Source organism: Aquarana catesbeiana, linkage group LG11 (genome assembly GCF_042186555.1).
Source record: "Aquarana catesbeiana isolate 2022-GZ linkage group LG11, ASM4218655v1, whole genome shotgun sequence".
NCBI lineage: Eukaryota > Metazoa > Chordata > Amphibia > Anura > Ranidae > Aquarana > Aquarana catesbeiana.
In genome coordinates this window covers 280,594,988-280,739,166 of record NC_133334.1, presented here as the reverse complement: position 1 = coordinate 280,739,166, position 144,179 = coordinate 280,594,988, and the positions used below count along the sequence as shown (strand labels likewise).

The 144,179-nt window shown below is 48.5% G+C and overlaps 3 protein-coding genes across 7 annotated transcripts in view; 2 read left to right on the top strand and 1 right to left on the bottom strand.

Annotated features, from left to right (window-relative positions):
* Window positions 1–31,095: 31,095 nt before the first annotated feature.
* PLLP (plasmolipin) lies at window positions 31,096–73,040 on the top strand. The gene is made up of 4 exons (XM_073605927.1): window positions 31,096–31,370; window positions 68,134–68,307; window positions 70,187–70,306; window positions 72,541–73,040. Exons 1-4 carry the CDS (start codon window positions 31,236–31,238, stop codon window positions 72,640–72,642), a joined length of 531 nt encoding a protein of 176 aa, XP_073462028.1. The 5' UTR covers window positions 31,096–31,235; the 3' UTR covers window positions 72,643–73,040.
* A 14,829-nt stretch (window positions 73,041–87,869) lies between these two features.
* ZNRF1 (zinc and ring finger 1) lies at window positions 87,870–121,737 on the bottom strand. Its single transcript, XM_073605926.1, has 5 exons — window positions 121,344–121,737; window positions 100,615–100,710; window positions 97,140–97,245; window positions 92,923–93,012; window positions 87,870–90,236 (listed from the first exon to the last, which is right to left on the bottom strand). The coding sequence occupies exons 1-4, from the start codon at window positions 121,597–121,599 to the stop codon at window positions 92,955–92,957; spliced, it is 516 nt and encodes a 171-aa protein (XP_073462027.1). The 5' UTR covers window positions 121,600–121,737; the 3' UTR covers window positions 87,870–90,236; window positions 92,923–92,954.
* A 6,894-nt stretch (window positions 121,738–128,631) lies between these two features.
* Window positions 128,632–144,179, top strand: part of WDR59 (WD repeat domain 59) — a 112,333-nt gene continuing 96,785 nt past the window's right edge. For all 5 annotated transcript variants that reach the window (XM_073605924.1, XM_073605922.1, XM_073605925.1 and 2 more), the window contains exons 1-4: window positions 128,632–128,748; window positions 132,632–132,681; window positions 141,158–141,293; window positions 143,453–143,538. In XM_073605924.1, coding sequence (XP_073462025.1) covers window positions 128,695–128,748; window positions 132,632–132,681; window positions 141,158–141,293; window positions 143,453–143,538 — 326 coding nt within the window. In that variant the 5' untranslated portion in view covers window positions 128,632–128,694. The remainder of the gene's footprint in view (window positions 128,749–132,631; window positions 132,682–141,157; window positions 141,294–143,452; window positions 143,539–144,179) is intronic.

The window sequence follows — 144,179 nt, the reverse complement described above, 5'->3', positions numbered from 1 at the left end:
CTCTGGCGGCTTCTCCCCTTGGTCTCGCTCTCAGAATTAGCTCCGCCTTTTGGGTCCATTCGTAGCAGCCACTGTGTTCCATGGAGTGGCAAGATCCACCAATGGCGGTGTAGCGTCAACATATGGCGACCCATCACATTTGGCTCCCCCCTGGAGTGCGCATGCGCGACGCCGCCATATGCGTTCCAACACTTTTACGACACGCTAAAACCCTCAGATAGTGTGACGGAACTGAGGTTGAACTGTGCTTGCCCAGTTATTATGTGGCTCCACCCCTAAGTCCAGGTTCAAGCCCCACCATTCAAAGTGGACATAGAGTCAGAATATAATTATGCCGAGCGAAGCGAGGCCGTGCCCGAAACGTGGCGAGCCCGCGAGGGGCCCTGTTGCAAAGTGGCTTGAACCTGAACTTAGGGGTGGAGCCGCTTTTACTGTGCTGTTTTGTTGTAAAAAGTGTTGGAACGCATATGGCGTCATCGCGCATGCGCACTCCAGTGGGTAGCCAAATGTGATGTGATGGGTCGCCATATGTGAAGCTACAGGGGCACACTGCACTTTTCACTCTTTTTTTTTTAATGAATTTTATTGAAGTTTCACACAGTGACAATTCAATAAAGTGGTTGAAGAGGCTGAAGGTTTTTGACCTTAAAGTGATATTAAAGTGGAAGTCCGGCTAAAACGAAGATCCCGGCATCTATAGCCACCAATATTCTAACACTGACCTCTCTAGCCCTGTAAAGAAAAAAAAGTCAGTACAGTGGAACCTTGTTTTACAAGTAACCCGGTTAACAAGCATTTTGAAAGACGAGCAACTTTAAAAAAAAAAAAAACTGACTCGGTCTGTGAGTGTCTCGCAGAATGAACAGGATTCGAGCCAATGGGGTGTGCAGTACCGCATTTGGCCAGAGGTGCGGGGGCGCCGGTGACACTCGGAATGGTTCGGAAATACTTAGAATCACTCAGAAATACTCCGTTCCTGAGCGTTTCCGAGGGTTTCCGAGTTCAGCCGAGCTGTCCCCGAGTATTTCCGAGGCTCTCCGGCGCCCCACCTCTGGCCACATGCGGTATTGCATGCAATAGAAGTCAATGCGGAATGAATTATCTTCGTTTCCATTGACTTCTATGGGGAAATTCGCTTTGATATGCGAGTGCTTTGGATTACAAGCATTCTCCTGGAACGGATTATGCCCGTAATCTAAGGTTCCACTGTATACATGTCTTTTCTGCAGGCGATCCGATCTCCGGCGGCGGAAAGCTCTGCTGAATACACGTCCGACAGCGGTTGTGAAATGAATGGGGAGTGCTGGCGCCCATAGACTTACTATAGGGCTTCCGTTGACGGACGTGTCCTCTGCTCCCGACCACTCAGCGAAGTGTGTGGTCGGGTGCAATTGTGTGCGACAACCGTGGCTTCTTCTATAGATACGAAACACGCTGACAGCTCAACGTGGGATCTGAGCTTCCCGCCGCTGGAGATCGGGTCGGATCGCCTGCAGAAAAGGTGTGTATACTGATTTTTTTTATTTACAGGGCTAGAGAGGCCAGTGTTAGAATGTTGGTGGCTATAGATTCCGGGATTTCAGTTCTAGCCGGACTTCCACTTCAAAGGTATTAAATATATTAAAGTGATATATATTTTTTTTAAACAAACTTGTCATACCTACCTGCTTTGTGTAATGGTTTTGCACAGAGCAGCTCCGATCCTCTTCTCATGTTCCCCCTGCTGGCACTTCTGGCTCCTCCCCCTTGACCAGTGCCCCCAATAGCAAGCCACTTACTATGTGGGGAACTGGTGTGTGCTGGCTCCTGAGCCCCGCTCTATGCATCCATAGGACACGCAGCTGTGGCTCGGGCCCGCTTGCTCCTCATTGGCTTACTGGCTGCCATTGACAGCAGTAGGGGAGCCGCTGACCACTGTGTCTCAGCCAATGAGGAGAGGGAAACCCGGGTCAGCCGAGGCTTCTGTGCATATTGATGGATCGAAAGGGGGCTCAGGTGAGTATTAGGGGGGGCTGTGGGGGAGAGCAGCACCCAGAAGGTTTTTTACCTTCATGCATAGAATGCACCTTCAGCCTTTACAACCCCTGTAATGCATTCTATGCAGTAAAAATCCTTCGGCATGCAGCAAACCCCCCCCCCCTCCTGTACTTACCCGAGCCCGATCTCCCCCCCTTGTACTTACCCGAGGCCAATCCCCCCCCCTTGTACTTACCCGAGGCCAATCCCCCCCCCTTGTACTTACCCGAGCCCAATCTCCCCTCCTTGTACTTACCCGAGCCCAATCTCCCCTCCTTGTACTTACCCGAGCCCAATCTCCCCTCCTTGTACTTACCCGAGCCCAATCCCCCCCCTTGTACTTACCCGAGCCCAATCCCCCCCCCCTTGTACTTACCCGAGCCCAATCTCCCCCCCTTGTACTTACCCGAGCCCAATCCCCCCCCTTGTACTTACCCGAGCCCAATCCCCCCCCCCTTGTACTTACCCGAGCCCAATCTCCCCTCCTTGTACTTACCCGAGCCCAATCTCCCCTCCTTGTACTTACCCGAGCCCAATCTCCCCTCCTTGTACTTACCCGAGCCCAATCCCCCCCCCCCTTGTACTTACCGGAGCCCAATCCCCCCCCCCTTGTACTTACCCGAGCCCAATCTCCCCCCCTTGTACTTACCCGAGCCCAATCCCCCCCCTTGTACTTACCCGAGCCCAATCCCCCCCCTTGTACTTACCCGAGCCCAATCTCCCCCCCTTGTACTTACCCGAGCCCAATCCCTCCCCCTTGTACTTACCCGAGCCCAATCCCTCCCCCTTGTACTTACCCGAGCCCAATCCCTCCCCCTTGTACTTACCCGAGCCCAATCCCTCCCCCTTGTACTTACCCGAGCCCAATCTCCCCCCTTTGTACTTACCCGAGCCCAATCTCCCCTCCTTGTACTTACCCGAGCCCAATCCCCCCCCTTGTACTTACCCGAGCCCAATCCCCCCCCCTTGTACTTACCCGAGCCCAATCCCCCCCCTTGTACTTACCCGAGCCCAATCTCCCCTCCTTGTACTTACCCGAGCCCAATCTCCCCTCCCTTGTACTTACCCAAGCCCAATCTCCCCTCCCTTGTACTTACCCGAGCCCAATCTCAATTCAGCAATCTGCATGAGGGCACAGGCTCTTTCCTCGCTCTCCCACCTTCATTGGCTCAGAAACAGCAGAGGAAGCCATTGGTGGATCTGAGCTGCGCTGTGTGTGTCTATGGACAAGCAGAGCCGGCCCGGGAGTGAGCCCCGAACAAGTGCCCCCATAGGCAGCAGCTTGCTATGGGGGGCACTCGGCAGGGGTGGGAGGAGCCAGGAGCGCCGGCAGGGGACCTGAGAAGAGGAGGATCGGGGCTGCTCTGTGCAAAACCATTACAGAGCCGGTAAGTATAACATGTTTGTTATTTTTTTTTTTTTAAATGTGATCCTTTACAATCGCTCTATTGGCTCCCTTATGGTGCGAGGCGGTGGGTTGCCAGACTTTTTTTTTTTTCTCAGTGCAAACCTGAACCAGCCAGGTACGAGATGGGGGCGCTTTGCTGGAATGGCTGCCCAGTGCAGTTCTGCCACACCAGTAGAGTTCTTAGAGAGGAGTTGGGCATCGTGACCTACCTGGGTTTCAACCCCTGATAAAGACCCCATGAAGAATTTTACTCTACTCCCACTTTACTCAACACAGATATGGCCCCTTAAAGTGCAAGTTGTCTCCGTGGGGCAGTTCACCAAACACCTCATAATGTGCCGTATGTATGAAGTGTCAGGTCTTCATTACCAACACTTTTCACTGCATTGGGAAAGTCCCGGCCTAAGTGTGAAGGGTGGTCCCTTCAAGCAGAGCTTGTGGGCTCATCTGCACACATCCCATAATGGTTGAGGCCTGGGGGGAGGGGACCAGAGCCAGCAAACGAGGTGGACTGAAGTTCCACTTTAATATTTTGAGTACTTAGAAGTGATTAGAATTTAAAGCTGAGGTCTCCAAACTACGACCCTTGGCTTGCCTTTATCTGGTCCTTGAGGAACTGTTTCTCTCACTCATACGAGACATTATTCCTCCCACTGACACCAATGATGGGGCACTATTCCTCCCACTGACACCAATGATGGGACACTATTCCTCCCACTGACACCAATGATGGGACACTATTCCTCCCACTGACACCAATGATGGGGCACTATTCCCCCCACTGACACCAATGATGGGACACTATTCCTCCCACTGATACCAATGATGGGACACTATTCCTCCTACTGATACCAATGATGGGACACTTCCTCCCACTATCACCAATGATTGGGCACTATTCCTCCCATTGACACCAATGATGGGACACTATTCCTCCTACTGACACCAATGATGGGACACTATTCCTCCCACTGACACCAATGATGGGACACTATTCCCCCCACTGACACCAATGATGGGGCACTATTCCTCCTACTGATACCAATGATGGGACACTATTCCTCCCACTGTCACCAATGATTGGGCACTATTCCTCCCACTGATACCAATGATGGGACACTATTCCTCCCACTGACACCAACGATTGGGCACTATTCCTCCCACTGACACCATCTTGCTTTGTGCACTGGTGAGCAGTCATGTTGGAACAGGAAGGGGCCATCTCCAAACTGTTCCCATAAAGTTGGGAACATGAAGTTGTCCCAAATGTCTTGGTATGCTGAAGCCTTAAGCGTTCCCTTCACTGGAACTAAGGGGCCAAACCCACCCCCTGAAACACAGCCCCCCACCATAATCCCCCCTCCACCAAATGATTTGGACCAGTGCACAAAGCAAGGTCCATTAAGGCACGGATGAGTGAGTTTGGGGTGGAGGAACTTTACTGGCCTGCACAGAGTCCTGACCTCAACCCGATAGAACACCTTTGGGATAAATTAGAGTGGAGACTGTGAGCCAGGCCTTCTCATCCAACATCAGTGCCTAACCTCACAAATGCGCTTCTGGAAGAACGGTCAAACATTCCCATAGACACCCTCCTAAACCTTGTGGACGGCCTTCCCAGAAGAGTTGAAGCTGTTATAGCTGCAAAGGGCGGGGCCAACTCAATATTGAACCCTACGGACTAAGACTGGGGTGTCATTAAAGTTCATGTGTGTGTAATGGCAGGCGTCCCAATACTTTTGACAAAATAATGTATATTTTGCAGCAATCATATCACGGTTATCTTTGTTCATATCACCGATTGTATTTATTGGTTATATTGCATTTACAGATTGATAGTTCAATCAACATATTGATACATTGGAAATTAGTTTTTTGTCTAATAGCTATATTTTTACACAATTGGTTTACTATATTTTTACACACGTGAAAGCAGCGCAGCTCTATACACTTTATATTTTTTAAGCACTGTAAGGCTGTGGAAATACTTATCAGTGTTGGCAGCAGCTAAACAATCAACTCAATAGGAGCGATAGCGCGGGAGTATTATCTACATTATTGAGTACATTATCCGGATATACACTCTGTGTATACAAAGGCTTGACAAGCTCCATAGGAGAAATCACACGGCTTGTACTGATATGCACAGCATGTAATCCATTCATCATGTATTGGTAACCAGCTTGCTTCAAGGATCCATGGCCACTAGGGGGAGACGTGAACACACAGAGCGCTCCATTCAGTAGTATAACCGGGATACATTTACTGAAAAGAATATTTACACTTACAATAAAACAAGGAGACAGATGCTTTGATGTTAAGCCACATCTTCTGCCTGCTATAATACTAGGGGTGCAGGCAGCACAGCTCTAATAGAGAGGAACCCACCACCGGCTTCCTCACTGACAAGTGGTGGAGGTTTGGGCTGTCCAACAGCCACCTCTGAGATACGGTCACCTACAATAAGCAGGCAACATGTTTCTACGGTACTCCCCTCTTTCTCAAGCCTTGCATGTATTGATAACCAACCACGACACAACCTGCCTGGAGTTTGCATGTTCTCCCTGTGCCTGTGTGGGTTTCCTCCGGGTACTCTGGTTTCCTCCCACACTCCAAAGACATGCTGGTAGGTTAATTGGCTTCTGTCTAAATTGGCCCCTAGTATATGAATGTGAGTTTAGGGACTTCGGATTGTAAGCTCCTTGAGGGTAGGGACCGATGTGAATGTATATGTAAAGCGCTGCTAAATTGATGGCGCTATATAAGTACATTAAATAATAGTAATAACCAGCTTGCTTCAGGGATCCATGGCCACTAGGGGGAGACGTGAACAAAAAGAGCGTTGCATTCAGTAGTGAAACCGGTACTCATATATTGAAACAAAATATCCACGTACATTACATTAAAACAAGGAGACAGATGCCTTGAAGTGAAGCCGCATCCTCCTCCTCCCGTATAATACTAGCTGAGATCTCCCATTCTGAGGCAATATGATGCAGACAGTGGGGTGCAGGCAGCGCAGCTCTAAGGCCCCTTTCACACTGGGGCGGTGGGGGCGTTGGCAGTAAAACAGCGCTTAACCGTAGTTTTTGCGGCGGTATTCGCCCGCTAGTGGTTTTAACCCCCGCTGGCGGCCGAAAAAGGGTTAAAACCGCTCGCATAGCGCTGCTACAGCGGCGGTATAGCCGCGGTATAGCCGCGCTGCCCCATTGATTTCAATGGGCAGGAGCGGTGAATACACCGCTCCTTCACCGCTCCAAAGATGCTGTTTGCAGGAGTTTTTTTTCTCTCCTGCCAGCACACCGCTTCAGTGTGAAAGCCCTCGGGCTTTCACATTGGATAAACAGCAGTGGCAGTTTTAGGTCGGTTTGCAGGCGCTATTTTTAGCGCAATAACGCCTGCAAACCACCCCAGTGTGAAAGGGGCCTAATAGAGAGAGAACCACTGCCGGCTTCCTCACTGACAAGCTGTGGAGGTTTGGGCTGTCAAACCGCTCCACAGCCGCCTCTGAGGTACAGTTGCCTACAATAAGCAGGTAACATATTTCTAGGGTACTCCCCTCTTTCTCAAGCCTTGCATGTATTGGTAACTAGCTTGCTTCAAGGATCCATGGCCACTAGGGGGAGACGTGAACACAGAGAGTGTTGCATTCAGTAGTAAAACCGGTACTCATTTATTGAAACAAAATATCCACGTACAGTACATTAAAACAAGGAGACAGATGCCTTGAAGTGAAGCCGCATCCTCCTCCTCCCGCTATAATACTAGCTGAGATCTCCTATTCTGAGGCAATATGATGCAGGCAGTGGGGTGCAGGCAGCGCAGCTCTAATAGAGAGAGAACCACTGTCGGCTTCCTCACTGACAAGCTGTGGAGGTTTGGGCTGTCAAACCGCTCCACAGCTGCCTCTGAGGTACAGTTTCCTACAATAAGCAGGCAACATGTTTCTAAGGTACTCCCCTCTTTCTCAAGGCTTACATGTATTGGTAACTAGCTTGCTTTAAGGATTAATGGCCACTAGGGGGAGGCGTGAACGCAGGGAGCCCTCCATTTAGTAGTAAAACCGGTATTCATTTATTGAAACAAAATATTCACTTACAGTACATTAAAATAAGGAGACAGATGCTTTGAAGTGAAGCTGCATCCTCCGCCCACTGTAATACTATCTGAGATCTCCCATTCCGAGACAGCAGAGGGGATCAGGCAACACAGCTCTAATAGAGAGGGAACTACCATTGGCTTCCTCATTGACAAGCGGTGGAGGTTTGGGCTGTCCAACAGCCTCCACAGCCACTTCTAAGGTACAGTACCCTACAATAAGCAGACAACAGGTTTCTAGGGTACTCCCCTCTTTCTCGTACCTTCCAACTTTGAAAAAGTATGAACGGAAGACCAGGTGGTGGCCTTATAGAGTTGGGTGACAGAGCCTTGATGCCAAGGCATAGGATGCTCCAACAGATCTGGTCGAGTGTGCCAGTAAGTGGGCAGGAGGAGGCTTTTGTTTTGGAGTATAAGGTCTAGTGATCAAATTCCTTATCCACCTAGCAATGGTTAATTCAAAAGCTGTGGTGTGCTATAAAAAAGGTTCTGCAGCAGCTAAAGATCACTTCCCTACGACCATAGAGTGTTAGAGACAGGCATGTTTTTGTGCGCTACAGGTGAGCTGTCTGTGAGATTGTAAATTGCAATAGTTCTCCTTTATTTGAAGTCTATGGGGGGGGGGGGGCACCTAGCCATGTAAACTGTCTGATAACATTGTACAGAATGTATTGATTGGATCTCAAAGACACCTTTGTAGGCTTTATTTTATGTTGACTTGACGTGTAGAAGATAAAGTGACACAAGAAGTAATTTGACATGGGGGCGGAGCTAGTTTGATTTACTGTAGGCGGAGGCCCATTATCGGAAGACTGAATAAACATACATTGGAAAAAAGTATTCTAGTGACAAAGTGACGGATGGTATGACCCTTAAAGTGGAAGTTCACCCTAGAATGACTCAACGAACATGAAACGGCCATATAACACACGTACCTTGAGAAACGCACAGCGCCATGTTTGATTTCTGTCTGCGTTCTGGTTGTCCAGCCATCAGCGTTGGAAATGGGCAGCTATTACTAGCACCACCGTGGAACTCATGGTGTCCCTCAGCCCCCCCCTGATGTCTACAACTTTCACAGCATCAGAGCATACAGGAGGCATTTTTAAGCAGTTGACTTTGCAAACACAGGACATACGTAACATGAGCAGGGCTGAGTGACACCACGAGCTGCATGGTGTCAGAGGTAAACAGTTGTCAGTTTTTCAATGCTGATTGCTGGACAACCAAAGCGCAGAGGTCAAACGTGGTGCCATGCATATATCAAGGTGCATGTAAACATGTACATCGGGCCAACGCATTTCGGAGTAATGGACTCCCCCTTCTTCAGGGCTGTTGCTGTATGCTTATGGGTGGGAGTAGGTCCCCAAAAGGGTGGGTGGGTGTCAGTCTGGAGGAATAGGCGTTCCTAGCCAGACTGTATTTGCATGCAGACCACCCTAGGTAACGCCCACATATGATAATGAGCTTCCATGATTAAAATAACTGAAATCCAATGGATGAAAGGGGCGGGGCCAGGGACAGTCAGGCTTGGGTTGCAAGGACAAGAATAAAATGTATAATAAATTGCATTAAAAAAAATTGTATAAAAACTGCAATGCAATACAGCAAACAGCAAAGTATCCCCACAGCAGAGACCCTACATACACTTGCCACTTGAGTGTAAAATCTCTAGACTCATTCCAACGCGTTTCGCCCCAACGGCCGTCAGCAGGGATCCCGTTTTAATAAAGAAGCTCATACGGTATTTGTGCTTTTTTTAAATGTCTCTTCTTTCACGGTACCACTGCTCATTGGAGTGACTTAGCAGAGGAAGTGGTATTCTATACTTCTATACAGAACAAAGGATCTGTCAGTCTGATAAGCCAGAAACCATCGCTGGTTGTGGATGCGGGGGGGGGGGGGGTGGAGTGGTGGATGGGGGGGTCTGGCTGTTCTATTTAGGAGTTGTGTATTAAATCCACGAACTGACCTCATTGGACGATCAGCCGAGTCATACCGGTGAGCGGTACGGTGGAAGTCACGCTGTATCTGTTTATAACTTAAGGAAAAATTGCCGGTCATAAGTCCTACTTCACCATTGTATAATATTTATGAGTCAGTCCAACAGTTGTACCCGATTGCTCAACGTTTGTTATGTTCGCTGACCTTTAGAATCCATCTGCCCCTAGAGTTAGGTCATGCCCCACTTCCGCTTTCCATGCATATTGTTATCCAATAGGAAAGACTGACGGTGGCCATGCATGGTGCGATAAAACGGAAAGATTGATGTATAATGGAATTGGAGTATGTAGGAATGTAGCCACCCTCTCTTGGTTCCCCTGTATGTAGGACTGTAGCCCCCCCTCTCTTGGTCCACCTGTATGTAGGAATGTAGCCCCCCTCTCTTGGTCCCCCTGTATGTAGGAATGTAGCCCCCCCTCTCTTGGTCCCCTGTATGTAGGAATGTAGCCCCCCTCTCTTGGTCCCCTGTATGTAGGAATGTAGCCCCCCCTCTCTTGGTCCCCTGTATGTAGGAATGTAGCCCCCCTCTCTTGATCCCTCTGTATGTAGGAATGTAGCCCCCCTCTCTTGGTCCCCCTGTATGAAGGAATGTAGCCCCCCCTCTCTTGGTCCCCCTGTATGTAGGAATGTAGCCCCCCCTCTCTTGGTCCCTCTGTATGTAGGAATGTAGCCCCCCTCTCTTGGTCCCCCTGTATGAAGGAATGTAGCCCCCCCTCTCTTGGTCCCCCTGTATGTAGGAATGTAGCCCCCCCTCTCTTGGTCCCCCTGTATGTAGGAATGTAGCCCCCCTCTCTTGGTCCCCCCTGTATGTAGGAATGTAGCCCCCCTCTCTTGGTCCCCCTGTATGTAGTAATGTAGCCCCCCTGTCTTGGCCCCCCTGTATGTAGGAATGTAGCCCCCCCTCTCTTGGTCCCCCTGTATGTAGGAATGTAGCCCCCCTCTCTTGGTCCCCCTGTATGTAGGAATGTAGCCCCCCCTCTCTTGGTCCCTCTGTATGTAGGAATGTAGCCCCCCCTCTCTTGGTCCCTCTGTATGTAGGAATGTAGCCCCCCTCTCTTGGTCCCCCCTGTATGTAGGAATGTAGCCCCCCTCTCTTGGTCCCCCTGTATGTAGGAATGTAGCCCCCCCTCTCTTGGTCCCCCTGTATGTAGGAATGTAGCCCCCCTCTCTTGGTCACCCTGTATATAGGAATGTAGCCCCCCTCTCTTGGTCCCCCTGTATGTAGGAATGTAGCCCCCCCTCTCTTGGTCCCCCTGTATGTAGGACTGTAGCCCCCCCTCTCTTGGTCCCCCTGTATGTAGGAATGTAGCCCCCCTCTCTTGGTCCCCCTGTATGTAGGAATGTAGCCCCCCTCTCTTGGTCCCCCTGTATGTAGGAATGTAGCCCCCCTCTCTTGATCCCCCTGTATGTAGGAATGTAGCCCCCCCTCTCTTGGTCCCCCTGTATGTAGGAATGTAGCCCCCCTCTCTTGGTCCCCCTGTATGTAGGAATGTAGCCCCCCTCTCTTGGTCCCCCTGTAGCTGGAAGCTATATTCTGGACTTTGAATGAGAAGAGAAGAGTGTAGATAAACAGGTACAACTTATGTAGGAGGATTTGTTTAATCTCTGTGTATCTCAATGGGTATATGGAAGGGTTTACAACCATTTTAATGATCTATGAAAGCTCTGGTGAATGGGGGTCCTAAAGAAGCCCCCCAAAAGGCGTCGGATATGTGTTATCCAAAAAAAATAAATAAAAATCTACTGACCAATAAATGATTCTTCTGCCTATTGACTCCTCTATATAGTTTTTTATATTAGTATCTGTGTTCCCCACCCCAGAGGAAATGAACGATCTCTGACGCTGGAGCAGAAAGTGATGAGAAAGCCAAAAGGTTACAGCCTAATAGTGGGGCCATTTTCCAACAAAAAGCCAGGACATTTCTGCAGAGAGACTTCCTGTTATGTCTCCAAGACAGGAAGTGGAGGGAAATCTCTTCAATGGGGACACAGACAGAGAAAAAAACAAAAGAAAAACTGTTGTACCCTTTCCCTAGACAAAGCCATCAGTTCAGGGGTATTAAAATCCATTCTGTTTTATTATTTTTTTTGTGTGTGCGGAGGTCAGGAGCTGCACGGCTGTTATAGGTCATCATACAACCCATGCCAGAGATGTGTCACCCAATCACGGGTCCCCGTATAGAATCTGACAATCGGTGTCGGCACTGACAATGGCGGGGTGTGGCACTGCCCCTGGATTACAGAGAGCTCTTTACAGCAACAAGAGGATTATATAATAGCGAGGAAGTGAGATTTCCTCCACGATAATGATAAATATTGTTCTGTGTCACATGTAAGCCTTCTTCGGCCTATAATGGAGGCAGGCATAGAACAATGGCTACAATGTTTTCTTCAATTTCTACACTAAATCTTTATTGCATAAAAAATATAAAAGTAAAAGAACAATGGCTACACAGCAAAGTGATGTCATGTTTTCTGTACAGGGAGTGCTTTATGTTTAGATTTAGGTTGATTAACCCCTTCCTGTTCAACCCCCGGCATTTCTTGTAGACCTTTTCTAGAACTTTTCTGTTAATTAAAAATGAGTTGCTGGAAAATTACTTAGAACCCCCCCCAGACTATATCTATATTTTTTTTTAGCAGAGACCCTAGAGAATAAAATGGCAATTGCTGCAATATTTGCGTAGCGGTCTTTCAAAGACAATTTTTTGGGGGGGAAATTACACTTTATTGAATAATAAAAAAAAATAGGAAGAAATGTAGCCATTGTTCTATGCCTGCCTCCATTATAGGCTGAAGAAGGCTTACAGTGGGGACCGAAAACTCACTCTGAACATGGACACAGAGAAACAAACTATTGCTATTTCTTCAGAATAACAAAAGGTCGGAATCTGCAACAAAAATTGTTACAATCCCTGCAATGTACAGAGATCACCCAGAGGGGGGAGGGGTATATTCTCAGCAAAAGTGGAGTTACTCTTTAAACTGTGTGCGTGCTGAAAAGAAAAATATAAGCAGAAGTCCTCTTCCAGAGATTTAGGGCAGCTGAAGTTACGCACAGATCTTAATGTAAAAAGTTAAAGGGGACCTTCCTGCCTCTCCACCCCTCCTCCCTTCCTCTGTAGGAACAGGGCATTGCTTTTTTATTCTTTTGTTTATGTTTTTTTTTTAAACTTAACCCCTTCAATACCGGGCACTTTAACCCCCTTCCTGCCAAGACCAATTTTCAGCTTTCAGCGCTGTCACACTTTAAATGACAATTACTCGTCATACAACACTGTACCCTTAGGACATTTTTATCATTTTCTTCACACAAATAGAGATTTCTTTTGGGGGTATTTAATCAACACTGCTGGGGGGTTTTCTTTTTTGCTAAACAAACAAAAAAAAAGACTAAAGAGTTTGAAAAAAACAAACAAAATATTTTTTACATATTTTGTTATAAAATTTTGCAAACAGGTAATTTCTCTCCTTCACTGATGGGTACTGATAGGCTGCACTGATGGGCACTGATGAGGTGGCACTGATGGGTATTGATGAGGCTGCACTGATGGGCACTGATGAGGTGGCACTGATGAGGTGGCACTGATGAGGTGGCACTGATGGGCACTGATGAGGTGGCACTGATGGGTATTGATGAGGCTGCACTGATGGGCACTGATGAGGTGGCACTGATGAGGTGGCACTGATGGGTATTGATGAGGCTGCACTGATGGGCACTGATGAGGTGGCACTGATGGGTATTGATGAGGCTGCACTGGTGTGCATTAATCAGGAGGCACAGATGAGGCTGCACTGATAAGTAACACTGTTAATGCGGCACTGATGGGCACTGATGGATGGCACTGATTAGCAGTACTGATGGGCACTGATGGATGGCACTGATTAGCAGCACTGATGGGCTCTAAGGGGACCGATGTCCCTCTAACAGAAGCCGGTTAACGACTTTCTTCTTTTCTTCGCGCTGACAGCGTGAAGGAAATAAAAAGCAGATAACCGGCTTCTGTTTACTTCCGTGATCAGCTGTCATTGGCTGACAGCTGATCATGTGATAAAGGGCCCACTGTGATTGGCCTTTACCCCGATCTGTGATCATCCGAGTCCCAAGGGGGTGCACGGGCAGCACAAGATCATCCATGTACGCCCTCCCATGCTGTGGCCGTCTTTCGGCTATATTGCAGGCACCAAGTGGTTAAAGTACGCCCCGCCTCCCCATGCACGTCATTCGCCTTAGGCGAATGGTGCGCACACTGCCCGCTGTGCCTCCCAGGGTATGTAATTTACATATCCCAGGAGGCATAGCCTTTCATTCAAGAAAAGGAGAAGGCCTGCCCACTGAACCCAGAAGAGCCGACGGGCCTCTCGATGATGTCAGAGAGCACATGGCGGCACGGGACGGGAACTGTGGCTGGGCATGGGAGGATCTCAGCGGGTCAACGCTGGATCCCCTGGATAGGTGAGTATTTAAAATGTGCAGATACCACCATTAGATAAGGGGGACAAACATAAAAATAATGGGGAGGTTGGCCGGAGTTCCTCTTTAAGCTTGGTTCCCCCTTTTCTACCTCCCCTGCATCTCTACTGCATTAAGAGTCAGGTGGTGGAGCCAAATTCAACTTTATCAAGGTCAGCCTGTTAGGGGGCCCTTCCGGAGATATGTTTAATCTCTCCATGTGTGGCCTGTTCTCGCTATGATTCGTGGAATTTTGTGGTCAACAGAAAGGCCACCAGCATAGTGTGGTATAGAGCAGTTCATCGAGGACCAGAGGAGAGGTTGTTCCTTTGACCTCTTTGAGAGAACTGCAGATGAGAAGTCACAACGTTTAGGGTCCCCCATCTTGTAGCAGTATGGCACTGATTGCTGAGCACCCCCCTTCCTTCAGGATGGGGTTTTGAATGTCCCCTCTTTATGAAGCTGAGGTGCCTCCAGTCATGTATGGAATTAGTAGCCTCAGGAGAAAGCACTGATGTTGTTGTCAAAGATGATAAAAAATAAAAAGTTTTGGGGTTCAAGGGTAGGCAATTAGGTGGACTCCAGTTATTTCAAACACACCATAACAGAGACTGGTTGGAAGGTAGAGCAGACAGTTACAAAGGGAAGAGGTTGGCAATGGCTGTTGTGAGCCGAGGGGGTACAAAGTTAGCCAACATTTGGGAAGAAGCAGCAATGCGAAGAGAACTTAGAGATGGAATCAACCAGATCTAGTGACTTCCCTTGATGGGAATTGTTATCCCCCCCCCACCCCCACCCATGAGGCCTGGAGAGAGAGATGGGTGATTGGCTACTCTCTGCCACTGGAGAGACTCTAGTGGAGAGCTATTAAACCCATATCCTTGTGATGACCCATCCATGACAAACTGAGAACATACTAGCGAAGCATTGATTAACCCATGTCCTAGTATTGTCCTGTCCATGGCAAGTTATAAAGGCATTAATAAAACCCAGATTAATCCATGTCCTAGCCAGGGGCTGACTTTTAGCTCAGGGGCAAGTATAATCCAGAGGCCCATGGTGCAGCAACTCAGCCCCCTTTCCTGCTCTCCCTCTTCCCTGCCTCCTCCCAACCCCCATCCCAGGCTGAAGCTCCACTACAGGTATACTCTCCTCACCGGGCGGGTCGGGGCTGGACAGTGCCTCCTACACCAACTCCGGGTTCCTGAACTGGCCAGCAGGGGGCAGCCGAGGCTGCAGGGAGGAATGGGGGCAGCTCTGTTAAGAGCTGGCCTGGGCGGGGGGGGTGGACCTCTGGTGAGGCATGGAGCTTGCCTCTGCTTGGACACAGCATATGCCATCCGGCGCTCTGTCCTCATCCTGCACTTGATAGAATACCGGCGGGGACTTTTTACTTTTCACCAGGAAGCCTTTAGGCATGTCTGTGGCGAAAGCAGTGTGGCCTTTTTTCTGGGCATCAGAGTGGCCTGGGGGGGCAATTGCCACCCACCCAGTCCACCCAGTCCACCCCTTGTCCTAGTGATGTTCTGTCCATGGCAAGTTAACTGTAGAGGTATTAGTGAAGTCTCAATTAGTCCATCTCTTAGTGATTGTCTGTCCATGACAAGCTCAAGCAGTAGAAAAAATAGTAAAGCCCGGATTAACCTGTGTTCTAGTGAAGCCCAAGCTGGAGAGGACTAGTAGAGCACTGATTAACCCATGTTCTGGTGATGATCTGTCCAAGCTAAATGACGACAAGCTAAAGACACACTAGTGGAGCTTTGATTAACCCATGTCCTAGTAAAGCCCTGTCCATTGCAAGCCAGAGAGGCACCAGTGTAGCAGTATTGAATGTGTTGTCCTTGTGATGACCTGTCCATGACAAGCTGAAGTAGTAGAGCGTTGAGTAACCCATGTCCTAGTGATGTCTTGTCCATGACAAGCTGGAGAGGCACTAGTGAAGCACTGATTAACCTGTGTCCTAACCAAGCCCAAGCTGGAAAGGAAAGTGAAGAAGTAACAAGCCTGAGGCAATGAGGTCCTGTCCATAGTGGTGGAGGAAGACATTTTGAGAGGGCACATAAAAGAATGCTTAGAAAGATGCTTGCACAAGGACTGTACTATATATATATATCTGTTCTCCGTTCTGTAGGCCATGGGACAAGATGCATGACTTATGACTCATAACCAGATGGCCTGTTGACTCTTGTAACCTCATGATAAATGTATTTTAGGAGTCATTGACTTGTATAACCATATATTTTATACCAATACATAATTTACTAACCACTCCCACCTCCCCTCTTTCTATTGGTATGTTGAACCATATACAAGCTGTGACACACCTAATAAAGGCAGACATTTTACAAATGCACAACCTGCTTCTCGTTTCATGGTATCTCCAGATATCTGAGGGCCCTGTTGGTGTACCTAATAGACGGGTGGTCATCCAGAATACCTACTATTTCCTTTCAGCATGGTGTGTGACCCGGGAAATTGGGGTACCCATCTACGCCTGCTATGGTGTGGTGGTGAAGAGCACCTGGAGTACTGGTGAAGGATCTCACTCTGCTTTAGTAGGCTCCTTCCTTCTCTGGGAAGATGTCCTCTGAACCCCATGTTGTCACCATGGTACGTATCTCTGGAGTGGTTTTCACTGAACATGACCTCTGCTCATCATCATAATCATATGCCTTGTGTGAATTGCCCAGATGTCTGATAGGTTTAGTTATGTAAAGGGGCGTGTCACTCACTGCTCTCCAATCCCGTCCACATGACAGATCTCGTGCTTTCGCTGCTGTCACTTTATTGCATGATAACATTCCATTCACCATCTGCTTATGCAGCCTGTTGTGTAATAAGGGCCAAGCTCACAGATACAAGATAATGGTTGGATATAGATAAGTTCAGACTGACAAACATTTTATTTTTCATTTTTATTGTAATAAAAGTAGATATAAACCTAATCACAGAAAATCTTGTATAAGGGTTAATATGCTAAAGAGACCCTGTCACCAACCTAAAATATTGCAGGTAGAACAACACTTATGCCCCGTACACACGGTCGGATTTTCCAATGGAAAATGTCCGATCGGAGCGTGTTGTCGGAAATTCCGACCGTGTGTGGGCTCCATTGGACATTTTCCATCGGATTTTCCGACACACAAAGTTGGAGAGCAGGAGATAAAATTTTCCGACAACAAAATCCGTTGTCGGAAATTCCGATCGTGTGTACACAAATCCGACGGACAAAGTGCCACGCATGCTCAGAATAAATAAAGAGATGAAAGCTATTGGCCACTGCCCCGTTTATACTCCCGACGTACGTGTTTTACGTCACCGCGTTTAGAACGATCGGATTTTCCAACAACTTTGTGTGACCGTGTGTATGCAAGACAAGTTTGAGCCAACATCCGTCGGAAAAAAATCCTAGGATTTTGTTGTCGGAATGTCCGAACAAAGTCCGACCGTCTGTACGCCCTATAACAAATCATTTAAATACTTTGCTACAGTGATTTTCATTTCTATAAATATTTTTTTTCACGTGGGACTCTAGGAATTCAGTCAATTTCCTAGCACAGCCCCTCCCCCCTTGCTTGTCATGGCCCTCTCCTGAGAGTATCTAACTACTTTCTGTGCTGACCCAGCTCCCCACCCCTCACTTCCCTATAGAAACTTTATGTAGCTGCCAAGGAGAACGAAGGGGAATCCTACAGGGCAGAGGTGGGAAACGCGATTCCATCACCGGCCGCATCAGCAACCTGGTTGCCCTCAAAGGGCTGGTTATATCTGTAAGGTGCAGTAAGATCTGTATAAATGTATCTACTCTTTATCCTGTTAAATAATTGCCTCTGCATTTGATTCGAGCATCCCCACCCCCCCTTACATGAGATGTCAAGAAACCCCTCCCCCATCAGAAGTCAGGAGCCCCCCCCCATCAGAAGTCAGGAGTCCCCCACCCCCATCAGATGTCAAGAACCCCCCCATCAGAAGTCAGAAGTCCCCACCCCCCCATCAGAAGTCAGGAGCCCCCACCCCCCCATCAGAAGTCAGGAGCCCCCCCCATCAGAAGTCAGGAGTCCCCCACCCCCATCAGATGTCAAGAACCCCCCCATCAGAAGTCAGAAGTCCCCACCCCCCCATCAGAAGTCAGGAGTCCCCCCCATCAGATGTCAACAACCCCCCCCATCAGAAGTCAGGAGTCCCCTCCATCAGAAGTCAGGAGTCCCCCCCATCAGATGTCAAGAACCCCCCCCATCAGAAGTCAGGAGTCCCCTCCATCAGAAGACAGGAGTCCCCCCCATCAGAAGTCAGGAGTCCCCCCCATCAGAAGTCAGGAGTCCCCCACCCCCCCATCAGAAGTCAGGAGCCCCCCCATCAAAGTCAGGAGTCCCCCACCCCCCATCACAAGTCAGGAGTCCCCCACCCCCCCATCAGAAGTCAGGAGTCCCCCACCCCCCCATCAGAGGTCAGGAGTCCCCCACCCCCCCATCAGAAGTCAGGAGTCCCCCCCATCAGAAGTCAGGAGTCCCCCACCCCCCCATCAGAAGTCAGAAGTCCCCCACCCCCCATCAGAAGTCAGGAGTCCCCCACCCCCCATCAGAAGTCAGGAATCCCCCACCCCCCATCAGAAGTCAGGAGTCCCCCACCCCCCATCAGAAGTCAGGAGTCCCCCACCCCCCCATCAAAAGTCAGGAGTCCCCCACCCCCCCATCAGAAGTCAGGAGTCCCCCCCATCAGAAGTCAGGAGTCCCCCACCCCCCCATCAAAAGTCAGGAGTCCCTCACCCCCCCATCAGAAGTCAGGAGTCCCCCCCATCAGAAGTCAGGAGTCCCCCACCCCCCCATCAAAAGTCAGGAGTCTCCCCCATCAGAAGTCAGGAGTCCCCACCCCCCCATCAGAAGTCAGGAGTCCCCCCCATCAGATGTCAAGAACCCCCCCCATCAGAAGTCAGGAGTCCCCTCCATCAGAAGTCAGGAGTCCCCTCCATCAGAAGTCAGGAGTCCCCACCCCCCCATCAGAAGTCAGGAGTCCCCCCCATCAGATGTCAAGAACCCCCCCCATCAGAAGTCAGGAGTCCCCTCCATCAGAAGTCAGGAGTCCCCTCCATCAGAAGTCAGGAGTCCCCCACCCCCCCATCAGAAGTCAGGAGTCCCCCCCATCAGAAGTCAGGAGTCCCCCACCCCCCCATCAGAAGTCAGGAGTCCCCCCCATCAGAAGTCAGGAGTCCCCCCCATCAGAAGTCAGGAGTCCCCCACCCCCCCATCAGAAGTCAGAAGTCCCCCACCCCCCATCAGAAATCAGGAGTCCCCCACCCCCCCATCAGAAGTCAGGAGTCCCCCACCCCCCATCAGAAGTCAGGAGTCCCCCCCATCAGAAGTCAGGAGTCCCCCACCCCCTCATCAGAAGTCAGGAGTCCCCCCCATCAGAAGTCAGGAGTCCCCCACCCCCCCATCAGAAGTCAGAAGTCCCCCACCCCCCATCAGAAATCAGGAGTCCCCCCCATCAGAAGTCAGGAGTCCCCTCCATCAGAAGTCAGGAGTCCCCCCCATCAGAAGTCAGGAGTCCCCCACCCCCCCATCAGAAGTCAGGAGCCCCCCATCAAAGTCAGGAGTCCCCCACCCCCCCATCAGAAGTCAGAAGTCCCCCACCCCCCATCAGAAATCAGGAGTCCCCCACCCCCCCATCAGAAGTCAGGAGTCCCCCACCCCCCATACATGGACAGGAAAGGTAATAGGATGAGATCTGCTCCTCCTCCTCCTCCCGCCCCCTACCCCTCTGTCTGCCCGCCCACACTCCAATCCCTGGCATTCTGTGCCTCAGGAAAGGGATGTGTGGGCTGGAAGTTTGAAGCTCAGCAACCCGGCAGATACATGGTGGATGGAAGGTGTCGATACCTGAGCCTCCATCCTCGGGTGAGTGAGCTCACCATCCACTGCCTGTGACTAGGGTTGCCACTTTCTCTTCAAGCCAAACCCAAACACTTTAGCAGGACACAGCAACAAAAAAAATTCTAGTATACACTATAGGATTGTAACAGACCTGGGACACCTTTGGGCGCTCCAAAGAGAAAAGTAAGGTGTCATGCATAGTGCCTCCTCACCCTCCTATCAGGCCCCGTTCTGAGCCCCGTTCCTGTCTGAATATTGTGTCCGGGTTTCAAGCGGACTGAAACCCGGACACATGATTCAAAACCCGAACTGTCCGGGTGAATCCCGAACAGGTGGCAACCCTACCTGTGACTGAAGTCTCCCCCCTCCCTTCGTTCTCTCTCGTGCCTGGAGTAAGTGAGTGCACTAAGGTAAGAGGGACTCAGATGTAAGCGGGAGGTTTGGTGAGCCGAAAACCCCCCTTACATCAGACTTCCCCTTTTCACCCCTTAAAAATACAATTTTGCAATGTGTGGCCAAAGGTGTCCGTTTATGAAGCAGTGATCAGCGGTGATCCCGAGGATCACCGCTGATCACAGTCCATAAACAGTTTATGAAACAGTGATAATCGGGGGAGAACATGTTTGAACTTGTTCTCCCGCCGATTATCTCTACACACGGAGAATCCTCATTGAATGACACAGTAACGGCCAGTTTATGAAGCGGTGATCTCACCGCTTCACTGGCGATCTGTGTCAGAATTCACACTCCCAGGTTCACCAGCTCAGAGGTGGTGAATCGGGGAGTGAAGAGGAAATCTGGGGGGATCTGAGGGGGAAGGAGGAAGATTTTTAACTTCCTTATGCCTCGTTCAGACCCCCCAACACTGTAAGCATGTCCCCCTGTCATATTTATGTGTATACATATTTATACATATATACATATAATGTGTATATGTATATATATATCATGTGTGTGTGTATACATGTATATATAGTGTGTGTGTGTGTATACATGTATATATATCATGTGTGTGTGTATACATGTATATATAGTGTGTGTGTGTGTATACATATGTGTATAATGTAGGGGGACACATTATTTTATTAACATTAATCCACGCCGTTGAGCGGTGATAATTTATCACTGCTTGATAAACTGACATCTGGTGCTGTAATCCCGTAAAGTCTCACGAGATTCCAGTATCAGGGGACGTTCTCCACTATTTGAAGCATTTGTAGATCACTTCACTCCTCAGAAGGTGAAGCGATCTACACCGCTTCATAAACTGGCACACAGAGGAGAAGATTCTTCACTGTGAATGCCGGAGAACGAAGCAGTGAATAGATTTCACTGCTTCATAAACGGACACCAAAGTGTTCGGGTTTGGCTTGAAGAAAAGGTGGCATTTTTTATTTTATTTTTATTTTTTTGGTTGAAATGGATGGACTTGTGTCTTTTTTCAACCTCACTTACTATGTAACTATGTAACTATGTAACTATGTATGTAACTATGTAACTATGTAACTTTGTATGTAACTATGTCACTTTGTATGTAACTATGTAACTTTGTATGTAACTATGTATGTAACTATGTAACTATGTAACTTTGTATGTAACTATGTAACTATGTATGTAACTATGTAACTATGTAACTATGTAACTTTGTATGTAACTATGTAACTTTGTATGTAACTATGTAACTATGTATGTAACTATGTAACTATGTAACTTTGTATGTAACTATGTAACTTTGTATGTAACTATGTAACTATGTAACTTTGTATGTAACTATGTAACCCTACACACAATGCTTTCCTATGGCCCCATTCAGACACTGCGTTTAGCAGTTACATGGGGTTTTGTGCGGTTAGAAAAAAATGAGTTTGAGGACCGATTTAGCGCAGCTGTCTGCAGATAATCGCAGGTAATCGTAGTACTATTTCACCTGCGGATAGCAGTGGCAACGAGGAAAGAAAAACAACAGGAAGCACCTCAGAAATGGCAAGAATGTTCCAACGCAGCTAAACGCACGTAAACGCTGCTAATCGTTGGAAAAACCATCCAAGATTTTTCCGACAGAAATTCCGACCGTGTGTACGGGGCATAAGGATTACAATCTAGAGGGTCCCAGTTTAGAGACAGTGATGGTTTCTTTAACTAGAAGGTCAGAGTTCAGATGATTCTTCAGGGATTCACATCATAACGGCGATGAGTTTTTGCACACCTCCCAACTTTTTGAGATGGGAATGAGGGACACCTATCAGCAAAAGTATGCAGGCATAGGACACACCCCCTTGCTACGCCCCCTTAAAGGAGAATTGTACAAAAAAACAAGATTGGTTAAACCCACAAGTGTTTTTTTTTACCATTAATATTCCTTTATATTGGCTTTTGGAATTTACAAATGTAGCAATTTAGAAATCAGATGAAAGGTTTAGCGCTGGGAAACACTTTTTGAAAGATAAAAAGTTCATTTTATATACAACTATATCGATCAGACCAAAATAAGGGACAAATGAGGAGGAATGAGGGACAGAGGGACATTGCTCCAAATCAGGGACAGTCCCTCGAAATCCGGGAGCGATGGTTTTAGTATTGGGGTGAAAAGTTCACTTCAACCTTCTCCTATTCAGACTATTTCCCATGGATGTCACCTCATCCATTCATATTTTCCAGCTCTAGTTACACATTACCTGACAACGCAAACAAGGCAGATTTTCCACCTGACTGGCCGGTGTCTCTGCCTACCGAGAGAAGACATTGCTGTGCTGGACATCGCCCAATTCACGTGGCAGACATGAGCTTGTAAATACTACTGGGAAGAGCCAAGTGTACGGCAAACCCTCTGCAAAACATTTCACAACCTCCGATCAGCTTTCTAGAAGACCTGGAAACACTGAACTGCCCGGCCTGGGAACACTGAACTGCCCGGCCTGGGAACACTGAACTGCCCGGCCTGGGAACACTGACCTGCCCGGCCTGGGAACACTGAACTGCCCGGCCTGGGAACACTGACCTGCCCGGCCTGGGAACACTGAACTGCCCGGCCTGGGAACACTGACCTGCCCGGCCTGGGAACACTGAACTGCCCGGCCTGGGAACACTGACCTGCCCGGCCTGGGAACACTGACCTGCCCGGCCTGGGAACACTGAACTGCCCGGCCTGGGAACACTGAACTGCCCGGCCTGGGAACACTGAACTGCCCGGCCTGGGAACACTGAACTGCCCGGCCTGGGAACACTGAACTGCCCGGCCTGGGAACACTGAACTGCCCGGCCTGGGAACACTGACCTGCCCGGCCTGGGAACACTGACCTGCCCGGCCTGGGAACACTGAACTGCCCGGCCTGGGAACACTGACCTGCCCGGCCTGGGAACACTGACCTGCCCGGCCTGGGAACACTGAACTGCCCGGCCTGGGAACACTGAACTGCCCGGCCTGGGAACACTGACCTGCCCGTCCTGGGAACACTGAACTGCCCGGCCTGGGAACACTGAACTGCCCGGCCTGGGAACACTGAACTGCCCGGCCTGGGAACACTGAACTGCCCGGCCTGGGAACACTGAACTGCCCGGCCTGGGAACACTGACCTGCCCGGCCTGGGAACACTGAACTGCCCGGCCTGGGAACACTGAACTGCCCGTCCTGGGAACACTGACCTGCCCGGCCTGGGAACACTGACCTGCCCGGCCTGGGAACACTGACCTGCCCGGCCTGGGAACACTGACCTGCCCGGCCTGGGAACACTGACCTGCCCGGCCTGGGAACACTGAACTGCCCGGCCTGGGAACACTGACCTGCCCGGCCTGGGAACACTGACCTGCCCGGCCTGGGAACACTGACCTGCCCGGCCTGGGAACACTGAACTGCCCGGCCTGGGAACCCTGAACTGCCCAGCCTGGGAACACTGAACTGCCCGGCCTGGGAACGCTGAATGCCGGTCTTAACCGCTTGCCTGCCGCGCCAATTCTGACACTTCTCTCATATACGTAAAAATCTGTTGTTTTTTTTTGCTAGAAAATTAGAACCACCAAACATTATATATATATATTTTTTAGCAGAGGCCCTAGAGAATACAATAGCGGTCATTGCAATTTTTTATGTCACATGGTATTTGTGCAGCGATTTTTTTAAACACACGTTTTTTTTTTAGAAAAAATCAATTCTTTTTTTGAGTTAAAAAAAAAATCGCAATATATAACAAATGTTTTTGGTAAAATATGAAAGATGATGTTACACCGAATAAATAGATACCCAACATATCATGCTTTTGCACACGCTCGTGGAATGGTGCCAAACTATGGTACATAAAGCGGAGGGCCACCCTAAAATAAAAAATAGCATTAAAATTCTTTAAAAAATTTAAAAAAAAACATTTGAAACAAATTTTTTTTTAACTTATCTGAAACCCCTGTTGCTAGGCAGTCTTCCTAATCTGCCTCTTCCTATTCCGCGGCGCTTCCTCTTCTTCGGCGAGCGGCCCCGTTGCCTTCTGGGAACTGTGTGTGTCCCAGGAAACAACGGGGCCATTCACAAAGCGCCACGCGACTCGCTCATGCGCAGTAGGAAACGGGCAGTGAAGCTGCAAGGCTCCACTGCCTGTTTCCCTTAGTTAGGATGAAGGCGCCGGCGGGCCGATCCAATGGACGGATCGGCCTCAGGGGGGCCGACATCGCGGGCTCGCTGGACAGGTAAGTGTCCTTATTAAAAGTCAGCAGCTGCAGTGTTTGTAGCTGCTGACTTTTAAAAAAAAAACAAAAAATGCCCGGAAGACCACTTTAAAAATCTTCATAGGTGACGCATATTAAATATGCACAGGAGGTGGCGCTGTAGTGGCGGTGCTATTGTGTATAAAGCTATTAAAGTGGTTGTAAACCCTTTTTAACAATTCCAAAAAAAAAAAAACCTGCAAGACAAAGGCATAATGAGCTAGTATGCATAGCATACTAGCTCATTATGAATTACTTACCTGAGATTGAAGTCCCCCCAGCGGTTCTCGTTCACCGCTCCGGTGGCCGATATCTCCCCGGGGGGGGGTACTTCCGGGTATCGCGGCCCCGGTGATGTGATTGGCCGGAGCTGCGATGACGTCACTCCCACGCGCAGGAGCCGCCGGTAACGGCACAGTACAACTGCCGTTGCTTCAGTTTGCTTAAGTGCGCATGTGCCGGTGACCTCGGCAAATACAGGGATATCTCCTAAAACGAGCGGGTGTAGGAGATATCCAGTGTAGCTACAGCTAAGCCTTATTATAGTAGTATAAAGTGGTTGTAAAGGGTTTACAACCACTTTAATGAGGTAATTCAGGAGTAGTAACAATGCAGTTGCTGTCTTTGTCAGGTGTTGTATAAGCAGCTGATAATTTTACTCCGTGCGTCCCGAAACCTTGGAGCATGCACAGTTTACCTTTTGGCTTTGTATTTCCTGTAAAATGGGGAGCATGCGCAGTGTATTTTTGTTTGATCCCATATATAAAGGTTACAGCGTGACGCCGTCTTATGACCACTTCCCCCTGATGAGGTCCGTGGTGACGAAACGCGTTGGTTGAGGCCTATGAGAGCGGTGCGATCACGCCAGCCGGTACCCACAAGTGGATATTACACACGAGGGGGAAACTTCTTGTCGGCAGCTTTATATGATACGATTCAATGATGCTCGTTTTTATGTGAGTTTGTGATTTGTGAGTACCCTTTCACTGTTTTAATAAATTGGTTTTCTAAGAAATAACGCACCATGAGAGGCGAACCCCTCCCACCACTTTTATGTTTCTGTACCCTTCCCCCAATCTGTGCCTCCATACAATCCTGTCTCTGAGGTCTACAGACAACTCCTTGGACTTCATGGCTTTGTTTGTGCTCTGACATGCACTGTTACCTGTGAGACCTTCTATAGACAGGTGTGTGCCTTTCCAAATCATGTCCAATCACCTGAATTTACCACAGGTGGACTCCAATCAAGTTGTAGAAACATCTCAAGGATGATCAGTGGAAACAGGAGGCACCTGAGCTCAATTCTGAGTGTCATGGGAGGAGTCTGTGATACTTATGTACATGGGAGGAGCCTGTGATACTTATGTGCATGGGAGGAGCCTGTGATACTTATGTACATGGGAAGAGCCTGTGATACTTATGTACATGGGAGGAGCCTGTGATGTTTATGTACATGGGAGGAGCCTGTCATACTTATGTACATGGGAGGAGCCTGTCATACTTATGTACATGGGAGGAGCCTGTGATACTTATGTACATGGGAGGAGTCTGTGATACTTATGTGCATGGGAGGAGTCTGTGATATTTATGTACATGGGAGGAGCCTGTGATACTTATGTACATGGGAGGAGCCTGTGATACTTATGTACATGGGAGGAGTCTGTGATACTTATGTACATGGGAGGAGCCTGTGATGTTTATGTACATGGGAGGAGCCTGTGATACTTATGTACATGGGAGGAGCCTGTGATGTTTATGTACATGGGAGGAGGCTGTGATACTTATGTACGTGGGAGGAGCCTGTGATACTTATGTACATGGGAGGAGCCTGTGATACTTATGTACATGGGAGGAGCCTGTGATACTTATGTACATGGGAGGAGTCTGATACTTATGTACATGGGAGGAGCCTGTGATACTTATGTACATGGGAGGAGCCTGTGATACTTATGTACATGGGAGGAGCCTGTGATACTTATGTACATGGGAGGAGCCTGTGATACTTTTGTACATGGGAGGAGTCTGTGATACTTATGTACATGGGAGGAGTCTAATACTTATGTACATGGGAGGAGCCTGTGATACTTATGTACATGGGAGGAGTCTGATACTTATGTACATGGGAGGAGTCTGTGATACTTATGTACATGGGAGGAGCCTGTGATACTTATGTACATGGGAGGAGCCTGTGATATTTATGTACATGGGAGGAGTCTGTGATATTTATGTACATGGGAGGAGTCTGTGATACTTATGTACATGGGAGGAGTCTGTGATACTTATGTGCATGGGAGGAGTCTGTGATATTTATGTACATGGGAGGAGTCTGTGATATTTATGTACATGGGAGGAGCCTGTGATACTTATGTACATGGGAGGAGCCTGTGATACTTATGTACATGGGAGGAGTCTGTGATACTTATGTACATGGGAGGAGCCTGTGATACTTATGTACATGGGAGGAGCCTGTGATGTTTATGTACATGGGAGGAGGCTGTGATACTTATGTACGTGGGAGGAGCCTGTGATACTTATGTACATGGGAGGAGCCTGTGATACTTATGTACATGGGAGGAGCCTGTGATACTTATGTACATGGGAGGAGTCTGATACTTATGTACATGGGAGGAGCCTGTGATACTTATGTACATGGGAGGAGCCTGTGATACTTATGTACATGGGAGGAGCCTGTGATACTTATGTACATGGGAGGAGCCTGTGATACTTTTGTACATGGGAGGAGTCTGTGATACTTATGTACATGGGAGGAGTCTGATACTTATGTACATGGGAGGAGCCTGTGATACTTATGTACATGGGAGGAGTCTGATACTTATGTACATGGGAGGAGCCTGTGATACTTATGTACATGGGAGGAGCCTGTGATACTTATGTACATGGGAGGAGCCTGTGATACTTTTGTACATGGGAGGAGCCTGTCATACTTATGTACATGGGAGGAGCCTGTGATACTTTTGTACATGGGAGGAGCCTGTGATACTTATGTACATGGGAGGAGCCTGTGATACTTATGTACATGGGAGGAGCCTGTGATACTTTTGTACATGGGAGGAGCCTGTCATACTTATGTACATGGGAGGAGTCTATGATAAAAAAAATGCGGAATAATCCTCTGGGCTGCACAGAGTAGTTGTGATGATTCGGACGGTTTTACTAACACGTGTTAAAGTTGCAATCCTCAGTGTGCTTAGACGTTTCGATTTGTTTTACCTTTTGGGCGGGGGAGGGGTTAAAGCTGGATTACAAAATGTTACTTTAATGAAAGCTGCAGATTTAAACAATAATTAAAAATTAATTGGAAACTAAGATTAGCAAGTTAAAAGTTTATATACAATTGTAACAATCAGGTTTCTAAACACTGTACACGGGCTGCACTGCACCGCGCATGCAAGTTGTGCACACAGCGTGTTATTCCAGCCCAGCGATGATGGATGAATCACGGCGATGTCTGGGTGTGGACACGCCCAGCATCCGTTCCGAGGAGCACTGATATCATTCTAGGTGTAACACAAACAGAGGACGGAAACCGCGACTAGAGAGCGCAGAGCTCCCTTCACCACCAACTTCACTCCGTCTGTCCGGAGAGAAAGATTCAAAGCCGTATTTATCCCAAAAATATCGCAGTTTACCAATCATTCGATGTGGTGGCTGCATTCGTTTTCTTTTTTTTGGGGCTTTTTTGTTACCGGGCGATCTGGCCTCTTATATTAGAGCGCCCCCCACTCTGGAGGAAGGAGCACAGGGGGGCACCTTTGGACAGCAGCATTGTCAGTCTTGGGGGGGAGGGGAGTGTTAGATCAACTAGCAGATTTAGATACACCAACAGATTGAAGCCACGCTCACACTTTGTAATCAGTTACAGTAACTTATGGGATTGTATGATATATATATATATATTTTTTTTTATGGTTGAACTAGATGGACTTGTGTATTTTTTCAATCTGACTAACTATGTAACAGTTTTTTTCCTTGTGGGATAAAAGTTTTACATCAATACCTAAAAAAACAGATCATTGTAAGCACCTCTGTCGGTGGTAAATTGTTCGTCTCCTCCCTGTAAATGGATACATTTCTGCTGGAGAGCTTGTGCTTTTGTAAAACGGCAGACATGCTGGCTGGATCACCAGATGAAAATAGAAGAAAGAAAGCCTAAGGCTTCATGCACACTGAAGCTGAAAAACTGAGGTTTTTTGGGAGTTATCCTATGTCACTCTCCATGCACACGTGGGACGTTTATTGAAGTTTATCAGCAGGGGAGTTTAATGGGCTGTTGTTCTGAACGCCCTAAAATCGCGTTCAAGAGCAGCTCTTCTGACCACATAAAAAAAAAACGGCGAACGCTGAAAAACGCACATAAACGCGCTTTTATCAGCATTTTTTACAGTGCAGAGCTGAATGTAAGCTGGGTGTAATAAAAAAAAATGCTGACGCTGAAAAACGCTCAAGAAAGCATTTAACCCCCTCAATACCGGGCACTTACACCCCCTTCCTGCCCAGACCAATGTTCAGCTTTCAGCGCTGTCATACTTTGAATGACAATTACACGGTCATACACTGTAACCATGTGAAATTGTTATCAGTTTCTTCACACAAAAAAAGCTTTCTTTTGGTGGTATTTAATCACTCCTGGGTTTGTTATTTTTTCCTAAAAAAAAAAATTTGAAAAATGTTTTTCTTAGTTTCTGTCAGTAAATTTTGTAAAAAAGTAATTTCTCCCTTTCACTGATGGGCACTGATTAGGTGGCACTGATGAGGAGGCACGAATATGCCGCACTTATGGACACTGATAGGTGGTACTAATAAGCACTGACAGGCGGCACTGATGGGTGGCACTGGTGGGCACTGGGCACAGATAGGCGGCACTGGTGGGCATTGATGGGTGGTATTGATGGGCAGCAATGATAGCCAGTACTGACTGGCATCACTAATGGCCACTGATTGCTGGCACTTGTGGCCACTGATTGCTGGCACTTGTGGGCACAGATTGGTGGCAATTGTGGGCACTGGTTGGCACTGATTGCGGGCAGTGGTGGGCACTTAATTGTAATCAGGGCACTGATTGCATAAATAGCTCTCCCCTGTGAGGAGATGCCGCTGATCGGCTCTCCTCTCCTCATGCTCTGTCAGTGTGAGGCGAGGAGCGCCGATTACCGGCATCTCCATGTGTACATGTGACCGGCTGTGATTGGACACAGCCGATCACATGGTTAAAGAGCCGTGGCTGCGGCTCTTCACACAGATCGGGGTCGTGCCGTGTCCTAGCAACACAGCGCAGCCGCGATCGCCGCGCTGCACGCCTCCGGGGAAGCGCGAGATCGGTCGTTCTGGGAGGCCATCATATGACAGTGGGCGGGCGGCAAGTGGTTAAAAAACGCTGTTAAAAGCGAGTTTAAAATGTGAGGAGCAACACTTCCACCGCAACCCGCATGCCGCGGTGATGTCACACGCATGCACAGAGCAAGATCACAATCCGGCTACAGAGTGTTCTGTATACCATCTGTGTACAGAGCGCCTTTTTTCCCCACTTTGTGTTCTATTCTTTTTTTCCCAACAAAGTGGAGTTACCTTTTAACCAAACAAATGTATCATTTCATTTCCCCGATTTGCAGTATCGGTTACAAAGATGATGTTTCATGTAAACAAAAGAATTCTCCGTCTTTATAAATGCGTCACCGCCGCGCGCTCACTGCACACTCCCAGCACAACATCTCTTGTCCTCCGCTAACAGCTAGTTGATGGGACCGGCTCCCGATCATGTGACTTCTGTGACAGCCAATCACAGTGGTCACATGGTCACCAATCTTTTCTGCCCCCCCCCCCCCGAACCTTTTAGGGACACCAAGACAGACAGGAAGTGGATAAAGGAGAAGTTTTGGATTTTTTTTTTTTCTAGGTGGATGCTTCATCTGTCCCCCGCCGCCTTTAAGACTGAGAACGGAGCGATCAAACACATCAATCAAAAAAAATTAAATTTCTGTACTAGTTTTGGCGACTTCGGGGTGCGATTTCCATTGACATCTGTGCAGCAACCCGCACAGATGTCTCTGAAATCGCCCTCCCAAGTCAGGCTCAGCTGAATTTGCGCAATTTCATTCCGGCTGTCAGTGTGAACCAGGATGAGGTGCCAACCCTAGGGGGTCCCCGCTGTCAGAATTCAATGGCACAGCGGAGAGGATTCCTTCATCCATCTCGTTTGTGTAGATGGGGGGGGAATACGTTTTTTATTTGATCGGTCCTGAACGAAAAAAAAATAAATAAATGGGGCATCTCTGGCCAGCCTGGAAAAAAAGAAAACAAATGCAGCCGTCACATCCAAGGACCGGCAATCTGAAATATCTGATATTTTGCTATCAGGTGTAGATACCTTCTTACTGGCAATCAGGCGTGTTCGGGGGTTAATTAAAAGGGAGAGCATTCGCTCTGTGCCCAGCACAGGTGGGAACCGGCTGTACCAGACTTTGCACCGTGTGTCAGAGATCCTGTTACTGTGTAACCTGCCTGCTCCACGCCCACCTGCACCTTGATGTCTGGGGCGTTGTTAGGGAAGCCTACCTATGACAGGTAGGAGGGAGAACCTCAGACCTGCCTTGTGCTGCTTGGCTGTCCTCACACACCTCATACAAGGCTCGGGTATTCTGCTCTGCTACGTTAACGCTGAACCCATCGCCCAGCGATGGCTGAATTCCCTGCCAAAGTCAGCACACAGACCAGCACGACGGCCACTGCCAGCCATGGAGCCGCATTCTTCCTACGGCCGGACGTATCCTTCCTCAAGTCCATCCCTGCCATCCTCATGGCTGTTGAGCTTGTGAGTACCATGATGAGCTCGTCTGAATGTCTCCGTCTAGGGATGAGGTTCAGGTATGGTGCTACCATGGGTTCCAGATGAGCCCTGCATGTTCCAGGTTCCCATATTTGGTGAATTCACGAGGGAATTCCATGTAACCATAATGTTCTGCCTGGCCTTTGAATTTGGACTAGAAGGGTCAATACGGGGGCTTTACTCTACGTAAGCCCCCTTCACTATAGGAGGGTGGGTTCCCAGCAGCCATTTGTCAATTAGAGTTGCCACCTCATCCCTTTAAACCTGAACACATATTGATTAGACAGGTTGTGTGGGTGACTAAGGTGGTAATTAATCTCACTTGGTGCCTTATCTGCATTAAATCAGCCTCACAACCCGTGTAATTCATATGAGTTTGGGTTTAAAGGGATGCGGTGGAAACCCTAGTGTCAATGTGCGTAGAAGCAGTTTAGTGCGAGCTGACAGAGTAAGGTGTCGTTTACACGGGCGGTGAAAACATGGTTTTACCATCCACCTGAAACATAAGCCTTACGCCAGCTGCAGCAAATTTAACTCAGCATGCTTAGTTTGTCAGAAGGCACTGCCTGACAAACTCACCATTGATGTCAAAGGGGCGAGTCACGTGTTTGCGGTGTGGTATTTCCCTGTAAAACCCAAAGATAAGCCTAAAAAGAAGCATTTAGTATCGCTGCCTAGAAGACGCTGCTCTACTGCCTTCTAAAAAGCGATCAACCACAGATCACTTTTCAGAGGGGAGGTAGACTTAGGTTAAATGAAGCCTTCGTTGCTATATAGTGATATGCTGTGCCATATTACTGTGTACACCCTCCCCCAGTTTTTTTTCTTTAATTAAACATTGGAGTGTATTATTGGAAAGACAACAGCCACAAGTCACAGTGGCTGTACAGTTTACAAGCAGCTTGTTTAGGCCATAACATAAGAACCTTAATTGCTATATGGCGATATACTGTGGATTGCAGTGTGGTGTGCTACATATTATGTATACCCTCCCCCACTTTTTTTTTTCTTGAATTAAACATTGGAGTGTATTATTGGAAAGACAATAGCCACAAATACTGGATAGTTTGTAAGCAGCTTGGTTAGGCTGTAATATAAGAACATTCATTGCTATATGGTGATCTGCTGTGCCATATTACTATGGACTGCAGTGTGGTGAGCTACATATTCTTATGTACACTTTCCCCACCTTTTTTCTTGAATTAAGCTTTGGAGTGTGTTATTGGAAGGACAATAGCCAGAAATACTGTGTAGCAGCTGGACAGTTTGTCAGCAGCTTGCTTAGGCTGTATTAGAAGAGCCTTCAATGCTGTATGATGATATGCTGTGCCATATTATTGTGGTGCGGTGGGCTACATATTCTTCTGTACACCCTCCCTCCACCTTATGGTTGCCACCTCATCTCTTTAAACCTGAACACATATTAATTACACGGGTTCTGTGGCTGATTAAGGTGGTAATTAAACTCACTTAGAGCCTTATCTGCATTTAATTAGCCTCAGAACTTGTGTAATTCAAAGGTGTTCGGGTTTAAAGGGATGAGGTGGCAACTCTACCCCACCTTTTTTTCTTGAATTAAGAATTAGAGTGTGTTATTGGAAGGACAATAGCCACAAATACTGTACAGTGGCTGGACAATTTATAAGCAGCTTAGATAGGCTGTAATATAAGAACCTTCATTGCTATATGGTGATATGTTGTGCCATATTGCTGTGAATTGCTGTATGGTGGGCTACATATTCTTGCGTGCACCCTCCTCCACCCTTTTTTTCTTGAATTAAACATTGTAGTGTGTTAATGAAAAGACAATAGCCACAAATACTGTACAGTGGCTGGACAGTTTGTAAGCAGCATGGTTAGGATGTAATGCAAGAACCTTAATTGCTATATGGTGATATACTGTGGCTTGCTGTGTGGTGGGCTACAGACACTTATGTACAGCCTCCCCCACCTTTTTGCTTGAAATTAACATTGGAGTGTAATTATGGAAAGACAATAGCCACAAATACTGTACAGTTTGTAAGCAGCTTGGTTAGGCTGTAATATTCATTGTTTTATGGTGATGTACTGTGCATATTACTGTGGATTGCGGTGTGGTGGGCTACAGATACTTATGTACACCCTCCCTCACCTTTTTTTCTTGAATTAAACATTGAAAGGACAGTATCCACAAATACTGTACAGTGGCTGGTCAATTTGTAAGCAGCTTTGTTAGGCCGTAATATAGGAGGGAGAGACCAGGCAGGTTTTAGACATTAGAGTATATTATTCTCTTTAATCTTTTCAATGGTGCGCCAACAAGCCACAGTCCTTACCGGGGGAGTCTTGCCCGTGCTTCTGGAGGCCTAATTACATTCATCTGAAGGGGTATGCAGCAGAAGAAGTAAGACACCCTTCCCTGGTTTGCATTCTCCACCGCGAAAATCTTCTGAAACTTTAGCCTTAGCTTCCATTTAAGGTGCTGAACCTTCATTATTCATTGTCCCTTTCCCATTGATGTGGGATTGCAGAAGATCTTGGGATTGCAAAGGTGTGGGAACCAAACCCTGGAGATAATCTACAATGTGACGTTTCCTAAAACCGCTGCCAGAGTCCCAGGACCTCCTCCGTTGTCTATGGTGCAATCTCACTCGTTATCTTGATGAAAACCTTACTGTCCGGGGATCTATTCTTTGCTGCTCCCGTTGGATCTGCAGATTAAAGTTCCCGTTTGAGCAGACAAAGCGATCCTTTAGATTTTGCAATGAAATCCTTGTTTGCTACCTTAATCCTCCTCCTCCTCCTCCCTCTACTATCCTCTCCCTCCCGGGAACCATTGTGCTGCCAAGTACAAGTGTGACGATTGAACTGCCTGTTATCTGTAACCCTGTATTCTGTATTACAGTCACATGTACAAAGATAACAGGGACAGTAAACGGGAACTCAAGTTTCTTGTCTCGAAAGACGGGACACAGAATTCACATATCTCAGATCTAGTTGCTGAATTGGTTAGTGTAATCAGATGGTAAGCTCTGTGGGTCAGGAATGTGGTGTATCACGGTAATGGATGATGTTTTTGGCTACAGACTACATTGCACTCATTTCATTCTTGTGCAACCTCTGGCCAACCCATCGGCTGGGGAGTGACAAAGAATAGAAATATTTGTACTTCCTCTAACACTGAATGGTTCAGGCCGCTGGTGATGCCCAGCCCGTACTTGACCTTCTGGCCCCTCTTCTGGGGCCCCAGCAGCCAACAGTCAGAGTTTGTCCTTTGTAGGTGCTTACTCTTTGGTTTATACCTTTTACACCCTTTTACTTTTTTCTCTTTTATATATATATTAGTTTCGCTATTTGTTACTGATCTTGTGGAGAGGAATATTTGATCTGTCGCTTGTAAGCGGGCTTTAGGGAGCACACATGTGGAAGCACTGATTTGTAATGGGGCTGTAATAGCAGTGACCTCTAGCAGTCTCTTCTAAAGAGACTGCAGTCTCCGTCTTCCATGTCTACAGTCTCCAACCAGCCCTCTATCATGTCTGCAGTCCCTGACCATTGGTTGCAGAACATCCCCAGTCTCTGACTATCTCCTAGAGTAGTGATGGTGAACCTTGGCACCGCAGATGTTTTGGAACTACATTTTACAACATGCTCAACTACACCACAGAGTGCATGAGCATCATAGGAAACGTAGTTCCAAAACATCTGAGGTGCCAAGGTTCGCCATCACTGTCCTAGAGAAAGGGTCTTCAAACTGTGGCCCATCTCCTGTAGGATGTCTGCAGTCACTGACCATCTCCTGTAGGATGTCTACAGTCTCTGACCATCTCCTGTAGGATGTCTGCAGTCACTGACCATCTCCTGTAGGATGTCTGCAGTCTCTGACCATCTCCTGTAGGATGTCTGCAGTCACTGACCATCTCCTGTAGGATGTCTGCAGTCTCTGACCATATCTTGTATCATGTCTGCAGTCTCTGACCATCTCTTTTATCATGTCTGCAGTCTCTGACCATCTCTTTTATCATGTCTGCAGTCTCTGACCATCTCTTGTATCATGTCTGCAGTCTCTGACCATCTCTTGTATCATGTCTGCAGTCTCTGACCATCTCTTGTATCAAGTCTGCAGTCTCTGACCATCTCTTGTATCATGTCTGCAGTCTCTGACCATCTCCTGTATCATATAATATGTGGTTGGCTAGGTGGTACCGTGAGATACAGCACCTCATCCCCAAAATTGATCAAATAGTAGTGAGTATATGGACAGGGGATTATAGCGGTGCTAGGGTCCAGGGATATAGAGAAGAGAAATGTGAAAGCAAGAGATTTATACAAAAAAATATAAAAAATTACAAAGTTTATTAATAGTTGTACATAGGTGAAAAATTACATTTAGGACGATTGACATTTAAAATAAGTACATAAATTGTATATGACCCAAAGTGTAGTAAAGGAGGCCTGATGGAGATGGCCATCAAAAGAGGGGGGGCTCGATTTCCTACATGTTTCGCCAAGACATTGGCTTCTTCAGGGAACAAGAGCTCAAGAAATGGAAATAGAGAAAGGGTTCTGTATACGGAGATATAGAAAACATCATGTGAGCAGATATATTCGTCAATACAATACTTGGTATATACTTGACAGAGTTAATATTGTGGCTGGACAATCATGCACCCCAATGGTCCCACCAATTCCGATATTGCAAACGTACCTGTAGCGTCGGCACCAAAGGAGCGGCCGCACGGAGGCGTCACTGCAAGGGAGTGGGCAGGCCGCACCGTAAAGTATGCCTGCAGAGGGTATACAATATACCTGGCAATGGAATGTATTGACATTATGTAAATAATTGTTAGATTTTGCATATGAAGATCAATAGATAGTTATATGTCAATTGCGTGAAACTAAATTGTGTATATATAGTGTATCAGATTCTCATTAAGGCGATATAAACTCACTTTGTTCTTTAAAAACGGTAGAATAGAGTGGACTTTGATACTTTGTTCTGTCACTAGAACCCTATGGTTCTCTATGTATACTATGCAATTTGTGGCTGGACACTATGAGCTGACACACAGGTATTTCCGGCATCCCCATGGACCCTTGGGGATTGCCGTGTGAGGGTTAGCTAGATATGCTCCCCCACCCTGTGTCTCCGCCCACCTCTTTGTGTGCTCGATGTGCCCCTTCACCCGATCGCTTCGCATCTCTGGCAATCCGGCAATCTGGGGTAGGTGGTCGTGGCGCTGACTTCCCTCTTGGGAGGTGCTTCGCCAGCACTGTGTTTTGCTTGTACGGACGCCCAGGGCAGACTTTTGTCTGCCCAGCACGTCCGCGCCGCACTCGGACTCCTTGGCCCTTCTGTTTCCATCGGCTGATGGGAGTAAGCGGCGCCTAGGGAATTCCTATCCCGTGACGTTTCGCTCTCCCGTTCGCCAGACGGCCCGCTTGTTCTGAGCATGCGCTCGCGATGCATGATGGAACATGTAGTTCCGCGGCACCGCGTTATGCGCAGGCGCGGATGTGCCCTTGTTGCGTCCGCACACCTGATCAGCATTGGATCAGGTGTGGGGGGTATAACAATAACCGGCCAGTCCCTCAGTTCCTCTGTTGGACGAGGGACGTGCCTGCTTCTATCCCACACACAGCATTCAGGTAACTCTTTGATTCTATGGCACTTTGCTACGACTCTTCTCCCAGTATACCACTCATTGTGCTCCTAAACACTATTTATAGGAGGCATTTTGGACTCATCATCCATCCTTTTTGCAAATACAGATTTCCTTGAGCAACATCATCCATTGTATGGCTGATTAGGTAAGATATTTTCTGTCTCCCTATCAGCCCTGTTTCTGTTCAATAGAATCCATGATGTTTTATAAAAAAAAAAAAAAAAAAAAAAAATTTCTTTTCTTTCTATATTTACTCTTTTTAGGATGTATTGCAGCTTCTGTCTTACTCTAAAGAAAATTTATTAAAAAAACCCCTAAGCTAAACATCTTACATATGTGGCTGCATCATCTCTAAGCCTCTATTTGACAGTCAGAGTAAGTAAACATACCTTTTTGATGACTTTTGCCATGTAAAGTCCAGAACTATTATTAGTACTACTCTCTAAGCAATTTATTTTTTTACTCAGGCTTTTTTCTCAATTGATTGCCAATCCTGTTGATTTCATTGACTGCCCTGCTGTGTGTGTGCATCCATCCACAGGCACTCTAGGTCCACTCTATTCTACCGTTTTTAAAGAACAAAGTGAGTTTATATCGCCTTAATGAGAATCTGATACACTATATATACACAATTTAGTTTCACGCAATTGACATATAACTATCTATTGATCTTCATATGCAAAATCTAACAATTATTTACATAATGTCAATACATTCCATTGCCAGGTATATTGTATACCCTCTGCAGGCATACTTTACGGTGCGGCCTGCCCACTCCCTTGCAGTGACGCCTCCGTGCGGCCGCTCCTTTGGTGCCGACGCTACAGGTACGTTTGCAATATCGGAATTGGTGGGACCATTGGGGTGCATGATTGTCCAGCCACAATATTAACTCTGTCAAGTATATACCAAGTATTGTATTGACGAATATATCTGCTCACATGATGTTTTCTATATCTCCGTATACAGAACCCTTTCTCTATTTGCATTTCTTGAGCTCTTGTTCCCTGAAGAAGCCAATGTCTTGGCGAAACATGTAGGAAATCGAGCCCCCCCTCTTTTGATGGCCATCTCCATCAGGCCTCCTTTACTACACTTTGGGTCATATACAATTTATGTACTTATTTTAAATGTCAATCGTCCTAAATGTAATTTTTCACCTATGTACAACTATTAATAAACTTTGTAATTTTTTATATTTTTTTGTATAAATCTCTTGCTTTCACATTTCTCTTCTCTATATCCCTGGACCCTAGCACCGCTATAATCCCCTGTCCATATACTCACTACTATTTGATCTCCTGTATCATGTCTGCAGTCTCTGACCATCTCTTGTATCATGTCTGCAGTCTCTGACCATCTCTTGTATCATGTCTGCAGTCTCTGACCATCTAATTTCCTGAACACCGTAAGAGATGGCCCACCCAATTTCCATAGACATATGCAGTGTATGTATTAAAGCAGATGCAAGCCTTAACCAAACTTTGGTTTGTTAAAGCACTGTGTACCGTAAACAATTGCCATTTTTTTAAATTAAATCTTGTTTTCATCTTTTTCCTCTGTTGCATTTCCAGGCTGCTGGTCTCTGACCATATCTTGTATCATGTCTGCAGTCTCTGACCATCTCTTTTATCATGTCTGCAGTCTCTGACCATCTCTTGTATTATGTCTGCAGTCTCTAACCATCTATTTTATCATGTCTACAGTCTCTGACCATCTCTTTTATCATGTCTGCAGTCTCTGACCATCTCTTTTATCATGTCTGCAGTCTCTGACCATCTCTTGTATCATGTCTGCAGTCTCTGACCATCTCTTTTATCATGTCTGCAGTCTCTGACCATCTCTTGTATCAAGTCTGCAGTCTCTGACCATCTCTTGTATCATGTCTGCAGTCTCTGACCATCTCCTGTATCATGTCTGCAGTCTCTGACCATCTCTTGTATCATGTCTGCAGTCTCTGACCATCTCCTGTATCATGTCTGCAGTCTCTGACCATCTCTTGTATCATGTCTGCAGTCTCTGACCATCTCCTGTATCATGTCTGCAGTCTCTGACCATCTCTTGTATCATGTCTGCAGTCTCTGACCATCTCCTGTATCATGTCTGCAGTCTCTGACCATCTCTTGTATCATGTCTGCAGTCTCTGACCATCTCCTGTATCATGTCTGCAGTCTCTGACCATCTCTTGTATCATGTCTGCAGTCTCTGACCATCTCTTGTATCATGTCTGCAGTCTCTGACCATCTGTCTGCAGTCTCTGACCATCTCTTGTATCATGTCTGCAGTCTCTGACCATCTCTTGTATCATGTCTGCAGTCTCTGACCATCTAATTTCCTGAACACCGTAAGAGATGGCCCACCCAATTTCCATAGACATATGCAGTGTATGTATTAAAGCAGATGCAAGCCTTAACCAAACTTTGGTTTGTTAAAGCACTGTGTACCGTAAACAATTGCCATTTTTTTAAATTAAATCTTGTTTTCATCTTTTTCCTCTGTTGCATTTCCAGGCTGCTGATCCCCTGCAGCCACTTTGCAGCCATTTCCTGTCCACATGCAATCCAGCGCTGGCTGTATAGCATTTCTCAGGGTGGGTTTCATGATGGTGACAAAAGTGGACTGTGCCCGGGCAATGTTTATTGAAATGGCCACATGGAGTTTTCATCATTCATGTGTGACTGCAGGAGAACAACTGGAGACATGAACAGTCTTGTAACCCTTTTAAAGTGTCACTAATCCCACATCATAAAAAAAAACTATTAATAAATGGTGTATTGCAGATCCTTGAAAAAGTATTCATACCCCTTGAAATTTCCCACATTTTGTGATGTTACAACCAAAACCATAAATGTATTTTATTGGGATTTTATGTGATAGACCAACACAAAGTATCACATAATTGTGAAGTGGAAGGAAAATGATAAATGATACAAATAAATATGTGAAAAGTGTGTGTGTGGGGGGGGGGGGGGCATTTGTATGGCACCCCCCGGAGTCAATACTTTGTAGAACCCCCTTTCTCTACAAGTCTTTTTGGGGATGTCTCTACCAGCTTTGCACATCTAGAGAGGACATTTCTGCCCATTCTTCTTTGTAAAATATCTCAAGCTCTGTCAGATTGGATGGAGAGCGTCTGTGAACAGCAATTTTCAAGTCTTGCCACAAAACGTGGGAAATCTCAAGGGGTATGAATACTTTTTCAAGGCACTGTCAATGCTGTTCTTACTCAGTCACTATGAGATTCGTTTTCTGTATTCTGCATACTTGAGGTGATTGTAGCCGTATCAGTGCAATTGTGACAGAGAAAATTGAGTTCTGTCCGTGATGCTTTTCTTTTATTTGCACTAACATATCATTTTTCATGGATGAGCTTTTGGGGTGTGTCCCCTTCTTCAAGGTCCAAGCAGTACTCGCCCCAAAAGCTCGTCCATGAAAAATTATATGTTAGTGAAAATAAAAAAAAGTATCATGGACAGTACTCAATTTTCTCTGTATTCTGCAAAAATCCTGGTTGATCCTGCTGCTCTCTATCTCCCACCTCCTGTCCATGTCCCCCATTCAGATAGGGATTTTGCAGCTGTGGTGTCAGCTCTGCACATGCTCAGTTTTCAGTGAGTTTCTATGCTGAGCATTTCCTCCCTATCACATCTGAACAGCCCATGTGACTATAGAGTCACACATGTGGGCGTATACACAGTGCTAAATGACCGCCCACTCCCTCCCTCCTCCTCTATGCCCACCAACCAGCAAAACACAATGGGGGGGGGGTTTGGTGGGATATTACATGTAGATTGATGGAGGCTTCACCTCCCTCTTATTCTAAGACAAAGGCTGGAGGGGGCGTGACACAGCCTGTGACAGAAATCCGCCCACACCATATTATTGCCAAAAATAATAAAGATTTGAGTTTAAATACATATTGACAGTTTAAATGTTTATTGATATTATTTATTTATTTTTACTCTGTATAACAAAGGCTGTTTTTTTTGTTTTGTTATGTTGAACATGTGACTAGAAGCTCCTCCTGCTTATGTTTCCCTGCAGACAGGCTGGGAGAGAGCTGGGTCATGTGACAGTTGGATATCCATTAGGAAAAAGGGACTTAGATGTGTTTTTTTTTTTATGAAAATAATTTCGGAGCGGTCATCCCCTTACAGAAATAGAAGGGAGAATGGGAATTATGCAGTGTGTGTTTAGTATCACTTTAACAGGAAATGCCTAAAAAAGAACCTTCATGGCAGGATCCCTGAGGATTACGTCAATGAAGGTTGCAAAAAAAATTGAAAATAACTTGTAATGACACGAAAAGATTGGTGCTTTTTATCAGATTTTAGAGATTGGGTTTACATGTAGTTTAAACTTTGACCTCTCGGTTACTTACAAGTTTGCATGAATGCTTCCCCCCCGAACAATGACAAAAGGAAACTTTTTTTTTTTTTTTTATAGAATATGTTTTATTACTTTCAGTAAGAAGAGGAGATAGCATTACAATAGGTGACCATAACAGACAATTATAGGAAACCCAATGAATACCATTAGCATAGAATGAGGAAATCCCCCGTTCAGATTTCGGCTGATACCATTTAATGACACCTTTGCTGGTGACTAAGCTGGTTGGGACACAACATATAATCCTGAGTATGACCACAAATCTGGAGGAAACCCAAGTCCTCTCTAACGCCCATGTTATAAATCTATTAAATATGAATTAGAGGAAAAATTTTACTGCAGCTGATCAACTTCTGACCCCCGAGAATCACTTTTTACCAGGAAACGCCACGAAGTCCTAACAATCCAGTTCTGAATGGTGCAGTCAGAGTCACTTCCTAATATAGAACAGCAAAAAAACCCACAAAAAACACTTTTTTTTTCATTTTTGGATAAATTGTGCAAGACTTAAAATTGATGTAAGGAACATTCTTCTTCCCACTGATCACCAATGTAAGGAACATTCTTCTCACTGATCACCAATGTAAGGAACATTCTTCTCACTGATCACCAATGTAAGGAACATTCTTCTCACTGACCACCAATGTAAGGAACATTCTTCCCTCTGACTACCAATGTAAGGAACATTCTTCTCACTGATCACCAATGTAAGGAACATTCTTCTCACTGACCACCAATGTAAGGAACATTCTTCTCACTGATCACCAATGTAAGGGACATTCTTCCCACTGATCACCAATGTAAGGGACATTCTTCTCACTGATCACCAATGTAAGGAACATTCTTCTCACTGATCACCAATGTAAGGAACATTCTTCTCACCGATCACCAATGTAAGGAACATTCTTCTCACCGATCACCAATGTAAGGGGACATTCTTCTCACTGATCACCAATGTAAGGAACATTCTTCTCACTGATCACCAATGTAAGGAACATTCTTCTCACTGATCACCAATGTAAGGAACATTCTTCTCACTGATCACCAATGTAAGGAACATTCTTCTCACTGATCACCAATGTAAGGAACATTCTTCTCACTGATCACCAATGTAAGGAACATTCTTCTCACTGATCACCAATGTAAGGAACATTCTTCTCACTGATCACCAATGTAAGGAGCATTCTTCCCACTGATCACCAATGTAAGGAACATTCTTCTCACTGATCACCAATGTAAGGAACATTCTTCTCACTGATCACCAATGTAAGGAACATTCTTCTCACTGATCACCAATGTAAGGGACATTCTTCTCACTGATCACCAATGTAAGGAACATTCTTCTCACTGATCACCAATGTAAGGAACATTCTTCTCACCGATCACCAATGTAAGGAACATTCTTCTCACCGATCACCAATGTAAGGGACATTCTTCTCACCGATCACCAATGTAAGGGACATTCTTCTCACTGATCACCAATGTAAGGGACATTCTTCTCACTGATCACCAATGTAAGGAACATTCTTCTCACTGATCACCAATGTAAGGAACATTCTTCTCACTGACCACCAATGTAAGGAACATTCTTCTCACTGATCACCAATGTAAGGAACATTCTTCTCACTGATCACCAATGTAAGGAACATTCTTCTCACTGATCACCAATGTAAGGAACATTCTTCTCACTGATCACCAATGTAAGGGACATTCTTCTCACTGATCACCAATGTAAGGGACATTCTTCTCACTGATCACCAATGTAAGGGACATTCTTCCCACTGATCACCAATGTAAGGAACATTCTTCTCACTGATCACCAATGTAAGGAACATTCTTCTCACTGATCACCAATGTAAGGAACATTCTTCCCACTGATCACCAATGTAAGGAACATTCTTCTCACCGATCACCAATGTATTGATTACCAGTCTAAGGTGTATCTTTCATTGACCACCAATGTGGTGTGGCTGGCATACAAAATGTGTTGACAAAATCATGTTTAATGGGTTCCTTGAGACTTGAACATTGTTTTATGGCTTCCCCCGTGGTGACATGGTTGGGAAGAACTGTTCTGAGCATTCCTCTATTCAAACAGAAAAAATATCAGAAATGTTAAACTTTAACTTCAAATATAATTTAGCTGCAGTCTGAATTTTTAGCAAGCCGGTCACCAACTATGACCTCTGACCCCGCTGAAGGGAAAAGGATCATCACACGTTGCTGATTGCCATACTTCAATCTCTGGACTGTATCTGCTGAGTAGAACCATCCCAGATACCTGCTTGATAAAAGGAGCCAGTCTCTGAAATGTCTGCACTGAGGAATGTCCCCGCCATCCCCCACAATGCAATGCGGGGCCCACCTGTAGGATACATTATAATGCCGGGAGCATCCCTAATGCTGACATATCTAAAACTGAGATATTGCATAATTTCAGCAAGTTTGCAAGTGAAAGGAACCTATTGAATCCTGGAAGAGGAATAGTCTTCCCGTTAGTTTCATGGGCTATAGCAAATTAATAGTTTACCATTAGGTTCAATGCCAGCCAAAATGTATTTCTTAGTATTGGATAGAATAAGGAAGGGTGGGAACGTTTTTATTGCCACCTTTGACCCTGTTGAGGAGTTCTCCTTACTTCTAGTGTGGTGTCAGGATCCGGATCTGAACCTGCAATCTCTGCTGTATCCGGTAGCAGTATCTCTTCTTGCTGAGCCACATGAGATGCTGGACAGCTCCCTGCTTGATTCCCTCAGACAAACTTGCCTTGAACCTCGTTTTTGGTGAACCTTGAACCCTTTGCTCCTCCCTCGAACTTCCTATTTAAGACACGCCTTTGCACTTCCTGTTTGCCAGATTATTGTTCTCTCTCCAGCCAACATCTCGCTCTTGTCACTCCTGTTGCCATCTGTATTTCCACTACCACTCATTACAGACCTTGTGGCTTGCTCCTCAACCGTGCTTCCACCTGATCCCAACCTGCAACAACTCATTACCAACCTATGGCTTGTGTACTGACTATGCTCTGCTTGATCTCTCCCCGTTATATATCTGCTACTGGACCCCGGCTTTCTCACCTCCTGGTGGGGCAATCCTGATGACCGCAACCTGGTACTACACGCAACAAAACCCATCCCCACCATCAAAAGCTCTGGTGAATACCGGCTCGTGCTTAGACCTTGCACCTCTGGTGAGCCCATGTCATCCTCCAGGGATGTACTTATCCTGCTGGTCAGTGGGAGCCTCTCTACTGCTATAGCTTCTGGTCTCCAAGCCTGACCCCTGACATGTGGTCATCAGGACAGGAAATGAGGGGACATCTCCACAGTGGGGGCAAAGATGGTAAGAGAATCCTCCAAACATTTAACTGGATCAGAAACTGATTTTATCCATACTATGGAGCACTTTGACTCTGGCTGGGCAGAGGGGCCTTAGAGGTGGCCTGGGATAAAAAATAGAATGTGCAAGGAGAAAAAGAGTGACACACCAAATGCAAGGTGTCCAAGTAAACACATTTCAGAAGTCCAAAGACCACACCCAACGCTTTTCAGGGGCTATAGGGTTTCCTCCCTTCATCAGGGTTTAATAACCAGTTTAGTTGGATTCTTGGTTAATTGGAGGGGGGGAGTTAAATCAACTCTGAAAAACATTGGCTCAAGTGAAACACCTGCTTCCAAAAAATAAAAACCTGGCAGTGGTTTTAACCCCTTCCCATTCAACTTGACTGTAAGCGCCCCCCACTGGAGAGATTTTGCTCACTCCCTGTCTTAGTGATCACACAAGAGGTGAGGGGAATGGGGTCTACAGACAACTGAGACTTTAATGGTCCTCACGGAAGGCTCCAAAAAGGGAAGGGATGTTTGAATGCCCCAGGCATTAAAAAAAAAAAAAAATATGATCAGGCGTCCCGGGCATTTAAATAGGATGTTCGACTGGCATATCTACGACCATTCCAAAACCCGAGCTAGCATAGGGCGGGGTGGTCATCCCTCCTTCTGTCCTCTGGCTCCGCCCACACTGACTAGTTCCATATCTCAGAGCAAAACAGGAATCCTCACTTAATTCCTGCAACCATCGAAGAACCCAATGTAGAAACGCGGGGTATCTCCTCTGTTTAGATGGCCTATTGGCCCCCAGTGCAAAGGAACCCTCCCGATGGTGTGAAAGAAGTTCACACGCCTATCATGAAAGCCCTGCGTTGTGTTAAGACAGACAATTTATTATGAATGGGACGTCACCACAATACAAAAACAAAAACAAAACAATGGCCACATCCAATCAGGTCCGGGAGAAGGGGTGGGCGGGAGGGACGGTTGCCCCGGGGGCATTGGTTTACTGTAAGGATGGGGGGGCGCCTTCCTTCTGTTGCAAGGCTGACAGGAGTAGTGATAGAGGCAGCGATTGACTGCTGGGTGAAGGATCATGAATGGGGGAGGAGGGGGCACAGTTTGGCATCTTTGCCCTGGGCACTGGATGCCCTTGTCTCGGGAACTGCATCCAAGTTTCTTCTAACACACCTCACCACAACTCAGAGAGGTATGTCGGGGTGCTTTGGCAAGATGTGATGGAGTGCCAATGAAAATAAATAGCAAGATGTGCCAATTGTGCGTTTTTGAGGTAGCGCAGAGATATTTCCCATGCGTTCGCACAATACACAGAGATGAAGTCAGCTTCAAGGAGACGGGAAGAACCTTAAGGGCCCATTCACTTCTTTATATGTGTTCTTGTGTGTTGAGGTACCTTGCGTTTAATGAGTAACTCCTATTTTGTTGAGAAACCCCTCCCCCTCTGGGTGATCTCTGTACATTGCAGGAAATAAACCCCTCCCCCCTCTGGGTGATCTCTGTACATTGCAGGAAATAAACCCCTCCCCCTCTGGGTGATCTCTGTACATTGCAGGAAATAAACCCCTCCCCCCTCTGGGTGATCTCTGTACATTGCAGGAAATAAACCCCTCCCCCTCTGGGTGATCTCTGTACATTGCGGGCAATAAACCCCTCCCCCCTCTGGGTGATCTCTGTACATTGCAGGGAATAAACCCCTCCCCCCTCTGGGTGATCTCTGTACATTGCAGGAAATAAACCCCTCCCCCTCTGGGTGATCTCTGTACATTGCGGGAAATAAACCCCTCCCCCCTCTGGGTGATCTCTGTACATTGCGGGGAATAAACCCCTCCCCCCTCTGGGTGATCTCTGTACATTGCAGGGAATAAACCCCTCCCCCCCTCTGGGTGATCTCTGTACATTGCAGGGAATAAACCCCTCCCCCCCTCTGGGTGATCTCTGTACATTGCAGGGAATAAACCCCTCCCCCCTCTGGGTGATCTCTGTACATTGCAGGGAATAAACCCCTCCCCCTCTGGGTGGTCTCTGTACATTGCAGGGAATAAACCCCTCCCCCTCTGGGTGGTCTCTGTACATTGCAGGGAATAAACCCCTCCCCCCTCTGGGTGATCTCTGTACATTACGGGGAATAAACCCCTCCCCCCTCTGGGTGATCTCTGTTCATTGCGGGGATTGTAAGAAACTTTGTAACAGATTCTTACCTTTTTGTTATTCTGAAGAAATATCTGTTTGTTTCTCTGTGTCCATGTGAATGTGAATGGGAGTGACTTTATAATTATCAATCAGCTGCTGCACCTGCAGGGCTCTAATGAGGAAGGTGGCAGGGTCTGCATCCCTTTTAGACGTGATTTCCCTCTGGGAGTATCTCACCAAAAATGACATTTATGTTACCTCCTTACTCCTACGCCCGGCTCTGGAAGGCTTCCTCCATTTATGTAACCCGTCCAGTACTGAGTCCCCTCTAAGACGCTTCAGGCCCCAGTTGCATGCGCACCCTGTAACAGCCCTGCACTGTACAATTATCATGCCGAGGGACCACCCACAGCCTGGAGCTTCGGCCAGAACGAATGTAAATGGGAGTGATTTTATAATTTATCAATCAGCTGCTGCACCTGCAGGGCTCTAATGAGGAAAGTGGTAGAGTCTGCATCCCTTTAGACATGATTCCCTTTGGAAAAAAAAATGACATTTTTGTTGCAGGGGATGCCCAAAGCCTGACTTGTATCTTAGGGCAGACTTCTTCTGGGAAAATCAGTGAGCCAATCACACAAGCAGGAAATGACATTTCTGGGGGGGGAGGGGGGGGAGGGTTCTGTATATCATCTGTGTACAGAGCGCCTCCGAGCGGCCATATTTCATTTTACAGAAAATGACAGCGGCTGCAGATTGAATGTCATTAAAGATTCCCTTTACTTCTCAATCACAATATGACTCTTATGATTATTATTTTTTTTTATTTGCTAATTTTTTTTCCCCACAAAAGTGGAGCTACCCTTTAAAGTGTTTGTTACCCCAACATTTCATACTCCTGATATGTGACTCATGTACTTGTATGAGAAGCTCTCCTGTTCTCTTTGTATTGCGTCCTCTGTGAGAAATCCCTGGTGTTCCTGTCAGTCCCTCCGCTTTCATGTTAAAAAACTGACCACACTAAGTAGGAGAGCACACCATGGTCAGCTCTCTAGCTATGCTGGGAACTCGGTGTACTCTTCTCCAATGATCAGACTTGTCCTGGCATGCTCTGCTGCACAGCCATTCACTGGGAAGCTCAGTGTCCTGCTGTTTCTCCTCCCCCAGCTCTTATGCAGTACAGAGGGAATGCGATCACTTATTTAAAAAAAAAAAAAGGGAAAAAAATATATTTTTATATACATTTTTTATTTGTATTTTTTTATCTATACACAAATGTTTTTTCATTTCTATTTTAAACTTGACTGGGTTGTTTTTACAAGGTGATCGTTTACAATCACTTTAAGGCAGTCTGCTCACTTTAAATGGAAACAACGCACGTGCGCTATTTTTGGTAATGTAAGCATAGGTGCGTTTGTGTTTTTTTACTGTAAATGTGCATTAGGGTGTCATTAAAAATGTTTACATGGACTATATATAATATTATTATTATAGAGGATTTATATAGCGCCAAAAGTTTACGCAGCGCTTTACAATGTAGAGGGGGGAGGGCACAATTATAGATTTCTCTTGTATTGCACGTACAAAGATAATTATAGAGCTGTGCCCTTGTTTAGATCTTTATTACCCAAGCATATTGTTAAAACACCACAGTAAAAAAAAAAAAAAAAATCTAATTAAAATTCCAACCCGCCCAACATCCCATACCACATAGATACATAAACAAGTTCTATTCCTTCAGAATATCTCAGCTTTATATCCAATAGTCCGTATCGGAGACAATAAACCAACCGGCACAATCCAAAGTAGTGAGGGCCCCCTAATCAATACTTATTTATAGAACCAATAGGAAAACCCCCGATGCAATGGTAGTCCCCCGAAATACAATAATGGGGGTGACTTGTACAATAATGGGGGGGTGCCTTGTACAATGATGGGACGACTTGACTGGTACAATAATGGGGGGTGACTTGACTGGTACAATAATGGGGGTGACTGGTACAATATTGGGGTGACTTGACTTGGACAATGATGGGACGACTTAACTGGTACAATGATGGGGGGGTGACTTCTACAATAATGGGGTGACTTGACTTGTACAATGATGGAATGACTTGACTGGTACAATGGTGGGGTGACTTGACTGGTACAATAATGAGGGGTGACTTGTACAATATTGGGGTGACTTGACAGGTACAATGATGGGGTGACTTGACTGGTACAATGATGGAGGGGGTGACTTATAAAATGATGGGGTGACTTGACTGGTACAATGATGGGACAACTTGACTGGTACAAAGATGGGGTGACTTGACTTGTACATTGATGGGGGGGGGTGACTTATACAATAATGGGGCGACTTGACTGGTACAATGATGGGGCGACTTGACTGGTACAATGATGGGATGACTTGACTGGTACAATGATGGGGGGGGGGTGACTTATACAATGATGGGGTGACTTGACTGGTACAATGATGGGGTGACTTGACTGGTACAATGATGGAGGGGGTGACTTATAAAATGATGGGACGACTTAACTGGTACAATGATGGGGGGGTGACTTCTACAATAATGGGGTGACTTGACTTGTACAATGATGGAATGACTTGACTGGTACAATAATGAGGGGTGACTTGTACAATATTGGGGTGACTTGACAGGTACAATGATGGGGTGACTTGACTGGTAAAATGATGGGGTGACTTGACTGGTACAATGATGGGACAACTTGACTGGTACAATGATGGGGCGACTTGACTGGTACAATGATGGGATGACTTGACTGGTACAATGATGGGGGGGGTGACTTTTATACAATGATGGGGTGACTTGACTGGTACAATGATGGGGGGGGTGACTTATACAATGATGGGGCGACTTGACTGGTAAAATGATGAAGGGGGTGACTTATACAATAATGGGGTGACTTGACTTGTACAATGGTGGGGTGACTTGACTGGTACAATAATGAGGGGGGACTTGTACAATATTGGGGTGACTTGACTGGTACAATGATGGGGGGGTGACTTATAAAATGATGGGGTGACTTGACTGGTACAAAGATGGGGTGACTTGACTGGTACGATGATGGGGTGACTTGACTGGTACAATGATGGAGGGGGGGGGTGACTTATACAATAATGGGGTGACTTGACTGGTACAATGATGGGGTGACTTGACTGGTACAATGATGGGGCGACTTGACTGGTACAATGATGGGGCGACTTGACTGGTACAATGATGGGGCGACTTGACTGGTACAATGATGGGATGACTTGACTGGTACAATGATGGGGGGGGTGACTTATACAATAATGGGGCGACTTGACTGGTACAATGATGGGGCGACTTGACTGGTACAATGATGGGATGACTTGACTGGTACAATGATGGGGGGGGTGACTTATACAATGATGGGGTGACTTGACTGGTACAATGATGGGGGGGGTGACTTATACAATGATGGGGCGACTTGACTGGTAAAATGATGAAGGGGGTGACTTATACAATAATGGGGTGACTTGACTTGTACAATGGTGGGGTGACTTGACTGGTACAATAATGAGGGGGGACTTGACTGGTACAATGATGGGGCGACTTGACTGGTACAATAATGAGGGGGGACTTGACTGGTACAATGATGGGGCGACTTGACTGGTACAATGATGGGGGGAGGTGACTTATACAATAATGGGGGGGTGACTTGACTGGTACAATGATGGGGGGAGGTGACTTATACAATGATGGGGTGACTTGACTTGTATAATAATGGGGGGGGGGTGACTTGACTTGTACAATAATGGGGGGGGTGACTTGACTTGTATAATAATGGGGTGACTTGACTTGTATTTTTAAAAGGCAACCATGCCACCGGTACACCTTAAAATAGATACAAAAAAGTGTGAAATTGAAAAACCCAATTGCTACGTATGGAAAACCCGCAAATGCAGCTTTCACTAAGAATTCACCAATATATGGCGACATTTCAATATCCGGATGCCGGGCAGGTTGGAATATTTTATATTTGTTAGAGAATGGAGCTTGTTCTTCAATGTTGCCCTTTCCACTGATGCCTATGAATTTAGCAGAATGGCAAAAGGGTTTTTATCTCTCTTCTGGGTGGTTTCCGTCCAATTGGTGGGAGGGTCTTCTAGAGCAAGGGAGGGCAATTAATTTTCCTAAGGGGTCATATGAGAAACTGGGAGTGTTGTGTGAATGCACCTCCTCGAAGGAATCCTCATAGCAGGACTTCAGGCCTTCAAACAATGCTGTAATCATGGCTTGTTATGGATAAGCAAACCACAGCCCCCCCCCCCCCCCCCCCCCTCCTACACCCATTATTGGGAATAAAATGTATGTGAACCATCACCAATTATATGGAATGCTAAGTTAACAAAGCCTTGTACAGTCCATGTCCCTGGTATCAGTCGAGAAAAATTGTTGAGTAAAGAATTTGGTGAGAAGAACTCTCGTCTTTGGTTAATGTTCAGTGTGAGTTGGCGGTATGTGAAGTCGTTATAATAGTTACAGGCTGCAGGCAGTCATCCATAGCATTGCAGTAAAGCCTTACAGTATGGTGCTTGATAACAAGTCATAAACTCAAGGTCAGCCAATACCTGGGGGGGGAACAAATGTATAGCGGCTGGTTTCAGATGGGAATGGTGGTATTTGTCTACCATGACCGGGAAGGTTCCACTGGAGAACCTGCTGAGATATCTGGGTACCATGTTAAACGGGCCTCAGATATGGGTGGTGTTGTGGAAATCTTAAGATGTATTGTCAGCGTCTCCCAGTGTTCATCGCTCCCAACTGTCCCTGATTTCGAGGGACTGTCCTTGATTTGGAGCAATGTCCCTCTGTCCCTCATTCCTCCTCTTAATTTGTCCCTCATTTCGGTCTGATCTGTATAGTTGTATATAAAATGCACTTTTTATCTTTCAAAAAGTGATTCCCAGCACTAAACCTTTCATCCAATTTCTAAATTGCTGAATTTGTACATTTTAAAAGCCGATATAAAGGAATAGTAGATTTTTTGGTTAATTCTCCTTTAAGGGGGTGTGGCAGGGGGCGTGTCCTATGCCTACATACATTTGTTGGTAGGTGTCCCTCATTCCCATCTCAAAATTTTGGGAGGTGTGCAGCGGACTGGGGCAGACTGACGCCAGCTGGGACCCGTTTTGGTAGTGGAAAGCTTCCTGAGGATGCAGAGAAGTGTTTGCAGAGTGGGGATATGCGAAGAGCCCCTGTGCGATGCACAGAACGATCGTCTGGGGGGGGGGGGGGCGATCGTCTGGGGGGGGGGGATGTGTTCACTCTGCAAAGACATTATTGGTTATGGGAGGGGGGGATGCTCGCTTTTGTCTTTCTGTGTGTCTGATCAGCACAAGGACGGACCGTGGCGTGCCCCTGCAGATAATCTCCCATCCACAGGAATGGTAGTATAATCCGGATATGCATTGTTCTCTGATATCGCTGAGGAAGTCCCGCCCACTGGGACGATACGCGTGCGGGAGGACCCGGTTACGTCAGCCGCAGCCACCTTCCACTCTGTGCCTCGGTGAGACATGTATGCTGTGAAATGCTTTTATGCCTAGCACTGGGATAACAACAGGGCTTGTATTTGGGAGTAAACTCTTTTAGACTTAATGAAATGTCCTGGACTGGTACATACAGAGAGCACTATGCATTTTTTCATTGATCTTTCATGGTACAATGATCTAAACACCATTGACTGTGAGATCTGACGAACGATTTGGAGCAGTGGAGTCTGATAATAGTTGGATTTCTGCAGGGGCACCTATCTTCTCTTTTACCCCCTTGTTTTGGGGAAAGCTTGATCTGACCTATCTGTTGGTTCAGAAGGTCTATTGTGTGCGTTGGGCGGCTTGTCTTACAGTCGGTGGAGGTTTTGTCACGAATCTGCGCAGTTCAGAAGTCTTTTTACAAGCACAGTGATCACAGCTGAGGATTTCTTCTTATACTCCCTGCTCCTGTTTTATTCAGTTCCTACCCATACACATGGACTTCTCTTATGATTTTATTTCTGTCTTTTCACACTTCAGCCCCGGACCATTTGGCTGGCCAAAGACCAGAGCACTTTTTTGCGATTCGGCACTGCGTCACTTTAACTGACAATTGCGCGGTCGTGCGACGTGGCTCCCAAAGAAAATTGACGTCCTTTTTTTCCCACAAATAGAGCTTTCTTTTGGTGGTATTTGATCACCTCTGAGATTTTTATTTTTTGCGCTATAAACAAAAAAAGAGCGACAATTTTGAAAAAAAAAAAACAATATTTTTTTACTTTTTGGTATAATAAATATCCCCCAAAAATATATAAAAAAAAACATTTTTTTTCCTCAGTTTAGGCCGATACGTATTCTTCTACATGTTTTTGGTGTAAAAAATCGCAATAAGCGTTTATTGATTGGTTTGCGCAAAAGTTATAGCGTCTAGAAAATAGGGGATAGATTTATGGCATTTTTATTTATTTTGTAATCGTAATGGCGCCGATCTGTGTGTTTTTTTTTTTTTTTTGCGGGATTGCGATGGACAGATCAGGCACCGTTTGACACTTTTGGGACCAGTGATATTTAATAATTAATAATTGATATTTTTTTTCTTTTACTAGTAATGGCGGTGATCTGCGTTTTTTTTTTCTTATCGTGGCTGCGACATTGCGGCGGACAGATTGGACACTTTTGGCACTATTTTGGGACCACATTTATGCAGCGATCAGTGCGATTAAAAATGCATTGATTACTGTATAAATGTGACTGGCAGTGAAGGGGTTAACCACTAGGGGGCTAGAAAGGGGTTAAGTGTGTCCTAGGGAGTGATTCTAACTGTTAGGGGGCGTGGCTACGAGTGACACATCACTGATCACCGCTCCTGATGAGAGGGAACTAGACGATCAGTGACATGTCACTAGGAAGATTGGGAAGATGTTGTGTTTACACTGACATCTCTACGTTCTTCAGCTCCGTGACATGATCGCGGGACACCGGTGAACATCGCAAACATCAAGTCCGCGAGTCCCGGCGGCGCGCATGTGACCACACAGCCGCAAATTTAAAGGGACGCACCTGTACGCCCATTTGCCTGTCCGTGACATTCTGTCGACGTATATCTACATGCGGCGGTCGGCATGTGGTTAAATAAATTTTAATAAATTTTATATGAATTCAGTTTATTAGCGCTGCACTATTTGTTATTTGAAAATACTGATATGTCCAACTTAGAAAGTCTGACAGTTTAGGGCAACCTTGTAACCCTCGCACACTTGATCAGATTTTCCGATGGGAAATGTTCGATGACAGGCTGTTGGCGGAAAATCCGATCGTTTGTTCGCTCCATCGGACAATTGTTGTCGGATTTTCCCACGGACAAATGTTGGATGGCAGGCTTTAAAATTTTCCACGGACAAAGGTCTGTTGTCGGATTTTCCAAGCGGGTGTACACAAGTCCGTCGGACAAAAGTCCAAAGTACAAACGCGCGTGCTCGGAAGCAAGGAGGAGCCGGAAGCGGTCGGTCTTGTAAACTAGCGTTCGTAATGGAGAATTAAGATTCGTGACGCGGCAAATGATGAAATGTGGAAATGCAGCGCACAATTCTCTTCTTCTTTAATGGGATAATAATGGAGCTGCTTTGCTGGTGATACTGATGGAGTTATTGCAAACAAATTTTCAAAGGCTTTTTTTTTTTCTAGTGATATCAAGAATAATATTATTATGCTATTTTTTTTTTTTTTTGGGCAAGTTACCACAACACCATTATTATCTCGTAGTTTTTAAGATCAAAGATACAACTATGTTGGTGTCCCTTGTTAATGTTACATTGTATTTTCTTAAATGTAACTGCCGACTCCCAAACTGTCATTTGAAGTAAAACACAAAGCCAAGTATTATTCTACACAATTTTTTTTTATTGTGCGATAAAGAAAGAAAACAAATAAAATTAGACATGATATCTGCCAATAGAACTTCACCAAAAAGTGCATTCTATGCATCCAAAAATATAGAAAATATACCAAATCAAATCACTAATATTCAACCAAAAAAATAATGTCAAAGCAATAACTCCAAGGCCAATAATAAATAACACGTTATCTCCTCCGATTCCGCAACATGTCTGGTTGACGAACGGCCGTTCAGAAACGAACTGAAAAGTGCGAAATGAAAAGCGCGAAATCAACACTCACCAAACTTCTACTAACACGAAATTAGCAGAAGGAGCTCAAAGGGTGGCGCTAAAGAGCTGAAAAAACACATAGTACGTCACTACGTTCGTAATTGTTGGCCAACAATTGTGTGCATGCAAGACAAGTTTGGGCCAACGCCCTTCGGACAAAATTCCTTGGTTTTGTTGAGCAACAATCCGATCGTGTGTACGAGGCTTTAGTGTGTGAAACGTTAACGATCTCATCACAGGAAGTATAAATAAAGTTTGTTTGAAATGTAAACATGTCAGTGCCATCAAATTGGGAAGAAAAAAGCACCACCATGTGTGTTTACGCTCCCGAAACATGGAAATCGGGTGTTTTTCCTGAGCAGGTCCCACAGAGTCTTGAATAAGGAGTTAATTATTTAATAGAATCATTCACAGGACACCATAGTTTTTCTTAACCGTTTTTACGTTGCGGTCCCTTTACGTCTGCAAAATCTGGAGGTCCCTCCTGGTCTAGAATGTAAAAAAAAAAACGTAAATGTTACTTCTCAATGACAAATTGGATCGTGGCACCCCGGGGGGGGGGGGGGGGCAAATGGCACCCCAAATGACAACCCTGGTTGAGAAACTTTTGTAGACCGAGGACGTTAGGTTTGTGTCGCAGGGAAATATCTCAAAGTGGCTATTTAGAGATTAATTGCAGATGATTATTAAACAATACTCTCCAATCCAATATTAAATTTGTAAAAAAAAAATCTACAGTATGTAAATCTACAAAAATGTTTTTCGTTGTAGAGGGGGGAGCCACGCCCGAAGGGCCAGTACCTTCGATCTACCAGGGAAAGAGAAGGGAACTTTAAATGTGCCAACCAAATGAGAGAAAAATAATAAATACAATACAAATAAAATAATAAATAATAATAAGAATAATAATAATAAATAATAGAAAATACACTATTAATCTAAAATCACAGATTTATTGTTTTAACCACTTCAGCCCTGGAAGGATTTACCCCCCCCCCCCCCCCCATTGACCAAGCCAATTTTTGGGATACGGCACTTAGACGCTTTAACTGACAAATGCGCGGTTGTGCGACGCTGTACCCAAACAAAATTGACATCCTTTTTTCCACACAAATAGAGCTTTCTTTTGGTGGTACTTGATCTCCTCTGCGGTTTTTATTTTTTGCGCTATAAACAGAAAAAAAAAGGGACGAATTTAAAAATAAAAAAAGTTTTTTACTTTCTGCTATAAAACATTTCCAAAAAAAAGAGAAAAAAAATGTAAAATATGAATTTATTCATCAGTTTAGGCCAATATGTATTCTGCTACTTATTTTTGGTAAAAAAAATCGCAATAAGCGTACATTAATTGCTTTGCGCAAAAGTTACCGCATCTACAAAATAGGGGATTTTATGGCATTTTGGCGATCAGTGATTTTTAGCGGGGCTGCGACATTGCGGCGGACAGATCGGATACCTAACTGACATTTTTGACACGTCTTTTTTTTTTGGGGGGAACCAGTGACATTACTACAGTGATCAGTGCTAAAAAATATGCCCTGTTATTGTACTAATGACACTGGCAGGGAAGGGGTTAACATCAGGGGCGATCAAGGGGTTAAATGTGTTCCCTTGGTGTGTTCTAACTGTATGGGGGGAAGGGCTCACTGGGACAACACACAGATTTGCTTGTTTACACAGGCAGATCCCCGTTCTGTCACTGCGGGGAACGATTGCGGGTGGCCGGCGGACATTGGTCCGCCGAGCACGCTTATTAGCTCCCCCCCCCCCGCTGGCCAATGGGAGCGCGCACGACCACAGAGCCCCAATTATGCTGTTGCAGATGCAGAGAGTGGGGATATGTTTTGGTCACACTGTTGTATACCTCGGGGGGGCTCATTTATATCGGTGCGTCACCACAACGTCCAGCAACACTCGTTCCATGCATTGTGGTGTAGTGGTGCCGTTCACACACTAAGGCAATGCATGTATGTTGCAGCACACCGGATTACACGATAATGTACCATGTTTGGTGCATTACAACTTTTGTGTGATGTCTGATCTTCTGACATCTTAATGCACCCACGTGCACGAACGCTCCGCAAGAATGTAAAGGAAACCCGTCACTCAGGAAAGATAAAGGGCTGCCACTGCCGGCCTGTGACTATGAAAAATCTGCTTTCCTGCATGTCATGGTGATCCTTTGGCTTCAATACTGATCTGTACAGAGAATCGGTCTGCAACTACAAAAAAAAAAAGTTTTGTCTGAAGTTGGGTGTGAGTGTGGCAGCCATCGGGTGAAGATGAATGCCATCAGTCAGAAAATAAATTTGTCCGGAGTGCGTCTTCCAAGTGTGTTGAAGGCTTTCATTGTGTTTTCTTAGCTACGGCTTGTTATGCAATGACACAAAGAGTTTCAAAGAATGTGACTGTAAACAAGAGAACTCCCATAAATCTCCATCTATAAATCAGGAACATAATATGACGCCAAACTCTGCATAGCAAAATAAAAATTAAGGAGACCTCAACCCATAGAGAGCCAGCTCCTCCCACAGAGAGCTAGCTCCTCCCACAGAGAGCTAGCTCCTCCCACAGAGAGCCAGCTCCGCCCACAGAGAGCCAGCTCCACACATAGAGAATCTAGCTCCACCTAATTGAGAGCCAGCTCTGCCCATAGAGAGCCAGCTCCGCCCATAGAGAGCCAACTCCACCAATAAAGAGCCAGCTCCGCCCATAGAGAGCCAGCTCCGCCCATAGAGAGCCAGCTCCGCCCATAGAGAGCCAGCTCCACACATAGAGAATCTAGCTCCACCTAATTGAGAGCCAGCTCCGCCCACAGAGAGCCAGCTCCACCCATAGAGAGCCAGCTCCACACATAGGGAATCTAGCTCCACCTAATTGAGAGCCAGCTCCGCCCATAGAGAGCCAACTCCACCTATAGAGAGCCAGCTCCACCCATAGAGAGCCAGCTCCACACAGAGAATCTAGCTCCACCTAATTGAGAGCCAGCTCCGCCCATAGAGAGCCAGCTCCGCCCATAGAGAGCCAGCTCCGCCCATAGAGAGCCAGCTCCGCCCATAGAGAGCCAGCTCCGCCCATAGAGAGCCAGCTCCACACAGAGAATCTAGCTCCACCTAATTGAGAGCCAGCTCCGCCCATAGAGAGCCAGCTCCGCCCATAGAGAGCCAGCTCCGCCCATAGAGAGCCAGCTCCGCCCATAGAGAGCCAGCTCCACACATAGAGAATCTAGCTCCACCTAATTGAGAGCCAGCTCCGCCCATAGAGAGCAATGCTCCACCCATAGAGAAGCTAGCTCCACCCATAGGAAGCCAGCTCCACCTTGAGAGCCAACTTAACCTATAGAGAGCCAGCTCCACCCATGGAGAGCCTATCTATGGCACGGCTTGTTATGCAATGACACAAAGAGTTTCAAAGAATGTGACTGTAAACAAGAGAACTCCCATAAATCTCCATCTATAAATCAGGGAAATATTATGACGCCAAACTCTGCATAGCAAGATAAAAATTAAGGAGACCTCAACCCATTGAGAGCCAACTTCGCATATAGAGAGCCAGCTCCACCCATAGAGAGCAAGCTCCGCCCATAGAGAGCCAGCAAATATAGAGCAAATGTGAGTTTACATTCTGTAAAGTGTATCCAAAGCCTTTTTGTTTGGGATAAATTAGAGAAAGTTTTGCTGTCCTGTTCTGGAGATACAACAGGAAGAGAGAGAGACTCACATCTCCTATTAGACAGCTAGGATGCATAGCAGTATTGGTCGTTATGGTGCAGGCAGCCGCCTGCACCCACCGTAACAGCCAGTGATGCTGTACAGCCCAGCTGCCTGCATCCTAGCAACCACTGACATTATGAGGCCCAGCCGCCAGTCCTAGCAACCAATGATGGCTGCGATACAGCTCAGCTGCCTGCATTCTGTCAACCACTGACATTATGAGGCCCAGCCGCTAGTCAAAGCAAACAATGATGGCTGCTTACACTATAACAGCCAATCATGCTATACAGCTCAGCTGCCTGCATTCTGTCAACCACTGACATTATAGTGCCCAGCCGCCAGTTTCTTAGCAACCATTGACGGCTGCCTGCACTGTAACAACCAACGATGCTGTACAGCCCGGCTGCCTGCATCCTAGTAGCGACCACTGACATTATGGGACCCAGCCGCCCGTGTCCTAGCAACTAGTGATGGCTTCCTGAACTATAACAACCAATGATGCTGCACAACCCACCTGCCTGCATCCTAGCAACTACTGGCATTATGTGGTTCAGCCGCCAATTACCTAGCAACTAATGAAGACTGCCTACTCTATAAAAACCAATGATGTTGTACAGCCCAGCTGCCTGCATTCTAGCGACCACTAATGAAAGACCCTCGGTGGCTTTTTTACAAGATTTTTTTCGACTGACTTTATGGGGCTAAGCCGAGGAACCTGTGATGGCTGCCTGCACTATAACGACCAATGATGCTGTACAGCATAGCTGCCTGCATTCTAGCAACCACTGACATTATGGGGTCCATCTACCTGTGCCCTAGCAACCAATGATGGCCACCTGTACGATAACGACCAATGATGCTGTACAGCCCAGCTGCCTGTATCCTAGCAACCACTGACATTATGGGGCCCAGCCATCAGTATCCTACACAGCATTGCTGCAGAGTCGTTTGGTTTCTAGGTTGCTGGTGGCTGTGCAAGAGTCCTAGCAACCGAGGGGGGGCACAAAAATGAGGTGGCATCTGCAAATATCCCAGCTCCTGTTGTAATGCATATGGTATTTTCACCTGTAGTGTTTTTTATATGGCATATTTATGACAACCCTTCATGCATAAAGTAGTGACCCAGGTCATTTCATTGCAGGACTCCTACTTAGAAGCTGGTTCGTTTGGCTCCTTCACTTGGGGTTCTTTTACACGGGTGACCAGGGGGATGCTAAAAACAGGTGGCTGAGCTGCAGTTTTACCTTTTGCCTGGCCACCCACCCAAATGCTAACATTATAGCCTGGCAGGGCTGTTCACATGCAGTGGTCGTCATGCTTTGCTTCATGGCTGCTACATTTTTAATCCAGGCTGCAGCCCCGCCTGTCAAACTCTCCCATTGAGTTCAATAAGAGCGCATCGTAATCACCAAACGATCGGCTTGAGGTCGCAGTGTGGTTTTTTTAGTTGTTTTTGTTTTTTTGTTTATTACAAAGTCCCTCTTGGGGTTAAAAAAGGGCAGCAGGGTGTCTGCCACTGCGGATCACTTTTCAGAGGTAGGTTAGCCGTACCGCCTGTCTTACTGATGGATGTGTTCTGTTTGGGGGAATCTAGAACGATTTTATTCCCGGTCCTGTGTGCTTCTTGTACATATGTTGTTCCCGATATAATAAAGTGAATCACATCGTCTATATATAGAATCTGCACTCGGTATAAATGGAGATTATTCTGGTGCGTTTGTATATTCCGCCCCGTTCTCTGATGGGGGTTCTCTGCAATAAAAACCTGACAGAGGTTCTAAAGCTGGCAATGAACCACATTTCTTTTTTGTTACATTTTCTAATGGCTAGCGGGGGGGGGTGTCAAATCAGCGTTTGTTTTAAACCAGAGTGATGAGAACATCTGAGGGAGGGGGATGGAAGATTTTTCTTGACTAAACGCATTTTCTAATTGTAAATGTGGTTTTCTTTCAACAAATCGTACAAATTACAATGAAATCTGCTGGAGTGGACGTTGTTTTAAAGCCCCGGTGCCCAACCTGCACCCAGGGGGAGCAATGCATACAGCCCTTTTTTGCAGCCTCAGGGCCCCGCAGACACTAATCTGTGTTTCCCCTTTGCCCTGTTATAGTAATGATTTCTAGCAGTCTCATATGTCCCCAGTTTTTTACTATCTCCTGCAGCATTTCCCTGGTCTCCAGAACACTTATAATATGTTCACATTCTCTGACACCATGTCTGCAGTCTCTGACCATCTCTTGTATCATGTCTGCAGTCTCTGACTATCTTCTGTAGCATGTCTGCAGTCTCTGACCATCTCTTGTATCTTGTCTGCAGTCTCTGACCATCTCTTGTATCATGTCTGCAGTCTCTGACCATCTCTTGTATCATGTCTGCAGTCTCTGACCATCTCTTGTATCATGTCTGCAGTCTCTGACTATCTTCTGTATCATGTCTGCAGTCTCTGACCATCTCTTGTATCGTGTCTGCAGTCTCTGACCATCTCCTGTATCATGTCTGCAGTCTCTGACCATCTCCTGTATCATGTCTGCAGTCTCTGACCATCTCCTGTATCATGTCTGCAGTCTCTGACCATCTCCTGTATCATGTCTGCAGTCTCTGACCATCTCCTGTATCATGTCTGCAGTCTCTGACCATCTCTTGTATCATGTCTGCAGTCTCTGACCATCTCTTGTATCGTGTCTGCAGTCTCTGACCATCTCTTGTATCGTGTCTGCAGTCTCTGACCATCTCCTGTATCATGTCTGCAGTCTCTGACCATCTCTTGTATTATGTCTGCAGTCTCTGACCATCTCCTGTATCATGTCTGCAGTCTCTGACCATCTCCTGTATCATGTCTGCAGTCTCTGACCATCTCTTGTATCATGTCTGCAGTCTCTGACCATCTCCTGTATCATGTCTGCAGTCTCTGACCATCTCCTGTATCATGTCTGCAGTCTCTGACCATCTCCTGTATCATGTCTGCAGTCTCTGACCATCTCTTGTATCATGCCTGCAGTCTCTGACCATCTCTTGTATCATGTCTGCAGTCAGACTTTAAGGGATTTCAAATGAAATTAGTTGTCTCCATGATGGGAAGAAAGAACATTGTGACAAGTAGTTTATCTACTAATGTTTGAACATGTTGATCATGTATGACCCCCCCCCCTGTACATTTTTCTTTTCTTTGTAATTTAGTTTCCAGCTCATTTATTGGACATACGTGTCCTCCATCCACCGGCCTCCCTCGACCTCTTGTCTGGTTTGTATCTGATGGTGGAAATGCTTCCGGCACCTTTTTTTAGCACAATCTTCACCTTTGAAGAACACAAGAAGTTCCTGTACACATTTTTCTAGGAGTTGTGAATTGTTTTGGCGGCTATGAGGAAGTTGTCAGGATTAGTAAATGATAGGCGGATTATTATTACACAACACTGTCAGCGTGTTCCCCACCCCCACCCCCGGGGGAGCACCTGAAACTGCAAACCGGTTGGTGTGATGAGCTCATAGGGGGGGACGCCTTGGGCAAAGCCTCACCGCGAAGACAAAACATCGCAGATCTCTACAGCAAACCGAGAGCGGTCCAGCGATACGCCATTCCAGAAATTCTATTCTATATTATTCAAACCTAACAGCAGGAGGCAATGGAAAATAAATATTGGATAGAATTCCCAACATTCTTTTATTTTAGTCTGTGACCCCATTGCCTTGATTTTGGCTCATTTCCTTTCCCAATGACACCAGAATGATAATGCGGGACAATCAATATTGCATCAACCAAATGCAATAAATACACTCTAAGGCATCATTCACACGTGCTTTGCTCTCTAAAGAGCGATCCATGTTCAGAGGGCTCTTCAGAGGGCATCTGACAGGCTGCACCTCCTCGTCACCTGCTTTAACCCCCAGAACCCTGCACCAGTACGCCGTAACCATGCACATTGTGGGGGGAAATGCAGAGCGACTCTATTAATCTGGGGTATAATACCTGACTCAGCTGCAAAGCATCAAGGTAACGGCATGTGTACACCCCCGACTGCTGCCTCTGCATTTAAAGGGGTAGAAGTTTGGCAGGGGGGGGGGGGGGGGCAGGAAAAATGCAGTTCAAATGCAAGCATTTACCACCCCCCACCCCCCACCCCCCAATTGCTAGTGTGAACAAGCCCATTGCCAGATTACCAAATAGGCAGAGCAGGCACCAGCCTAAGGTCCCCACAACAATGTATCAAACTAAAATTGATTTTATCTCGAAAGAAAATGACAATGAAGCTTCTTAAATTGTTTAAAAAAAAAAAAAGATTCAACTCCGTCCATAAACCAGAGACATCAACTTCATATTAGTTTGTCTCTTAAAAGCTCCTCTTCTTTCATTTCTCATCTTGTAAAAAAATTTTGGTGCAGCCTCAGTCCGTGTGATGTCCAGTAGTGATGGTCACCTCCATCTAGCAGCCAACTTCGGCACGGCTTAGTTCAATGTTATCCCACCAGAGGGCGCACACAAGAAACCTCCAGAAACCTGGCTGCCAAGGTTTCCATTGCCTGGGGGCCTCCACGGAGTTCGTTTCGGCACTATACGAGTCCTAAGAGGTTCTAATATTTGCATCTGGTTGGCTGCAGTCAATGTTCAACTGAGAATTTGGTTTCCATTTTATATCGCAGTCCGCAGTGTTTCCCCCGTAAAAAAATAAAGAAAATTGCCGTGTGCCCCTAAAGTGTTCGGGTTTGGCTTGAAGAAAAGTTGGCGACCCTTCCTGGAGGACCACATTGGGCATGTGGGCCTTGTGTTTGCCACGTGCTCCAGACAGTGTTTTTTTGGAGCTGGAGTGCATGGGCTGGTGCCTGCGGCGGTGGGTAGTCTCTGTACTATTAGGCTGTGTTCACACTTCTGCGCCGCCGCGACCCACGATTTGCGTCCAAGTGAAGGGGCCGACGTGCCTCCTGAAATGCAGGGAAAAAGTTCTTGCAGCGTTTTTCGAAATTGCAGCCCGCACAGGAACTACAAGTGCAGTACTCTTCCCAGTGCGGGAGCCATTTCCAGTGCGTGCGGCTTGGTCCTTTCGGGGGTAGCGCTACAGAATCGCAATCAGAATCCGGGTCGGGCAGGGGTTGGCATTGAGAAGTACAAAATCAGCAGACATAACCGGCAAGAGGAATCCAAAGAACGGTCAGACGGAGCCGGGACAGAATCAAGCAGGCTTTTAGGAACACAAGTCACCAGGTAAAGCTGAAGACCATCCAGCAATTACCGTATATACTCGAGTATAAGCCGACCCGAATATAAGCCGAGGCACCTAATTTTACAAAAAAAAACTGGGAAAACGTATTGACTCGAGTATAAGCTTAGGGTGAGAAATGCGCAGCTACTGTAAATGGAAAAGAGGGTCAACAATGCCCATCTGCAGCCTCACTGTGCCCATTTGCAGCCTCACTGTGCCCATTTGCAGCCATAGGTCCCCCTAGAGGGACCTATGTTAAGGGTTCCTAGATGCCCCCCTAGCTGCAGCCAAAATTTGGGGTCTCTGGACCCAAAGCGTCCTGAAATGACATTGCTGCAGATGGACACAGTTGACTTTGGGGGCCCCGTATCTCAGGGCCACTTGGTGCTAGGAACCCCAAATTTGGTGTGCAAACCCAGCACACCAAACATATCCAAAGCTGGGGTTCCTAGCACCAAGTGGCCCCGAGATGCAGGGCCCCAAAGTCGGTTCGGAAAATGTCAAGCACTTTTCTGCAGTAGAGAATGACATTTTCCGAACCGACTTTGGGGCCCCGTATCTCAGGGGCCACTTGGTGCTGGATATGTTGTAGTTCTAGTTCCACTGGGTTTTCACACCAAATTTGGGGTGCCTAGCACCAAGTGGCCTTGAGATACGGGGCCCCAAATTCGGTTTGGAAAATGTCATTCTTTGCACCAGAGAAGTACTTGACTCGAGTATAAGCCAAGGGGGGCATCTTCAGTACAAAAAAATTTGCTAAAAACTCGGCTTATACTCGAGTATATACGGTATACTAAGCAGGACTTGGGTTCAAATAGGCCACCAGAACCTCTGGGCGAGCACGTGCATGCATGTGTGCGCCATGGCGCGTGCCTACACGTTGGCGTGCTCCTTCTTGTGAGCCCAGTTCTACATCTATGTGCATGAAACTGAGGACAGACAGCTTTAGGTTCCTCACAAGTAACCCTTCTCTGCTCTACTGTAGACGCGTTTTCCTCCCGTGTCCCCCTTGTCGTGACAGGAAGTGAGTAAAAATCTCTCCAAAAAGAATAAAGACACCCCCCAAAAAAACCCAGACCATATACTGTATATATCGGGGGGAGGTGGATTCTCCTCATCACTAGTTCACGGTTGTAGTTGGTCAATGTTCATGTGGACCTCAGTAGCTCGGGGGAGGACCCTCTCCATAAAAAGAGGGGCCCTTTATCTGGGTGACCGGGAATTTGGGATCCGTATGTACAAAGGCGGAGATCTAAGAACCCCAAATATTCTGCATCTTATTGAATGCTCACAACAAGGATACATAGAACCACCAAAGAATTTTGAGGGCACCAACATTCCTCCCTCATCAGGGCTGCGGTTATAACAAGAAAAGGGAAATAGAATAATCAGGAGATGTCACAGAATATATCCCAGCAAAATATCATCAGAAATAAATTCTTAAAGCCAGAACCGGTCAAACCAGATCCTGATAGTAATAATAAAGAAAAATGTCGTCATATGTTCCAACCCTTCCTAACTGTACGAAAAATACACTAATAATGAATTAGATAGGAGACTGCGAGCCAGACCTTCTCATCCAACATCAGTGCCTGACAGTGGCGGCTGGTGCTCAAAATTTTTTTTTGGGGGGGGGGGGGGGCGCGCAAACAAACTGAAAGATTCTGAAAAAACCCCCATCATATGCAGCCTCACTGTACCATCAAACGCAGCGACTGTGCCCATCAAACGCCGCCCCTGTACCCATCAAATGCAGCCACTGTGCCCATCAAATGCATGTTGATGGGGATCTATTGCTGCTTGTGGGAGGGTCTTATGTTGCTGGGAGAGATCTACTGTTGAGGGAGGGGTTTATTGATACTGGCTGCTGGGAGATCTATTGTTGCTGGGGGGGAAAGCTATTATTGCTGGTGGGGTATTTTTTCTTAGGGGAGTCTATTGCTGCTTGGGGGATCAATTGTTGCTGGGGGGGTCTATTGTTGCTTGGGGGATCAATTGTTGCTAAGTGTTTTTTGATGCTAGCTGCCTGCAGATCTATTGTTGCTGGAGTGGATCTATTGTTGCTGGGGGTATCAGTTGTTGCTGGAGTGGAGCTATCATTGTTGGTGGGGTCTTTAGTAGTTAGGGAAGTCTATTGTTGCTGGGGGAATCAATTGCTGCTGGAGGGGTCTATTGTTGCTGTTGAGGGGTCTTATGTTGTTGGGAGAGATCTACTGGAAAGGGTTTATTGATGCTAGCTGCCTGGAGTGCTATTGTTGCTGGGGGGAAAGCTATTGTTGCTGGTGGGGTCTGTTGTTGGGGGAATCTACTGCTGATTGGGGGGGGGGGTCTGTTGTTGCAGGAGATCTGTTTTACTGCTTTTTTTTTTTTTTTTTTTTTTTTACATCATTAACACATTTTATACAAATTATTTGTCACCACAAAATGATACTTGATTCTGTGTTCTCTAAAAGGGGCGGTACTGGGAGGTGGGAAGGGGATGGAACCAAGCAGTGGCGGCCCGTCTATAAGGGCCGCCGCCCCCCCCCATCCATGCGTCCAGCCCCCTAATCTACATGCAGGTTGCCGAATGCATGGATTCCAATGGGGGCGGGGTTTTTTTTTTTTTTTTAAGCACGTGATTAGAGCCAGAGGCTCTAATAGGCTTCAAAAAAGGGGTGGTCTCTGGGCGCACAGCAATGCACTCCGAGCCCACCCAGTTGAGTGACAATAGCGAATGAATATTCGCAATTGTAACACAGATTCTGCCTCCCAGCCAATCAGGAAGCGGGTTCTGATGCCTGATTCTTGATTGTCCGAAAGAAGAAGCTACCCTATTGGCCGAGCGAGGACACCGCCATGGTGCAGAGGATGGAAGTGCTGCCCGGGGTAAGTGTTGCGAGTGACCGAACAATTGACGCGGTGGGGGGGCTGGATGTGCCACCTCCCCAAGAAAATATACCACCAGCCGTCACTGGAACCAAGGGACAATACCCTGAGGTGGGTAGGGGGCGGAAACAAGGGACAATACCCTGAGGTGGGTAGGGGGCGGAAACAAGGGACAATACCCTGAGGTGGGAAGGAGGTGGAACTAAGGGACAATACCCAGAGGTGGGTAGGGGGCGGAAACAAGGGACAATACCCAGAGGTGGGAAGGAGGTGGAACCAAGGGACAATACCCAGAGGTGGGAAGGAGGTGGAACCAAGGGACAATACCCAGAGGTGGGAAGGAGGTGGAACCAAGGGACAATACCCAGAGGTGGGAAGGAGGTGGAACCAAGGGACAATACCCAGAGGTGGGAAGGAGGTGGAACCAAGGGACAATACCCAGAGGTGGGAAGGAGGTGGAACCAAGGGACAATACCCAGAGGTGGGAAGGAGGTGGAACCAAGGGACAATACCCAGAGGTGGGAAGGAGGTGGAACCAAGGGACGTTACCAACAGACGGGTAGGGGGTGGAACCAAGGGATGTTACTCAGAGGTGGGTAGGAGGTGGAACCAAGGGATGTTACTAAGAGGTGGATGAAACCAAAGAACGTTACTCAGAGGTGGGTAGGGGGCAGAACCAAAGGACATTACTCAGAGGCAGGTAGGGGGACGGAACCAAGGGATGTTACTCAGAGGTGGGTAGGAGATGGAACCAAGGGATGTTACTAAGAGGTGGGCAGGGGGCGGAACCAAGAGACGTTACTCAGAGGCGGGTAGGTGGCGGAACCAAGGGACGTTACTAAGAGGTGGGTGACACCAAAGGATGTTACTCAGAGGTGGGTAGGAGGCAGAACCAAGGGATTATACTTAGAGGTAGGTAAGGGGCGGAACCAAGGGACGGTACTCAGGGGTGTGTAGGGGCGGAATTAAGGGACCTTACTCAGAGGTGGGTGTGGGCGGAGATGAGGGGTATTTTGGAAGAGGTCAGTACCTTCACCTATTCTCTGCCATTCACAATGAACGTCATGTAGAACAGGTGCTTTGCAACGCATCGTAATGCAATTAAAATGCGTGTTTTGGCACCCGTTGTCACAATGCAAGCGAGTGATTGGGCCCCCAATGAAAACTGCAGATAGTAAAAGAATAAAAGCTTATATATATATATATTCACCTTTTGAAATGACATCATTAGTGAGTTTCCATCCACTTTAATGCCTTTCATTCCTGTCTCTCAGGTGTTTGGACTGCTGGTCTGGGCGTTGGTGGCGGACAGTCATTATTGGCGGTCCCCCGCGTACGGCTGGGTGATGTTCGTCGCCCTCTTCTGCTGGCTGTTGACCCTCATCCTCTTCATCCTCCTCATTTTCCAGATACAGAAGAGAATTTCTGTTATACCCTGGCAGATGGTGGTAAGTCCATCAATATTTTAATTACATTTGAAACTAAATAATTTCCTTTTTCAGTACTTACTTTATTTTAGACCTTTTTCTAAAACATTCGTTGGACGAATGTCACGCAGACTGCTAAATTTTCTCACGTCATTTCTGTAACAGATTCATTCCTAGAATCATCAGCTCCATCTAGTGACCAAAATGCATTAAATTCTCTCTTTGAGGTAGTTCAGAAAACCTGCATTTCGGCCACCAGATGGAGCTGATGATCCTAAGAATTAATCTGCTACATAAATTACTGGCCAAAACTTGTTCAGCTTGCACGAATGTTGTGACGTCCGTCCAAAGAATGTTTTATAAAAAAGACCCCAAGTGCATACATTTTTTTATTTTTTTTGGGATGGAAAGAGAAGGGTTAGAACCCCTGTCTGAGGTTTTTTGCTTCATTCACCCTCTTTGTCACCGTGACTGCTGTCCATTAAATAGAAAGTGAAGGGAAATCCGATGTTGTCACCAGAACAGGAGTAAAGTGTGCATGTTTTGACCCCCACGTTTTTGGGATTTAAAGGGTAACTCCACTTTTGTGAAATTAAAAAAATAGCAACAAAAAAAATAATAATAATAAAGTGTATACGATTGCTACACAAGTCATATTGTAATTGAATGTTATTCAAAATTCCCTTTCCTTTTCAATCTGCAGCTGCTGTAATTTTCTGTAAAATGCAATATGGCCACCTGGAGGCGCTCTGTACACAGATGGTATACAGAACCCCCCCCCCCCCCCAGAAATGTAATATCCTGCTTGTGTGATTGGCTCACTGATTTTTCTCAGAAGTCTGCACTAAGATACAAGTCAGATTTTGGGCATCTCCTGCAACACAAATGTCATTTTTGGTGAGATATCACATCTAAAGGGATGCAGACCCTGCCACTTTCCTCATTAGAGCCCTGCAGGTGCAGCAGCTGATGGATAATTATAAAGTCACTCCCATTCACATTCACTCTGAACATGGACGCAGAGAAACAAACAGCTATTTCTTCAGGGAGGAATCTGCAGCAAAGTTTGTTACAATCCCTGCAATGTATAGAGCGGGGATATGCAATTAGCGGACCTCCAGCTGTTGCAAAACTACAAGTCCCATCATGCCTCTGCCTCTGGGTGTCAGGCTTGTGGCTGTCAGAGTCTTGCTATGCCTGATGGGATTTGTAGTTCTGCAGCAGCCGGAGGTCCGCTAATTGCATATCCCTTTCCCTGGTATATAGGATCACCCAGAGGGGGGAGTTTTTTTTTTTTCAACAAACGTGGAGTTGCCCTTTAAGGCACAGTGCAGTAGGAAGCCCGTTCCTTTTGAGAAGGCCGTGAACGCATTTCAACATATGAAAAATGGCAACAATTTTCACAGTCACATCCGCGGGTCATGGCGTGCGATCGATCACTATATATATGTGGTTTGGGGGGGCAACGAACAGTAAATAGCAAAGCAATTACAGCCTGGGGGGATGTCACCAGCCATATGGGGGGAGATTTACTAAAACCGGAGAGCGCACAATCTGGTGCAGCTGTGCATGGGAGCCAATCGGCTTCTAACTTGTTCATTGAAGCTTTGACAATAAAACCTGGAAGCTGATTGGTTTCTTTGAACAGCCGCACCAGATTTTGCACTCTCCGGTTTTGGTGAGTCAACCCCACAGTGACAACACAGAGCAGAAAAAGGGGACACCCCTGTTGCATCATGGGAAATGTTTATCTTTTTGTTCCTGGTTCGGATTTCCTGGGATGCCAGGGATTTGACGCACACAGAGGCAGAATTTGTAATCCCTGGGGGTGCGGCTGGGTTTTTGTTATCATTGTTATGTAGAGGAATTCTTTACATCTTGACCTCCTCTTCCTCTCCAGCTGTTCATCTATCATGCTGCAGCCACCGTCCTCTACGTGACCGCATTCATCACCTGCGCCGCCTCCACAAAAGACGGTGCGCCATTCGTCAGCGACACCAACAAGAGAGCCGCCGCTTCGGTGAGTGAGAACAGAGCCCGGACCGGGGGGGGGGGGATTGTTATATAAAGAACGGGGCCGCTGATAGGGGGTGGAGCCGGCCCTCCAGTACCGGGCCCGGGCCCCATCAGTTTAGCAGGGCCATAGAGGAGATTTTTTTTTTTTAAATACCTTTTTTGTGTGCGCATGCACAGAAATCCCATAAGCCGTGGCCCCCAAGTTCCCCGGGGGGCCCCATCAGTTCAGGAGCTGGGGCAGAGAGGGGGCTGCTTACTCATTTTTGAAGTAACCTTCCCCTTTGGGGAGCTTCGGGATTACTCTGCCTGATCCTGAAAATAAGAAAAGACTCCCTTCCCGATCCCCGACCCCAGAAGGGGCCCCGGGGGGAACTTTGGTTGAATTTCTGGCAGGATTACTGCCCATGTTCTAAAAGGTATTTAAAGTCCCTTCTCTATGTGGAGTAGTGGGGGGCCCGGCGCTGTCAGGCAGGCTGTATGGGGGCCCCCCCCCCCCCGCGATTTCTAATATCAACCCTGTTTATGAATACACCTCTAGGCTGGGTTCACACTTCAGGGACTGTATATATATAAGCCAACACGCTTCAGGGGCTAAACTCCACCCCTTCATTGGGGCTAATATATATATATATAAACCAACACATTTTTAGGGGCGAAACTACACTTCCTCATCAGGGCTTATATAAAAGACAACATGTTTCAGGAACTAAACTCCACCCCTTCATCAGGACTTGAATTTAAAAAATCCAACATGTTTCGGGTGTTAAATGCTGTGCCCACATCTGGGCTTGTATATAAAAGCCAACACCTTTCAGGGGCTACACTCCCCCCCTTCATCAGTTCTTGCATATAAGAGTCAACACCTTTTTAGGGGCTAAACTCCACCCCCTTCAACAGGGCTAATATATATATATATATATATATATATATATATATATATATATATATATATATATATATATATATATATATATATATATATATATATATATATATAAACCAACACAATTTTAGGGGCTAAACTACACTTCCTCATCAGGGATTATATAAAAGCCAACATGTTTCAGGAACTAAACTCCACCCCTTCATTAGTGCTTGAATAAAAAAAAATCCAACATGTTTCGGGGGCTAAAATCTGTGCCCATATCTGGGCTTGTATATCAAAGCCAACACGTTTCAGGGGCTACACTCCACCCCTTCATCAGGGCTTGCATATAAGAGCCAACACCTTTTTAGGGGCTAAACTCCACACCTTCATCAGGGCTTATATAAAAGCCAACACGTTTCAGGAACTAAACTCCACCCCTTCATCAGGGCTTATATAAAAGCCAACACGTTTCAGGAACTAAACTCCACCCCTTCATCAGGGCTTGTATATAAAAGCCAACATGTTTCAGGAACTAAATAAACAGGAACTTTGAATAATAAAAAACCCAACATATTTCGGGGGCCAAAATCTGTGCCCACATCTGGGCTTGTATATAAAAGCCAACAGGTTTCAGGGGCTACACTCCACCCCTTCATCAGGGATTGCGTATAAGAGCCGACACGTTTCAGGGCCTACAGTCCGCTATTTCACCTGGGCTTGAAGAATTGGCAGCACACCGGGTACTCCGGTTTCCTCCCACACTCCAAAGACATGTTGGTAGGTTAATTGGATCCTTTCTAAATTGGCCCTAGTATATATGAATGTGAGTTTAGGGACCTTTAGATTGTAAGCTTCTTGAGGGCAGGGACTGATGTAAATGTATAATATATATGTAAAGTGCTGTGTAAATTGACGGCGCTATATAAGTACCTGAAATAATAATAATCAAAGAAAGAAACGGAGTGTGTGGACGATGCATATTATGTCTGTGAATAGATAAGCACAACAACGATCAGCAGCTGGTTCTCTCTTTGCTTCTCCAAGCTTTGATAAAATGGGGCGGAGTTTAGCTCTTGAAACGCATTGGAATTTATATGCATTTTGTGCTTTGAAAAAAAAAGTATTCTTTTTGGACTCAAATATTACAGTGTGGCACTTCAGTTCTAGATTTACCTATCTCAGCCACAAACCCAAGGTGATTTTGGGAATCCTTAGGTGAGTCAGAGCTGCCGGCCCACCATTCACCCTTCCCACAGTGACATCACTATACTCCTGACAACTAGTCGCCTGATACGCACATGCTTGTTTTGGGTCAGTTGATGAACCCCGTCACCTAACCCCTGATGACCTCTGACCTTTTGTCTTTGCAGTTCTTTGCCTGCCTGGTGATGATTGCCTACGGTGCAAGCACCTTCTTCAGTTTCACCGACTGGCGAGGTCCCGGAACAAACGCAGCTTCTGCTCAAGCCTGATCGTCTTCTCCTGCAGACCCCATTGTATATATATATACGGTATATACATATTTTTTGTAAAAAAAAAATATTGACGTGCAAGAACTTTAACCCGACATCTCACTTGTGAATCTGAACGCCAGCAGGAAGTTTGACGAAACAATCTAGAAATCGGACAAAGTCTGAATATGCAGCTTCTAACCCAATGGCTTTCCGGATCTGGGAGTGCGATGGAAGCCACCAATGAAAAGATTTTTTTATAATGGTCTTTATGGGATCGCTTTTACACAAACAGGATTTGTACAATAGCTCAATTTCCTCAGGACAGAATCAAATTTTACTGATGGTCCTATAAAATGCTTGTCTTGATTAGAGATGATATTTCCATGCACTAATATTATTATATTATTGGACTTTCATACCATGTACATTGGTGATCAGTGGGGAAATGCCCCTTACATTGGTGGTCAGAATACCATCCTTACAGATTGAACTATAGAGGCACCATTAGATGGGAGGTCAGTCCACCACAGTTCAAAGAACCCCTAGTAACTTCTGGAGGAAGGTTTCTTTGAATTCTTATTGAGTATGGCTGATCATAAAGAATTTTGTTAGCATGTTTATGGTTATGCCAAAGGGTGCTGACCCAAGGACTATGAAGGCACCATTCGATGGGAGGTCAATCAAGCCACAGCTAAAAGGTACCCCTACCCCTGGAGGAATCCTAGGGTTTCTTGGAACTCTGGTTGAGAATGGCTGATCAAAAAGGCCATTGGTGCCATGCTGCTGGTTCTGCCAAGTGATGTTGGCCTCAGAATTATGCAGACACCATCAGATAGGAGGTCAATCAACCACAGCTCAAGGTACCCCTAACAACCTCTGGAGGAATCCTAGGGTTTCTTGGAACTCTGGTTGGGAATGGCTGATCAAAAAGGCCATTGGTGCCATGTTTCTGTTTCTGCCAAGTGGTGGTGGCCCGGAACTATGCAGGCTCCATCAGATGGGAGGTCAATCAGCCACTGCTCAAGGTACCCTTGACAACCTCTGTAGAAACCCTAAGGTTCCTCTGGAACTCTGGGTCAGAATGGCTGATCAAAAAGATCATTGGTGCCATGCTGCTGGCTCTCCCAAGTGATGTTTGCCCCGGAAATAAGGAGGCACCACCAGCTAGGAGGTCAGTCAATCACAGTTCACCTCTGTAGAAACCCTAGGATTCCTTGGAACTCTGGTTGAGAATGGCTGATCAAAAAAGATCATTGGTGCCATGCTGATGGTTCTGCCAAGTGATGTTGGCCCCAGAACTATACAGGCACCATCAAACAGAAAGTCAGTCAACCACAGTTCAAAGAACCCCTAGTAACCTCTAGAGGAACCCTACAGATCCTTGGAACTTATATTGGAAATGGCTGATCAGAAGGATCCCTGGTGTAATGTTTCTGGTTCTACCAAGTGGCGTTGGGCCAATGACTATGTAGGCACCATCAGATGTGAGGTCAATCAGACCTCAGAGTACACATATCAACCTCTGGAGAAACCCTAGGATTCCTTGGAACTCTGGTTGAGAATGGCTGATCAAAAATCATTGGTGCCGTGCTGCTGGTTCTGCCAAGTGATGTTGGCCCCCGAAACTATGCAGGTACCATCAGATGGAAGGTCAGTCAGTCACACCACAAGGAACCTCTAGTGACCTCTGGAGAAACCCTAGGGTTCCTCTGGAACTCCTATTGAGAATGGTTAACCAGAAAGAACAGTGGTGCCATGTTTCTGGTTGGTGTTGGCCCAAAGAAGGCACCATTAGATGGGAGGTCAATCAGCCACTGCTCAAGTACCCATAACCTGTGGGAAAACCCTTGGGTTCTGTGGAACTCTGGTTGAGAATGGTTGTTCTAGAGCAGTGGTTCTCAACTCCAGTCCTCGGGACCCACCAACAGGCCAGATTTTAAGTATTACCTTGGGGAGTTGCAGACTAGAATACTGCAATCACTGAGCAGCAAATGATATCACCTGTGATGTATTTCAGCTATCTTGCAAACCTGGCCTGTTGGTGGGTCCTGAGGACTGGAGTTGAGAACCACTGTTCTAGAGGCTTTGCTTATCCATAGTTGCCAAGTGTTCTTCCCGTAGAATGTTTAAGGTGTCCCACTCCCCCATGTTCCATTCATACCATACTGGACTTTATAGGGTGCTGTAGCACAACGATGGTGGACTTAACCTTAGTTGCTATAGTGCTGTAGCACTTCCATCGCCCACCATACTGGGCTTAGCCTTACTTGGTAGGGTGCCGTAGCATTGTACAGAACAGAGTCATAGGATGACACAAACACATCTTCTTCTTCTTGAATTAAAGTGATACTTTTAATGTAGAGAGTGGTGGTGGAAGGCCCAATCCAGTGCAGCATCTGGGAGGTGAGCAAAGCTTCAATCCCCTCCCCCACAGAGTCAGTGACTGCACCCCTCGATGAGAGGACATTTATTCCCGGTAACTCCTAATTCTGTATAAATGTTTTCCAAATAATCCATTGTGAGTTTTATTAACTAAGAAGTTTAGAGATTGTTTTTATATTGGGTTTATTTTGCTTGCTAAAAAGTTATCTACCGGAGGATTTGTACTCTGTCCATCCAGTCCTATAAATTACACAGTTCTGCCACAGAGCATGCCCTCCATTATAGACTCTGCCATTACTTTCTTTCTCCTTCTCAATGGGACATGAAAGGTGCCATTGGGGGACACAGACGGCAAAAAAAAAACAGAGGTTCCAACAAGGAAGGTTTTGGTTGGGCGTTATCAGCCCTCTATGGGTTCAGTCAAATTGCGTTAAAGTTTAACTTTTTTTAAAATTTTGGATAGAGTGGAGAGGAAACCACTTGGGTTGTCACCAGAACAGGAATAGAGGAGAAATCTTCCAATGTAGACACTAGTTCTGGGATTTTCTCTCACTTCCTGTTTCGCTATGGGACAGGAAGTGAAGGGAAATCTCCGCAATGGGGACACAGATGGCAAAAAAACTGACAGGGGTTACATCCCTCCCTTTTTATCCAAAAGGAAAAAACATTTTGCCTATAGTTCTACTTTAAACTACACAGCCTGATCAGCTCCCCACCCCCAGCCTGTGCCCGGACAGCAAAGGAAAAAAAAAAAAAAATGAAGTCATCCCTCTGTTCTCTCCTCCACTCAGCATGTTCCTGGTCAGCACACAAATGCAGGATGCCTCACTGACCCCCCCAAGTGCTGCTGCTCCTCCATCTCCCAGTCTGAGTGCTGCTGCACAGGCGTTTACAAGAGGCGAAGATCAACTAAAAATCAGTATTTAATATAATAAATTAAACTCATATCTGCATTTATTTTTTTTAACCTCTTCACGCCGGCCAAACGCACTTATGAGACCTCTCGGTGTGTGAGCCTTCAGGCCGAGCGCCCCGCATACATGCAGCCCTGTGTCAACCACTTACCATGGTGGGGGCGCTCTCCCAGCACGGTAGCCGGCGGTTATCGTAAAGCTCCTAATGCATACTAGAGATTGGGAGCTTTCTGATCATGTGACTGCGGTGACAGCCAATCACAGTGGTCACATGACTCGAATGCTCACGGCGTATAGAACCCTTAAAGTGCCGGGAGGTGGCCAACGGGAAGGGGTTAATATATACCTGGGAGTTCAGCTGTAACAAACTCACAGCAATCCCCCCCCCCCCCCCCCCCCCCAATAAGGATATTTAAAGGGTAACTCCACTTTTGTTGAGAATAAACCCCTCCCCCCTCTGGGTGATCTCTGTACATTGCAGGGAATAAACCCCTCCCCCTCTGGGTGATCTCTGTACATTGCAGGGAATAAACCCCTCCCCCCTCTGGGTGATCTCTGTACATTGCAGGGAATAAACCCCTCCCCCTCTGGGTGATCTCTGTACATTGCAGGGAATAAACCCCTCCCCCCTCTGGGTGATCTCTGTATACTGCAGGGGAATAAACCCCTCCCCCTAGGGAATAAACCCCTCCCCCCTCTGGGTGATCTCTGTACATTGCAGGGAATAAACCCCTCCCCCCTCTGGGTGATCTCTGTATACTGCAGGGGAATAAACCCCTCCCCCTAGGGAATAAAGTCCTCCCCCCTCTGGGTGATCTCTGTACATTACAGGGAATAAACCCCTCCCCCCCTCTGGGTGATCTCTGTACATTGCAGGGAATAAACCCCTCCCCCCTCTGGGTGGTCTCTGTACATTGCAGGGAATAAACTCCTCCCCCCTCTGTGTGATCTCTGTACATTGCAGGGAATAAACCCCTCCCCCCTCTGGGTGATCTCTGTACATTGCGGGAAATAAACCCCTCCCCCCTCTGTGTGATCTCTGTACATTGCAGGGAATAAACCCCTCCCCCCTCTGGGTGATCTCTGTACATTGCGGGAAATAAACCCCTCCCCCCTCTGGGTGGTCTCTGTACATTGCGGGGAATAAACCCCTCCCCCCTCTGGGTGGTCTCTGTACATTGCGGGGAATAAACCCCTCCCCCCTCTGGGTGGTCTCTGTACATTGCGGGGAATAAACCCCTCCCCCTCTGAGTGGTCTCTGTACATTGCGGGGAATAAACCCCTCCCCCCTCTGGGTGGTCTCTGTACATTGCGGGAATAAACCCCTCCCCCCTCTGGGTGATCTCTGTACATTGCGGGGAATAAACCCCTCCCCCTCTGGGTGATCTCTGTACATTGCGGGGAATAAACCCCTCCCCCCTCTGGGTGATCTCTGTACATTGCAGGAAATAAACCCCTCCCCCCTCTGGGTGATCTCTGTACATTGCGGGGAATAAACCCCTCCCCCCTCTGGGTGATCTCTGTACATTGCAGGGAATAAACCCCTCCCCCCTCTGGGTGATCTCTGTACATTGCAGGGAATAAACCCCTCCCCCCTCTGGGTGATCTCTGTACATTGCGGGGAATAAACCCCTCCCCCCTCTGGGTGATCTCTGTACATTGCAGGGAATAAACCCCTCCCCCCTCTGGGTGATCTCTGTACATTGCAGGGAATAAACCCCTCCCCCCTCTGGGTGATCTCTGTACATTGCAGGGAATAAACCCCTCCCCCCTCTGGGTGATCTCTGTACATTGCAGGGAATAAACCCCTCCCCCCTCTGGGTGATCTCTGTACATTGCAGGGATTGTAACAAATTTTGTTGCAGATTCCTCCTTTTTGTTATTCTGAAGAACTAGCTGTCTGTTTCTCTGTCAATGTGTGGAGTGAATGTGACTGGGAGTGACTGTATAATTATCAATCAGCTGCTGCACCGGCAGGGTCTGAATCCCTTTAGAGTGATTTCCCTTTGGGAGTATCTCACCAAAAAAATGACATTTGTGTTGTATCTTTCTCTTGTATCTTAGTGCAGAATTCTGGAAAAATCAGTGAGCCAATCACACAATCAGGAAATGACATTTCGGGGGGGGGGCGGGGTTCGGTATAGCATCTGTGTACAGAGCGCCTCCAGGTGGCCATATTACATTTTAGAGAAAACGGCAGCGGCTGCCAAAAGGAAAGGAATTTTCTAATAACCTTCAATTACAATATGACTTGTGTAGCAATTGTATTTGCTAGATTATTATTATTTACCATCCCCCCCCGCCCCCCCCCGCTCACAAATGTGGAGTTACCCTTTAAAGGGGCGCAGCTTTGGCCATGGCAGGCAGAGCATCAGATGATTGACGGCTCCTTCTGTGTGCCTCTCATCCCTCAAGCTGGCCATACATTGTACAACTTTCCTTCAGATTTACCAAAACCGTATAATATGAGGTCACTTCTAATCACTTTCCCCGTGTATGGAGGCAGGGCGGCTCTTCTACTACATAGAGGAAGGGAAATCGAAAAGGAAATTGAAAAAAAAAAAAAAATTGTATAATGTGTATCCAGCTTAAAATTGGCAATAAAATGCGGCAGTGCAAGGAACTCGGCTGTCAATGACCCCCAAAACCCCCCATAATGCCGGAGGATGTGGCCCCACAGCTGTTCAGTGACTTTATGTCTCCATCTTCGCCCTCCTGCACCCGCGAGAAGCGCGTTTCTAGACAATACGTAGAAATATTTGATACAATTATTGTTCTACAATGTCGGGTTTTGTTATAAAATCAATTCTTTGTGTGGAACCCCAATAAGAACCCCTAAATCTTATCAGGAGGGGAAAAAACTGCAATTCCAGAAGTTGTCACTAGGTGGCAATAAACACCCACAGAAGACCCTCCGATAGAGAACTCAGCGGGGAAAATCTAAAGTACTTGTGATGGGAATGTGAATGTTGTGGGGTGTTGGGACCCCCTTATCTAATGTAAAGGGGGTTTGGGGGCTGTCATGATTGGAGAATAGACAGGGCGAACATGACAACTTGCACAGCAAAAATCGCCTTCCACCCCCCCCAGATGTGTGAGCATTATATATATCAGTGAAAATCCCCCCCCCCCCCCCCCCCCAGAAAATCTCTCCTCAAAAAAATAATCGAGCACTAATCTGCATGCTTACGCCATATGCATCAATCCCCCCCCCCCCCTCCTGGTACAAATCTACCACCTCCCTGCTAATATCCCCTCTACCAGCACAAATATTTGCCGCTATCCCCCCCTTCCCACCCCCCCCCCCCCCATCCCAAATCCTATTCTTCCGCATATGCTCCAAACACAATTCCAGCCCCCCCCATAAAAAAAAAAATTCACCCGTCCTAGCACAAATCCTCTACCCCTCAAACTGGTCCCGTCCCCCCCCCCCCGAGCACAAATCCTTGCCCCCCCATGCCAAATTTCCCTCCTTTAATCCCCCCCAATCCTAGCACAACACCCCCCCCCCCCCCCAATTATACCTACTAGCACAAATCCCCCCTCCCCGCTCCAAAAAAAAAATTCTACTCCGAGCACAGACCCCCCAAATCCTCCTTCCTAGCACAAATTCTCTTCCCCATCCCCCCTCTCAACACAAATCCCCCCCCCCCCCAAGTTTCCCCTCCTAGAACAATTCTTTCCTCCTGCCCCCCCCCCCATCTCCTTGTGGTGCCCCAGCACCTCACATGATACCACAGTGCCCAGGGCAGCTGCCCCTCCTGCCCACTTTTACCTTGTGGAGCATTGGTTCTGTTCAGCCGGCCGGTAAGTGGACGGTCCAAATCTGCACGACTTCCTCCTGTCACAATATACAGCAATACCTTCATATAAAAACTCCTCCCTACCATTATAAAGCTGTGACTTTGTCCAGACTACGATGAGGTCATTAGTCTGCTACAGGCAGGCAGGAGCATTCCCTCAGTCTCTGATTCTCTCTGGAATCTCGCCCTAGGCCTGATCATCCCCACCCTGCTTCAGCAGAGAGGGCAGAACTCCTCCTACAGATCCTGTGCAGCTGCAGAGAGGATAGTCTCTGCCCCCCCCCCCCCCCCCCATCATCTCAGCAGTTGGCAGCAGAGGGGAGGACAGAACTCCTAGAACCCCCTTTTGTCTCCACCTCCCCTGGTCTCAGCATTCAGCAGACTCCGGCAACTTACACCAGCACTCCTCCAGACCCTGCACTTTTTGCTTCCCAGCTTCTTCCTGGCAGCTGCACAAGTAGAGTGCACTGTGATGCAAGGGAGGGGTGGGGGGTCCCTCTTGATTTCTGATGGTTAGGGGGGGGCTCTCAATTTCTGATGTTTGAGGGCTCTTTACATCTGATGTAAGGAAGGGGGGGGGGGGGGGGAATGCTTTGGACATCTAACCTTACAGGTACAACCGGGGCATCCATAATGCTGATGCAGGCTGCAATTAAATGGAGTCTGACACCCCCCCCCCCCCCCCCCCCCCGGTCTATGCAATTGGTAGGCAATCAAAAATGCATTCCCTGCATCTGGTGTGAATGGGCCCTTCAGGTTGGGTTCACACCAGTGTGCATTGGATGAGGGATTTCTCTGCCTCCAATTCACATGTCAGGAGATTGTGCCTGACTCTCTATAGAGCCGGTTCACATCTCCGGAGCGAAGTGCACAGAAGTCCTGAGCGTTTTCTGGTCCGTTTCAGGTCCAAATTCAGCCAAAAATTCAAACTGAAATCAGACCTGGGATCGCTCCGTCCCTCGCGCCGGACCCCCCCTGCCGGGAACCGCTCCGTCCCTCGCGCCGGACCCCCCCCCCCTGCCGGGAACCGCTCCGTCCCTCGCGCCGGACCCCCCCCTGCCGGGAACCGCTCCGTCCCTCGCGCCGGACCCCCCCCGCTAGGAACCGCTCCGTCCCTCGCGCCGGACCCCCCCGCTAGGAACCGCTCCGTCCCTCGCACCGGACCCCCCCGCTAGGAACCGCTCCGTCCCTCGCACCGGACCCCCCCGCTAGGAACCGCTCCGTCCCTCGCACCGGACCCCCCCGCTAGGAACCGCTCCGTCCCTCGCACCGGACCCCCCCGCTAGGAACCGCTCCGTCCCTCGCACCGGACCCCCCCGCTAGGAACCGCTCCGTCCCTCGCACCAGACCCCCCCGCTAGGAACCGCTCCGTCCCTCGCACCGGACCCCCCCGCTAGGAACCGCTCCGTTCCTCGCACCGGACCCCCCCCCCCCCACTAGGAACCGCTCTGTTCCTGAGTGTGAACACAGCCTTAAAGTGGAGTTCCGCCGATTTTTATTTTTTTTAAGTCAGCAGCTAAAAATACTTCAGCTGCTGACTTTTAAAATATGGACACTCACCTGTCCAGGGCGCCCGCAATGTCCTCGCCCGAAGCCGATCTGTCCCTCGGTTCTCGGGTGCAGGTGCCGCCATCTTCAATAAGGGAATCAGGAAGTGAAGCCTTGCGGCTTCACAGCCTGGTTCCCTACTGCGCATGCGCAATCCCACAGGTCCCTGCTGTCTTTTGGGACCTTTGCATCTCCCAGAGGACAGCAGGGCGGGTGGGGGTTGGGCGGAGAAGGGGCCGGACGTGGGGTAGCTCGCCACGGAGCAAATAGCTGGAATAGGTATCTGCTCCCCCCCTGAAAGGTGCCAAATGTGACACCAGAGGGGGGGGGGGGGGAATCCTGAAAAGAGGAAGTTCCATTTTTGGGTGGCGCTCCGCTTTAAAGTCCTCCAGGGGCCCCTCTACATAGGGGCCAAATTTTCTGTGCCATATTTATGCCCAGATTTAAAAATTCTATTTCTCTGCAAAAGATAAAAGCCGACAAAATTATTGAACAATTCAGAGTCACAGATCTGCAAAGACACATTCCTTTATTTTATAACAACAGATATACAACACAGTCTGTATCTCACCTCCCTCCAAATTTATAAAATTAAAAAAAAAAGAAAAAGAGAAAATCACAAGAGGGTGAATGATGTTTGGCCTTTCCGGGGGAATCCCCGACCCCAAAGCTTCGTTAGGTCAACAAAAAGGGTCATTCCAGCAGTTTTGGGGCAATAAAAGACAGTGCAAACTCCTCCCCTCCCCCGGGGGAGCGAAGGGGCATCAAGGGGAAATAGATCCACGTCCGCCTTGTGTACACCGCTATTCGCAACTCCGGAGAGGTTCGGTTAACGTGAAAATAAAACAAAAGGTGATTGGATGTGGGTTCTAATAATGTCCTTCAATGAGGGTGAAAAGAAGCAATGGAATAAATGGCAGCATTGCAACGATGTGTCGGACTCCAGCATTATATGCCGTATGAAACAAAATGAAGCAAATACGACTTTAAATGATGAAATAAAGCTAGCCTTGTTCTATTAGGATAAAATGTGAATGGATGATACGTTGGCACTGATTTCTCCCCCCCCCAATCCCTGGGAACAAGAATGCAAAAGAACAACTTGTACTAAATGAACTCGCCACTAGGTGGCAATCACCATTTACAGCCATTTCTACTGCAGTAGCTTGGCCTGAAAACAATCGACTATACACAGCATTGGTGGAGCAGCCGGGCTGATGGAGAACTACAAATCCCAGCATGCTTTGCCTGCCTGCATGTTGGGATATGTTCTTCCCATTCAGAGCCAAAGACGGCCTTATCCAGATATCCAGCATGACACAAGTGAGGAAAAGATGGAATACAAAAAGGATTTTCTTCAAAAAAAATATATCTACGGGCGATCGGGTATTCAAGCAACTCAAGACATGTGATGTCACATGGTCAGAGTGATCGCACGTTGTCCAATCAGAACACAGTATGTCCACCAACATGGCTGTCACTCTGAACTAAGATGCCAGCTAGGGGTTCAGACTAAAAACCCAACTGCTTCTATGTATCAATAAGGCGATCAATGTGACGTCTGAATCATCATCAGAGGTTTGACTTTGGCACTAAGTTTGGTCTGGTTGGTGTTTTTTAAAACAGAATTTCAAGCAACCGAACAAAAATTCTGATGTGTAGACTTCGGTTTGGTCAGTCTTGCAATTCCCACACTTCTGCCACACAGTACAGCCAGGAAGATGGCAGCAGACTCATCTCTGTGGATCTTCATGGCACCTTCATCACTGGGTGAGGAAGTTCTATCGCTCCAATCAGAGCTGAAAAGCACAACGAACGGTGGGTCACCTTTTTGGCTGTGCAGGCGTGTGTGGGAATCACAAGACCAGCTGAACAGAATTACAAATCCAATGGCAGGTTTGATGGGTTAGAATTACGTGTATTTATCCATTTGTCTGGGGCTCATGAAGAAGAATGAGGTTGTAAACATCTCCCTGCTACCCAACCATGAACAGAAAATGGGCTGCAGGCAGCACAGGGAAGATAAGATGATAACATTTAAAGACATTTGGCTTTCTAAGGACAATGTCAGAGGAGTATTTCCAGAAAACAACATGGCCCAATTCCCTCAGCCTGGTGTAAAGATCCATGGCATCCTCCCTCAGCTTGTGTGACACGGGAGGGCCAATCGATGGAGCCCACAGAGCTCTGACACGGGAGGGCCAATCGATGGAGCCCACAGAGCTCTGACACGGGAGGGCCAATCGATGGAGCCCACAGAGCTCTGACACGGGAGGGCCAATCGATGGAGCCCACAGAGCTCTGACACGGGAGGGCCAATCGATGGAGCCCACAGAGCTCTGACACGGGAGGGCCAATCGATGGAGCCCACAGAGCTCTGACACGGGAGGGCCAATCGATGGAGCCCACAGAGCTCCGACACGGGAGGGCCAATCGATGGAGCCCACAGAGCTCCGACACGGGAGGGCCAATCGATGGAGCCCACAGAGCTCCGACACGGGAGGGCCAATCGATGGAGCCCACAGAGCTCCGACACGGGAGGGCCAATCGATGGAGCCCACAGAGCTCCGACACGGGAGGGCCAATCGATGGAGCCCACAGAGCTCCGACACGGGAGGGCCAATCGATGGAGCCCACAGAGCTCCGACACGGGAGGGCCAATCGATGGAGCCCACAGAGCTCCGACACGGGAGGGCCAATCAATGGAGCCCACAGAGCTCCGACACGGGAGGGCCAATCAATGGAGCCCACAGAGCTCTGACACGGGAGGGCCAATCAATGGAGCCCATAGAGTGGGGACCGGCTAGAATTTCTGGTTATTGCTGTCTAAATTTAACCAACTTCCTGAGCCATCAGATGTTACCAGGATAGGATATGAAGGGGAATCCCCCCTATGAATACAGGACAGGAAGTGGAGGGGAATCCCCCCTATGAATACAGGACAGGAAGTGGAGGGGAATCCCCCTCTATGAGGTCACAGGTAGAAAAAAAAAATAAAAATCCCCGAAGGGCATAATGACCCCCCCTGCCAGGACTACTGAAACTGTATTTTTCAGGTCAGTGTTCATCTCTCCATCACAGCAAGTGAGAACCACCACCCACCCCCCGTCCAAAGCTGAAAAGGGGACAGACTTCTACTTTAGGGCCGTGCTGCACTGGTCTTCATGGTCCTGGTTGCAGATCACTATAAAGTGTAAATCAGAACTTGAATATTGGTTGCGCTTATCTAAATAATAAGTGAATAACATAATCCTTCAAGGGTTAAAATAAACCATGAAATATTCATCCAATAATAACTTAATTCAAAGTAAAGTGATCATGCTCCCATTGCGTAACCTTGCTCAGGACCCCTGAGGAAGTCACGTGGTAGTGACGATGCGCGTTGGGCAGAGTCGGGTGACATAGTGCATTGGGAGTATACAGGATGCTTTTAATAAAGTGTTTAAAATACTGCGCAATGGGAGCATGCTCATTTTAATCGAAGGGCGGCGGAGGAGTCTTTTCCATACAGTCCACCTAAAAAGTATATAGTGAAACTCTGAAAGGATAATCAGCTGTCTAACCATGGGAGTACACCCAGGCAGGGGAAGGCGATGTTGGACCTATTACAGGTCTAATATAGAGGTGAGCGCAGTGGTGAATAGGTGACGGGGATTGCTGCACATGTATGCATTTTTAGACCCACATAGGGTGAAGGTTGCAGAGGGTTCAACACTAAGAAGCACCTTGTTTGAAGAATGAAGAATTTATTATGTATGAACTTTACTTGGAATTAATGGTTATTGGATGAACATTTCATGGTTTATTTGAATCCTTGAAGGATTATGTTGTTGTGATTCACTTATGACGACTCCTCCTCACTCATCTGGCAAGTGACACCCTCACTGTTCTTGTCACTGGTGACGGATTGCCATACTGGTCTACCCAAGGTAGAGAAGTACTCAGTCAACCATTGGTCTGATAAGCAAGTCGTCACTCCCTTACTGGCAACATTGAGCAGCCTCCCCGCGAGCGAGGGAGCAAATCACTTATCCAGCTATAGAGGGAGACCCCCCCCATGTCACAATAGGGCTCCTGTCTCTGATGACAGATCGCTATATAGGGCCACACAGAGTAGAGAAGAACTCCCATCAACCCCTGGCCACCTGAGCAAGACTTTCCTCCCTCGCTGGCGACCCGCATTGTGAAGCTTTCCCACCAGCGAGGAAGAAATTCCTCACTCACCCGGCCCGGGGCAACACAGAAGGAGGTGACTATTTTCTGGAGGTTTCATTTGTCTGTAGTTCGATGCAACCCTTAGCGGTGAAGTCAGGTAAGTATCCCAGCATGCTGCTCTTATAAGACTGGTCTATGCTGAAGCCACATTTCACTTTTAGGTAAAGCAACTTGGGGCCCCATTCACATCTATCAGCATAAAGTCAAGTAGTTAGTCAGGTTTTAAAAAAATAATAAAAAAAAAACGTGTTTACTCTTTGGTATCAGTTTGTGTTTTAGGAAAAGATGGCAGTAAAGTTTATTTAAAACGTCTCCATGCAGAACAGAAGAAGATGATAAACCGGCATCAACAGCTGCCATTCACTCATAGGGGCCCAGGTAACAGGAGACTAGGACAGAAATCTGAACAGCCTAATATCTGGTTTTCGGCTGTCCCTCTGGAATAACATGACTTCCAATGCAAAGATATGAATGGGGCCCCAAGTTTCTTCTACTTCTGAGTTCACACTCCTTCTGTGAAGAGACCCTATCAGATCAAACGTATCATAAGACTAGATTTCTGCAAAAGAAAAAAGTCTTACATTCGCCCTACTGGCAACCCGGGCCTTCCGCCCTCAAACCCCTCCTCAATCCGGGCCTTCCGCCCTCAAACCCCCTTCAACCCGGGCCTTCCGCCCTCAAACCCCCTTCAACCCGGGCCTTCCGCCCTCAAACCCCCTTCAACCCGGGCCTTCCGCCCTCAAACCCCCTTCAACCCGGGCCTTACGCCCTCAAACCCCCTTCAACCCGGGCCTTACGCCCTCAAACCCCCTTCAACCCGGGCCTTACGCCCTCAAACCCCCTTCAACCCGGGCCTTACGCCCTCAAACCCCCTTCAACCCGGGCCTTACGCCCTCAAACCCCCTTCATCCCGGGCCTTACGCCCTCAAACCCCCTTCATCCCGGGCCTTCCGCCCTCAAATCTCCCTCAAACCGGGCCTTCCGCCCTCAAACTCCCTTCAACCTGAACCCCCTTTAAACCAGGCCCTCCACCCTCAAACCCCCCTCAACCCGGGCCCTCCGCCCTCAAACCCCCCTCAACCCGGGCCCTCCGCCCTCAAACCCCCCCTTCAACCCGGGCCCTCCGCCCTCAAACCACCCCTTCAACCCGGGCCCTCCGCCCTCAAACCCCCCCTTCAACCCGGGCCTTCCGCCCTCAAACCCCCCCTTCAACCCGGGCCTTCCGCCCTCAAACCCCCCCCTTCAACCCGGGCCTTCCGCCCTCAAACCCCCCCTTCAACCCGGGCCTTCCGCCCTCAAACCCCCCCCTTCAACCCGGGCCTTCCGCCCTCAAACCTCCCCTTCAACCCGGGCCTTCCGCCCTCAAACCCCCCCTTCAACCCGGGCCTTCCGCCCTCAAACCCCCCCTTCAACCCGGGCCTTCCGCCCTCAAACCCCCCCTTCAACCCGGGCCTTCCGCCCTCAAACCCCCCCTTCAACCCGGGCCTTCCGCCCTCAAACCCCCCCTTCAACCCGGGCCTTCCGCCCTCAAACCCCCCCTTCAACCCGGGCCTTCCGCCCTCAAACCCCCCCTTCAACCCGGGCCTTCCGCCCTCAAACCCCCCCTTCAACCCGGGCCTTCCGCCCTCAAACCCCCCCTTCAACCCGGGCCTTCCGCCCTCAAACCCCCCCTTCAACCCGGGCCTTCCGCCCTCAAATCCCCCCTTCAACCCGGGCCTTCCGCCCTCAAATCCCCCCTTCAACCCGGGCCTTCCGCCCTCAAACCCCCCCTTCAACCCGGGCCTTCTGGGCTCAAACCCCCCTCAACCTGGGCCTACAGCCTTCGTTTCAGTGCTGCAGCCTCTGTAAAAATCCTTAATATTCCACCCTTCCCAGTCTGACAGAAAGCTTCTATGTGGCTCGCTGTAGTTCCTTTCTCCAACCATTACTCCACTAAAGGACGTAGGGTAAAAGCTCACAAAAAAATACCATGTGGTGAGGGACTTAGGTGCCCAACATTTCTAGAAAAGTTGAATGCCAACAAGTCTTATGAAGAATGCAGCACTGGAGCAAAGAGAAGATCGCCAGAAAAGTGAGCAGAGTAGACTTTATATTGAAGGATCTGGTCTTTTGATTCGTTTAGAGATTTGGTCAGGTCTCAAGTTGTGTGTCAGAAGCAAAGTGTTCCTCAATTAAGTTAAAGCTGAACTCCAGGTATGGATCTATTGAGTTGTTACATTGATCCAGCCTGGACCAATGTAAAGTATACATATTCCATACCTTTGGGACCGTAGTGGAAAGAGCTAATCATGGTAGTAGGTGGTACTACTAGTTATTACTGCTGTCTTCCGAGTGCAGAGTAGCTGCTCTGCTGCACAGTAAGCACAGGGGAGGGAGGGGGGGGTCGGTGAGGGGAGTGGGTGCCATTCACAGGACGCCTTGCATTTTTCTTAATGAATGTAAGGTGTTCTGTGAATGGCGCCTGTGCCAAATGAGCGGCTGCCGTACTGCACAGTAACCACGAGGGGTCACTTGCTCAGCTTGGGTGCCATTCACAGAACCCTTTGCATTTTTCTTAAAAAATGCAAAGTGTTTGCTGACCGGAAAACAGGAAAAGAGGAGAAGATGACGCCACAATTTTCATCTTGTCCAATAAGAGAATGCTTTGCATTATTGATAAAAATGCAAGGTATTCTGTGAATGGAGCCCGTGCCAAGCGAGCAGCTACCCTGCTGTGTAGTAACCCCAGGGGGTCACTTTGAACCTTAATGCAGCTTTGGATCTCCACTCAGACTTCCCTGACCCTATTCAGCAGATTCTGCTGGAGGGTTAAGGCTGGAAAGTAGTCCCATTCTGGATCTCCATGACTAAGCCCCGGGATGGGGCGAAATGAGCCAGGCGTTTCCATCAACAATAAACGGCTCATTACGGTGTGCGGTTACTGGAATCCTTTCTATGCCCCTCCCAGAGGTCACTTAATCGGCTTGGGTGCCATTCACAGAAGCCTTTGCATTTTTCTTAATGAATGCATGATGTTCACTGACTGGACAAAGGGATAAAAGGAAAAGATGAGACTATGACACCACCATTTCCACCTTGTCCAATAACAGAATGCCTTGCATTCATTGAGAAAATGCAAAGCATTCTGTGTAGGACCATTACTTATATAATGGAATACCGTCTGTGCAATTAGCTAACCTGTGTATATTTATCAGAACTCCCGCGTGTGTGGGAATACATACCAGTGCTTGCGGTAGTATTGTGAATGGCGCCCTGCTGCAAAGTAACCACGGGGCGGTCACTTTCTTGCCACGGAACCCAGAAGACAGAAAATCTCAACTTCTATGGCAGTCCCACAGCCATGGCATACGAATGCTTACATTGGTCCAAGATGGAGCATGTAAAAAAATTTATCCCTGGAGTTCAACTTTAATAAGATCAGTTGGCTGAAGAGAAACCGATTTTCTGTCAAGAAAAAGGCAGCAGGTTTATAAACACCGATCTGACATTGTCCTCAATAGCCGCGTCCTTTTTATCATTGGGTTTAACGCATTACCAGCACCTTGGCGCCACCTTCAGCACCTTAAAGGTTCTTCAAGTCCTGGAACAAAATGGAAGCCGACCAGCTAACATGACAGACCAGCAATGTGTAAAAATCAGGAGGAGTCCCCAAAATCCAGCACCTAAAGATGTACGAATATTACTGCAAAATATATACAAAATAACACTAATGTTAGGGGGCGACGGAAGGGATCAGGAAGGGGGGAACTAGGGGGGGGCGGGAACAGATTGTAAAACACCAACAGATCCTTCAAAATGTGTCTGACACTATCCAGCAGAAATAATTTATTTATCCTATCTATAATATACAGGAAAAGGACCGGGAAGTTGGCAATTACGAGCTTGTCTAAGTAAACACCCTTTTACCCCGACCTTGTATCCTCATTCCGGTAAAATACATTTCCTCCGGACTCTCCTCAGCTCTGCGATTAAGTTATGTGCAAAAACCTCACTTCAGCTGGAGACGAGATGGTTTTCAGCCAAACCCCCACCCACCACCATCCCCCTCCCCCGCCCCAATAAACAGGTCAGTGCCTGCCTCCTACAGACCTCTGGGAAGCACTGGGAAAGGACCCTGGTTTAGAAGAAACTCCGCTTACAGCTTGCTGCCAAAAGTCTATCCGCAAGCATGCCATAGTGCGCGCAGTCCTCCGACTCTAGACCGCTGCACGCAGGCAGGGTGTCTCCGTGCCCTTATAAACTCCAAATGTTCAGTGCAAATTGCCAAGGAAATAAAAAGTACGTGTCCGTTGTGGCGTCACATTATACAACTCCTCCCTCTGTGTCCGTCGTGGCGTCACATTATACAATGCGCCCTGCTGTGTCCGATTGCAGTGAAAGGGCTAAACGTAGGCAGGGTCCTCATACTGCGTGGGCTCAGTCCCTCGTAAAAAAAAAAAAAAAAAAAAAAAAAAAAGAAAGAAAGAAAGATGCTGATCTAAAGACCTCTTGGTGTTGTCCACCTTTGGGAGGAACGATAGCTGGGCTGCGCAGAAGATTGCACCTCTTGCGGCTTCTCCCCCGGCAGGACTAAAAAGATGATAGTAAAGAGGCTTCAGTTTGGCTTTTGCCATTCCCCGGATCTCCCGGTCTGGATTATGCAGGGAACGCATGAAAGAGGGGACGTGTGTGTGTGTAAAGCAGTTTAGACATCCCGGAGAGGACGCGGAGAACGACCTCTGTGATCCTAAAGCGGGCGAGACCCAGTAATCTGCAAGACAAAAACGGAGTGAGTGTCTTCGACAGCATTGCTAGTAACAGCGAAACAAACATGGAAATTTACTAAATAATAATTAGGTACAATAGAGAAGACCTGTGATCTGCTGAGGCAGGCAAAACAACAACAGGTTCACTTTAAACCCCTCTATCCCCGCCTCCCTGTCCTCATGTGACCGCGTTCAGCCAATAGACAAGCTCCTGTGCAGTCACGTGGTCCTTTAGATTTAAAATAACGTATTTTCTTTCCAAGTTTTTGATAGATGACATATTGAAAAAGGGACATCACCACCCTGCATCGTCCAATCACAGAATGCTTTCTATTCTCTGAATGGAGCCTGTGCACAGCAGCCAACTCCTGAGTTCAGATTGCTTCAGAACGTCCGCTCAGCACAGGACCTGGAAGTGGAGATCACTGTAGTAGCGTTGTCTACTACAGGGATTTTCAGCCTCCAGGGGCATCGGCCAGGTATAGTACATAGTTATAGAAGTCCAAGCTGGAACAATGTAACTAAGTATACCATGCCTGGAACAATTCTTTAATAAAAAAAATTTAGTTGGTACTCCACCTGAAAAAGGGAAGTTCTGCTTTATCTCCACTCCACCCTCCTCTCCCACTTTAGGTTTTTCTTTTTTTGGGAGTGGGTGCCTAGTTTTGGCAGGTAACTGCTCCCACTTCTACTGGAGTTGCCAAGGCGATCCTGGCAGAAGTAGAGCCACCAGCCCACCCACGACCTCCTGGGACACATCACAGGTCTCAGGAGGCTGCGGGTCTTCAGGCAGAGTACAGTGGGAATCCAGTTGTGAAGCAGCAGGGAGTTACAACCAGTCTCCCAGAGTAAACATGGTGACCCGGAGACCGTCAAGAAACCGACTCTGGCGAGGACAGCGCCCTGGACTGGTAAGCCCCTTTTTATTAAAAGTCAGGAGCTACAGTATTTTGTTGCTTCTGATCTCATTTTTATTTTTTATTAACAGATTGAAGATCCTGTTTAATGTCTTCATGCCGAATGCCCCCAAGCCCTTTAAAAGTGAAAGGTCTTGGTTTCTTTTTATAACAAACATGTTCTGCTCACCTGCTCTGTGTAATGGTTTTGCACAGAGCAGCCCCGATCCTCCTCTTCTCGGGTCCTTTGCCAGCGCTCGTGGCCCCTCCCTCCTGCCGAGTTTCCCCCACAGCGAGCAGCTTGCTATGGGGACACCCCGGCCGAGCTGCTGCTCTGTGTGTCCATTCAGGCATGGAGCCGCAGCTTGGCCCCGCCCTCTCTCCTCATTGGTTCACTGACTGACAGCGGCAGAGTCCATGGCACCCACTGCTGTGTCTCAGCCAATGAGGACAGAGTCCCAGCCAGGCGAGGCTCCTGTGCAACATCGCTGGATAAAGATGGGCTCAGTTAAGTATTAGGGGGACTGCTGCACACAGAAGGCTTTTTATCTTAATGCATAGAATGCACCTTCTGCTTTTAAAACCCCTTTAAGAGTTCTAAACTCCGGGGAGGCAGAGGCAAGTATGCGGGTCATGTGACTTGTGATTGGCTGTCACAGCAGTCACATGATCAGAAAGCCCCCGATCGCAAGTATACGGATCTCCCAATAGCTACCGTTCTGGGAGCGCGATCTCAGCATGGCAAGTGGTTTACACAGAGCCACATATATGCTTGCGGCAGATGACAAGAGGTGAAGATGGCTATAATATAAATATATATGAATAAGGTAAGGGTGCTCACTACTTAGCCATAAGGGCTGCCCTTGTGTTGGCCAACTACAGACCCCGCCTGGGACCATGGATCCAATCTACAATAAAAAGGATTTTTCTATATACCGTAAAATACGTCCATTGAGAGACATCAGAGGTCTCTAACCCTTCAATGTATATACTTTAATGTACAGAAGGATCAGACACTGCTGGGAAAAAAACAAAGATCCAAGATATTCCCTACAACCACCACCAGCATGCTCACAAACACAAAAGGGTGTGACCTTTGCCCCACCAAGGACTACAAAAAAAATGATTAAGCACACCTGGAAAGCACTAAACCCAACACCCAAATGTAACTTCCAGGCTGAGGACAACCACTCTGGATGCAATCAGATATGAAGCTCCAGCAGTGATGTAGAGCTTTATTTCTCAACTCCAGTCCTCAAGGCACACCAACAGGTCTTGTTTTCAGGATTTCCCTCAGATGAAATGGCTGTGGTAATTACTGAGGCAGTGATACTGATTAAATCACCTGTGCAAAAGGGGTATGGTAAGCCTGAAAAAATGACCTGTTGGGGCGCCTTGAGGACTGGAGTTGAGAAACACGCTTTAAAAGGGGGAAAAAAAAAAAACACAAGAAGAAAGCTCTTAATACAAGACAGCGGAAAAACGTCCTTCCTCCTCGGACACTACCAGAAATAAAGGCATGCTGGTAGTGGAAGTGGTTATCTTGAGCTGGTGTACAGTGTCCTATCCTCCTGTAGGTGGCAGTATAGCATGAAGGGTAAAACCTTCCCGTGTCCCTCAATGGATGAGACAAGCACAGCTTACACCGAACCATTTCACCGACGTTGAGTAGCCCCAGTGGATCCTACATACTGGCTACACCGCCCTAACAGTTCAATAAAAAAGGCCTAGAGCTGGATCTGAGCCTGGCAAAAAAAACCTGTGCAGTGCAGCGAGGGGGGTGACCTGTACTCACCTTAAAATAAAGCCAGATAGAGTGGCTGCCAGTCAATCAGAAGGATGTTCCGGACAACACCTGTTCACTTCAAACCAGGAATCTATACAGCTGGAAGAGACAAGAACCCCGTCAGACCATACAGTCCTCAGTGTAGGCGATATAGATATGCAGGAAATAAGCTGCCCAATGAGAGCAACAGTACGGACCATTACCCACCAGCCATGGCATCCCACACCTCACTGGCCTTGGCATCCCACCTCCCTGGCAACGGCACCTCACCACACCGGCAACGGCACCCCCCCGCCCCCACAGCTCACTGGCCTTTGCATCCCACCTCACTGGCATCGACACCACACCTCACCGGTATTCCACCTCTCTAGCCATGGCACCACACAAAGACTTACTCCCCCCCCCCATTCCTGAAAATGTCAGCTGCCTGGCTGTCTGACTTCAAGACTTTCTAAATGGCTGACCTGAACTGGCCCTCCTCATCTCCAAAACTTGTACACCACCCAGATGCCCAAAGACATTGTGTGTTGTACTTCTAAACCCGAACTATTATCTGAAATCTGCTGCCTGTACACCTGTAATATAGATGTAATGTCCCTACTTGTGCAATTACTGTGCTGGCCCAGCTCCTCCACCACCTCCTTCAAAATCTTTTGTGTAGCTGCCAAGGAAGATGTGAAGGGGACTACTATAGCACGTCACTCGAGTCTGCTTGGGCTGCTGACGTCACTTCTAAGATAGCGGCATCCAGCAAGTCTCATTACTTTTGAAAGTGTACACAAGGGAAGGTTCCTAAAGGGGAAATAAAAACCAGTAGTGCTAGGGGGGTGAGCTACGCACAGAGCGCAAAGCTCAGGGGGTGCGCAATATGCGGAGTTCAGAGGCGCGCTACGCACTGAGTGCAGCATGTAGGGGTGTGCTATGCACAGAGTGCAGGGTCCAGTTCTTTCACAGGCTGTCCACATCTCACCTCCACCCCTTCTCAGCTGACCTCTGCACCACTCCCCCCCATCCCCCACCTCTGCACACATCTCCCTTCACATCCCTATTTCCCCATTTACCCCCCCCCCACCCCCCCAGAAAAATCATCTCACTGCACCTGCATCGTCCTTGTCCCAGCTGTGAGCGCAGAGCAGGCAGGGACCAGTGGGAGCCACCAAGAGGACAAATACAGGCGGCTTCTGACAGTGACAGTGGTGAGCGGAGGGCAAAAGCAGGAGGTGGAACAGCTTTCAGGCTGAAAAAAAAAAGGGCCACATGAAATGGCATGGCGGGCCGGACTGACACGTTCCCTCAGGCATAACAAGCGATTAATGCTTGCGGTGTGGCATGTGGGAGGGGGGGGGGCTACTGCAAGGGTTGATTTTTTTTTTTTCCAATGGAGCTGGGCATTAAGGCTCCGTTCACGTCTTGACGTATGGGGGCGATAATCACGGTAAAATCACGGGACAACCTTCGCCCAAAAAGCTTGTGGACTTCTTTTGGGCGAAAAGCATCCCGCGATTCTGTTAGCGCAATTTTACCACGATTGCTGCAAGACGAATGGCGGGAAAAAATAAAATTGCACCAGGTTTGGGGAGCTATTGAAATTGACTGGGCTATGCACAGGCGCCCTGCGATTTGCCGCTATTGCGAATCGTGGTGATTCGGAATGCGGAGATGTGAATGGAACCTAAGCCTGTTGAAATGATTAGTCAGGTGACGGGGTCACTTTTAAGCACTTTTCCTATAAACAGTTAAAAACAGAAGTGACCCAGCACTGGAGGAGTTAATGTGCCCAGCACAGCGGATTACTTGTCAGTAATTACCCCCTCGCCCCCCTCCGGGCCGGTCCCTGACAGGAGACGGCTTCCAGCAGTCAGGTTACTACAGTAACAACGGGGCACACCAAGCCGGGATGAACGCCAAGTAACCAGGACAACTAGACACAGGCGATGCGCCCGGCACAGCGGTGAGAACTCTGCTGACTAATGGCAGCCAAATTACAGGGGAAACGACTGAGATAACAAAGATAGAAAGCAATGAGAACATGGGCGGGATTAACCCCTTCCCCCATCTGAAGATCATCTCTCTCCCGCTAGATTGTCATTCCAAATGACTCCCGCCAAATAAAACCCCACACTTTACACCTCCCCATTTTCCTGATACGCAGGACTGACGTGCAACACTGGCTGCAGAGGCGTGTCTGAATTAAGCACCGCCCAAGTTTGTGCAAACATCCTGAGGGGGAGGTTGCACAGTACATAACCATGTGACTGAAGAATGCAGTCCTACTCCGCAGTGGTGTGAAAGCCTGTGGAATCTGCTAAAAGGCTGGAGAATAGGCAAAAGGTGAAGTGCCTCGAAACGCGTTGCCTGGACAGCTGCTAAGACAGAAGTGGAAGGATTGCCATACACCTCACAGCTGCAGGACGCTTTTCTGTCTACACCCTGCGAGCAAATCCACTGCAGCCATTCCAGAGTTCCTCCACACCTAAATATTCTTGCATCAGTGTCCTCTGTGCTGCTCATATCACAGCCCCCCCCCCCTTTACATCACAGCCCCCCACTTCACATCACAGCAATAAACTTAACCCCCTTCACATCACAGCCCTTTTCATTAACAGCGGTGTTCTCAAACCCCTTCTCAACAGGCCCCCAACAGTAGAGTCCTCTGCCCCCGTTCACATCACCCCGTCACCAACATCACTGGGATGTCCTACTTTGTTCCCCTTCACATCAGTGTCCTTCTCTGCCCCCTTTTACCCCCCCACCCACATCAGTGTCTTACTTAGCTCACCTTCAAGGCCTCTCCCCCACATCAGGGTCCTCCTCTACCCCCCTCCCTCACCCACTGCCCCCCCATCTTTCACAGCCCTGCCCCCCCCCCCCCATCCTTCATAGCCCTGCCCTAGTCCCTTAACTCTACCACCTCACAGGGGCACACAGAAGAGTGGAGGCCGGGAGGCACATCAACACTGCATAGTGGGCAGGTCCTGCTGGAGAGAACGTTTCATAAATCACAAGCTGGTAACTGGTGGCTAGCCCCTTCCTGTGTCCTAACTTGAAAGTTAACTTGGGAAGCCCTCCGCCCAGTGTGCCGTGCCTCCCGCCCTCCGCCCAGTGTGCCGTGCCTCCCGCCCACCGCCCAGTGTGCCGTGCCTCCCGCCCACCGCCCAGTGTGCCGTGCCTCCCGCCCACCGCCCAGTGTGCCGTGCCTCCCGCCCACCGCCCAGTGTGCCGTGCCTCCCGCCCACCGCCCAGTGTGCCGTGCCTCCCGCCCACCGCCCAGTGTGCCGTGCCTCCCGCCCACCGCCCAGTGTGCCGTGCCTCCCGCCCACCGCCCAGTGTGCCGTGCCTCCCGCCCACCGCCCAGTGTGCCGTGCCTCCCGCCCTCCTCCCAGTGTGCCGTGCCTCCCGCCCTCCTCCCAGTGTGCCGTGCCTCCCGCCCTCCTCCCAGTGTGCCGTGCCTCCCGCCCTCCTCCCAGTGTGCCGTGCCCCCCCCTCCCAGTGTGCCGTGCCCCCCCTCCCAGTGTGCCGTGCCCCCCCCGCCCAGTGTGCCGTGCCCCCCCCGCCCAGTGTGCCGTGCCCCCCCGCCCAGTGTGCCGTGCCCCCCCGCCCAGTGTGCCGTGCCCCCCCCGCCCAGTGTGCCGTGCCCCCCCGCCCAGTGTGCCGTGCCCCCCCGCCCAGTGTGCCGTGCCCCCCCGCCCAGTGTGCTGTGCCCTTCTCTAAATGACAGTGGTGGAGGGTGGGGAAAGAGATGGCCCTTAAGTGGTGACCATTGCAGTCTGGAAAGGTCAGTGACCTAGTCTAGATCCGGATCAGGGTCTGCCATTTAGCGACGCCTGTCCTACAAACCCCCCCCACCTGGTCCCCGCTGCACTTGCCCCCATGGGTAATGAGCTGTCGGTGCCCTTGCAGCTGGTGCAGTGGTCCGGGGATTTGAAATTCACGCTCTTCTTGCCTTTCTGTAGGGCTTCTGGGAGGAATCAGCGCAATTCTGATTGATCAGGGCCGCCACGTGACTGCTTTGACCAAATTTGAATCACTCCGGTTATAGAGTGGGGAAAGGTCGGCACGGGTAAATTTCTGTCTGACAGAGGTTCTAACTTTACCAGCATTTACAGAAAGTTTAGTTTGGAATTTCACTTTAATCAGTGTCAATGCACACACTAGTACAAGAGCAGAAATCAGAAGAAACGCCTGGACCAGCACCAATGTGTCTACAGAGAGAGCGGATCCGGTACCTCTTGTGGTAAATGCACAGACAGGGCAGTCTGGCTATCGTGTCCCCTTGTGAGAGTTCGTCCAGGCAGATGACACATTCGCCGGCGTCCCTCGTCAGCACGTCATCTGCAGAGACAAAGGGCTTCCGTTATTACAACACATACAGACCGGTACCTTTTATTTTAAAAAAATGTAAAGACTGAACTATGACACCATACACTTGTAGCCAATTCCATCATCGTCATAATTGTGCATCATCTTTAGAAGAGGCTTCCTTCTGGGATGACAGCCATGCAGACCAATTTGATGCAGTGTGCGGCGTATGGTCTGAGCACCGACAGGCTGACCCCTCCCCACCCCTACAACCTCTGCAGCAATGCTGGCAGCACTCATATGTCTATTTCCCAAAGACAACCTCTGGATAGGACGCTGAGCACGTGCACTAAACTTGACACTGGGGAGGGAAAATGGCTAATTGGGCTGTGTGTTGAGTTATTTTGAGGGGACAGCAAATTTACACTGTTATACAAGCTGTACACTCACTACTTTACATTGTAGCCAAGTGTCATTTCTTCAGTGTTGTCACATGAAAAGATAGAAGAAAAGATTTACACAAATTTGACTGAGGGGTGTACTTACTTTTAGGAAATGCTGTGTATCCCATAGTTTGTGGACTCTACCATAATATAATTTTCATTTCTGGTGCACCTCTAAAATATATCTATCGATATAGATATAGATATAGATCTAGATCTAGATCTATATCTATCTATATCTATCTATCTATCTATATCTCACCAAAAATGAAAATTTTGGTGCCGAAAACCGATACTACATATATAATACATATATATTACACACACACACACACACACACACACACACACACACACACACACACACACACACACACTCCCTTTAATACACAGTGACAGCCCATGTACAGTGAGCATTCCTGTATGATGAGGCCGGGTCTCATGGCGGAGGGGTTACTGGGTCAGTCAGTCTGGCCCCCACACTGAAGGGCCTAGAATAGAATTTGGCGATGAAAGCAACAGCTGAATAATTTGTGGTTGTCACTCGTCATGTAGACATAACTGGAGTCATTGACATACATACAGGACAAGTATTAATCTGGGGAAAAAGAGGACGCTGTGTGTCACTGCCCCGCCCCTCGCCGAGACCCCCTTCTACAAAAGTACCAATTTACACTGGGACTAACACAGCTGTGGCTTCTGAAGGACTACAAGAACCAGCATGCTTTCCTGGCCCTTGTCTGATCTCAACTCTTGTAGCCAAATGATAAAATTGGTGGATTTTTCCAATATCTGGAAGGAAATGGGAACCCGGTGCTTTGCGGATGCATTATAGGCGGTGCAGTCAGGGCTGGATAATGGCAGGTGCATTGTACTGTGCTGATCAATGCAAGAACACCAAACAAGTGCGCTCAGGTAAAAACACACACAGGCGCCTGGGGCCGCATAACATAAAACTGGGGTGCATTTCCCCACCTCAGAGCCCCAAGTGCTCCCTACAGCCCCCTCTAGATAACCAATAGCTGTACACAGGTATATGAGGGCACTTGTGTAGACACCCCCCATACATACATCAATATATCACCCGCCGAATTATCAGCCAAAAATAGGGTTATTAGCGTCTTGCCAATAGGCTGATAATGGCATGCTGCGCCCCGCTGACCTCACTGCAAAGACACGCCCCGCTGACCTCACTGCAAAGACACGCCCCGCTGACCTCACTGCAAAGACACGCCCCGCTGACCTCACTGCAAAGACACGCCCCGCTGACCTCACTGCAAAGACACGCCCCGCTGACCTCACTGCAAAGACACGCCCCGCTGACCTCACTGCAAAGACATCAGCTACATTCATAAAATTTAAAAATGTCCATTTTGGTTTTCGGGTAAGTGCATCCTGAATTTTCAATTTCAGTGTCGGAATTTTCATTTGGTGCACCACTAAAACAGACGAAGGTCCCTGGAAGCGTTGTACATCCGTACACAGGAACGTTTACACAACTACCGCCGTATACCCAGATCCCAGGAAACGCCTGCTGCTCGTCTTGTCTGGTGCTGCAAACTCAGCGTGCCGACAGTAAGAGCCAGAACTTCAAGCACATGGCCGGGTGGACCGATATCAGCCTGGCAGGACTCAGATGTAGCTGTTGGGGAAAGACTAAGTCCAGTTCCACACTGGGGCCATGGCTGCGTTAACGATAAAGCGCTGATTTCTTTAGCGCTGTTGAAGCTGCGCTTTTTGGCCACTAGCGGGGCGCTTTTAACCCCAAAGGGTTAAAAGCACCCGCTTCTAAGGCACTTCTAAGGCGCTTTGGAAGCGCTGGCCATTAATTTTAATGGGCAGGGTGTTTTGGGAGCGGTGTATACAGCGCTGCCAAACAACCCCAAAGATGCTGCTTGCAGGACTTTTTCTAGCGTCCCGCAAGCGCACTGCCCCAGTCACATTCAGGCGGCATAGGAGGCAGTTTTTAGGAGCCATTTCTAGTGCTAAAACGCCTGAAAACTGCCTTCAGTGTGAAAGGGGTCTAAGGCTAACACTGGGCGAATATAAATCTGCTGCAATGGCAGCCCCTGGAAACACTACGATAGAAGAACAGAACGCAGGAAGACGTGTCCAATGTAATAGATTCTATTGTAGTAACGCTGCCAAGATCTGTGAAAAGAGCAGTGGGGTTCTATCCAAGCATTATCCCCTTTCTTTGGAAGCCCCCCATAAGTGTTCACACTCCAGCTGTGCAGCAATCAGCATTGGAAACATTCCACCATCCATATACAATCACATTGTCCTTCCACACCGTCTCCGTCTTGTATTGGGAAATACTCGGTGCATTTATGTACAGGGGAGGCTGCGTGACACCATAAGCTGCATGGTGTCACAAATGTCTGGCAGTTTCCAATGGGGATTGCTGGAAAACCAATGAGTGGAACAGATGTCAAACATGGTGCATCTATCCATTCACTCCATCTAATCAGGCTAACCCTTGCACTACATCAGAGGTGTCCGCCCCGCAGCCCTAGAGAGAGTTCATCATGCGGCCTGGGCCCCTCTGGAGGGATGCTGGGGATGCCGTCTATACATAGAAGCTGTAACAGCCTACATTGACAAGGCAGGCAGATGCATGCCTGGAGGGATGCCGTGCAAACCTAGTGGATGGGTGCAGGGGGTGTGCCAAGGTGGTCAGCTGGTAAACATATTCCTGTGTCTTACTGGTTTCTCTGTCCTAAATCTACATACCAGGAAGTCATGAAGTTCTCTATGAACACAGCAGGGCTAAGGTAAGGCCTTGTTCTAAAAATCAAAGAAAGCTTTTATTTTTCTGCACACAAGGTACATTAATGGTATACTGGTACACGAGGAGATGGATTGTAGGGGGGAAAAAAAAGCAAACTTAGGCTTTAAATGAGAAGAGAGGAACATTAAATCCAGGTGTAGCACACTAATGAATATAGGAGGTACGTACCATTATAGGACAGCCGAGGTTTACTTAGACACATAATAAAGTGCATCTCCATTTCATCAGAGGCCACGGCCTTGGAGCATATAGGACATCGGAAGCCTGGAAGAGAAAGCAGAAGGATGAGTTCCACCATCCACAAAGAGGTGTAAAAGCATTAAAAAAAAGGAGGAAATTACTCGTGACCCCACAGGGGCCCCTCACACACAGGGGCCCCTCACACAGCGGTCAGATCCCCCCCACAGGAGCCCTCGTACAGCGGCCAGATCCCACAGGGGCTAGACCCCCCCACAAAAGCCCTCGCACAGGGGCCAGGACCCCCCCCCCTCAGGAGCCCTCGCATAGGGGCCAGACCCCCCAGGAGCCCTCGCACAGGGGCCAGACACCCCCCCCCCCCCGGGAGCCCTCGCACAGGGGTCAGATCCCACAGGGGCTAGACCCCCCTCACAAAAGCCCTCGCACAGCGGCCAGATCCCACAGGGGCCAGACCCTCCCCATAGGAGCCCTTGCACAGGGGCCAGACCCCGCACAGTGTGTCGTCATCTGCCTACAGCAGACATGAAATCCCACTCTAGGCACCGATTGGAGCTCAAAGGCAGCTTTTTAGCTAGACCCCCCAGGAGCCCTCGCACAGGGGCCAGACCCCCCCCCACAGGAGCCCTCGCACAGGGGCCAGACCCCCCCCCCCCCCCCAGGAGCCCTCGCACAGGGGCCAGGACCCCCCCCCCCCCCCCCCCCCACAGGAGCCCTCGCACAGGGGCCAGATCCCACAGGGGCCAGACCCTCCCCACAGGAGCCCTCACACAGGGGCCAGACCCCGCACAGCAGGTCGTCATCTGCCTACAGCAGACATGAAATACCACTCTAGGCACCGATTGGAGCTCAAAGGCAGCTTTTTAACAATAAAGGTGATTTTTTTTTTTTCTTTTCGTTTAACTTTAATGTTGCTGTATATAGTGACATGTCAGGAATCTATTCCATGTATACAACTGATGACAGGTCAACTTTAACTGGGATTTCCAAGCTCCAGACCCCTTTAGCAGGTAGGTAGGAGGTGTATGTTGTCACCCGGGAGCCGGGCCATCTGATGGCACACTGAGCAGCCGCTGAACATTACAATGACGGTTGGACTTCCTGGTTGCCATCACCACTCTGTACACAATCACAGCAACGCATGACCGCCCGTCACACAGCGCCAATAAACTTCTCCTGGAAACTCCGGGAGGGGACATCACCGAGTGACAAGAAGAACAACATTTCTAAAAATATCCTGAAAAGGTGAAGCGTTACTAGAGCAGAACAAGTCCACGCCACCCGGACACCGGACCGTCATTCTGAGAAAAAAACACGACAGGTTCTCTTCACCTGCTCCTAAACCGAAGAACAAGAAGATGGAATAAACTGGAGTCCTCAGATGAGGCGGCTGCATTATATTTCCGGTTTCAGGCTCTTCCCTTTTATATCTGGTGATCCTGCCAGCAACACACTTCCTGTCCTAAGGTGACAACGCTCAACCGCCATACTGTATCTATGGAGGAGCAGCTTTGTCACCCCCGGGACCGAAAGTGTGTTAGGACTACAGAACACCCCATGAAGGTGACCAGGAGTCCTCCTCCCCTCCCCCCCAGAATGCAGCGCATAAAAAAATGCATTAAAAAGTGGACTCTTACATTTCACCCCCCCACCCCATCCCACTATTCCTCCCACCGACACCAACCATGGGGCACTATTCCACCCACCGACACCAACCATGGGGCACTATTCCTCCCACCGACACCAACCATGGGGCACTATTCCTCCCACCGACACCAACCATGGGGCACCATTCCTCCCACCTACACCAACCATGGGGCACTATTCCTCCCACCTACACCAACCATGGGGCACTATTCCTCCCACCTACACCAATGACGGGGCAGAGAAGGTTTTATTTTGCTGCTCAGACTTGGAGATTCATTGTTATTTTTACACCTCCCTGGACTCCGATTCTCTAAGCCGCCCCACAATACAAGTCATCCAGCGTCTGCCCTCCATGTTGCCCTGTTCCCCGGTGGTGTGCAGGCGCAGCAGACGGGGTTGCGGCCCCTCTTCCCATTTCTAGAGAGCAGTTGAATGAGAAGTGAGCGGGGAGAGGCTGGCTGTGTGGGCAGCGGAGAAAACACAGGAGTCTGGCAGCTGCGACTCCCCCGCTGGCAGGCTGACACACTTCACAGCCATCCGGGGAGGAAGCGGCGGTCCTAACTGACATCCTGTGTGATGAGCCACCGCTGCCAGGCAGCTGCTCTCCGTCCTCTGCAGATCGATCTGATGTGCAGCTGCTGGAGGGAAGCAGAGACAGGGAAGAGCTCTGCGAGACAGCCCGCCTCACCGCTGCCAGGGACGGGCCCACAGCCCGCCTCACCGCTGCCAGGGACGGGCCCACAGCCCGCCTCACCGCTGCCAGGGACGGGCCCACAGCCCGCCTCACCGCTGCCAGGGACGGGCCCACAGCCCGCCTCACCGCTGCCAGGGACGGGCCCACAGCCCGCCTCACCGCTGCCAGGGACGGGCCCACAGCCCGCCTCACCGCTGCCAGGGACGGGCCCACAGCCCGCCTCACCGCTGCCAGGGACGGGCCCACAGCCCGCCTCACCGCTGCCAGGGACGGGGCCACAGCCCGGCTCACCGCTGCCAGGGAGGGGCCACAGCCCGGCTCACCGCTGCCAGGGAGGGGCCACAGCCCGGCTCACCGCTGCCAGGGAGGGGCCACAGCCCGGCTCACTGCTGCTGTTAAAGAAGTCGTATGCAAGCCTCGAAGTTACGCGGGGATGTCGGATTCGAAGCCGCAGCAGTGTGAACAAAGGCTTCTTCGACTTGGGATCCTACTTGAGACCCCCAAGTCGCAGGACATGTGAAATTCAATATAGGTCTATGAAAGCCGTTCCTACAGACACTACAGAAGTCCCTGCAACATCAGAAAAGATTCCAGCACTACTTTGGTCTGACTTTTGATGCGACTTTGGTCCAGAGAATGTAAAGTCAGATAAAAGGGGCACCAAAAGTCACTCCAAGTTTGCGACTTTGGAGATGCACTAATGTAAAAAGGGGCCCTAACTCTCTGGCATTGAAGTTGTGTCTCACAAGCGTGAAAGGAGCCTAATCACTCCCTTTTGGTACGAGGCTCGGGGTTCACACTGCCGGGATCCGATTTGTGAGACTCCAAGTCACATGACATGTGAAATCCCATGTTAGTCAATGAGAGCGGTCCCAATTAGCACTACTGAAGACGCTCTGACTGTACAAAAGGTTCCTGTACGACTTCAAGACGACTTCTATGCGACTTGTGCCCATAAACTGTGAAGGAAGTCGCCTCCTCATCCATAATGATGTGATTTGGATCAGACATTACAGGAAGATTACCCAGGTATTCCCGAAACTTGCATCAAACTAGCACTCAAGTCGCAAGCAAATCACCAGCAAGTCGCACCATAATCCGTGCAACTTTCAGGTGGCAGTAGTATGAACTGAGCCAGAAAGCATTTTGTTATATCTGTTCAAAACGTGCAAAAAATAAACCTGTTCATCCTGCCAGAAATTCAGTGCACTGAAAAACTTCCTGTGCTGCACTCCCAGGCCCGGGTTCTCAACCTGTGACCCTCCAGCTGCTGCAGAACTACAAGTCCCATGAGGCATTGCAAGCCACTGACAGTTACAAGCACAACTGCCAAAGGCAGAGGCATGATGGGACTTGTAGTTCCTCAGCAGCTGGAGGGCCCACAGGTTGAGCACCCATACGGGGTCATTCATACCGCATGCATTGAGGGCTGTGCTAGTCCGGTCCTAGGGTGACAACATTGCCCCTCCACAGACACAATACAGTCAGCGTGGTCACCCGGGTGTGTTACTGGGAGGAACAACAGGTGAAAAAAGGAAAATGAGGACAACTAAAGCAGGCATCACATCTAGGGACTTGTCTTTTCTGTTCTTGGATTTCGATATACTTTAATATGAACCGGTCACTGAAATACAACACTAAAGAATGAATGTCAGGTAAACAAACATGGTTTTTTCTCCGCCTCCCTCCTATAAACCTTTCCACAAAACACTCAGAAACGATTGTCACCTTATAAATATGTAAATGTACCGGATCACCGAACGTACAAACAGATCATACATGTGCTCAGACATGTGAATTGTAAAACGATTACACACCATGGTGTCACTGATGTGTCTTATTCAGCCAAGTGCCTGTTTTCAGCTCTTATTGTTGGAAATATTCAGCACAGCAAATGAGGATTGTTCCAGCTAAACTGAGCCTAGCTTAGGCTTGTGGAGAGCCAAGCCAAACCCAGCCCAGGCTTGTGGAGAGCCAAGCCAAACCCAGCCCAGGCTTGTGGAGAGCCAAGCCAAACCCAGCCCAGGCTTGTGGAGAGCCAAGCCAAACCCAGCCCAGGCTTGTGGAGAGCCAAGCCAAACCCAGCCCAGGCTTGTGGAGAGCCAAGCCAAACCCAGCCCAGGCTTGTGGAGAGCCAAGCCAAACCCAGCCCAGGCTTGTGGAGAGCCAAGCCAAACCCAGCCCAGGCTTCTGGAGAGCCAAGCCAAACCCAGCCCAGGCTTCTGGAGAGCCAAGCCAAACCCAGCCCAGGCTTCTGGAGAGCCAAGCCAAACCCAGCCCAGGCTTCTGGAGAGCCAAGCCAAACCCAGCCCAGGCTTCTGGAGAGCCAAGCCAAACCCAGCCCAGGCTTCTGGAGAGCCAAGCCAAACCCAGCCCAGGCTTCTGGAGAGCCAAGCCAAACCCAGCCCAGGCTTCTGGAGAGCCAAGCCAAACCCAGCCCAGGCTTCTGGAGAGCCAAGCCAAACCCAGCCCAGGCTTCTGGAGAGCCAAGCCAAACCCAGCCCAGGCTTCTGGAGAGCCAAGCCAAACCCAGCCCAGGCTTCTGGAGAGCCAAGCCAAACCCAGCCCAGGCTTCTGGAGAGCCAAGCCAAACCCAGCCCAGGCTTCTGGAGAGCCAAGCCAAACCCAGCCCAGGCTTCTGGAGAGCCAAGCCAAACCCAGCCCAGGCTTCTGGAGAGCCAAGCCAAACCCAGCCCAGGCTTCTGGAGAGCCAAGCCAAACCCAGCCCAGGCTTCTGGAGAGCCAAGCCAAACCCAGCCCAGGCTTCTGGAGAGCCAAGCCAAACCCAGCCCAGGCTTCTGGAGAGCCAAGCCAAACCCAGCCCAGGCTTCTGGAGAGCCAAGCCAAACCCAGCCCAGGCTTCTGGAGAGCCAAGCCAAACCCAGCCCAGGCTTCTGGAGAGCCAAGCCAAACCCAGCCCAGGCTTCTGGAGAGCCAAGCCAAACCCAGCCCAGGCTTCTGGAGAGCCAAGCCAAACCCAGCCCAGGCTTCTGGAGAGCCAAGCCAAACCAAGCCCAGGCTTCTGGAGAGCCAAGCCAAACCCAGCCCAGGCTTCTGGAGAGCCAAGCCAAACCAAGCCCAGGCTTCTGGAGAGCCAAGCCAAACCCAGCCCAGGCTTCTGGAGAGCCAAGCCAAACCCAGCCCAGGCTTCTGGAGAGCCAAGCCAAACCCAGTCTAGGCTTCTGGAGAGCCAAGCCAAACCCAGCCCAGGCTTCTGGAGAGCCAAGCGAAACCCAGCCCAGGCTTCTGGAGAGCCAAGCGAAACCCAGCCCAGAGTTCTGGAGAGCCAAGCGAAACCCAGCCCAGGCTTTTGGAGTTCTGAACTAAACGGAGCTAGACTAGGCTTCTGGAGAAAAGCTAAACCGGGCCTAGCCTTCTGGAGAGCCAAGCCAGACCTAGACTAGGCTTCTGGAGTTCCGAACTAAACTAGGCTTCTGGAGAAAAAGCTAAACCAAGGATAGCCTAGGCTTCTGGAGAGCCAAACTAAACCAAGCCTAGGCTTCTGGAGAGCCAAGCATGTAAAGATAGCTCTGGAATGGTGGGGAATCAGAATTGACCCTAGAAAGAGGACACCTGTACCTTTGTTTAATTTGACCTTTAATGAATGTAGCCCTTCAGCCGCGTGCAGCCTTCATTTCGATCCAACGATCTTCACAGTCTGCACGTGGCCCCATTAAGTCCTATAGGGATAGCCATACACTGTAGGACACGTGGAGACTTGTAAATACAATTACCGGGATAGTTCCCCTAATGGTCTTCCTTTCTAATTCGAGACATTAGCATAAAACCACAGACGGCGAGGGCGATCGCACTTCAGAAGGACAGGCAGGCAGCGCACTGGGAGAAGATTAAAGGATCATAGGGAAAAACCAGCAACCAGCCAGGATATCACCCCATGGCCGACCCTGGAAGCCACTGAACCAATTCTATTCCAGGAAAAGAAGACCTGTCTATAGTCATCCTCCAATGTTCACACCAGAGGAGATCATAGAGGGCAGCGGGATTTACTTCCCTCCAAGTGACACCCGGCAGATGACTGTGCCGCCAGACGATGGGGATTAGACACCAAAATAGCAGAAGAGCTGCAGGCTGGAATTAGAGACAATGCCGAGGAACCTCACATTAACCTTCTCCATGGCAGAATGACATCAACAGCGTGGGGGGGGGTGTTTGCGACAACAGTACAGATGGCGCGGTGCTGACTGGATGCTGGGAGGCAGAATCAACAAAATATACAGGGGGCAGAACAAGTTAAAGCAGAACTCCAGGCACATCGCCAGTGCACGGCCAATGCTTGGCAGTCCGCCCTCCAGTGCAAGGACGACGCTTGGCCCACCGACCACCAGTGCAAGAACGAATTTTGGCCCACCGAACACCAGGGCAATGACGACACTTGGCCCACTGACCACCAGCGTAAGGATGACGCTTCGCCCACCGACCACCAGTTTAAGGACACACTGCATAGACAAGAACAGAGACCCAGTAATGACATCACTGGGCTTAAGATAAGATATATAAAGAAAACAATTCAGGTTTTATTGAAAATGAACATTAACATGATGTTGATTAGAAAGAGGCATCAGGGAGTGCAAAACAGACAGAATAAAGTTAGTAATGAAGACAATGGCTCCCAGTATGAGGAGAAGACATGTGATGGATCATGTGACTGAATCATCAGATAAGAGTACTGAAGGAGAATCCATAGAGCATTAGATTATGTCCGGTGACAGGGTGGAATCCCGAGGACTTTGTAGTTATGACAGGAAAGATCTCAGAGATAAAGCGCTAAGCCTCGGATTCCTGCCACATCGTCCGCCGTGGAATGCAGAACAGAACACCTTCCCCAGAACTGGTCAGAGAGGTGTGAAGAATAGAGATCATAGGAAGTCTGAGCTCCCCAATCCGCCGGGTCATGTGAGGACAACCAGAAATCACACCTCACTCCCTAAAAAACCCCAAAAAAGGGACAAAAAAAACTCTGGTTTGAAAAAACAAAAATTCTATTTCAGTAACTCAAAAAAGACACTTCTGTTGCTCTCAGTCTCTTAGAAACTCTCGTTTTTGCAGCTATGATCAGCTTCCTGTTAGAGGGAGGCTACATTCGTTATCCATGTCCCCCTGTATGTAGGAATGTAGCCCCCCTCTCTTGGTCCCCCTGTATGTAGGAATGTAGCCCCCCCTCTCTTGGTCCCCCTGTATGTAGGAATGTAGCCCCCCTCTCTTGGTCCCCCTGTATGTAGGAATGTAGCCCCCCCTCTCTTGGATCCCCTGTATGTAGGAATGTAGCCCCCCCTCTCTTGGTCCCCCTGTATGTAGGAACGTAGCCCCCCCTCTCTTGGTCCCCCTGTATGTAGGGATGTAGCCCCCCTCTCTTGGTCCCCCTGTATGTAGGAATGTAGCCCCCCCCTCTCTTGGTCCCCCTGTATGTAGGAATGTAGCCCCCTCTCTTGGTCCCCCTGTATGTAGGAATGTAGCCCCCCCTCTCTTGGTCCCCCTGTATGTAGGAATGTAGCCCCCCCTCTCTTGGTCCCCCTGTATGTAGGAATGTAGCCCCCCTCTCTTGGTCCCCCTGTATGTAGGAATGTAGCCCCCCTCTCTTGGTCCCCCTGTATGTAGGAATGTAGCCCCCCTCTCTTGGTCCCCCTGTATGTAGGAATGTAGCCCCCCCTCTCTTGGTCCCCCTGTATGTAGGAATGTAGCCCCCCTCTCTTGGTCCCCCTTGTATGTAGGAATGTAGCCCCCCTCTCTTGGTCCCCCTGTATGTAGGAATGTAGCCCCCCTCTCTTGGTCCCCCTTGTATGTAGGAATGTAGCCCCCCTCTCTTGGTCCCCCTGTATGTAGGAATGTAGCCCCCCTCTCTTGGTCCCCCTTGTATGTAGGAATGTAGCCCCCCTCTCTTGGTCCCCCTGTATGTAGGAATGTAGCCCCCCTCTCTTGGTCCCCCTGTATGTAGTAATGTAGCCCCCCTCTCTTGGTCCCCCTGTATGTAGGTATGTAGCCCCCCTCTCTTGGCCCCCCTGTATGTAGGGATGTAGCCCCCCTGTATGTAGGAATGTAGCCCCCCTCTCTTGGCCCCCCTGTATGTAGGGATGTAGCCCCCCTGTATGTAGGAATGTAGCCCACCCTGCCTTCCTGGGGCATCATATCTGGCTGGCTAAACTCAGAAGAAGAGGATCAGTATATGGTGGGGTGGGACCCCCTGTGTGACACCTGAACAGCAGGACAATGGATTGTGTGTATGAGGATGAGGAGGACGGGCTTTGCAGAGCAGTACAGATTAGATAAGAATATATTGGGGGGGAGTGGGGGGGGAGGGGAGGGGTGATGCTCTAATGAGGTCTCGGGACTTTCCTGGAATTACAGGGACCAGCAGAACACGACGCATTTCCTGTCCCCTCCATTCACAGCCATATTTCCTGCTCCGGGAATCTCCGACATCTTCATTCCGATTCCTTCCATAGAAATCACTTTCATTGTGAGCCAGGAATTCCCCGGATTTCTCAACAGCAGAAGAGAAGAACGTTCGGGAGAAGGTCGGGGAAGATCGCTTTCAGACAAAACCTTCTGTTACAGCCGAACGAAACCAAAACCAAAGATGTCACATATTGCAGCTCAACAATCATTAGATGTGGCGGCTGCATTCGTTTTTTTTTTTTTAATTAAAATTTTTCTAAGGCTTTTTTCCCCCTCCTTTTATCACCTGGTGACGGCCGGTAACACCTTCTGTATTAGTGAGACAACTCTGGAGGAAGGAGTACAGGGGGCACAGCAGACAGCACCATCGTCAGTATGGTATGGTGGTGGTGGTGGTGGTGGTGGGGGGGGGTGTTAGTGTATTTAAATCTGCTGAACCATCTAACAAATAGAAGCCAGACTCCATCTCACTCTTTATAATTCCTTCTCCCCCCCCCCTTTTTGGATAAAGGTTTTACATCAAAAGCTGATCACTGTAAGCACTCCTGTCAGTGGGAAATGGTTCATCTCATCCCTGTAAACTGATACACAAGCTCTCCAGCAGAATATATTTGAAAAACAACAGACTTGCTGGCTGGATCACCAGATGCAAATAGGAAGGGGGCCGTATATGTACACGGGGGGGATTGGTTTCTCCCCCCCAGGCAGATTCCTGAGGATTCAGCAATTCATCACCTCCCCGCAGCTCTGCTCAAGAGAACTTGCCTGACCGTCCAAGATGAAAAGAGAGGGGTGTCCCGGGATTGTCACCTCTGCCCTTCCCCCAGCAGAGGCAATCCATCACCTTCATTACACCCCCCCCCCCCCCCCCCCAGGCGATGAGGACTGAGGGGTAAGAACATTACAAAAGGAGGTTGTAAAGCTGGACAACGGCTCAAATAACTGAAACCCTCAGGGCCCAATCACACCCGAGAGCACGGCGACCTGGACTAACGAAAAACAAACACCAACAACTTTTTCTTTTTTGCAGTTGGACGTCCAGCACTCTCCGCGGACGCGACGGGCGTCACACACACTCTCCGCGGACGCGACGCGCGTCACACACACTCTCCGCGGACGCGACGCGCGTCACACACACTCTCCGCGGACGCGACGCGCGTCACACACACTCTCCGCGGACGCGACGCGTTGGGCGTCACACACACTCTCCGCGGACGCGGCGCGTTGGGCGTCACACACTCTCCGCGGACGCGACGCGTTGGGCGTCACACACTCTCCGCGGACGCGACGCGTTGGGCGTCACACACTCTCCGCGGACGCGACGCGTTGGGCGTCACACACTCTCCGCGGACGCGACGCGTTGGGCGTCACACACTCTCCGCGGACGCGACGCGTTGGGCGTCACACACTCTCCGCGGACGCGACGCGTTGGGCGTCACACACTCTCCGCGGACGCGACGCGTTGGGCGTCACACACTCTCCGCGGACGCGTCGCGTTGGGCGTCACACACTCTCCGCGGACAAGACGGGCGTCACACACTCTCCGCGGACGCGACGCGTTGGGCGTCACTCTCCGGCTCACACTGGCTATGGTGAGATGTCAGCAGGAGTCACAAGTGGAGTAAAGTTTATGGAGACGGCCCCCGGCCAAGGTCGGAGGTTATAATTAGCTGACAGACATCTGTTCCTGGGCCGGCACCATCCCGTCTGATGGCAGGGCTATGAAAGTCAGAATAAAGAGGACCGGTCATCCTCCATTGTACCGGGACGGCCTCCACCCAGAGAAGGTCACCTGATCATTTATTCCTAAGAGATGGTGAAAAGCACCTTTACTTCCCTAAATGCTCCACATGGCTAGACACTCCCCTTTTCAGTCCAAGGCCCTCTGATGTCATCGAGACCAATGCAGTGCCCATGTGAGGACAGCGAGGGACGGTGCGGAGAGGGAGTGCCATTTGCCGGGGGGAACGGAGGATCTGGTAAGTAAATCGCTTTGCCTGTCCCGCGGGACCAAACAAGCAGTTAACCCTCGCAGTTTCCCGTACTTTTTGGGATATTACATAAAACCAACAGGACATTACAAAACCCCCCCCTATAACCCTATAATGATCCTATATATGGAAAGTCGGCAGCCCAATGGTGGAATTCAGCCGCATTTTACCTCCCCCCCGATCACCACCGCCGTGTTTCCTGGGCTCTCATTGGACGACCTGAGACTGGCATGACAGGCGCGGCCGGGTAGAGGAGAGCGCAGTCTGCATTCCATTTTCCTTCATTGGTGGGCAGGTGAGACACTCAGGGTCTGAGGTCTCATTAACCAGTTAACCACTTCGGCCCCAGGAAGTTTTACCCCCCTTCCTGACCAGGCCATTTTTTGGCAATACGGCACTCCGTTACTTTGACAATTGCGCGGTCGTGTGACGTCGTACCCAAATAAAATTGTCCTTTTTTTCCCCAAAAAATAAAGAGCTTTCTTTGGTGGTATTTGATCACCTCTGCGGTTTTTATTTTGCGCTATAAACAAAGAGCGACAATTTTTGGATAAAACACACACATACATTATATATATATATATATATATATATATATATATATATATATATATATATATATATATATATATATATATATATATATATATATATATATATATATATATATATATATATATAATGTGTGTGTTTTATCCAAAAATTGTCGCTCTTTGTTTATGGTAGTGCCTGAAAAATGCCGCCATAGGGGAATCTTTTTGTCTCTTTTAGTCTTATGGGGTGTGGCACACCCTTTCCAACTACTCTCTGTCAGAGTCTCTCTTTACTCAAATTCGATGGCCACGCGAAAATCGACTGTTGCTGCAGGCCACTAATGGTGCGAAAATTGAACGAAAATTCTTAAGATAAGATTTTCTAAATTTGACCCAAGTATGGCCTTTGTGAGACTTTTTGGGGACCAGCGACACCAACACAGTTGTCAGTGCTATACAGGTACTAACGGAGGATCCATCCTGCCCCTCTTGGTCGTCCACAGCCTCGCCGCTTTACCAAGAAACACCAGCAGCCAGCGCCCACTGTTTGCGCCGTTTATAAAGACTGGAACCGGCATCTCCGGCGCCCGATGATGATGTCATATGCCCTGGAAATGACCTCTCTAGGTACTTCCTGTGGGCCAGCTTGGAGCGCAGTAGCTCCGCCCCCTCGAGTGCCACGGCTTCCTCCTTCCCCTGCATTTATCGGCCACGCTGTCAGCAGGGAAAGGACACAGCCGCTCTGCCTGTAGACTTTTAGTGCGCTGCGTTTTTGGGAGCTGACATCGCCCCGGTCCCGGCCCTCTCCAGGCAGGATTAGTCATCACCAGGAGCCAGTCAGCAGTCTTGGCCAATGGATGTCCGTCGGCACCCGCTGATCATCGAGGAGACACATTGGATGAAGTCCCGCCAATGTACACAAAGCAGAGCTCTGTCCTGCCAGCGGGGGATGTGTTGGATTTTGATTCCACACCTTAGTGAAAGCAGCACACAGCACACCAAAAACACTGGCTAGGCACACATTTAACCCCTTTGATCGCCCCTGATGTTAACCCCCTTCCCAGCCAGTGTCATTAGTACAGTGACAGTGCACATTTTTTGGCACTGATCTCTGCATTAGTGTCACTCGGTCCCCCAAAGTGTCAGTTAGTGTCAGATTGTCCACCGCAATATCACAGCCCCGCTATAAGACGCTGATCACTTTCATTACTACTATGAAAAATATATATATATATCACGTAGTTTGTAGACGCGATAACTTTTGCGCAAACCGATCAATATACACTTATTAGGATTTTTCTTTTTTACCAATAATATTTAGCAGACAACAAGTGGGGTCACCTGCGGGAGCGACCACAGAGGTTGTGGACCCAACGGCTGACTGCTGAGGGTGGATGGTTCTGAGAAGCAGCTACACCGGGTTCACAGCCACAGTCCTACAGAGGGAGTATAAGATTCCCCAGGGGGCGGAGTCTAAGAGCCAGTAGGTTTTCACCAGGGCCTCTGATGGGGAGGAGCTGACTCCAGGTCGTGCCCCTCCCTCCCCTCCCGGTCTCCCAACTGGTTCTGGTGGATGGGGAGGAGCTGACTCCAGGTCATGCCCCTCCCTCCCCTCCCGGTGTCCCAGCTGGTTCTGGCGGATGGGGAGGAGCTGACTCCAGGTCATGCCCCTCCCTCCCCTCCCGGTGTCCCAGCTGGTTCTGGTGGATGGGGAGGAGCTGACTCCAAGTCATGCCCCTCCCTCCCCTCCCGAAGTCCCAGCTGGTTCTGGTGGATGGGGAGGAGCTGACTCCAGGTCATTCCCCTCCCGGTGTCCCAGCTGGTTCTGGTGGATGGGGAGGAGCTGACTCCAGGTCATGCCCCTCCCTCCCCGTGTCCCAGCTGGTTCTGGTGGATGGGGAGGAGCTGACTCCAGGTCATGCCCCTCCCTCCCCTCCCAAAGTCCCAGCTGGTTCTGGTGGATGGGGAGGAGCTGACTCCAGGTCATTCCCCTCCCGGTGTCCCAGCTGGTTCTGGTGGATGGGGAGGAGCTGACTCCAGGTCATGCCCCTCCCGCCCCTCCCGCCCCTCCCGGTGTCCCAGCTGGTTCTGGTGGATGGGGAGGAGCTGACTCCAGGTCATTCCCCTCCCTCCCCTCCCGGTGTCCCAGCTGGTTCTGGTGGATGGGGAGGAGCTGACTCCAGGTCATGCCCCTGCCTCCCCTCCCGGTCTCCCAGCTGGTTCTGGTGGATGGAGAGGAAGTGGCAGTCCAGGGCAAGAAGCAGACAGGGATGGTGAGAAGAAGCAGCCGAAGGGTCGCGTCTCAGCACAAGTCTGACCACTGAAGGACAAGCAGGCTGTACTCCCAGCACAGCCAGAAAACTGACCACACCGGATGAGCTCTCAAGTGGTTGAATTACATGGAAGTATAAATCACAACCACTATTATACTATATGTGACCCTCACCTTGTAAAATGACCCAAATTTAAAATAGAAAAACATGTGTGCGTGTGTATATACATGTATATATTTCTCAGCTACATTAAGGCCTTAGAGAGGTGGGGAGGAGAAATGGCAGCACACTGATGCCCCCTGTAAATGGCTGGGGGGGGGGGGGGGGGGGGGGGGGGTGTCAGCACAAGCCTGACCATTGGAGGACAGGAAAGCTGTTCTCCCAGCACAACCAGAAAGCTGACCACACTGGTGGGATGGATTTGCTGCTATGCTTAGTGTGGTCAGTATTTATTGGGAGATCACAGGCACAGGCAGGATCACCAGGGATTTCACATAAAGGGAGCAATACAAAGACTTCTTCATACCAGTATATGGGACGTCAGACACATATCAGGAATATGACGTGTTGGAGGAATTTTCTTTGACCAATTATAAAACGCCTGGAGAGACATTCCGTTTCTTTATAAAATTGGTATATTGTGCAACAGCGGGGGAGGGGATGTCTGTATATCCTGTGTGATGTAACACTGGAAACGTAATGGAGAAGATCAATCACAATCATCATACATGTGACATCATGCAGATTACCGAACTTTATATGTTCTCCTCCAATGTACCCCCCACCCCCCCTCGCACTCCCAGGGGAGGGGGGAGGGGGAATTTCTAGGAGCCGCTCACATGGATTCAATTTATGACGCAGAGAAGCTGCGATGTTCTCTTCTCAGACCACCAGAAAACGTCATCACCCCCGAGAGACAAGGGGAACGCACAGCAACGCAAACTTCCCATCACCAACCAATGAAAACTGCCAAGTGTGGTAACCCTCGGCAACCAAAGATCACTTTGCTGAAAGCTAAAGTTTAATCCGATTATATTTTGCCTCCCTGATCCCCCCCCCTCCCCCCATCAACAAACAATGACATTTTAAAATAAAACCTTCTCATTTCCAGAACCCCCCCCCCCCCCCCCCCCACATCCTCACCGGGTCTCTGTGCTTCTCTATGCAATGCAGGCACATCACAGCTGATTTGAGGGGTCAGCAGAGTGCAGTACAACCCCCCTCCCCCCAATACATCTACTATCATACTGGATCCCCCCCAAAAAACCTTTATTACCATACTGGATCCCCCCAGATATCTTTAACATACTGGAATCCACCCCCCCTGTCCTGTCATTGCTCCGTCTTCATCTTATTATGTTTACATTTATGGTTTGATTATTATTCTCCATAATCTAATAAAAAACAGAACAATTCTGCCCGGAGTTCCGCTTTAACCCGGACAATGACAGTCATTTGACACTTTGCTGGGAGAAGTGGAGGCCCCCCGAATACAGGAAGACCCTCTTCTGTCATCAGTCGTTCAGGAAGAAGATCATGTGGTTTATATGAACGCCGACACAGATACACTGACAGGAAACCGCAACATCTACACCCCCCCCCCTCCCCCTCCCACAACCAGGTCACCGAGCAACTGCCGAAATCTCATGTCAGGGTTCAAACCATCAACCAGCCGGAGACCTGAAATGTGACTGGAGGGGGGGGGTTTGGTTACCGCTGTTCAGTTATATTGATGGTTAAAACGGTCTTCATAAGACGACACACCGCACTTCAACCCGTCCCTCACACAGAGGAACATTCATGACCCATGAGACACCCAACACACATCATATGAAGAACCAGATTCCCTCCATAGAAAGCATCGGCATCTCTGTGCCGCTACACAAGCTGGATACAAATAAAGCCGACCGTCCTTGTATCCCAACACCAAAAACACCCTTTATTTCATTATTAATATTCAAAGCAAACTCCTCCATCCATCCAAGTCTCCAACCAACCATGCATCCAGGTCTCCAACCAACCATGCATCCAGGTCTCCAACCAACCATGCATCCAGGTCTCCAACCAACCATGCATCCAGGTCTCCAACCAACCATGCATCCAGGTCTCCAACCAACCATGCATCCAGGTCTCCAACCAACCATGCATCCAGGTCTCCAACCAACCATGCATCCAGGTCTCCAACCAACCATGCATCCAGGTCTCCAACCAACCATGCATCCAGGTCTCCAACCAACCATGCATCCAGGTCTCCAACCAACCATGCATCCAGGTCTCCAACCAACCATGCATCCAGGTCTCCAACCAACCATGCATCCAGGTCTCCAACCAACCATGCATCCAGGTCTCCAACCAACCATGCATCCAGGTCTCCAACCAACCATGCATCCAGGTCTCCAACCAACCATGCATCCAGGTCTCCAACCAACCATGCATCCAGGTCTCCAACCAACCATGCATCCAGGTCTCCAACCAACCATGCATGCATGCATCCAGGTCTCCATCCATGCATGCATCCAGGTCTCCATCCAACCACCCACGTCCCCAGGATTTGGTTAGGATATAACTTTATGCGTGCGTGAGGGTGTGCTTAGCTGACAAAAACCATCCTCCTCTCCTGCAGATTATTTGCCTAGACCAAAAATCAGGAAGTAACTGAAGAAATGTAAAAAAAAAAAAAGTTTGACAAGTAAAAATGATATACTTTCCTATCTATTTACTGCAGGATTACAAATAATCAATGGTGATTGGGAGAGTGAAATTCCAATTTAAAGTTTGTCTGGCAAAAAAAACACGATCAATTTTTCCTGAGTTTTATCCAAAAAAAATTGCTTTACATACAAAAGATCCCCGCCAGGAATCCAGCGCGCTCCCGACTTCCTGTTCAGACTGACAACCCCCCACAAATAATATTCTCTAGTCTCTACAAAAATAATAATAATAAAATATATATATAAAATCTCTAAATGTCTCATCTGTACACGTCTGATGGAGGGTCATCTAAAGGGTCAATTAAAAAAAGTTTTTTGATTAAGCCTCGGTTCACACCAGAGGCGGCACGACTTGCAGGTCGCCTCACCGAGGCGACCTGCACACGACTGCTGGGGCGACTTGCAAGACGACTTCTGTATAGAAGTCTATGCAAGTCGCCCCCAAAGTAGTACAGGAACCTTTCTTCTAAGTCGGAGCGACTTGCGTTGCTCCGATTAGAACGGTTCCATTGTACAGAACGGGAGGCGACTTGTCAGGCGGTTAGGTCGCCTGACAAGTCGCCCCCGTGTGAACCGAGCCTTACTTCCTTATTGTGTCAACTTCCAGCTTCCCCCGAAGACACCGGGGATGAAGCCTCAGCTGCACCTCTGTCCCCTGGGAAGGCTACGTCACCGGTGTCTTCAGGGAGATCTGGTACCTGAGCTGCTTTCCTTATTCTCATGCAACAAATGCGTGAAAATAAACGCATGGAATCACAAGCTTCATCACACGCATGCGTTGTACAGCATCACACATTTGTAGAAAAAAAAAAAAAAAAAGACATTCTCCCCGAGATCTCAGGAGTGTAAAGCGCTGTGTGTGAGACCAGCAGGCTCAGGACGTCACGCGTTGGCTCACACGCATGCACGGGACAACATACATTGTGAAATTGGGGGTGCGGGGGCGGGGATATCTGCTGTACACAGGGAAGAGTATTTGTTTATATACAATGTATCATATTAGTGTCATTTCCTGTGGGATGTGTGGAGGGGGCGGTCCTCTGTAAGGCTCCTCCTACACGGAGCGGAGTCTATCCTGATCAGCAGGGAAGCTGTGAGCTGATTGGAGCAGATTAGAATGATGTCACGGACCTGTCAGCTCTATGGACGGTGGGTGTACATAGACCCCGCCCACAAAAACAGGAAAGGATGCAGTTCTGAGACCTGGAGGTAGGTGGGTGTACCTATCCATAGGGCTCCATGGATTTACCAGAAGAAAGGATCGGTGGACCTGATCAGAACGATCGTATGAAAGGGGCCTAAAAGGGAAAGTTCACCTTTTCTGGAAAAATAAAAAGATGTACTCCAAATAGCCCAACCCCCCCCCCCCCCCCAAATCACAATGCCAAGTGCTCATTGGTCAGCATGACCATGTGACCGCACTCACAAAAATGGCAGGGGGGGGGTACGGTGAACACAATTGTGCCCGGAGTCCTGAGACACCGACTACAGGGGTCCCTCTGGGGTAATAAAACCTGGCAATGACTGGTACAGAAGGTAGGTACACAGGGGGAAGATGTACAGTAGGTGGACATCACACAGGTAAGTCATGGTGGACACAGCAGGTAGGTAAACCAATACACAGCAGGACAACATTCCCCCGACACTCACGGGGGCAGTCCCCCGATACTCAGGTAGGTACACACAACACTCAGGCCAGTGACCAATAATCAGGTTGTCGGCACTACGCATACAGGTCAGTACTCAGAGTGCACCTCAATACTCAGGTAGGTACACACAACACTCAGGTCAGTACCTCGCATTCAATTCAGTGAACAATACTCAGGTAGGTACATATTCAGGTTGGTACCCCGATACTCCAGTAGGTACACATAATATTCAAATAAGTACCCAATACTTTGGTGATTACATATAATACACAGGTAGGTACACAATACTCAGAGTCTTGGGGCGATGTGGAGGGGGTCAGTAGGGGTAGGAATGCGGGTAGGTGGGGGTGTGGAGGTATGTACTTACCACTGTGTGCAGCGATGGGTGATGTGGAGGGGGGTATGTAGGTATGAGGGGTAGGTGGGTGGGGGTACTTACTGCTCTGAGCGGTAATGAGCCAGGGGACGATGTGAAAGGGGTAGGTATATAGATAGGTGGGGGGGTAGGTAGGGGGTATTTACCGCTGTGTGCGGCAATGAGCCGAGATGTGATGTGGATTAGGTAGGTATGGAAGTAGGTAGGTGAGGGTATGTAGATAGGTGGGGGTAGGTGTATGTAAGGGGGGTACTTACCGCTGTAAGCGGCGATGAGCCAGGGTGCGATGTGGATCAGGTAGGTGAGGGGTATGTAGGTGGGTGGGGGGTAGGTATGGGGGATATGTAGGTGAGGGGTATGTCGGTACTTACCGATGTGGATCAGGTAGGTGAGGGGTATGTTAGTATAGGGGGATAGGTGGGTGGGGGTACTTACCGCTTTGATCGGCGATGAGTCTCTGGGCGATGTGGATTAGGTGGGTGGGGGGTAGGTAGGAAGGGGTATGTAGGTAGGTATGTTGGGGGTAGGTGAGGGGTAAGTAGGGGGGTACTTACCGCTGTGAGCGGCGATGAGTCTCGGGGCAATGTGGATCGGGCAAGTAGGTGGGTGGTAGGTAGGAGGGGGTATGTAGGTAGGTATGTTGGGGGTAGGTAGGAGGGGGTACGTAGGTAGGGGTACTTACCGCTGTGATCGGTGATGAGCTAGGGTGCGATGTGGATTGGGTAGGTGGGGGGTAGGTAGGAGGGGGTATGTAGGTAGGAGGGGGGTATGTAGGTGGGTGGGTAGGTAGGAGGGGTAGGTAGGAGGGGTGTTGGGGGTAGGTAGGAGGGGTACTTACCGCTGTGAGCGGCGATGAGTCTCGGTGCGATGTGGATCGGGTAGGTGGGGGGTATGTAGGAGGGGGTAGGTATGTTGGGGGTAGGTGGGTGAGGGGTATGTAGGAATGTAGGGGGTAGGTAGTGGGGGTAGGTGGGGGGGGTACTTACCGCTGTGAGCGGCGATGAGTCTCGGTGCGATGTGGATCGGGTAGGTGGGGAGGGGGTATGTAGGTAGGTATGTTGGGGGTAGGTAGGAGGGGGTAGGTTTGGGGGGGGTGTTGGGGGTAGGTAGGTAGGAGGGGGTGTGTAGGTGGGTGGGTAGGTAGGAGGGGGTAGGTTTGGGGGGGTGTTGGGGGTAGGTAGGAGGGGGGTATGTGGGTGGGTAGGTAGGAGGGGGTAGGTTTGGGGGGTAGGTGGGGGGGGGGGTACTTACCGCTGTGAGCGGCGATGAGTCTCGGTGCGATGTGGATCGGGTAGGTGGGGAGGGGGTATGTAGGTAGGTATGTTGGGGGTAGGTAGGAGGGGGTAGGTTTGGGGGGTAGGTGGGGGGGGGGTATGTAGGTGGGGGGTATGTAGGAGGGGGTAGGTATGTTGGGGGTAGGTGGGTGAGGGGTATGTAGGAATGTAGGGGGTAGGTAGTGGGGGTAGGTAGGGGGGGTACTTACCGCTGTGAGCGGCGATGAGTCTCGGTGCGATGTGGATCGGGTAGGTGGGGAGGGGGTATGTAGGTAGGTATGTTGGGGGTAGGTAGGAGGGGGTAGGTTTGGGGGGGTGTTGGGGGTAGGTATGTAGGGGGGGTGTTGGGGGTAGGTAGGAGGGGGGTATGTAGGTGGGTGGGTAGGTAGGAGGGGGTAGGTTTGGGGGGTAGGTGGGGGGGGTACTTACCGCTGTGAGCGGCGATGAGTCTCGGTGCGATGTGGATCGGGTAGGTGGGGGGTATGTAGGTGGGTATGTTGGGGGTAGGTAGGTGAGGGGGTAGGTAGGAGGGGGGTATGTAGGTGGGTGGGTAGGTAGGAGGGGGTAGGTTTGGGGGGGTGTTGGGGGTAGGTATGTAGGGAGTAGGTAGGAGGGGGGTATGTAGGTGGGTGGGTAGGTAGGAGGGGGTAGGTTTGGGGGGTAGGTGGGGGGGTACTTACCGCTGTGAGCGGCGATGAGTCTCGGTGCGATGTGGATCGGGTAGGTGGGGGGTATGTAGGTGGGTATGTTGGGGGTAGGTAGGTGAGGGGTAGGTAGGAGGGGGTAGGTATGTAGGGGGTAGGTAGGAGGGGGGTATGTAGGTGGGTGGGTAGGTAGGAGGGGGTAGGTTTGGGGGGGTGTTGGGGGTAGGTATGTAGGGGGTAGGTAGGAGGGGGGTATGTAGGTGGGTGGGTAGGTAGGAGGGGGTAGGTTTGGGGGGTAGGTGGGGGGGTACTTACCGCTGTGAGCGGCGATGAGTCTCGGTGCGATGTGGATCGGGTAGGTGGGGGGTATGTAGGTGGGTATGTTGGGGGTAGGTAGGAGAGGGTAGGTATGTTGGGGGTAGGTAGGAGGGGGGTATGTAGGTGGGTGGGTAGGTAGGAGGGGGTAGGTTTGGGGGGTAAGTGGGGGGGTACTTACCGCTGTGAGCGGCGATGAGTCTCGGTGCGATGTGGATCGGGTAGCGGCTGTCGGTGTCCCCGGAGCTCCCCCCTCCTCGGTCGGGCTCAGCTCGGTAGAGGGTCCCGGTGGTGGGGGGATGGTGCGGTTCCAGGCCGGACACGGAGCGGCTCCGGAGCCCCATGGCGCTGTAGTGAGAGGCGGGGGGGACGGCCGAGTCATCGGAGGAGACTCCGGGGAATGGAGCCCGGGAGCGGGAGCTCTGCTTGGCCCCCATCACTGAGCGGATGTCATCACTGAGCGCGGCCCGCCCGGGGGGGACCCGACTACCGACCCGCCGGCCTCTCCTCCGCCGCTTGTTGCTGGGCTGGAACAATGGCGGAGGGCACCGCGCCTGCGCGACTCCGGGACACTGACGCTCGGCCACGCCCCCTCCGCCTGGGATCCCCGCCGAGACCACGCCTACGTCCCCGCCCACCCCTATGCTACAGCTACACGTAGCTCCTCCCTTACCCCGCCCTGAGAGGATGGACAGCCGCAGAAGCTCCTCCCTTCCCCCCGCCCCTAAGCATTAACCCCTTCACTCCCCTCCTCAGAATTAGATTATTACTCATGGAGAAATGTTATCATAAATGTCACCATCATTATCATCTCAATTCCAGCTGCTAGAGGTCATTGTAGAGCTGGCCATACACTGTGCAACCTGATTGTACAACCTCATCTACCCGCCTGTTCTCAGTCCTATGCAGAATGAGCTGAGCAAAAACCTGACAGGGGGTCTAATCCCCCCTCTAGGCAAAACTCAGCCAATCACGTGGCCAGCTGACCTTTCCCGCCCCGCCCTCCGCCCAGCGTTCAGAAATAGTTTTGAGGAAAGGGTTAAAACGGCGATTTTCTTGTAGTTGCTAATAATTGGCAATAATCTTCTCTGTCATTAGAAGAAAAAAAAATCAAACATCTTCTATTAAAGGGGAACTAAACCCCCCCCGTCCTTCTCAGACAAGGAGGCCGCCATCTTGGATTCTGTTTGATCCACGGTTGCCATGGTGCTGCACATGTGATCCGTTATAACAGCGGCCATCGGATGGTGTGACAGTTTGGTTGGGGACACAAGCAGATGTGACAGTTAGCGATCCCAGCATTGCGTTTATTTAAACCATTAAATGGATGGGTTTGGTTCCAGTTTAATAGAGTGCGGGGTGGACTAGAACCTCCGGCATGCTTTGAATGGAACTGTTTTTGGAAACCATTAAATCGATCGGTTTAGTTCCGCTTCAACTGTTTTGAAAAAAAAAAAAGTTCCATTTAAGGCACGCCGCCAGCGATAACTGTCACAGTTGCTTGTGTTTTCAACGAAACTGTCAAGCTGCTAAATAGTCAGTGTCATGACTGACAACATGTGTGTCACCATGGCAACCGCAGGTCAGACAGAGGCCAAGATGGCGGCTTCCATGGCTGTAAGTGAGAGGCGGGTTCCGTTGTGATTTAACCACTTCAGCCTCATGACCAGGACATTTTTTTGCGTTGTGGCGCTGAGTTACTTTGACAATTGCGCGGTCGTGCGACGCTGTACCCAAATAAAATTGACGTCCTTTTTTCCCCACAAATAGAACTTTCTTTTGGTGGTATTTGACCACCTCAGCATTTTTGGGTTTTTTTTGCTCTATAAAAATGACAATTAAAAAAAAAAATAGTTTTACCTTCCTCTACAAAACATTTTTTTAAATAGGAAAAAAAAAAAAAAAAAAAATTTCTTCATCAGTTTAGGCCGCTATGTATTCTTCTACTTTTTTTTACTTGTTTGGTAAAAAAAAATCCCAATAAGTGTATATTGATTGGTTTGCGCAAAAGTTATCGCGTCTACAAACTATGGGATATATACTGGAGTTTTTATTTATTTGTATACTAGTAATGGCGGCGAACAACGACTTATAGTGGGACTGCAATATTGCGGCGGACATTCTGACACTGACACTTTGTGGGAACCGGTGACAGTGCCGGCTTCAAAGTCGCCTATCTCTCGTCCGACTCTGAAGCTGCCCCCCTGTACAGCGCGACCAGCGCGGCTTGCAAAATGACTTCTGTATAGATGTCAATGCAAGGCGCTCCGAAGTCACCCCAAAGTAGTACAGGAACCTTTTATTAAGGCCAGTTCACACCATAGAAACGCAGTCCGGATGCGTTCCAGGTGCTTTTCTGCATGCTTTCCAGTGCGTTTTTGATGTGTTTTTGGTGTGTTTTTGATGCAGTCCAGTGCTTCCCCCCCCTCTTTTTCCTTAACCTTAAATAAGGACAAGTGTGTTGCAGTGCGTTTTTGGTGCATTTAGGCGCGTTCTGGTGCGTTTTTGAGACGTTTTACAGCGTTCCAGTACAGTCCAGTGCAGAAAAAATACAGCATGTTCTACTTTTTTTCTGGAACTGGAACGCACTGGAACTGCAAGCACTGGTGTGAACTATGCCATTGAAAACCATAAAACTACTTTCCATGCGTTTTTGATGCAGAAAAAAAAAGGCACTGGACTGCATGTGGTGTGAACTGGCCCTTAGAACGGTTCCATTGTGCTGAATGGAGCGCAAATTACCAGACTGACAAGACACCTGACAGGTGGCCCCTGTGTGAACCGGCACTTAGTGTCACCAGTTCCCACAAAGTGTCAAAAGTGTCAATACATTGATCAGTGCTAGAAATATGCACTGTCACTGTACTAATGACACTGGCTGGGAAGGGGTTAACATCAGGGGCGATCAAAGCGTTAACTGTGTGCCTAGCCAGTGTTTTGGTGTTCTGTGTGAGGTGCTTTCACTAGGGGAAGTGATGGATTCCATTCCTTGCTTTGCAGGGGGAAAAAAAATCTATCACTTCCCCGCTGAGAGGACAGGGCTCTGCCTTGTTTACATAGTGTGTGTTTTCCAGACGATTGGCGGGTGCCGGCGGTGACCCATTGGCCGGCACCCGCTGATCGACATCTGCTTTTGTATAATCACAGCATGGCCACATCGCCTACATTTACAAAATATTACATTTAAGGCACGCCGCCAGGGTTTTATAACTGTCACAGCTGCTTTTGCTCTCAGTGGAACTGTCAAGCCATCAAGTGGCCGGTGTCAGAACTGATCCCCTGCATGGTGACCGCAGGTCAAACAGAGGCTAAGATGGCGGCTTCCATGGCAGTAAAGAATAGGAGGCTTTAGTTCAGCTTTAAAGGGATTAGTCCACTTTTACCTCAAAGCTGCCTCTGCAGATAAGGGATGTTTGTAGATTAAGGGCCAGTTCACACCACATGCAGTCCAGTGCGTTTTTTTTTTCTGCATCAAAAACGCATGGGAAGTAGGTTATATGGTTTTCAATGGCATAGTTCACACCAGTGCTTTCAGTTCCAGTGCGTCCAGTTCCAGAACATATGCTGCATTTTTCCTGCACTGGACTGTACTGGAACGCCGTAAAATGCATCAGAAACGCACTGGAACACAAGTGTCCTTATTTAGGTTCAAAGCAGAGTAAACTAAGGGCCAGTTCACACCATAGAAACGCAGTCCGGGTGCGTTATTATTATACAGGATTTACAGATGATTTTCTGCAGGTGCATTTTTGGTGCATTTTTGATGCAGTCCAGTGCATTTTTCCCCCCTCTTTTTCCTCAGCCTTAAATAAGAACATGTGTGTTACAGTGCACAGTTACACATAGGTGTGTTCCGGTGCGTTCCAGTGCATTTTTGATGCGTTTTACAGTTTTCCAGTACAGTCCAGTGCTGGAAAAATGTTCTACTTTTTTTTTTCTGGAACTGGAACGCACTGGTGTGAACTATGCTATTGAAAACCATATAACCTACTTTGCATGCGTTTTTAATGCAGAATAAAAACTTGGTGTGAATTGGCTCTTAAGGTTAAGAAAAAAGAGGGGGAAAATACACTGGACTGCATCAAAAACGCATCAAAAACGTGCATTTAGAAAATACACTGGAATGCATCCGGATTGCGTTTCTATGGTGTGAACCGGCCCTAAAACAAAGTTTGATGCTCTGACTAAAGTTGAATAATGCCCTTGCTATAGAGGTAAGTCATTTACACACCTCCTGAAGCCTGACTGAAATATTCCCAGCATGTTACTAAGAGAGGCCTAGTCATCACTGCTCTCCTCCACCATCACAGGAATTATCTGATTCTCTGATTCACCCCCCTCACATTCACCCTCTCCCCCCAATGCAGTGGCTCTGAGCCCAGCGTCTGAGGGCTCGCTCCTGTGATGGTGGAGGAGAGCAGTGATGACTAGGCCTCACTTGGCAACGTCCTTGGAGTATTCCAGTCAGGCTTCATGAGGTAAATAAATGGCCTACACCTATAGCAAGGGCACTATTCGGTTTTAGTCAGAGCTGCACAGTTTGTTTTATCTACAGACCCCCCACCCCCACCCCTCTACCTGCATAGTCAGTTTTTTGGTCAGTGTGAACTAACCCATTAAACATTGACCCTGCTTTAGGTGTATGTCATCTATATACCTCACGAAGCCTGACTGGAATACTTCCAAGGATGTCCTCATTCCATTCTGCTTTGTTGCTAGGATGTTGCTAAGTGAGGCCTAGTTATTACTGCTCACCTCCATCTTTCTAGAAGTGAGTTTTTCCTCTGAGTCAAACCCCCTCACAGGCTCTGTATCTCCCCTGATGCATTAGGTCTGAGCTCAGAGTCTGAGGGCTCGCTCCTGTGATGGAGAAAGAGAGCAGTGATGACTAGGCCTCACTTAGCAACACCCTGGGAGTATTCCAGTCAGGCTTCAGGAGGTGTGTAAATGGCCTACACCTATAGCAAAGGTATTATTCAACTTTAGTCTGAACTGCTGAGTTTGTTTTTATCTAAAGGCGCCCCTGACATGCATAGGCAGTGTTGTTTTTTTGTTTTTTTTGCAGTGGTGAACTGACCCTTTGAACCTTGCCCTTGCTATAGGTGTCGCTCATTTACCTCCTGAAGCCTGACTGAGATACTCCCAGAGATGGCATCATTCCCATCCTGCCTTGTTGCTAGTACATTGCTAAGACATATTGCCTAAGAAATACTGCACTTGCTGTAGGTGTAGGTTATATATGTACCTCATGAAGCCTGACTAGAATACTCCCAGAGATAGTGTCATCCCATTCTGCCTTGTTGCTAGGATGTTGCTAAGTGAGGCCTAGTCATTAAGGCTCAATTTTACCATCACAGGAGGGCGCTCTTTCTCTGATTTATCCTCCTCACATACTCTTTCTCTCCCCCCTGATGCAGCAGCTCTGAGCTCAGAGTCTGACAGCTCGCTCCTGTGATGGAGGAGGTGAGAAGTGATAACTGAGAGTGTCTTAGCAACGTTCCAGCAACAAAGCAAAATGGGGGGGGGGGGCATCTCTGGTAGTCAGGCTTCATGAGGTACATAGAAGGCCTACACCTATAGGAAGGACAATATTTCTTAGCAACGTCCTAGCAACCAGGCAGGATGTGGGGGGTGGGGGGAAGTATTCCAGTCAGGCTTCAGGAGGTACATAAATGGCCTTCACCTATAGTAAGGGCTTTATACAGCTTTAGTCAGAGCTTCACAGTTTGTTTTATCTACAGACCCCTTATCTGCATTACAGACCCCTTATCTGCATTACAGACCCTTTATCTGCATAAGCAGTTTTTGTGTAAAGGGGTATTAACCTGGTAATAATGTTCTTTCTATAGGTGTAGACCATCTAGGTACCTCATGAAGCCTGACTGAAAAACTTTCTGATGTGGCATTATCCCATTCTGCCTGTTAGGTTGTTGCTAAGACACATTGGGGGTTATTTACTAAAGGCAAATCCACTTTGCACTACAAGTACAAACTACAAGTTCAAAGCGCACTAGGAAGTGCAGTCGCTGGAGATCTGAGGGGGACATGCAAGGAAAATAAAAAACAGCATTTTAACTTGCACATGATTGGATAATAATATCAGCAGAGCTTCCCCTCATTTCAGATTTCCCCTCAGATTTACAGCAACTGCACTTCCAAGTGCACTTTCAGTGCAATTTCAAGTTTTTTTGGTACAGGGGGAATTAACCCTTTAACTTCTTTCCAACCGCCCCCCACGTACATTTTCTGCAGGGCAGCGGCTCCTGTGCGCAGAATCACATACAGGTACAGATCCTGCAGTTCTGGGTCTGCGGCGCGCACACGTGCAGCGAACCCGATGTCTGCCGGGACCCGCCGATCGTTCCCGACAGAGGCAGAACGACGCTCTGCCTATGTAAACAAGGCAGATCGCTGTTCTGCGAGTCGGGACCGTAGAGATCCTGTGTTTCTGCAAAGCAGGAACACGGATCTCTGTCTTCCAACAGTTAAAGCACCTCCCCCACACAGTTAGAAAGCACTCTCTAGGAACACATTTAACCCTTTGATCGCCCCTGATGTTAACCTCTTCCCAGCCGGTGTCATTAGTACAGTGACAGTGCATATTTTTTTAGCACTGATCACTGTATTGGTGTCACTGGTCCCCGAAAAAGTGTCACTTAGTGTTTAATTTATCCGCCGAAATGTCGCAGTCCCGCTATAAGTTGCTGATCACCGCCATTACTAAAAAGAAAAATTCCATAATTATATCCCATAGATTGTAGACGCGATAACTTTTGCGCAAATCAATCATTATACGTTTATTGCGATTTTTTTACCACAAAATATGCCGAAGAATACGTATTGGGCTAAACTGATGAAGAAATCTGATTTTTTACATTTTTTTTAATTGGATTTTTTATATCAGAAAGTAAAAAATATTCTTTTTTTTTCCTTCAAAATTGTTTAGAGCGCAACAAATAAAAACTGCCGAGGTGATCAAATTCCGCCAAAAGAAAGTTCTATTTGTGGGGAAAAAAAGGTCATCATCGCACGCCTTGTTAGTTAAAGTAACGCAGTGCCGTGTCGCAAAAAAATGGCCTGGTCACGAAGGGGGGTAAATCTTCCGGAGCTAAACAGGGTAAAGGAGTGACATCATCACCAATCGCAGCCGCCACACAAATGACCGCCGCCAGCAAAACTACTTTTATTCTAAAAAAATGTCCAAATATATTCAGACAAATGTGGAGACAATATAAAAGGAATCCTTTATTTATATATAATAAACTGTCTCCTGTATCTCTGATTGGTCCAGGTAACAAAATGGCTGCTGATGTTGTCATGGTGACAGGTCCTCTTTCATTAGGACAGCCGCTCATACACTTGTATCGCTCTTCGGCGGCCTCATGCGGCCATCAGCGATATTACACCTTCTGTTCTCTAAACAGGGGGGATTCCCAGCATGCCGCTAGCGTGTGACGGCGTTTTTATGCGACGCGAACGCGCTGACGTCAGACGTTGTTTGTTGTTGCTGGGTGGCCGCTGAGAGGGGAAAGATGGCGGCCCACTGGAGTAGCGAGAACGTGGTGGTGGAGTTTCGGGATTCGCAGGTCATTGACAGCCGGGAGGAGGAGGGGACGGCCGGAGGAGGGCTGATTGAGGGGCCCCGCGGCTGAGCTGGGAGTTGTCACGGGCCGCAGGGGCTGCCAGGGGGCTGGGGGAGGTGTGCGCATGCGCATTGCTGCACGTGAGCCTGGCTTTTTGACATGGGAGGGGGTGTGGAGTAAAAGAGTCCTAAGTCCTGTAGTAGCACACAGGGGCCCCAGGAAAGGTTCTGCAGGACAGGAGACAGGGGCCCCTAGGAGAAAGGGTCCCGCAGGACAGGAGACAGGGGCCCCAGAAGAGAGGGTCCTGAAGGACAGGGGCCCCAGGAGAGAGGGTCCCGAAGGACAGGGGCCCCAGGAGAGAGGGTCCCGAAGGACAGGGGCCCCAGGAGAGAGGGTCCCGAAGGACAGGGGCCCCAGGAGAGAGGGTCCCGAAGGACAGGGGCCCCAGGAGAGAGGGTCCCGCAGGACAGGAGAGAGGGTCCCGAAGGACAGGGGCCCCAGGAGAAAGGGTCCCGCAGGACAGGAGACAGGGGCCCCAGAAGAGAGGGTCCTGAAGGACAGGGGCCCCAGGAGAGAGGGTCCCGCAGGACAGGAGAGAGGGTCCCGAAGGACAGGGGCCCCAGGAGAGAGGGTCCCGCAGAACAGGGGCCCCAGGAGAGAGGGTCCCGCAGAACAGGGGCCCCAGGAGAGAGGGTCCCGCAGAACAGGGGCCCCAGGAGAGAGGGTCCCGCAGAACAGGGGCCCCAGGAGAGAGGGTCCCGCAGAACAGGGGCCCCAGGAGAGAGGGTCCCGCAGAACAGGGGCCCCAGGAAAGAGGGTCCCGCAGAACAGGGGCCCCAGGAAAGAGGGTCCCGCAGAACGAGGGCCCCAGGAGAGAGGGGCCCCAGGAGAGAGGGTCCCGCAGGACAGGGGCCCCAGGAGAGAGGGTCCCGCAGGACAGGGGCCCCAGGAGAGAGGGTCCCGCAGGACAGGGGCCCCAGGAGAGAGGGTCCCGCAGGACAGGGGCCCCAGGAGAGAGGGTCCCGCAGGACAGGGGCCCCAGGAGAGAGGGTCCCGCAGGACAGGGGCCCCAGGAGAGAGGGTCCCGCAGGACAGGGGCCCCAGGAGAGAGGGTCCCGCAGGACAGGAGACGGGGGCCCCAGGAGAGAGGGTCCCGCAGGACAGGAGACGGGGGCCCCAGGAGAGAGGGTCCCGCAGGACAGGAGACGGGGGCCCCAGGAGAGAGGGTCCCGCAGGACAGGGGCCCCAGGAGGGAGGGTCCCGCAGGACAGGGGCCCCAGGAGGGAGGGTCCCGCAGGACAGGGGCCCCAGGAGGGAGGGTCCCGCAGGACAGGGGCCCCAGGAGGGAGGGTCCCGAAGGACAGGGGCCCCAGGGGAGAGGGTCCCGAAGGACAGGGGCCCCAGGGGAGAGGGTCCCGAAGGACAGGGGCCCCAGGGGAGAGGGTCCCGAAGGACAGGGGCCCCAGGGGAGAGGGTCCCGCAGGACAGGAGACGGGGTCCCCAGGGGACAGGGTCCCCGCAGGACAGGAGACGGGGTCCCCAGGGGACAAGGGGCCCCGCAGGACAGGAGACAAGGGGCCCCGCAGGACAGGAGACAAGGGGCCCCGCAGGTAATAATCCCGTGGTCAAGAAGGGGCCCCATAATCGGGCAGGGATCTCTTGATATACTAATGGGGTGTTCAGATCAATCGGGGACCCCATACACACTATACAACTTTTTGTTGTCTGATTTCCTTTAGATTTACCAAAACCATGTAGTGTGAGGGCTGGCCTGATTGCATACAAATTAAAACTCTTAGGCCCCTTTCACACTTGAAAGTCGCGTGATTTTACCACGATTTTGATGCGATTTCAGGGAATGTCTGTGTCATCTTGAGGTCTTTGGACCTGAACTCCCATCAAAGTAGTGCAGGGACTACTTTTGAAGTCACACAGACACGAATGGTACTCATTGGAAATCCTGGGGTACGACTTGTCATGAGACTTTGCACTCCCAAGTCGCGGGACAAGCCGCACAAGTGTGAAAGGGGCCTTAAGGTTTGACCTCCATATTGTATGGTTTTGGTAAATCTGAAAGAGAAAATCTACAGAAGATTGTATAGTGTGTATCCAGCTTTAGCCCTTGTTCTTCAGCCCCCGAAGCCAGGAGTGGGGGTCCAGAATCAGACAGGGATCCATAGATGTACACAGGGGTATTTGGATCAGAAAGGAGCTCCAGAACTATACTTTGTTTCTGGGAACCAAAAAGGGGCCCCAAAGCTAGAAAGTAGGAGCTCAGAATCGGGGGGTCCCTAGATCTAAATAGGGGCCTGTAGTTCAGACAGGAGCCCAGAACTAGCCTGTCTTATAGAACTGAAGGGGGGCCCCAAAGCCAAGGAACAGGGGTCCAGAATAAGACCGAGATCTACATAAGGGTGTTTGGATCTACACTGGGGACCAGAACTAGACCTTGTTTCTCAGAACCAAAGAGGGACCCAAAAACTTTGGGGGGGGGGGGGGGGGGTGCAGACTCAGACAGGTATTCCTAGATCTACACATGAGCTCAAAGCCTCGGAGGAACTGTGGAATTCACACCTAGAGACACTCGAGAAACAGTGTGGCTCAGAGTCCCCCAGATGCAGACCAGCAGCTTCAAATTTGATCATTGTCCCCCAGAATCACAGAGGTGACCCTTAATGAGCATACTTGAGAATCAGAGAGGCGTCTCTGAATCGGAAGTGGCGCCCTAGAATGAGACGTGTCCCACAGAAGCAGTGACACCCTAAAATGACCGTGTCTCCCCAAATCGCCTTCAAATGAGACCATGTTCCCCAAAATCAGAGACCCCTTAGAATGACATTGTCCCCCAGAACCAGAAATGTCCCCAAGATCCAGAGAGACCCCTTAGAATGTGACATTGGTCTCCAGAGGCAGGGCGGCACCCTAGATTGAGACTGACTCTCCCAGAACCGGAAGTGTTCTCCAAATCCAGAGAGATGCCTTAGAATGAGACCATGTCCAACAGACAGAGATGCACCCTAGAATGAGACCGTGTCACCAAAAGTGAGCAGGCACCATAGAATGATGATGTCGCCCCCCCCCCCTCCCCCAAAAGTACAACAAAACCCTAGAATGAGAGTTTCCACCAGATGGCGTGCCCCAAAAAGAGAGTCCGAGAATGACTGCCCCCTCAAAAGTAGGGGCACCCTAGAATGACTGTGCCCCCCCCCAAGTAGAGAGGCACCCTAGAATGAAGCAGGCTCCCAAAAGTAGTCACCCTAGAATGATAGCAGGCCCCAAAATTAGTCCTCGAATGACTGTGCCCCACCCCAAAAGTAGAGGCACCCTAGAATGACTGTGCCCCCCCAAAAGTAGAGGCACCCTAGAAAGACTGTGCCCCCCCAAGTAGAGAGGCACCCTATAATGACTGTGCCCCCCCCAAAAGTAGGGGCACCCTAGAATGACTGTGCCCCCCCCCCATTAGAGAGGCACCTTAGAATGACTGTGCCCCCCCCCAAGTAGAGAGGCACCCTAGAATGAAGCAGACTCCCAAAAGTAGAGTCATCCTAAAATAATAGTGTGCCCCAGAATTAGTCATGCTAGAATGACTGTGCCGTCCCCCAAAAGTAGAGACCCCCTAGAGTCTTAGTGACCACCAAAGGCAGAGAGGGACCCTACAATGACCGTATCCCCACAAAAGTAGAGGCACTCTAGAATGAGACACAGTCCTTTAGGATTGGGGAACACTGTAGTCTGAGTCAGTGTTCCCCTGAACTGGATTGCATTGAATGTTTCTGTCCCTGGGATCAGTTCTACAAGTGGGGGGGGGGGGGCATTCAGTTTGTTAATGAGAACTGATCATTGAGATTGGATGTGAGACGAGTTCTGTTCATCTCTTTACCTCCAGGCAACAGCCATGTCTGTGGACTACCAGGGGCAGCTCGCCGTTCTCTCCAGGTGAGTCTCTTCTCTTTGTATTCAATAATCTGCTTTGCTCTTCGCTTGTCTGTTCCTCTGGTTTACAATCGAGTTACTTCTGGAAAGTGGATGAAATTGTTGTCATCTGAGTTTAGTATTCTGGTCTGTGCCAATCCCATGTGCTAGGTACCCGGTGTCTTTTTTTTTTTTTTTAATTTTATTTATTTATTTTTTTGTATCCCATAAACCATGCTGGCTCCTGAATAGTACAATGTATCCAACGTTCTAGGATCCTGCAGAACTCCTTTTGTCTTGGATTAAGGCTCGTCGTACACACTATAGGAAAATCGGGTGAGAATTATCGTCTATAAAGAATTTTCGTATAGTGTGTACACAACTTCCGACAGCCGATTCCAACTTTTCGTATGAAAATTCCCGAAGAGACAAACTCCAAAATTTTTCTTGTAGGAGGATGAACGATTTTCGCTTAATGTGTACGATTTTTGGTACAAGAAAAATCAAAATAGACAGACTGCGCATGATCAGAAACAATAAACGACGATAAAGCTTTGTCGTACGCATTTTCGTTCATTGGTTTCGATTTGCTGTGAAAGGAAAATCGACGATCGTTCACCCGATTTTTCTTAGTCTGTACCCCGCTTTAGATTGTGTGTCATAGCTTTCCTGTCGTACTTATAGTGTCATCATTAAAGTGATACTAAACACACGCTGTGTAATGTGCATTCTCCCTTCTATTTCTGTCTGGGGGTGACGGCGCTGTAATTATTTCAATAAAAAAAAAAAAACCCATCTAAGTCTCTTTTTCCTAATGGATATTCAGCTGTCACATGACCCGGCTCTCTCCCAGCCTGTCTGCAGGGAAACATAAGCAGGAGGAGCGTCTAGTCCTCTGCTGCTGGTCACATGTTCAAAATAAAAATTAAAATAAAAAAGCAGCCTTTGGAATACAGAGTATAAATAAATTTAATATCAAACTATTTTAAATTGTCATACAAAAAAAAAAAAATATAATCAAATCTTTATTTGTGGAAATAACATGGTGTGGGCGGATTTCTGCCAGTCACAGGCTGTGTCACGCCCCTTTCAGCCTGTGTCTTAGAATAAGAGGGAGGTGAAGCCTCCATCAACCTACATGTTATACCCCACCCCCATTGTGTTTAGCTGGTTAGTGAGCGAGGAGGAGGAGGAGGGAGGGAGTGGGCTGCCATTTACCAATGTGCGGCCGTCTCAGGCTCTCAGCCGCTTGTGGAGGGGGCGGAGCGGCCGTCTCAGGCTCTCAGCCGCTTGTGGAGGGGGCGGAGCGGCCGTCTCAGGCTCTCGGCAGCTTGTGGAGGGGGTGGAGTGGCCGTCTCAGGCTCTCGGTGGCTTGTGGAGGGGGCGGAGCTGCCATCTCAGGCTCTTGGTGGCTTGCGGAGGCGGTGAAGCAGCTGTCTCAGGCTCTCGGTGGCTTGTGGAGGGGGTGGTGCGGCCATTTCAGGCTTTCAGCAGCTTGTGGAGCGGCCGTCTCAGGCTCTCGGCGGCTTGTGGAGGGGGCGGAGCGGCCGTCTCAGGCTCTCAGCCGCTTGTGGAGGGGGCGGAGCGGCCGTCTCAGGCTCTCGGCGGCTTGTGGAGGGGGTGGAGTGGCCGTCTCAGGCTCTCGGTGGCTTGTGGAGGGGGCGGAGCTGCCATCTCAGGCTCTTGGTGGCTTGCGGAGGCGGTGAAGCAGCTGTCTCAGGCTCTCGGTGGCTTGTGGAGGGGGTGGTGCGGCCATTTCAGGCTTTCAGCAGCTTGTGGAGCGGCCGTCTCAGGCTCTCGGCGGCTTGTGGAGGGGGCGGAGCGGCCATCTCAGGCTCTCAGCCGCTTGTGGAGGGGGCGGAGCGGCCGTCTCAGGCTCTCAGCCACTTGTGGAGGGGGCGGAGCGGCCGTCTCAGGCTCTCGGCGGCTTGTGGAGGGGGTGGAGTGGCCGTCTCAGGCTCTCGGTGGCTTGTGGAGGGGGCGGAGCTGCCATCTCAGGCTCTTGGTGGCTTGCGGAGGCGGTGAAGCAGCTGTCTCAGGCTCTCGGTGGCTTGTGGAGGGGGTGGTGCGGCCATTTCAGGCTTTCAGCAGCTTGTGGAGCGGCCGTCTCAGGCTCTCGGCGGCTTGTGGAGGGGGCGGAGCGGCCATCTCAGGCTCTCAGCGGTTTGTGGAGCGGCCGTCTCAGGCTCTCGGTGGCTTGTGGAGGGGGTGGAGCGGCCGTTTCAGGCTTTCAGCGGCTTGTGGAGCGGCCGTCTCAGGCTCTCATCGGCTTGTGGGGGGGCGCGGAGCGACCGTCTTAAGTTCTCGGTGGCTTGTGGAGGGGCGGAGCGGCTCTCTCGGGCGCTGGGCGGCTTGTGGAGGGGGCGGAGCGGCCGTCTCGGGCTCTGATCCGCTTGTGGAGCCGCCTCAGGCTCTCGGCGGCTTGTGGAGGAGGTGGAGCGGCCGTTTCAGGCTTTCAGCGGCTTGTGGGGGGGCACGGAGCGACCGTCCTTAAGTTCTCGGTGGCTTGTGGAGGGGCGGAGCGGCTGTCTCAGGCGCTGGGCGGCTTGTGGAGGGGGCGGAGCGGCCGTCTCGGGCTCTGATCCGCTTGTGGAGCCGCCTCAGGCTCTCGGCGGCTTGTGGAGGAGGTGGAGCGGCCGTTTCAGGCTTTCAGTGGCTTGTGGGGGGGCACGGAGCGACCGTCCTTAAGTTCTCGGTGGCTTGTGGAGGGGCGGAGCGGCTGTCTCAGGCGCTGGGCGGCTTGTGGAGGGGGCGGAGCGGCCGTCTCGGGCTCTGATCCGCTTGTGGAGCTGCCTCAGGCTCTCGGCGGCTTGTGGAGGAGGCAGAGAGGCAGGCTCTTGGCAGCTTGTGGAGGGGCGGAGTGGCCATCTGAGGCTCTCGGCGGCTTGTGGAGGAGGCGGAGAGGCAGGCTCTTGGCAGCTTGTGGAGGGGTGGAGTGGCCATCTGAGGCTCTTGGCGGCTTGTGGAGGAGGCGGAGAGGCAGGCTCTTGGCAGCTTGTGGAGGGGCGGAGAGGGGCAGGCTCTTGGCAGCTTGTGGAGGGGGCGGAGCGGCCGGGAAGAGGGGGTGGGAAGATTGAACTGTCAAAGACCGCAGTTATGGAGTCCATTGAATTGGTTGTCATTTTTCAAGCCTTGCACAGCAGCCATTAAATGCATTATTTTGGGGGTCAGTGACGCTTCCAGAGGAAATCTTTGACAGTCCCGGGACAGTTCTTGCTGGGTCAGGGGATATCTCACAATTTATAGAATGCCTCCGTCTTTTCTTAGAACCTTTTAATCAGCATTTCTGTGCAGAGCCGTATCCGTGAAAGTCGGAGCCTCTGTAATAAGTGTAATGCAGAGTGAGATGAGATGCCCAACGCTGAGTCTGCACCTTCTCCTGGATCCCAACCCAGTGCAGAGCTGATAATATATCCCCAAAATATAATGAATAATTGCATTCTGCTTCACTACTACAGACCAGTGCTTTTTGGTGGTGAAGCTGAAGCTTAATCTGTTTGCTAATACTTTTAATGCGAAATACAGTTAATGAAATCTTTTTCAGTTTCATTATATACCTTATTTTTAAACCCAGTGATGTTATGACGTCGTCTCAGTGCTCCTCTATGCAATGCTGGCAGATTATGGCTGGTGGGAGGGGCCAGCAGGATGCCGTACATAGCTGTCTGAAAACATCCCAGCACCCGGTCTCAGTACTTCTCTTAGCTATACTCCTCATACCTGTTTTAGGCTCTGCTCACATCTAGGTGTCCTGGATCGCGATCGGAATCGCCACAATGCCAAATCGCGGGATGTCCTTGCAATCCCTGTCACTTCAATGGCACCCCGATCGTGGAACAATTGTCGCCCAACGAATCGCGGTAACATCACGCAAACAGAATCGCGATACGGCTACCGCCCAAAAAATAACTTCTTTTGGGGCGACAGGCGTACCGCAATCCATCTGGTAACAATCACGGCAAAATCGCGATGTGCTCGGGGTTCCTGTGGAAGTGACGGGGATCACAAGGGCGTCCCGCTGTGTTTCCAGAGCGCAGGGCAGAATCGTGGCGATCCAAGATGCCTAGATCTGAATAGAGCCTTAGGGAGAGAGAGATTTGTGATTGGCTAATCTACAATCATCCAGGATAGCCAGAATTGTGTTTCAGGGCTTGTTGGCCCACTTTTATTTTAAAATAAAGTCCAACACAAATACCGTTGCTCATGCAGGAGCTTTCATCATCAAAACAGGAAAAGAGGAATACCAATAATAGGATGGTTCCCCAGGGTTTTGTGTTTTTTTTTTTTTTTTTTTTTTTTTTTTTTTTAGCAGCAAATTGAATTAATCAAAAAAAGGTAAATTTAAAAAAAAATACTTTATTGTACAAAAATGAACTTCAGTACCATGAATTGGTTAAAATATGAGCTCTGGTTATACATTACAAGACACATTCCATCATATATATCGATATTAACACAGTGGAGCAAGACATTACGTTACAGAATGCCAGCCACAATGATGTTCCAATGCGTTTCGACCCGTAAGTTTATGGTCTTCCTCAGGGGGTTTGTTTACTCTATAAAGATATGTCAAAAGACTCAGAATTCAAAATGTTTCATAATATACAAACCTCTGTGTACACAGAAATGATTATATTTACCGCTAGAAGATGGAGTTTGGGGAAAAAATTCTATAACCAGAGATTTAAGAGGTTGGATGATCCAAAAAGCTCCATGGTCTGTTCCCATCTCCCCAAGGTGAAGTCCAGCCACGAGAGGCTTGCAAGAATTGCAAGAAGCCACGCACTTGACACCTCCAGAGGAAAGGATAGACAGCACCTGTGATGCAATTCCCAAATCGTAACAATAAATCAATGAGTATTATATTTTAATATATTTTATAATATAAAAGAAATAATACCAAGTCACCTGGCTCCTTCTCTTTGCAGCACTTCTGCTTCAACCTCCTGGTATGGTCCCTTAGACCCTCTTACACACCATCTCCTGTGTCTCGCTCCGCTCTCTGGGCTTTCTTGGTCCTCTTCAACCTTCTAGGTTCACTCAGCCCTCTAGATTTGCTCAGTCGTCTTGACTCTCTCAGCCCTCTAGACAAGGAACCTCCTGACTCCAGCATGGAATTCTGTCTCCTGAGTGGAGCACGCCTGTCTCCTAACGAGCACCGACCTGTGCCCAAGCCTAAGATTATAAAGGCAGTGCACCGGCACACACAGCCTGCTGGTCCCCAGTAAGACCTCGAGCATTGTGATTGGGGCTTCTTCCCTCCAAAAGCTCTTGGAAGTCTCAACTCCGGAACCCAATCCAGAAATTACAAAACCCAGGAAATACTTCTTTGCTCAAGATCGATATTCTAGAGCCCACGGATTTTGTATTCGTACGATCTCTGAGTCACTTTTGCCTACTTTTACACTGTGGAAGGGAAGCTCACTGTCAAAAAGGGGAAAAAAATAAATTAATAAAAAAAAAAAAAAAAATTTCAGAACTTTTCCCACCTTTTTAATGTGACCTATAAACTGTACAACTCAGTTGAACAACAAACTGACATCTTTTTTTAGGTGGAGGGAGGTAAATATAAAAAAATTAAAATAATATGGTTGCATAAGTGTGCACACCCTTGACCACTTCAGCCCCGGAAGGATTTGCCCCCTTTAATGACCAGGCCATGTTTTGCAATACGGCACTGCGTCACTTTAACTGACAATTGCACAGTCGTGCGATGTTGTACCCAAACAAAATTTATGTCCCCCCCCACAAATAGAGCTTTCTTTTGGGGGTATTTGATCACCTCCTGCTGTTTTTATTTTTTGTGCTATAAACAAAAAAAAGCAACAATTTTGAAAAAAAAAACAACTATTTTTTACTTTTTTTTTGCTATAACGAATATCACACAAAAAAAAAATTGTCTTCATCAGTTTGGGCCAAAATATTTTTGGTAAAAAAAATTGCAATAGGCGTATATTGATTGGTTTGTGCAAAAGCCAACAAAATAGGGGATAGATTTTATGGCATTTTTAGTAAGAGGAATATATAATCTATTTATATATAATTTTTTTTTTTTTTTTTTTTAAATCCAAGGACTACGACATTGCGGAGGACAAATCAGACACTTTTTGGGCACCAGTGACATTTATACAGCAATCGGAGCTAAAAAAATGCACTGATTAAATGTCACTGGCAGGGATGGGGATAACACTAGAGGGTGATCAAGGGCTTAAATGTTCCTTGGGGAGTGTTTGTAACTGTGGGGGGGATGGGACTGACTGGAGGAGGAGTCCGATCGCTGTTCCTAAGCTTTAGGAACAGAAGATCGGTCCCCTCACCCCTGACAGAATGGAGATCTGTCTGTTTACATTGACAGATCTCCGTTCTGTCTGTCAGGAGCGATCGTAGGTGCTCAGCGTACATCGCGGCCGCTAGGCACTCGCATTGGCTCCTAGGTCGAGAGAGGGCGCGCGCCCCCTATTCCCCTTAAAGCGACCGCTGTACAGCTACAGCGATTTAAACAGGGGAGCAAACCTGCTGCCCGTATAACGACGGCGGCTGGTCAGCAAGGGGTTAAACTAATACATTGTTGAAGCACCTTTTTGATCTCATTCCAGCACTCAGTCATTTTGGGTGTGAGTCTATCGGCATGGCACATCTTGACGCTCTTCTTTGCAAAAACACTCCAAACCTGTCAGATTGGGAGGACATCTCCTGTGCACAGCCCTCTTCACATCACCCCACAGATTTTTTTTTTTTATGGGATTCAGGTCTGGGCTCTGGCTGGGCCATTCCAAAACTTTAATCCTTTTCTGGTGAGGTCGTTCCTTTGTTGATTTGTGTGCTTTGTGTCGTCGTCATGCTGAAAGATGAAGTTCGTCTTCATGTTCAGCTTTCTAGCAGAAGCCTGAAGGTTTTGTGCCAATATTGACTGGTATTTGGAACTGTTCATAATTCCCTCTACTTTGACTAAGGTCCCTTGTTCCAGCTTGAGAAAAATAGCCCCAAAGCATGATGCTGCCACCGCCATGCTTCACAGTGGGTATGGCGTTCTTATAGTGATGTGCAGTGGTGTTTTTGCACCAAACATATCTTTTGGAATTATGGCCAAAAAGTTCAACCTTGGTTTCATCAGACCAGAACACATTTTCCCCACCTGCTTTTGGGAGACTTCCGATGTGTTTTTGCAAAATGTAGCCGGGCTTGGATGTTTTTCTTGGTAAGAAAAGTCTTCAGTCTTGTCACTCTACCCCATAGCCCAGACATATGAAGAATACGGGAGATTGTTGTCACCACACAGCCAAGACTTGCCAGATATTCCTGAAGCTCCTTTAATGTTGCTGTAGGCCTCTTGGCAGCCTCGCTGACCAGTTTTCTTCTCGTCTTTAAATAAATTTTGGAGGGACGTCCCGTTCTTGGTAATATCACTGTTGTGCCATATTTTCTCCACTTCATGATGACGGTCTTCACCGTGTTCCACGGTATATCTAATGCCTTGGACCCTTCTCCTGACTAATACCTTTTAACAATGAGATCCCTCTGATGCTTTGGAAGCTTCTCTGATGACCGTGGCTTTTCCTGTAGGATGCGACTAAGAAAATGTCAGGAAAGACCTACTAGAACAGCTGAACTTTTATTTGGGGGTTAATGAGAGGCACTTTAAATGATGGCTGGTGTGTACTGACTCCTATTCAACATGAGTTGGAATGTGATTGCTTCATTCTGAACACAGCGACATCCCCAGTTATAAGAGGGTGTGCAGACTTATGCGACCACATTATTTTAGTTTTTTTATTTTTACTTCCCTCCCCCCTAAAAGATTTCAGTTTGTTGTTCAATTGAGTTGTACAGTTTATAGGGCACATTAAAGGTGGAAAAAGTTCAGAATGATTTGTCTTTGTCTCTTTTTTTTTTTTTTTTTTGACATTACAAAAACCTGACATTTTACCAGGGGTTTATAGATTTTTTTTTTTTTTATATCCTGTGTGTATGTGATATTTTTTATATATATATATATATATATATATATATATATTATATAGAGAGAGAGAGATCTATAGGGATATATATATATATATATATATATATATATATATATATATATATATATATATATATATATATATATATATATATATATAGAGAGAGAGAGAGACCGAGACCCTGTTTCCCCGAAAATAAGACTTAGCATGATTGTTGGTGATGGCTGCAATAAAAGCCCTACCCCCCAAATAAGCCCTACCCTGAAAATAAGACCTACAAGGACTTTAACTAGGGCTTATTTGGGGGGTGGGGCTTATATTGCAGCCATCACCGACAATCACACTAGGTCTTATTTTCAGGGAAACGGGGTGTATATATGTGTGTGTGATATATATAAATTACACACAGTGGATGTAAAAAGTCCACACACCCCTGTTTAAATGTGTGTATCTATCTCTCAGTCCATATTTGGACATTTTGTATCATTTTGTATACAATATGTTGCACCTAATCCACTTGCTTGTCTCTCCTCGACCAGTCGGCGGTTTCTGTACATTGTGAATTTGGACACGCCCACGGAAGGTCACCGCAAAATCTCCCGGCAGAGCAAGTGGGACATCGGCACGGTGCGGTGGAACCCCCATGACAGCTACGGACATTTCTTTGCTGCTTCTGTAAGTCGCACCTCCCTCCCGAGGATAGACTATGCAGCCAGAACATCATTTATTCTTCCGACAAAAGTCCAGTTTATTGTATAATGATTAGAAAATAATTACATCCGAGTACAATTTTTCTACATGAGACTTCAAGGGGGTTTGTGATCAATAAAACACTGATGACAGGCGAATCAGAACTAATGGAAACAAAAACTCAGATTCCGCCCTGTCAGAAATCCCGTGTTGTTATTCCAGAAGTTCGTTAGAATTATTTGTATTAAAACCTTAAATTGAATCTAAATGTAAATTTTGTGTTTTTTAACTTAACCACTTCGCGCCCGTAGGGCGTCCTGGGACGTCCTCGACTTTGCGGGGCTATATCTGAATGATGCCTGTAGCTACAGACATCATTCAGATATCGGCTTTTTCCGCCGGCGATTCCCTACACCATAAGAACGATCATAGCTGTTCCGCCGCTTGATCGTTCTTACGGGCGGTGGGAGGGGACGCCTCCCGCCGCCTTCCGGTGCTTGTACCGACTCACCGCTTCAATCGGTGAGGCGGAGAGTGGATCCGCCAGCCCCGGATGTGATCATAGAGATTTCCGGCGGACCAGATGGTCGCTGGAGTCTCTATGATTGTTCGAAGGCCGAGCGCGATGTTATGACGTCACGCCCGGCCTCTGCATTCAAAAAACCGGCGCCGCTTTGGCTGGGAAGTGGTGATCCTTTTTTTTTTAATTTTAGGCTTCCCAGCCTAGAGGTGACATGTGGGGTCTTATTGACCCCCATATCTCACTGTAAAAAGGGCCGATCATGCCATATTCCTATTACAAGGGATGTTTACATTCCTTGTAATAGGAATAAAAGTATTAAAAATTATTATTTTTTTTTTTAAATGTCAAACTAAAAAAATAAAAGTCAAATTAACAATAAAAAAAAAAAAAAAAAAAATTAAAGTGTCCCTGTCCCCGTGTGCTCGCACGCAGAAGCGAACGCATACGTAAGTCCCGCCCACATATGAAACCGGTATTCAAACCACACATGTGAGGTATCGCCGCGAACGTTAGAGCGAGAGCAATAATTCTAGCACTACACCTCCTCTGTAACTCTAAACATGTAACCAGTAAAAAATTTTAAAGCGTCGCCTATGGGGATTTTTAAGTAACAAAGTTTGGCGCCATTCCATTAGTGTGCGCAATTTTGCAGTGTGACATGTTGGGTATCTATTTAATCGGCATAACTTCATCTTTCACAATATGCAAAAAAAATGGGCTAACTTTAATGTTTTGGTTTTTTTTTAAGCATGAAACTGTTTTTTTCTCCAAAAAAAGCGCGTTAGAAAAATTGCTGCGCAAATACCACGCGAGATAAAAAGTTGCAATGACCGCCATTGTATTCTCTAGGGTCTTTGCTAAAAAAAAAATATATATATATATATATATATATATATATATATATATATATATATATATATATATATATATATATAATGTTTGGGGGTTCTATGTAATTTTCTTAAAAAAAAGATGAATTTTACATGAAGGACAGAAATGTCAGAATTGGCCTGGGCACGAAGTGGTTAAAGTAACAAAGGTGTTTATACTCTCCTGCTCTATGTAATGGTTTTGCACAGAGCAGCCCCTGATCCTCCTCTTCTCGGGTCCCCTGCTGAGTGCCCCCGTAGCAGATTCATTTCTGAGCTTCGTTGTCTGACACAGGCAGTGGAACTCGGCCCTGCTGCTTGCTTCCTCGTCACTGGCCAGGTGTGGTGTGGTGTACGTTGTCTGTTTTTTTTGTTTTATTTTATTTTTTTATTGCTACATAAAGTAAAATTTTGAAATAAAAAAAACGACTTTCTCTGTTTTATAAAGCGTAGCAATAAAAATCCCAAGACAGTACAAAAACTCCCCATTGACCCCATTTCTTGGAAAGTTAATGTATCTAATTGTATTTATTTACTTTTTTGTTGTTATCTTTGTAAGATGACCTTGGGTGTTTTTTTGTTTTTTTTTTTGAAAGACACCTATAAATATATTGTTATTTTTTATTATTTTGCAATAATGTGGATCACATACAACATACATTGGGTGATTTCATACTGTTGGACTTCACCTCCCAAAAAATAAAAACTGCTCATTCCTCATCAGTCGCTGTATCTTCGTTGTCTTCCTTTAGAGTAACCAGCGAGTGGACCTGTACCAGTGGAAGGATGGGACGGGGGACATCGCCACATCCCTGCAGGGACACACTCGTGTTATCAGGTTTGTGGAAACGTTTTGATTCAAAAATGTCTCTCCTGTGTTTTTTTTTAGAGCTGCACGATTTTGGCTAAAATGAGAATCATGATTTTTTTTTTTTTTTGCTTAGAATAAAGATCACGATTCTCGCTGTGTAACATCAACTTTCACATTATACAAAAAAAATGGGCTAACTTTACTGTTTTCATCTATTTATTTATTTTTAAAAATTGCATTTTGAAAGAACGCTGCGCAAATACGGTGTGACATAAAATATTGCAACAGCCACCATTTTATTCTCTAGGGTCTCTGCAAAAAAAAAATATCATATTTGGGTGTTCCAAGTAATTGTATAGACGTGATGACACCATGTGCAGAGATGTGCGGAATTCTAAGGTAGGTCTCTGCATGTGAATAAAGAAAACAATTGTTCTCTCTGTGCTCTGTTCACACCACAATGTTGATGTCACGTGATTTATTTATTTTTCCTCTGCAGAAAACTGCATACCTATTGTAGATATCTGCACATAAGTGTTGTGGTGTGAACACGGCACATAGAGAACAATTGTTTTCTTTGTGCCCTTGCAGAATCGGGTGCAGAAAAACTGACATCTCTGCACAAGGCTTAATAGTGTAGCTACACTTTAGATAAGCTGTCACCAACA

Excerpts from the sequence above, each read along its gene's own strand:
- PLLP (XM_073605927.1), top strand. The coding sequence starts at position 31,236 with ATGGCTGAATTCCCTGCCAAAGTCAGCACACAGACCAGCACGACGGCC. Across the intron at positions 31,371-68,133 it reads TCCTCATGGCTGTTGAGCTT|GTGTTTGGACTGCTGGTCTG; the intron begins GTGAGTACCATG and ends CCTGTCTCTCAG. Across the intron at positions 68,308-70,186 it reads TTATACCCTGGCAGATGGTG|CTGTTCATCTATCATGCTGC; the intron begins GTAAGTCCATCA and ends CTTCCTCTCCAG.
- ZNRF1 (XM_073605926.1), bottom strand. The coding sequence starts at position 121,599 with ATGGGGGCCAAGCAGAGCTCCCGCTCCCGGGCTCCATTCCCCGGAGTC. Across the intron at positions 100,711-121,343 it reads ACTCATCGCCGCTCACAGCG|GCTTCCGATGTCCTATATGC; the intron begins GTAAGTACCCCC and ends TTTCTCTTCCAG. Across the intron at positions 97,246-100,614 it reads ACCTCGGCTGTCCTATAATG|ATGACGTGCTGACGAGGGAC; the intron begins GTACGTACCTCC and ends TTGTCTCTGCAG.